The sequence below is a fragment of the Megascapheus bottae genome, chromosome X (assembly GCF_031878675.1).
Source record: "Megascapheus bottae isolate mThoBot1 chromosome X, mThoBot2.hap1, whole genome shotgun sequence".
Lineage (NCBI taxonomy): Eukaryota > Metazoa > Chordata > Mammalia > Rodentia > Geomyidae > Megascapheus > Megascapheus bottae.
The window spans coordinates 40376565-40518023 of record NC_143547.1 but is presented as its reverse complement, the minus strand read 5'-3'; the positions used below and the strand labels follow the sequence as shown (position 1 = coordinate 40518023).

The 141459-nt window shown below is 44.1% G+C and overlaps 4 protein-coding genes and 1 long non-coding RNA gene across 12 annotated transcripts; 3 read left to right on the top strand and 2 right to left on the bottom strand.

Annotated features, from left to right (window-relative positions):
• Window positions 1-14752: 14752 nt before the first annotated feature.
• Window positions 14753-26743, top strand: Gjb1 (gap junction protein beta 1). Of its 3 annotated transcripts, XM_090326055.1 has the most exons (3): window positions 14775-14833; window positions 15296-15453; window positions 25228-26743. In XM_090326055.1, the coding sequence occupies exon 3, from the start codon at window positions 25244-25246 to the stop codon at window positions 26093-26095; it is 852 nt and encodes a 283-aa protein (XP_090182181.1). In that variant the 5' UTR covers window positions 14775-14833; window positions 15296-15453; window positions 25228-25243; the 3' UTR covers window positions 26096-26743. The 3 variants fall into 3 exon arrangements, with proteins under 3 accessions (XP_090182182.1, XP_090182181.1, XP_090182183.1); XM_090326056.1 differs by lacking the exon at window positions 15296-15453 and having other exon boundaries at window positions 14753-14833; XM_090326057.1 differs by lacking the exons at window positions 14775-14833; window positions 15296-15453 and adding an exon at window positions 24785-24869.
• An 11601-nt stretch (window positions 26744-38344) lies between these two features.
• On the bottom strand, window positions 38345-55774 carry Zmym3 (zinc finger MYM-type containing 3). 5 transcript variants are annotated; one of them, XM_090326897.1, is made up of 25 exons: window positions 55681-55774; window positions 52787-53472; window positions 51543-51586; window positions 51199-51271; window positions 50429-50723; window positions 50019-50196; window positions 49450-49668; window positions 49001-49151; window positions 48673-48788; window positions 48415-48501; window positions 48155-48305; window positions 47735-47907; window positions 47403-47568; window positions 46694-46791; window positions 46450-46609; window positions 45872-45984; window positions 45566-45740; window positions 45236-45382; window positions 44401-44504; window positions 43912-44080; window positions 42789-42940; window positions 42120-42234; window positions 41187-41441; window positions 39911-40028; window positions 38345-39808 (listed from the first exon to the last, which is right to left on the bottom strand). In XM_090326897.1, the coding sequence occupies exons 2-25, from the start codon at window positions 53451-53453 to the stop codon at window positions 39616-39618; spliced, it is 4119 nt and encodes a 1372-aa protein (XP_090183023.1). In that variant the 5' UTR covers window positions 53454-53472; window positions 55681-55774; the 3' UTR covers window positions 38345-39615. The 5 variants fall into 5 exon arrangements, with proteins under 5 accessions (XP_090183023.1, XP_090183021.1, XP_090183020.1 ...); XM_090326895.1 differs by lacking the exon at window positions 55681-55774 and adding an exon at window positions 55342-55490; XM_090326894.1 differs by lacking the exon at window positions 55681-55774 and adding an exon at window positions 54294-54384.
• A 12120-nt stretch (window positions 55775-67894) lies between these two features.
• Nono (non-POU domain containing octamer binding) lies at window positions 67895-98355 on the top strand. 2 transcript variants are annotated; one of them, XM_090326844.1, is made up of 12 exons: window positions 67895-67992; window positions 68673-68730; window positions 84208-84354; window positions 87380-87573; window positions 89407-89708; window positions 91500-91595; window positions 91695-91891; window positions 93106-93190; window positions 93553-93655; window positions 94376-94415; window positions 94621-94730; window positions 97329-98355. In XM_090326844.1, the coding sequence occupies exons 3-12, from the start codon at window positions 84216-84218 to the stop codon at window positions 97461-97463; spliced, it is 1401 nt and encodes a 466-aa protein (XP_090182970.1). In that variant the 5' UTR covers window positions 67895-67992; window positions 68673-68730; window positions 84208-84215; the 3' UTR covers window positions 97464-98355. The 2 variants fall into 2 exon arrangements, with proteins under 2 accessions (XP_090182970.1, XP_090182969.1); XM_090326843.1 differs by having other exon boundaries at window positions 94621-94751.
• Window positions 98356-98860: 505 nt separating this feature from the next.
• Window positions 98861-104245, top strand: Itgb1bp2 (integrin subunit beta 1 binding protein 2). The gene is made up of 11 exons (XM_090327035.1): window positions 98861-99023; window positions 99248-99297; window positions 99391-99447; window positions 99752-99894; window positions 101357-101451; window positions 101558-101616; window positions 101773-101843; window positions 102390-102489; window positions 102733-102846; window positions 103474-103536; window positions 103837-104245. The coding sequence occupies exons 1-11, from the start codon at window positions 98960-98962 to the stop codon at window positions 104083-104085; spliced, it is 1065 nt and encodes a 354-aa protein (XP_090183161.1). The 5' UTR covers window positions 98861-98959; the 3' UTR covers window positions 104086-104245.
• LOC150040923 (uncharacterized) lies at window positions 99272-120707 on the bottom strand. Its single transcript, XR_016533889.1, has 4 exons — window positions 120630-120707; window positions 104276-104331; window positions 100511-100570; window positions 99272-99475 (listed from the first exon to the last, which is right to left on the bottom strand). It is a non-coding gene; the product is annotated as an uncharacterized LOC150040923 (long non-coding RNA).
• Between the last annotated feature and the right edge of the window lie 20752 nt (window positions 120708-141459).

The following is a 141459-nucleotide window of genomic DNA, read 5'->3' as shown; positions in this document are numbered from 1 at the left end:
TGAGAAGAAACCAGTTCCAGATGGGATTTAGGATTAGGAAATAAAGGAGAAAAATGGATGTTGGAATCCTGGTCCTCTGATCCCAATATGCAAACTGTAGACTTCAATTTTCTCCACTTCTCTATCTACCGTGGACTAGACAACTTCCCTCTAGCTGCAGAGGTTCTGGAGACAGATAATTGATTCCTGAGGAATCATGGGCTGTCCCTCTCCTAACCTCTTTATTTATCCATCTATTTAATGCCATTCTTGGGAGGGGGTGAACTCAGGGACTGGGCACTGTTGCTGAGCTTTTCTGCTCAAATTTAGCACTCTGTCACTTGAGCCATAGCCTCACTTCTGGGTTTTTGGTAGTTAATTAGAGGTAAGAATCTCATGGGCTTTCGTGCCTGGGCTGCCTTTGAACTGCCATCCTCAGATCATAGTCTCCTAAGTAGTTAGGATTCCAGGCATGGGCCACTAGAGTCCAACATTTGTGTGTGTGTGTGTGTGTGTGTGTGTGTGTGTGTGTGTGTGTGTGTGTTGGTGCTTGAACTGAGGGCCTGAGCACTGCCCCATGCTTAGTTTTGCTTGTCTAGTGCTTTGCCACTTGAGCCACAGTTCCACTTCTGGCTTTACGGTGGTTAAGTGGAGATAAGAGTCACATGGAAGCCGATGGCTTATATCTGTAATCCTAGCTACTCAGGTGGCTGAGATCTGAGGATCACAGTTCAAAGACAGCCTGGGCACAAAAGTCCATGAGACTCTTATCTCCAGTTAACCACCAGAAAACTGGAAAGTGACGCTGTGGCTCATAGACATTCTGAGTATCTAGGATTATACGTGTGAGCCACTGCCACCTGGCTTCCCTTCTCCTTTCAAACAACTCCACCTCCAACACAGCTGAGTCTCCAAATGTGCCTTGGGCCCTGTTGTGTCTATTTGTGGAAAAAAAAATAAAAAGCAGAAACAGACACCACAGTCTCCAAACTTCACCTTCATGAACTCTCACTCTCCCCCCCCCCCCCCGCCCCACACACAGATTTTACCTTAGTGGTCAGAGGATTCTTTCTTTTTTTAACCTGTACCAGGATTGAAACTCAGAACCTTGAGATAGCTCACTTCTTTGATTCATTGACACTGTGTTACCTGAGTCATATCTCCATCCCGGCTTTTTTTTTTTTTTTGCCAGTTTTGGGGCCTGAGCATTATCCTTGGGCATTCTCTAGATTAGCACTCTACCACTTGAGCCACAGCACCACTTCCAGCTATTTTGTGTATGTGGTACCAAGGAATCAATCCAGGACTTCTTGCACGCCAGTTAAGCACTCTACCAATACACCACACTCCCAGCCCCGTCTAACCTGGCTTTTTGCTAGTTATTTTGGAAATTAAGTCTAGTAAACTTTTTTTTTGCTTGGACTGGCCTCAAACCATGACCCTCCAGAGCTCAGCCTCCTGAGTAGCAAAGATTAAAGCATGAGCCATAGGGGCTCAATAACCCATTAATGGAGGTAATGAAGATATAATTCACTGACAGAGTAAGTGCTTAACATGCCCAAGACTTCCTGAGTTATAATAGGATATCTATTGACTTGTGGATAATTTATGCTCTTTGTCTTTATTATTTTTTGATTTTTCAATTTTTTTATTCTCAACTTAGCATTTTATGGCAATGGGTTGCACTTAGACATATACTGTTTTAAATGAAATAGTAAATATGTCAAGGCTATTGGAAATCACTTTTCTTTCTTTTTTTTTTTGCCAGTCCTGGGCTTGAGCTCAGGGCCTGAGCACTGTCCTTGGACTTTCTCAAGGCTAGAGCTCTACCACTTGAGCCTCAGCACCATTTCCGGCTTTTTTTTTCTATATGTGGTACCAAGGAATCGAACCCGGGTCTTCATGCATGCTAGGCAAGCACTTTAACCACTAGGCCAAACTCCCGGCCCCAATCACTTTTCTTTTTTAAGACTTCAACCAAAGCCACAGTGTTGGTTTTTTTTCCTGAAAAGTACAACAATAAGAATTTCTGGCCAGGTATTGGTGGCACAAAAGTCCATGAGACTTAATAATAACAGATAGTGGCGGGGATGTGGCCAAGAGGGATCGCTACTACACTGTTGGTGCGAGTATAAACTCATTCAACCATTCTGGAAAGCAGTATGGTGGTTCCTCAAAAGACTAAACATAGAGCTCCCCTATGACCCAGCAATTCCACTACTTGGCATTTACCCAATCATCCAGAAACAAGGACATACTAAATCCACTAGCACAACAATGTTCATTGCAGCACTATTTACCATAGCTAAGATAGGGAAGCAACCCAGATGCCCCTCAGTAGATGATTGGATCAACAAGATATGGTACTTACACACAATGGAATTCTATGCTGCCACCAAAAAGAATGACATTGTCCCATTAGTAAGGAAATGGAAAGACTTGGAAAAAACACATATTAAGTGAAGTAAGCCAGACCCAAAGGAATATAGAATTCATGGTTTCCCTCATTTAAAATTATTAGTACACATCTAGGACTCTTCTAAGCAGAGGATTACAATAGCTCAAAACCTATGTACATAAGGTCATATAGGATGAGACTAAATGAAATGAACTCTAGGATATGGAAAGAAGAGGTTCATCTTGTGCAATTTTTGTTCTTAATGTACTATGTTCTTAATGTACTATGTTATTTCTCTTCTCTTTTTTGCCCTTACGGTTAATCTCATGTTGTTATTGTATCTAACTGTGTTACCTGGTATATTGTATATTTGTTTATTTGAAAGAGGGAAGGGAAGGGGGGAAAACAGTGATTAGGAGTGGGTCATGGGAGGGAAACGGGGACAAAAACATGAGAAGGGGTATCAATGTGTGAGAAGTAATGCACCTACTAACTGAAGAATGTAACTATAACCCCTCTATATACTATTCCAACAATAAAATTTAAAAAGAAAGTCCATGAAACTCTTATCTCTAACCACAAGAAAACCGAAATTGGCGCTGTGGCTTAAGTGGTAGAAGTAAAGAGCTCAGGAACAGCACCCAGATCCAGAGTTCAAGCCCCATGAACAACTAAAAAATAATATCTGAGTTCCAACATGAAAAAACACAATATCTCTGGCCATAAAGAAATGCAAACCAAAACAACACTGAGATTTCAGTATTCTAACCCCAGTTAGAATGGACATCATCAAAGAAACAGACAACAAAATTCTGGCAGGAATGTGGCCAAAAGGAAACTCAAATATACTATTGGAAGGAACATAAACTTGTTCAACAATTCTGAAAAGCAGAGGTTCTCAAAAAACTAAACATAGAACTACGCTATGACCAGCAACTCCACTCCTAGGCATCTACCTAATAGAAGAAAAACAGGATACAATAAAGCCATCAACCCAAGGGCTAAGAATGTGAGTGCTTTCGTAGCATGCATGAGGACCTGGATTTGATTCCTTGGTACCTCATAACCAAAAATAAGTAAATAAAATTAGTTTTTAAAAAACCCAACAGCATTAGTCATCATAGCCAAGATATGGAATCACCCAGATGCCCCTTAATGGATGGATGAATCAAGAAATGTGGCATATATGCACAGTGGAATTTTATTCACCCATTAGAAAGAATGATACAGTACAATTCATAAGGAAACTGAAGGACTTGGGGAAAATTACATTAAATGAAGTAAGCCAGACTCAGAGAAATAAAGATTGCATAGTTTCCTTTCTTTGTGGTAGCTAGAATGTACCTATAAATCTATAAGTAAACACTGAGGTGGTAAGCAAGGGGTTACAAATTCATTATCAAGTATAGAGACTATCCAGAGTGCAAATAGTATAATCTTTTAGAAAGTCTAGGTCAAAGCCCAACAAAATCAACACCAGGAAATGAGTACACCCAAGAGGAGGGATAGGAGTATGGGGAAATGGGAAGATGAATAAAAGGGGGAGGGAGCGGTTGGGAATGTAGCTTAGTGATAGAGAATTGCCTAACATGTATGAAGCTCTGGATCCCATTCCTCTGTACACAGAAGCAGAAAAAGCCAGTAGTCCTGTGGCTCTAGAGGTAGAGTGCTAGCCTTGAGCAAAAGAAGCCCAGGAATAGTGTTCAGGCCCTGAGTTCAAGCCTCAGGCCTGGAAAAAAAAAGTAGGAGAGAGAAAATGTAGTCAAGAATTCATTGTAGGGCCTACTGATACAATGCTTGCATGAAGCCCTGAATCTGATTCCTAAGTACCACATACAATGAAAAGGCTGGAAGTGGTGGGGTGGCTCAATTGGTAGAGCACTACCCTTGAGCAAAGAAAGCTCAAGGGCAGTACCCAGGCTCTGAGTTCAAAGTCCAGGACTGGCAGGAAAAAGAAAGAGAGGGAGAGGGAGAGACAGAGACAGAGACACAGAGAGACAGAAAAAGAAAGAAAGAAATCATTGTATATACCACAAAACTAAGAAAAATAAAAGTTGAATCAAAAGTGGGTGAGACTTTTAAAAACTATCTTTAAGTACTTGTACAAAGGGGTTGCCATTCAACAAAGCAGTTTATGAATAAAATGCATCCTGATCATTGTCACTCCTTTGAGCTTTCTTACCCCTTCCCTCAACCTACCCTTCCCTCCCTTTTCTTAATCTTATAGGATATACATTGATTTTTTTGTGCTGCATTTACTCATCAAAATACCAACAACATTCTTTTTGTTGTTATTATTGTTGGTTGGGGGACTTAAACTCTGGGCCTGGGCATTGTCACTTAGCTCTTCAGCTCAATGTTACCACCCTACCCCTTGAACGACAGCTCCAGTTCCAGTTTTTTGGTAGTTAATTGGAGATAAGAGTCTCACAGAATTTAGTGCCCAGGCTGGCTTTGAAATGTGATTCTCAGACCTCAGCCTCCTGAGTACCTAGGATTACAGGCGTGAGCCACTGCACCCAGCTCCAACAATATTCTTGAGAGATAGAGAAAGCAATTCAAAAATTCATAAGGAATAATAGAAGATCTGGAATAGCAAAAACAATCCTTAGTTGGAAGAACGGTGTTTGATGAATATCAATACCAAGCTTCAAACTCTATTGCAAAGCTGTAGTAATAAAACAGCTTGGTCTGAAGACCAACAGAATATAATAGAAGATCCAAAAACAAAGGATAGAATAAAGACAGCCTCTTCAACAAATAACTAGAATTGGCTATACTCATGCAGGAAACTGAAGGCAGATCCTTACATATCATCCTGCACCAGAGTCAATTCCAAATGGATCAGCTACCTGAGATACTAGGGTTTTTTGGCATGGGTCAACATTTCCTAAGTAAATATCCAGAATCACAGCAAATTAAAGACTGGATAAGGCTAGGAATGTGGCTCAGTGGTAGAGCACTTGCCTAGCATGCATGAAGCCCTGGGTTCCATTCCTCGGTACCACATAAACAGAAAAAGGCAGAAGTAGCGCTGTGGCTCAAGTGGTAGAGTGCTAGCCTTGAGCAAAAGAAGGTCAGGGCCAGTGCCCAGTCCCTGAGTTTAAGCCCTGGTCTGGCAAAAAAAAAAGATGTTGAAGCCAGGTGCCAGTGGCTCATGCCTTTAATTCTAACTACTCAGGAGGCTGAGATTTAAGGATCGAGGTTCAAAGTCAGCCCTGGCAGGAAAGACCATAAGATTCTTGTCTCTGGTTAACCACCAGAAAACTGGAAGTGGTATTGTGGCTCAAGTGGTAGAGCATTAGCCTTGAGCTGAAGAGCTCAGGGACAATGCCCAGGCCCAGAGTCCAACGTGATGTACAGATGCATCACTTAGAGTGTGTGGGGTAATCCTTGGAAAAGAGCCCCCCCTCAAAGAAACCTGCAATAAGGGACAAGGAAAGAGCTATAGAGAGGATTGCTTTGATTAGCATATACAAACATGCATCTGTGAATGATCATAGTGAAAACCTTTGGAACAATGGGTTAATATACACTTTAAGCACAAGGAAATGCAGCTTGTGATGCGTACCAAGTAATCCTGAGAATCCTTGTGACTATGTAGTTAGCCAGGCCTTCAGAAATATTTGTGACTATGTGGTTAGCAAGGCCTTCCTTATCAATAAGAGTAGCCCAGCTCTGGAGATAATATTGTTTTTCTAGGAATGAGCCAAACAGTACATTCTATGACACAGCCCAGCCCCAACATTCTGAGGTGAAATGTCAGGAAAGAGCAGTGGATGTTTATTGTAAAGCACTCACATTCAGAAATCAATAACTGCTTGGCATTCTGTGATGCACCCTCACACTGGCCAATCCAGGGCCACTAGCCACCCATTGCCTAGGAGATAATGAAGTAGCTTGATTGCCTTTGTTTCGCACAAGAAAAGCAAGCAAAATGGAGACCTCTTTAGCAGGAACAAAGCCCTTCCTTTATACCTGAAAAACAGTCCCCATAGACTGTGGAACCCTTATTCTGAATGTATGTGCTTCTAGGGTGAGAAGAGAAAGAAAAACCCTGAGACATCCAACCAGAAAAGGATCTCAGCAGGGGAGGCCCCAAGCAGCATAGGTATCATAATCTATTATCAAATAGCAAAACAAGGATGAGAAAGAAAGGAGAAGGATGTGGTGGCACATACCTATAATCCTGGCATTCTGGAGGCTGGGGAATGAAGATTCTGTGTATGAGACTAGCTTGTGCTTCATAATAAGCTCCTGTTTCAAAATTTAACATTAGCTAGTAGCAGGTGGCTTATGCCTGTAATCCTGGCCATTTAGGAGGCTGAGATCTGAGGATTATAGTTCAAAGCTAGCCCAGGCAGAAGTCTTTGAGACTTATCTCCAATTAACCACCAAAAATTCAGAATTAGATCTGTGGCTCCAGTGGTATAGTGCCACCCTTGAGCCAAAAAAAAAAATCAACTCAATGACAGTAGCCAGACCCTAAGTTCCTGCTCAGAACTGATTACCACCACTACCACAACCCCTGACCAAACAAAAAAAAGTCAAGCACAAGCCAAGAGGCCCTGATTTCTAGCCCTGGTACCAGTCTTCCCAAAGGCATAATGATGGAATACGTGTTGAACGCGACCTCTTCTAAGTGCCCACAGTTTTCTACTAAACTAGATACCAATCCCACTGGTTGATGTTATTCTGGAGTCTCCATAACTATATTCTCTGATTCCCTACCCATAATCAATGGATGGATATAGTCACATGAATCTAGAAAGTGTCAGGCAAAAGACAATGGAGCTTGGGCCAGGAGTTTGGCCTAGTGGTAGAGTGCTTGCCTAGCTTGCATGAAGACTCGAGTTTGATTCCTCAGTACCATATGCATAGAAAAAAGCTGGAAGTGGTGCTGAGGCTCAAGTGGTAGAGATCTAGCCTTGAGAAAGTCCAAGTACAGTGCTCAGGCCCTGAGCCCAAGCCCAGGACTGGCAAAAAAAAAAAAAGAAGAAGACAATGGAGCTTATGGTGTCAGGGAGCTGACTGGGCCTAGGAATAAATCTCCAAATTTGCTACGGAACTGTGTGTAACAGGCTGGGTGTACGTGGTTCACACTTGTAATCCTAGCTACTCAGGAGGCTGACATCTGAGGATCATAGTTCAAAGCTAGCCCAGGCATAAAAGTCTATGAGACTCTTATCTCCAAATAACCACCAGAAACCTGGAAGTGGTGCTGTGGCTCAAAGTGGTAGAGCAGTAACTTTGAGCTGAAGAGCTCAGGGACAACACTCCAGGTCCAGAGTTCAAGACCCATGACAAAAAGAAAGAAAGAAAAGGGAAGAAAGACAAAGAATTAATTTTAACAGGTGGAACACTAGAAAAACTTCCTGGGTTTCCTATCTGCACATGTCATTATTCTTCCTGAGAACTATGTTTCAAGTCAGCAAAAACCTTGGCCTGCAGTGTGTTGTCATCAGCCTGTTGCTACCTGAAGTATTGATCTGGTAGAGATGGTGACTTGCAGAAGTAAGTAGCAGGGCAAGTGTTGATAATTACTGAGTCAGGAGCCAGGCACTGGTGGCTCCCGCCTGTAATCCTATCTACTCACAAAGCTGAGATCTGAGGATAAAAGTTTGAAGTCAGACTGGGGAGGAAAAGCTGTGAGACTTTTATCTCCAATTAACAACCATATACCAGAAGTGAAACAATGGCTCAAAGTGGTAGAGACCAGAAAAGCTCAGGGACAGCACCCAGACCATGAGTTTAAGTCCAATGACTGAGAAAACAAAAACAACAACAACAAAAAAAACACTTCAGGGTCAGTGCCAGTTCCTGAATTCATGCCCTAGGACCAGCACAAAAAAATTATGGAGAGGCTTGGAGTTTGGGCTAGTGGTAGAGTGCTTGCCTAGCATGCACAAGACCCAGGTTCAATTCCTTGATACTACATACATGGAAAAGCTGGAAGTGGTACTGGGGCTCAAGTGGCAGAGCCTTAGCCTTAAGGGAAAAGCTCCAGGACAGTGCTCAGGCCATGAATTCAAGCCCTAGAACTGGCAAAAAAAATATTACTGAGAAAAATTCAAGAATTTCTGGTACTCTGTGGGGAGGGAGAGGGAGGGAAGGTGAGGGAGAAGGAGAAAGAGAATGTGTGGGATTACGTTTAGAGCCACCTTCTTTCCCTTAACTTTTCATTCAAGGCGGGCACTCTACAACTTCTAGATTTTTACTGGTCAGGGGTAAGAGTTTCAGGGTCTGTTCTGCCCAGATTATCATCGTACTATCATTCTCAGATCTCAATCTCTTGAGTAGGTAGAATTATAGGCATGAACCACCAGTGGCACCCTGTTCTGGTTCTATTGGCAAACTTGGCTGTTACAGAGAGAGTAAGGAAGTCAAGGGGTCTTTCAGCAATCAGGGAGAGCCCCAAGGCTTCTGTGTAGTGTGCGGTTGACATGTTTTATTTCAGGGGCTGGGTGATACACCAGTACATTTCCTCCTTGAAAGACCTGGCAAAGAATCCAATGGGGAGGAGGGGGTTGGGGTGGAGAAGCCCTTCATGTATATAAGAAGATTTCAGTGATATACGTACATAAAAAATAAAATTACAGCCTGGTATATGTGGCTCACACAGATTTGAAGCCAAACCAGGTCTGGGTAAAAAAAAAAACAAAAACAAAACAACAAAAAAAACCCAGAAGTAGAGTTGTGGCTAAAATGGTAGAGAAAGAAAGGGAGGGAGGGAAGGAGAGAGAAAGGGAGGGAGGGATGGAGGGAGGAAGGAAGGATAAGAGAAAAAGAGGGAGAAAGAAAGAGAGAGAAAGAAAAGAGGGAGGGACCGGGAGTTTGGCCTAGAGGTAGAGTGCTTGCCTAGCATGCATGAAGCCTGGGGTTCAATTCCTTGGCACCACATACATAGAAAATGAAATAAAATAAAAGCTGGAAGTGGTGCTATGGCTCAAAGGTAGCACTCTAGCCTTGAGAAAAACTCCAAGGACAGTGCTCAGGCCCTGAGTTGAGGCCCCACAACTGGCAAATAAATAAATAAATAACAAAAAAAAAAAAAGAAAAGAAAAGAGGGAGGAGGGAAGAAGAAAATTAGGAGGAAACACACTTAACCATTCACCTAATGGGCAGGTCATTAGCTTATCAGGTTGGCTGGCCATACTTGGAGCATTTGATGTACAAGGTAAATTCTTCTGTGTCATTTTCACCTCACCCTGGCAAGCTTGACACTTGGCCCCATTTTCCTGACTCTGACATGGACTTCTCTCTAATTCCTCACCCTTGCCATACTACCTCTAATTCTTTTGGTTTTAAAGTAAGAATTTAATTCAAATTATCTTCATAGGTCTTACTGTGTACCACGCCTATAAGGGCACACAGGTCAAGACATGGGCATTCAGCTGCTGGAGTAGAAACAACATAACGACAGGAGCTCAAAAGTTCCAATCACCAATTTCACTCTTTTCACATTGGCTCCCTAATTTGGCAGGAAAAAAAGGGAGGGTATGCAGGATGGTCACCAGTGGCTCGTGCCTATAATTCTAGCGACCAAGAAGTTGAGATCTGAGGATTGTGGTTTGATGACAGCTCAGGCAGAAAAACCCATTAGTCTCTTATCTCCTATTAACCAGCAAAAAAATAGAAGTGGAGCTGTGGTTCAACTTGTACAGTGCTAACTTTGAGCAAAAAAAGCTTGGGGACAACTAGCCACTGGTAGCTCACATGTGTGATCCTAGCTACTCAGGAGGCCGGGGTCTTCAGAAATTCATTTGGAAAAATATTAATAATTACCTCCAGTAATCCTCTTGTAAGAATATGAATTCATTGGTCAGGCACTAGTGGCTCATGCTTCTAATCCTAGCTACTCTGGAGCCTGAGAACAGAGGATCAAAGTCCAAGACCAACCCAAGTAGGAAAGGTCATTAAATTCATCTTCAGAACAGCAAAAAAAATGGAACTGGGAATATGGCTCAGTGGTAGAGTGCTTGCCTAGCATGCATGAAGCCCTAGGTTCAATTCCTCAGTACCACATACACAGAAAAAGCCAGAAGTGGTACTATGGCTTAAGTGGTAGAGTGCTAGCCTTGAACACAGAGAGGCTTAAGGATAGATCCCAGGCCCTGAGTTCAAGTCCCAGGACTGGCAAAAAATAACATAAAGAACCCCAGCTAGGCTGGAGGCATGTCTCAAGTGGTATTATGACAACTTAGATTTGTTCATAGACTTGTACAACCTTTTGAGAAGGATTTATGGAAAAAATAGCAATTATAAATACATAGCCTCATCCCTATTCCCTAGCAGCCTTTACTGGGAAGGACTTCATAACCTTGCACAGCCTGAGCTGGGGTAGGGTCTTTGAACTATTATGCAGATTTTCTGCATTAACCATATCCTTAATCCTATGGACCCATTTGGGAACAGTTTTTGCTTGTGTGTCATAAGCAACATTTATATTGGAAGCTGTCCCCTTTGATTTCTGAGCCATAGAGTAATGCTGTCTCATTGATCAAAGCCATCCAAAATACCACATTTTGTTTGCTAATAAAGCCCAGGGACCGGCACAGAGATGGGCTGCACATGCATTGCAACTCTGCTGCTTGCCACCACAGAATGCTTCAAGATTGCTATTGCCTGTGCAGCCAGCCCTGCTCTTGTAATGAGAATGAATGAAGCCAGCTTCTCACCAGGCTACTCATTCCTTTTATGAAATCTGCAGCCCTGGAGCTCTGATGGAGGCTCTGGCTAGATATGCTCCTAAATTACCTGATGAGTTTCCTCCATCCATTCTCCTGGTCTTACGTGGAGCAGGAATGGGGAGACACTTGTTTGGGCTGCTATTTGAGCAGCCTTATTATGTCTAGGGTCTTTTACCTTCCATGTGTCCAGACCTACTCAAGATCTCCTTGAGTTAATTGCAAGAAATAAATAGCCTGATCCAAAATGGTCAAATATTACCTGAAACTATTTATGGCAAGAAAAAAAAAACCTGCCTGCTTAGGAATCAAGATAGCAACTGAAATCAGCTGCTTTGCAAGAGCAAATCCCTGGACTTTGTTCACTCCTGGTCAATTGTTGACTCCTTTCCTCTCTCCTCTCCTCTCCCCTTCTCTCCCCTCCCTCCTTTCCCCCTCCCTTCCTCGTCTCTCTCCTCACTTGCCCTCCCCCCTTCCCCTCCTCTTCTTTCCTCCACCCCCTCTTGTTTCTCCTCTTCTCTCCATTCTCAACCCCTCCTGTGCTCTCCTCTCCTATCCTTTTCCATCCCCCTTCCCTTCTCTCCTTCCCTCCCCTCTCCTTTACCTCCTCTTTCCTGTGTTCCCCTTTCTTCTTCTTCCCTTCTCCTCTCTCCTCCCCTCCCCTTTCCTTTCCACTTCCCTCCCCCGCTTCTCCTCTCTCCTCTCTTCCACACTCTCCTCTTTCCTCCTCCCCCCTCTCTTCTCTTCTTCTCTCCACTTTATTCTCCTCCCCTGGTAGCCTCTCCTCTCTCCTCCCCTTTCCTTCTCTGTCCTTTCCCCTTCTCTCTCCTGCCAATTTCTCTCTCTAGGTGGACAACAGCAGCCAGCCAGAAGAAGTGCTCAAGGAGCAGTAAACAGGACATGCATATGGCCATTCTGTTAACAGTATCACAGACTTCCCATAGGCCCAAGGACTACAAGTACCTTAAAGAAAATCTGCCAAGACTCCCAGGAACAATTAATGCCCGCCAATATTGACCCGAGGTTTCTTTCCCAGGACTTTGGCTACAGGAGCTCTCTCTTCTGGTCAAACAGGTCTGCCCACCAGGCCCTGAACACAATGCACAGCTCTCTGTCGCCTCAGACCTCAACTGCTCCAGCACCTCATATGTGCCTCCTACTTATAGCAATTAGGTGCTGCTCACTGATTGTAGACACTTGGGGGTCTGGCTCATCGCTGTCTCTACTGTTAGCTCAGAACTTTCCAGAAGCTGGGGGAGTGGCCTAGTGGTAAAATGCTTGCCTAGCATGCATGAAGCCCCAGGTTGGATTTCTCTGTACCACATACACAGAAAAAGCTGGAAGTGGTGCTATGGCTCAAGTGGTAGAGTGACTTGAGAAAACTCATGGACAGTCCCAAGGCCCTGAGTTCAAGCCCTAGGACTGGGAAGAAGAAGAAGAAGAAGAAGAAGAAGAAGAAGAAGAAGAAGAAGAAGAAGAAGAAGAAGAAGGAGGAGGAGGAGGAGGAGGAGGAGGAGGAGGAGGAGGAGGAGGAGGAGGAGGAGGAGGAGGAGGAGGAGGGAGAGGAGGGAGAGGAGGGAGCCCTGAATTCAGGGCCTGAGCGCTGTCCTTGGACTTTCTCAAGGTTAGTGCTCTACCACTTGAATCACAGCACCACTTCCAGCTTTTTCTACATATGTGGTACTGAGGAATCAAACCCCGGTCTTTGTGCATGCTAGGCAAGTACTCTACCACTAGGCCAAACTCCCGGCCCTCTTTTCTTTTCTTTTCTTTTCTTTTCTTTTCTTTTCTTTTTGCCAGTCCTGGGCTTGAATTCAGGGCCTGAGCACTGTCCTTGGCCTTTCTCAATGCTAGAGCTCTACCACTTGAGCTACAGCACCACTTCCAGCTTTTTCTATGTATGTGGCACCGAGGAATAGAACCTAGGTCTTCATGAATGCTAGGCAAGCACTCTACCACTAGACCAAAGTCCTGGCCCTTAGCAAACAATTTCTAGAGCCAAACTACCTGGGTTCAAATATAACTTTGTATTAGCCTGTGTGTCTTATTTCTCCCACACCATAGAAATATTAAGAGTGCACACTTCTTAGGGTGTTTATTAATTTAGTGCCAGTACTGAGGTTTGAACTCAGAGCTTCACACTTGTTTTGCTTTGCTTGCTTAAGATTGACACTATACCATTTGACCCATACCTCCAGCCCAGCTTTTAACTAGTTATTTGGAAATAAGAATCTCACAGCTGGGGCTAGAATTACAGGCATGAGCACTGGTGCCAGACTTCAGAAGGTTATTTTGCTCTGTAAGTAGCACTTGTAAAGCAGTTTGGTCATTTCCTTTCATGCATTAAGTACTCAAAAATGCTAGTGCTTTCCATCTACTCCAACCTCTACTCAAGCGAAGATCACCAAGTACCAAAAAACAGCATTCTACCTGGGCCCCACAATTCCCATCCTCCATCTCCTGTGAATTCTGGCTGTTTTGCCTCACACCAAGTTTACCACTCTCACTAAAGGAACTCTATATGGGTTAAAATGTGCCCTCTTGCTCTGAGCACCTTAGCTGACTATTTCTACCACAACTACCCAACAGTCCTGCTTCCATACTACCTGTCCCGTATCCCTTGCTCAACCCAACTCTGCCTTTGCTCACACTGTTCCTCTTTCTTGTAATGTTAGGCCTTTTCATGTCTATCTCCTTTTACTTTAACCTCACCTCTTCCAAGAAGCCTTCCCTGATTGCTGCCATTTATTCCCCTCTTCCTCTCCTTTGAACTCTCTTAGCCATCAAAGTCAGAAGCATATAATTCAATACACATAGCATTTTCTTCTATCTTAGTCCTGTATTCTCAAAAAGATTTTGTGTTGTTTGTTTGCAGTGCTGAAGAATTGAACTCAAGGCTAGGCAAGCCTTGTACCATGGAGCTACAATAAATGGAGCCCAATAAATTCCTTTAAGGGCTACTAGGCTATCCTTTCTTCCTGTGTCCCCTGGCCAAGGGAAGCTGAGGCTTGTTTCCTTCCTGGTGGAGAGCTTATGCTTAGTTAATAACAGAAGGTAAGAGACACTTTGAACTGGCTTCACATCTTTTTCCTTCACTGTCACTGAGGCTGCAGAATGAAGCAGGGTCCTGGGTGGTGGAGACAGATCCTGGGGTTAATGGTTGACATTCTCTGTTTACCTAAATGATTGCCAAGATTTACTTTGCAGTTCAACTGTCCTGGGATTGTAGACAATTCCTGTGGAAGCTTCAAAGGTTCTGGGATGAGACTGGAAATACTTTGGTCTGACCGTGTGCTGTGATGTTCTGCCATGTGGATGGGAAACACTGCCATCCCCTAGCATGACCTCATGGTCCTCTGTCACCCATGGCATTCATCCTGCCCCCTACATGGCCACAAAGCAGATCCACCTAGGGCCAGGAGTGGGAGAAAACTGACATGTGAAGAAGCCAGGGACAGTTTGGCCCCCTCCCCCCAACATGGACACATGGGTGACAGTGATGTCTTTCTTCCTCTGGGACAGGGCAAGAACTCCAGGCTTTGTGATCTATAGCTCCAAACTTTTGGGGAGCTTTAGAGATCAATCTTGTTTAATAGTTGTGTAGGGGAGGAGGTGGGGCTGGTTAATGTTTGGTTCCTCTTGGGCTGTGGGCCATTTCTAGCTCCGGCCCTTGGCTTATTGTCCCTCCCCTGGGTTGGGCTGACACTACGTGGTAGCACAGAACAGGCACGCCTGCAGACATTCCCTGGGAAAGGGCAGAAGCAGCCAGGTATGGCAGTGTTGGGGAGGTGAGGAGTCTGGGGACCGAGGGAGTGGGCCAGGGAGGGCTTGGTGTAGCACTGAGGGACTAAAAGGTCGGGATAGGGACAGGTGTGGGTCTTTCTTCTCTTGAACATTCCACCATGCAGAACCCTTCGCTTCCTTCCCTTCTATGCTTCCCTATTTCCAGGTGTCAGGCTTGCTTAGCTTTCCCCTGGAGCTTCCAGATCTTCTCCCCTTTCCAATCTTGAAGCTGCTTCTTTTCGTCTAGTTTATTATTTTTTTATTCTTTTTCCCCTGCCAATGATTTCCTTCATCGCCATAGGGTCAACTCACAGACAGATAGACTTGAGGGTTTCCTTGATGCTAGATGGCCAAGTATGATTCTCTGAGACATTTCCTGCCATGTAGGGTGAGGGTTCACAAGGACCATTGGGCAATGTTGATGCTGTTTTCCTTCCCTGATTACAAGGCAAGCCAGACAGGCATCCAGTCTGAGTTTTGGGCCGAAAGAAGAAAAAGTCCTCTGTAGATTCTACCAAGAACCAGACCACAGGGATAAAAGATTTAAGTACATGCTTGCATTTGCGCTTTCTTGAGAGAGGCAGGCAGATTCAAGCTGAGCTCGAGGTAAGTAATGGCTTGGGGATGTAAAGGAGCTATTTGAAAGTTGTTCCAGCTGCTGGGAATGGCAAAGTAGAATGTTCAGACTTAGAAATTGAAATCAGGAGCTGGGTGCCGCTGGCACACGCCTCTAATCCTAGCTACCTAGGAGGCTGAGATCTGAGGATCTTGGTCCAAAGATAACTCTGTACATGAAAATCCATGAGACTCTTATCTCCAATTAACCACCCGAAAACTGGAAGTGGTACTTTGGCTCATGTTAGAATGCTATTCTTGAGCTGAAGAGCACAGGGACAGTGCCCAGGCCCTGAGTTCAAACTCCATGACTGACAAAAAAAAAATAATGGGGAGAAAAGACAGACCACAGGAGTTTTTGTGGACAGGAGTCTAGATGAGGATGCAGCATACTAACAGGAAAGGGAGCCCAGGCTTGGGCAAGCAGCCAAAAGAACTCTTACTGACCTGAGTTCTAGAATTTCTTTACCAGCTGTTTCATAACTTACTCCATATCTTTTTGTTGTTGTTGTTCACAGTACTGGGGCTTGAACTCAGGGCCTATGTGTTGTCCATTAGCATTTTTTTTCACTCGGAGCTGACACTCTAGCCTTTGAACCACAGCTCTCTTTACGGCTTTTTGCTGGTTCATTGGAGATAAGACTCTCATAGACTTGGGGCCGGGAGCATGACGCAATGGTAGAGTGCTTGCCTAGCATGCACAAAGCCCTAGATTTGATTCCTTGGTATATCACATACACAGAAAAGGCTGGAAGTGGTGCTGTAGCTCCAGTGGTAGACAGCTAGCCTTGAGAAAGCCCAAGAACAGTGCTCAGGCTCTGAGTTCAAGCTCTGGGAATTGGCAAAAAAGAAAAAGAAAATCTCACAGATTTTCCAGGCTGGCTAAAAATGATAAAGAGCAGAGCTCAGACTCCTAAGTAGCTAGGTTGGTTTAAAGGCATGTGCAACCAGTTCCCGACTCTCTTATTACCTTATCTGTTAATTGAAGACCACCCTAACAACCATGAGGTTCATAAACACAGAAGATTTCCATAAAGGTCTGACTGTCAAGTAAAGAACCCAAGTTAAGTTCTGGGAGTGTGACCTAGTGGTAGACTGCTTGCCTAGCATACATGAAGCCCTGGGTTCAATTCCTCGGTACCACATATACAGAAAAAGCTGGAAGTGGTGCTGTGGCTCTAGTGACAACAGCACTTACCTTGAGCAAAAAGTGTCCAAAGACAGTGCCCAGGCCCTGAGTTCAAGCCCCAGGACTGGCAAAAAAAAAAAGAACCCAAATTAAGAGCAGTAGGAATCAGCTAGATTGTGGAGGAATTAGTGGGGGAAGTCTAGACAGAATAAAGTGCTGACATTAGCAGAAGTTTCATGAAAAGATCACATCAGAGAGAGGGAAAAAGGAAAATGGAATGGACTGATCTAAGACCAAGCCTGGTGTGGTGGTTCATGCCTGTAAACCCAGCTACTCAGGAGGCTGAGATCTGAGGATCAAGGTTCAAAGTCAGCCCGGACACAAAGGGACCTGAGACTCTTCCCTCCAATTAAACTCTAGAAAATGTTAAGTGGGGCTTGGCTCAAGGGTAGGGTGGTAGCCTTGAGCTGAAGAGCTCACAGACAGCGCCCAGGACAGGTTTAGAGTGGTAGCCTTAAGCTGAGGAGCTCAGGAACAGTGCCCAGGCCGAGTTCAAGCCCCATGACCCACAAAAAAAATCCCCATATCCCTTCCTGACCACAAGTTGCCTGAAAAACAGGGTCAATGAGTATGGCGTGTGGGATGAATACAGCTTCATCCAATCCAGCCAGGCCCCTCTGTTCCCAAGTCCCTTGAACACTAGGTTTTCCTTGCAGTTGGACAAGACAGAGAAAGACAGACAGACACAGATAGACACACATGATCATTGTACTGTGGGTGTGCACATGCACATGTACAAACATGCACAGTATGTTCATGGTTTTGAGTTGGGGGCCTGGTCTCATGGAGAATCCAAACTTCTTCAAAAGAGAAGCCAGCAAAAGCAGTGCTTTTTGTGTACAAAGGCTTTGAGGTCAGAGGAAAAGACATTTGAAACCTGATTCTGTCACTGGGCATCAGGACAATTGTCACAGAGGCAATTGTCCAAAACATCTCTAAGCCTCCACGTCTTGGGCTGAGAAATGGGGATAAATTAACAGGACTATTGTAAAGATTAAATGTCATCTCCTAGCTCTTTACTGCATGTAATGCTGTGGCATTAAATAGCCTGACAGTCTTACCTAATTAAACAAGTGAGCAAAACACGCCTGGTGCAACACAGAGCATATCAATACCCGGACTTTAACTCAAAGTCAAGAAAACAAGTTGGATTTCAAAATCAGGTCACTCCCCTAGATGTTTTTAAAATTCAACCCTCGAGGCATTGATGTTGACATAGAAATCAGTTCACCTTCCAACAGGAAAGCAAAAATTGAAATTCCAGTGCTCACGGTAAGGGTTCTTAGGGGCTCACAGTGAGCTTCTGGCTATCTCCCAGGGAATTCAAGATAAGAAGTGGGGAACCTAGGGAGTCAGAGGTGACCAGAATGTCTGTAGGACACCCTGAGGGGCAGAGAGAAGAATACAGCTAAGATTTACTTTGGAGTTTGATAAAGCAGCGTGACAAAGGTCAGAAAAACAAAGTGGATGAGGAGTCTGTGGGAACCCTGGAAAGGCCAGGCATAGCAGTGCCCCTACTTGGAAAGTAAACGTGGAGGATTCAAAGGTTGAGGCAGGCCTAGGCTATATAGTGAGAGATCCTATGCACCAAAGAAGGAAAGGAAAGGAGAAAAGAAGGAAAATACGTGTTAATTCATGGGAGAAAAAAAAAGAAGAGGTAAAAGCAAAATAAAAGATAGACCAGGGCTTGGAATGTGACTTAGTGGTAGAGTGCTTGCCTAGTATACATAAAGCCCTAGATCTGATTCCTCAGAACCACATACACAGAAAAAGCCATTAGTGGTGCTGTGGCTCAAGTGGTAGAATGCTAGCCTTGAAGAAAGAAGCTCAGGGCCAGTGCCCAAGCCATTAGTTTAAGACCTGGGACTGGCAAAAAAAAAAGAGATAGATAGACCAAAGCTGGCAACGTGGCCTAGTGGTAGAGTGCTTGTCTAGCACGCACAAAGCCCTGGATTCGATTCCTCTGTATCACATACACAGAAAAGGCCGGAAGTGGTGCTGTAGCTCAAGTGGTAGAGCTCTAGCCTTGAGAAAGCTCAAGGACAGTGCTAAGTCCCTGAGTTCAAGCCCCAGGACTGAAAAAAGAGAGAGAGAGAGACCATTTTTGAGTCCCTTGGTCCTAAAAAAAAATTCTGGGCACCCATGGCTCAGAACTGTAATCCTGGTTATTTACTCATAAGGTTGAGAACTGAGGATGGTGGTTCAAAGTCCTTATCCCAAATCAATCCCCAAAAAGCAAGAAGTGAAGCTGTGGCTCCAGTGGTAGAGTGCCACGCTTGAGTAAAAGAGTTAAGTATAGCAGCCAGGCCCTGAGTTCAAACTCCACTACCAGCACACCACACATTCACACACACACGTGTGCACACACACACACACACACATGCACGCACGCACACACACGCACAGATATGCGTACGTATGTGCTCTCTCTCTATCTTTCTCCCCTACCTTCCCTCCCTCACTCCTCACCCCCATCTGTCTCTCTGTCTCAGGAAGGAAAGTTATATATCTATCCAAGGCAGTAGTCTATGGAAAAGAATGTGATCTCTTCAGTCAGCATGACTTGCTTCAAATCCTAGCCCTGGCACTTGCTGTGTGATCCTTGGGCAAGGCCTTTCACCTGGGTTTGTCTCTGTTTTCTTTATCATATGAGGATAAAGCACACTCTATCTCACGAGGTTGTTCTGAAGATAATGTGAGACGGTGTATGCACAAGGGCCTAGCACGTAACAGGAGCTCAGTAAATGATCTCAACAGTTCTCTTCTGCCACCAACCCAAAGTCTAACATCTCTCACTGTTCCCATCATTTCTTTTTTTCAGTCATGGGGATTGAACTCAAGGGTCTGAGTTTCTCAAGGCTAGGGCTCTACCACTTGATCCACAGCACCACTTCCAGCTTTTTCTGTATATGTGGTATTAAGGAATCGAACCCAGGGCTTAGTGCATGCTAGGCAAGCACTCTACCACTAGGCCACGCTCCAGGTCCAACTTTCAATTTTCTTGTGGTTAATTGGAGTGCTGGGAGTTTGGCCTAGTAGTAGAGTGCTTGCCTAGCATGCATGAAGACCCAGGTTTGATTCCTTGGCAGCACATACATAGGAAGAAAGAAAGCTGGAAGTGGTACTATGGCTGAAGAATAGAGCTATAGCCTTGAGAAAAGTTCAAGGACAGTGCTCAGGCCCTGAGTTAAAGCCCCACAACTGGCAAAACAACAACAACAAAAAAACCAGTCTCATGGACTTTTGTGTCCTGGCTGGCTTTGAACAGGGATCCTCAGATCTCAGCCTCCTGAGTAGCTAGGATTACAAGCATGAGCCATCAGTGCCCTGCTCCACCATTTCTTTAATGACCACATGCCTCCTTTAGCAGCTTTGCTTGCAAAACTCTGGTTTGGGAGAAAGGACCCCATACTCCCTCTTCTTTATACTGATTTCAATACACAGCTCTAATTCACCAACGCTTTTGTTCTTTAATTTTTAAATTGTCATTAGTAGTATAAAGGTGATGTATAGAGTGGTTACAGTTACATAAATCATATAAAGACTGCTTTTTTGTCAGTACTGGGGCCTGAACTTAGGGACTGGGTGTTGTTCCTGAGCTACTTTTGCTCAAGGCTAGCACTCTACCATTTGAGCCACAGTGCCACTTCTGGCTTTTTATGTTTGTGTAGCACTGGGGAATTGAAGCCATAGCTTCATGCATGCTAGGGAAAAAAGTGCCCTTTTTTGGCAGTTCTGGGGCTTGAACTCAGGACTTGGGTGCAAATCCCTGAGCTTCTTTTTGCTCAGGGCTAGGGTTATACCAATAGAGCTAGAGGGTCACTTTTGGCTTTTTCTGAGTAGTTTATTGTAGATAAGAGTTTCACAGACTTTCTTGCCTGGGCTGTCTTCTAACCAAGATCCTCTGATCTCATCTCTTGAGTAGCTAGGATTACATGTGTGAGCTATCAGTGTCCAGCAAGAGTCTATTTCTTTTTGAACTATATTATCCCCTCCCTCATATGCTCTCCTCTCTCTCTCTCTCTCTCTCTCTCTCTCTCTCTCTCTCTCTCTCTCTCTCTCTCTCTCTGTCTCTGTCTCTCTCTGTCTCTCTCTCTCTCTCTCTGTCTCTCTCTGTCTCTCTGTCTCTCTCTCTCTCTGTCTCTCTCTGTCTCTGTCTCTCTCTCTCTCTCTCTCTGTCTCTGTCTCTCTCTGTCTCTCTCTGTCTCTCTGTCTCTCTCTCTCTCTGTCTCTCTCTCTCTCTCTCTCTCTCTCTCTCTCTCTCTCTCTCTCTCTCTCTCTCTCTCTTTTCCCCCCCCACCCTTTTCTTTTTTTTTGCTAGTCCTGGGGTTTGAACTCAGGGCCTGGGTACTGTCCTTGAGCTTTCTCAAGGCCACCGCTCTACCACTTGAGCCACAGCACCACTCCAGCTTTATTTGTATATGTCGTCCCAAGGAATCGAACCCAGGGCTTGGTATATGCTAGGCAAGCATTCTACTACTAGGCCACAGTCCTGGGCTCCTGCTCTCTATTTTTTTTCCTACCAATCCTGAGGCTTGAACTCAGGGCCTGGACACTGTTCTTGGATACTTTTTTCTCAAGCTAATCCTCTTCGACTTGAGCCAGAGCACCACTTGCAGCTTTTTTCTGAGTATGTGGTACCAAGGAGTCAAACCCAGGGCTTTGTGCATACTAGGTGAGCACTCTACCACTAGGCCACACTCCCGGCCTCTCTAATCTTGTAAACATTTTAGCTAAGTGAAGAAAAATTCACAGTAGTAACCTATGCCCTATAGACTATCAGTTCTTCCTCCAGTTTATTTTGTTTTGCTTTGCATTGGAGACAAAATGACCCTAGGCTGTCCAGGCTGTTCTCAGACTCTTGAGCTCATGATCCTCCAGCCTTAGGTTCAGAGTAGCTGGGAATACAGGTTCTTACAACCATGCTGAATTCACGTTTCTTTTTCTCTCACTCTCCAATTATTTGTGTGTGTGTGTGTGTGTGTGTGTGTGTGTGTGTGTATGCTTGGTACTAGGGCTTGAACTTTAATGCCTGGATGGTATTCCTGAGTTTTGTTGTATTTTTGTTCAAAGCTAGTGCTCTACCACCTGAGCCATGCACAGCTACACATCTGACTTTTTTGGTGCTTAATTAGAGATAAGTCTTACAGAGCAGAGCACCAGTGGGTCCGCCTGTAATCCTAGCTTCTCAGCAGGCTGAGATCTGAGGATCATGGTTCAAAGGCAGCTTGGGTAGGAAAGTCTGTGAGACTCATCTCCAATTAACCACCAGAAAACCAGAAGTGGTGTTGTGGCTCAAAGTGGTAGAGAGATAGCCTTGAACTGAAGAGTTCAGGATCATGGCTCAAGCCCACAGTTCCAACCCAATGATTGACAGAGAATGTGGTGTGTGTGTGGGGGGGGATCTCATGGACTTTCCTGCCCTGGCTAACTTTGAACCTCAATCCTCAGATCTCAGTCTTCTGAGTAGCTAGGATTATATGCATAAGCCACCAGCGTCCAGCTCACTATCGAACTTTTCTGTTAGCCTGCCCTTCCCTGCACAATCCAAGGGACCAACCGGAAGTGAATACAGGGCTTCTTCCTGCAGCCACTGTTCTTGTTGTAGAGGTTCCCTAGAGGAGTATTTTGTTCAGGTCGAGTTTTGGGGTGTACTCCTCATATTCAGCTCCTTCCTTCTAGAAGGTTATGTGAGAAACTCAATGGTAGCAGTAGAGGGAGGTGGGGAGAGGCTTTGTCTGCCTGGGGGATAGAGAATTTCCTCCCTAGAGTCACTGGCAAGCTCATGAAAGCAGGTTACACTATGCACTTGACATTGGGGGCAGGTCAACCATAGAACTGTCTGTTCTATGTCAGGCAGACACTATATGCCAACCACACACTGTGAAGGAAAAGAAGAGATCTTGGCAGGGCTTGGCAGGTCATTTAGCACCCTCCCTACTCCTTCCCAATCACTATTGTTTTCTCTTCCTGAGAAAATTCTTAACCCCCTTGAAGTAAGAATGTTTGCAGGTGAGATCATCAAGCCTCATCAGATATTAGGTACATTTTATGGACGAGTGTGCAGGCTCAATGAACTGTAGTAATAGCCCAGGGTTGTATTAAGTGAAGATCTAGGATTGGAACGCAGGCAATGGGGCTCTTACCTGTTTCATCTTTCAACCTACTCATTTACTCTCTTATCCTGGCTTGACCTTACCATGTGCCCATCTGCCCAGCCTCCTTTCTTTTAACCCAAAGAGAGGGTGCTCATAGTGTTCCCACTAGAGGACAGCCTCCATACTTGCCTTTACTGGTGACATTAACACTTGCTTTCTCTTGTTCTTTTCCATTTTTGTGCTAGTACTGGGACTTGTACTCAGTACCTGGGCACAGTCACTTAGCTCTGTGTGTGTGTGTGTGTGTGTGTGTGAGAGAGAGAGAGAGAGAGAGAGAGAGAGATGAGAGAGAGAGAGAGAGAGAGAGAGAGAGAGAGATGGGGGGCGGTCTGGGCACTGTCTGAGTTCTTCAGCTTAGAGCTAGTACTCTCCCACTTTGAACCACAGTGCAACTTTGGGTTTTCTGGTGGTTAATTGTGGATAAGAGTCTTACAGTCCTTTCTCCCTGGGCTGCCTTCAAACCTCAGATATAGCCTCCTGAGCAGCTAGGAGTGAGTCACAAGCTCCTGGCTTTACTTCTGCCTCTTTTTTTTGGCTGGTTCATTGGAGGTAGGGGTTTTGTGGACTTTCCTGCCCTGGGTACCTTGTATTACAATCCTTAGATCTCAGCCTTCTGAGTAGGTAAGATTACAAGCATGAGCCATCAGCACCTGGGTAGTAACATTTCTTTTTTTTTTTTTTTTGCCAGTCCTGGGCTTGAGCTCAGGACCTGAGCACTGTCCTTGGACTTTCTCAAGGCTAGAGCTCTACCACTTGAGCCTCAGCACCACTTCCAGCTTTTTTTTTCTATATGTGGTACCGAGGAATCGAACCCAGGTCTTCATGCATGCTAGGCAAGCACGTTAACCACTAGGCCAAACTCCCAGCCCGGTAGTAACATTTCTTTCTCTTTCTCTTTTTCTTTTTCTTTCTCTTTCTCTTTCTATCCGTCTCTGTCTCTGTCTCTCTGTCTCTGTCTCTCTGTCTCTGTCTCTCTCTCCTTTCTCTCCTCTCTCTGTCTCTGTCTCTCTCTCATTTTTATCAGTTGTAGGGCTTGAACTCAGGGCCTGGGCACTGCCTCTGACCTTCTTTTGCTCAAGACTAGCACTTGAGCCATGGTGCCACTTCAAGCTTTTTCTGTATGTGATACTGAGGAATCGAACACAGGCCTTCGTGCATGCTAGGCAAGCACTCCTCCACTAAGCCACATTCCCAGCCCTAACCTTTGTCTTCTCTCTTCTTCTCCTTCTCCTTCTGCTTGTCCTGCTTCTGATTCACCTTCTCCTCCTTCTTGTTCTTCTTCGATGGCTAGGGTTTTCTTTTGCTGTCATTATCTATAAAAGCACAAGGTCTGCTGGAGTCCAAAACAAAGTTTAGCCTTTGTTCTGATCTTACTTTAGTGTTCTATCCCACAATTCCACTTTCTAGCCTTGGACCTTGGGTTGCTTATCTGAGTTTCAGCTTCTCATCAAGAAAATGGGGTAAAAAATAGTTTTGTTAACTGGGTGAAAAGAATGTCTGGGAAAATAATTAGTCTAGTTGCTGCCTTGATAAACATGAGTTTGGTCTCCTCCTCTGAACTTCACCCACACCCTGGAGGAGACCTATGCTTGGGAAAAATTCCTGCTGACCCTAAGTTTCTGATAGGGCTGTGGGGGAGGGCCTCGGCCCATAGCCTCCGGGTCCACAGAGGACATACCTTACATGAACCTGAGTGTGTTTTCCCTCCCTCTCGGCATCCTGTATCCATCCTCCTGGTGGGGCCAGGGGGTGGTGCGGCGATGGACCGGGCGGGCACAGAACAGGTGGGTGCAGGCTGGGTGTCCGGCGCTGGGACACAAGTGCTCTGTGTGTAGGGTGGGCGGAAGTCAGGGCGTTTGATCTGAATTCTAAAGGGCGTTGTTCAGAGCCCCACAAAGGTCCTATTGTACAGAGACTGGGTATAAAGCAGCATATGACTCCCCAGCACCGGGCGGTGATGAATTGGGACGCAGGCGCGGAGTCAGGGACCACTCCCCCTACACAGACATGAGACCATAGGGGACCCGTCTGGGTGGCCTCAAGGATAGGCGCTCCCCAAGGTAATCGCTTTGTTGGATTTGCCTGGGGAGGGGTCGGAGGTTAAGGAGCTGGTGGAGGGAAACCAGAAGGGATGGGTTATTGGAGAATAAGATGGGCCTGATGAAGGAAGGGACTGGAAGGAATGTAGGATGATTGAAGAAGGGGGGATGGGCTCAGGGAGGTCAAGTCAAGTGGATGAGGAGGTGGAGAGGCTGACCAAACAGAAGAGCTGGTGGGGATGATCTATGTTTGTCCTTCCCTTTCAGTCCTGGCTCTTGGCTGTGTATTGGGGGGAGGAGAGAATCTGGTAGCTTCTTGGTGGTCCACTTGCTGCCCCAGGCCTTTCTGAGACTTTCCTTCCGGCCACATGTTTTGCAGGTGTGCATGAGGCAGGATGAATTGGACAGGTTTATACACGCTGCTCAGTGGTGTGAATCGGCATTCGACAGCCATTGGCCGAGTATGGCTGTCTGTCATCTTCATCTTCCGAATTATGGTGCTGGTGGTGGCAGCAGAGAGTGTATGGGGCGATGAGAAGTCTTCTTTCATCTGCAATACTCTCCAGCCTGGCTGCAACAGCGTCTGCTATGACCACTTCTTCCCCATTTCCCACGTGCGTCTGTGGTCCCTACAGCTCATCTTAGTTTCTACCCCTGCTCTCCTCGTGGCCATGCATGTGGCTCACCAGCAGCACATAGAGAAGAAAATGCTACGCCTCGAAGGCCACGGGGATCCGCTGCATCTGGAGGAGGTGAAGAGGCACAAGGTGCACATCTCAGGGACACTGTGGTGGACCTATGTCATCAGCGTGGTGTTCCGGCTGCTGTTTGAGGCCGTCTTCATGTATGTCTTCTATCTGCTTTATCCCGGCTACGCTATGGTGCGGCTGGTCAAGTGTGAAGCCTATCCTTGTCCCAATACCGTGGACTGCTTTGTGTCCCGTCCTACTGAGAAGACAGTCTTCACCGTCTTCATGCTCGCAGCCTCCGGCATCTGCATCATCCTCAACGTGGCAGAAGTAGTGTACCTCATCATCCGGGCCTGTGCTCGCCGAGCCCAACGACGGTCCAATCCACCATCCCGCAAAGGCTCAGGCTTCGGCCACCGTCTCTCCCCAGAGTACAAGCAGAATGAGATCAACAAGCTGCTGAGCGAGCAGGATGGCTCCCTGAAAGACATACTGCGCCGAAGCCCGGGCACTGGGGCTGGGCTGGCTGAGAAGAGTGATCGCTGCTCAGCCTGCTAAGGCCAGGGGTGCTCCTGTACCAGGCAACCTCCTATTCCACCTCCTCCCAACCCTACCCCGGGCCTGCCCCTCCTTTTTCCCCCCCTGCTGGTGAGCAGGCCTCTGCCTGCTAGGGATTACTCTCTCCAAACCTTTCCCTCTTTTCCCTTCCTCCTGGGTCTGAGGAGTTAGAGGGATTGGGGGAAAGCTAGAATCCACCTCTGTACCAGTGTTCAAGGTTTCTGGGCCTGTGAACAAGCTTCTGTGGCCTGTTACCCCTTCCTCTTCCCTCACCCTCTCCCTGGGACCACTAGGGACAAGAAAGAGATGGGCTGCTCTGACAGTGTCTCCAATTATGAATCTAATCTTAACCCTGCACTGTCAGATCCCCTGTTTCTAGAGTGGGAAGGAATGGGGGCAAGCCAGTGGAGGAGGGGTGCTATGGACGTGTGGATAGAGAAAGGAGGGTAGCAAGCAGCAGAAAGGAGGAACATTGCTTGCCATGCTGCTGCCACAGGAAAAAGAGGACAAGTCTGGGGTGAAGGAGTTAGGGAGGGAGGAACAAGCAGATAAGTTGATGTGGGAGTTGATCAGGGCTGCTCCTGACTTCAGTCCCCAAGGCCTTTCTCGGCCTGAAATGTTACACATTAAACAGGATTTTACAGTAAATGAAGAGGTGCCTTGTGTGTTTGTCCAAGTTCTTTCTTTTGCAACCTCTAATCTGGCCCCTTGGAGAAACTGCCCTTGGTGTTGGCTTTTTTTTTTCTTTTTTCTTTTTTTTGCTGATCAAGAAAGGGGAGGAGGCACAAATGAAAAGAGTGATTTGAAGCTACAAATGGGAAGATAGAAAACCATTGCACTACTGGCCTGGCAAAGCCAGGCTGAGCCATTCTCTCCTGCTTTTTGTTGTTGTTCTTGGTTCTCAGATTTCTCTTTCTCTCTCTCTCTCTCTCTCTCTCTCTCTCTCTCTCTCTCTCTCTCTCTCTCTCTCTCTCTCTCTCTGCGTATGTGTGTGTCTGTGTTCTTTTTTTTTTTTTAAAAAAAAAGCTCTATTGGGATCTAATTCACATACTTCCTGTGATTTGAACAAATTAAAATGATAACCCCCTTTGGAGCGTTAAGAAATGATAAAGACATTTCTTAGGGGGGGAGGGGTACAGTGACATTCCCTAGCTACCTCAGTGAGGGCCCTTCCCCCCCATGTTCCTGAGAGAGCTGTCCTCTTACTTCCTGGGCACTTAGCATTCTTTGAAAACTGATGCCCCACAACCCACCAGTCAGGTTATACAATGCCTCCGACTCCTCTCCTGTGGACATAGCCATCAATTCCATCCTCCTCAGTTTCCTCCTTTGATTGCCAGTACATACCAGCGCCAGTGTGCTTGAACACACACACACACACACACACACACACACACACACACACACACACACACACACACCAATGAGGGTCTGAGTCTGAACTCAGGGCCAGGAGCTCTCACTTGGCTTTCTAGCTCATGGCTGATATCCTAAAGCCACACTTCCATGCTAGCCTCTACATCCATTTCTGAATCCCCTTCAAGCCCAGAGATACCTCTACTTAGTTCTGTTTCCTCCACACACACTGCCAGCATCCCCTCCCCCCCACCAAGTCAGTTGTGGGAGGAAAAGCCCCAGGCTGAGACTTGACAATGTTGAGTTTAGATTCTAGATTCTATTATCAAGAAGCTCCCTGACCCCAGCCTGTCTCAACAAAGGGCTGCCCTAGACCATCACTAAGCTTCTTCCAACACCACATGTTTCTGGGATTTCTATAAATCCTTCCCAACCCTGGAATGGGCTTTCCTAATCCATCACTATCCTCACAAACAGTCCATCAGAGTCAAAGTGCCCACAGCCAGGTTTCCTACCTCTTAACAGAACAATGTATTTCTCTCTCCCTCTCCCTCTCCCTCTCCCTCTCCCTCTCCCTCTCCCTCTCCCTCTCCCTCTCCCTCTCCCTCTCCTCTCTCTCTCTCTCTCTCTCTCTCTCTCTCTCTCTCTCTCTCTCTCTCTCTCTCTCTCTCTCTCTCTCTCTCTGTATTGGGGCTGCACATGAGAAGGTTATCAGAAATTAAAAGAAGCAGGCATTGGTGACTCAGGCCTGTAATTCTCAGGGGGCTGAGATGGGTGGAGAATGGTTCAAGTCAGCCCAGGTAAGAAAGTCTGTGAGACCCTATCTTGAATAAATTACTAAGAAAAAGTCAGAAATGGTACTGTGGCTCAAGTGGTAGAGTGCTAGCTTTGAGCAAAAGAAGTTCAGGGAGAGAGTGCCCAGGATGTGAGTTCAAGTCCTAGGTCTGGAACAAGAACAAAAAAAATAGGAAAGAAAGAGAAAATCAGGTTTAGTCAGAATTATTTTTCCTCTGGATATAGGTCTTTTGGTATGTTTATTCATTTATTTTGTGGCCTCTTCAGATAGAAAGCATGAAAGATTTATTAATTCAAGCAGATTTCCCTAGAAAAGAAACGAGAGGATATTCTTTGCTAGCATACTTAGCAACCCCTCAAAGGGAGCTTCCTTTCTCTTAAAAGAAAAACAATTGTTTCCTGCTAAAATTTCCTTTCTCCTTGGCAACTGACATCACACCCTGTCAAAGAAGTTCCTACTCGGCCAGAAATGACAGGTTCCTTTTTTTATGGAAATTCATCCCCCTTACCCACAATACAACCCAATAAACAGTGCATCCTAAAAAGTCACCCAAAGAAAGATTTCCTTTTAAAATCCTGGCCCAGAATGGAACCTCACTCCTTGGCCACTGCGGGTTACACTAAACCCCTTCCCTTCTCACATCAGAAATCTTGTTTGGCCAAAGACAGAGCCCAGGCCCTGAGTTCAAGCCCCAGGACTAGAAAATAATTAAAATCTAGTTTGGAGCTGGAGGCGTGGCCTAGTGGGATAGTGCTTTCCTAGCATGCGTGAAGCCCTGGATTCGATTGCTCCGATTGCTCCTGCTCCGTACCACAGACACAGAAAAAACAAACAAACAAACAAACAGAAGTAGTGCTGTGGCTCAAGTGGTAAATTGCTAGCTTTGAGCAAAATAAGCTCAGAGACAGTGCCCAGGCCCTGAATTTAAGCCACAGGACTGGCAAAATAATAATAATGATAATAATAATAATAATAATAATAATAATAATAATAAAAACAATAAAATCTAGTTTGGCTTTAAAAGACTGCATCAGGCCAGCAGTTTGGCCTAGTGGCAGAGCATGCACGAAGCCCTGGGTTGGATTCCTTAGTACCACATACATAGAAAACAAAAGCTGGAAGTGGTGCTGCGGCTCAAGTGGCAGAGCATTAGCCTTGAGAAAGTGCAAGGTCAGTGCACAGGCCCTGATTTCAAGTCCATGGACTGGCAAAAATAAATAAAATAAAAATAAAAGATTGCATCAATCTCCCTGGTAAAGATATTCTCATTCCAGATCTAGGCTTTCCTTTCAGGGGCCAATGGTGAGACAATAAACTAATTAAGTACTAACAGCCAGAGAGAGGTCGCAGGTTTCCTAGGAGGCTGAGGGAACCATACAGAATGCATCTTTGAGAAGTAGTGGATAGGGTCAGACTGACCCCCAGGATTGGGTACTGAGGCAGGTACTGAGGTTTGAACTCCTGGCGTGGGCAGAGTGCCTGAGCTTTTTTTGTTTTCCCATTCTGGGACCTTGAACTCAGGTCCTGGGCACTGTCCTTGGGCTCTTTTTCCCCCCTCAAGGCTAGTGTTCTACCACTTGAGCCACAGTGCCACTTCTGGCTTGTTTTGTATATGTGGTACTGAGGAATTGAACCTAGGGCATGCTAGACAAGCCCTCTACCAACAGGCCACACTCTTCCTGGCCCCATGCTTGACCTTTTTTTGTTCAAGGCTAACATTCCTCCCCTTGAGCAACTCTTATCTCCAAAAAAAACCCCCAAAACTAGTTTTTTGGATGGTTACTTGAAGATAAGAGTCTCACAGACATTGCTGCTTGGGCTTTGAACGAAGATCCTCAGATCTGAGATTCTTGAGGAGCTGGGATTACAGGTGTGAACTACCAGTGCCAGGCTAAGAACTGACTTGTTTTAATTTAAGGCTCAATAAGAAGTATATGAGGGAGAGAAAGAGAGACATGGAGGCAGTGGAGCTTATTACTTGCCACAAGTAGATCATAGGCTGACAGGATTAGCAAAGAGGACAATTGAATGAAGAGAGCTGTCTCTCCACTGGTTTGCTCTGTCCCTCTGAAGACAATGTACTAAGTCTCAGTTTATTCACCTGCAATTTAGAGTTTGTAATAACTGTTTTCTCTTTCACAGCACTTTATATAAAATCAAACAAAATGTGTTTAAAAGCTAGTTAGACATTGCAAAGGTGGCTGGATGCTGGTGACTCATGACTATTCCTAGCTACTCAATAGGCTGAGACTAGAGGATCACGGTATGAAGCTAGCCTGGGCAGAAAAGCCCCCATGAGACTCCAATTAACCACTCAAAACCACAAGTGAAGCTGTGGCTCAAGTGGTAGAGGCATAGCCTTGAGCACAAAAGGGACAGCGCCCAGGCCCTGAGTTCAAGCACATCAACCAACAAAAGAAAAAAGAAAAAAAGCAACTACAAAGGTGAGATAGTCTTATAGGCACTGAGACTATGGCTGTAAAGTATACTAGAATTCTCCATGAGGCAGAAAGGAGTGAGCCTGAGTCAGCTAATGCGGAGAAACTGGCAATATGAAGCCAGTCATGTTGGTGCACCCCTGAATCAAGTCATAGCTTGGGCTATATAAGGAGTTCAAAGCCAACCTGGGCAACATAATGAGACCCGGTCAAAAGAAAACAACTTGGGATTAGGGATTTAGCTCAGTGGAAGAGCATTTGTCTGGCAAGTGCAAGGCTCTGAGTTCAGTCCTCAGCTTTGGAAAAATAAAAGATATATATATATATATATATATATATGTAAAATAGGGTTGATCCCCAAACATCGAAGTCCAAGAAATGATGCAAATTTGAGCAAGGGCTTTGATGTGAGGGAAGAAAAGGTCTTATAATAAACAAGATGTTCTTGCCCATTGTCTCTCACTGAACTGGTGCTTCTGGGGTCATTTAGTCTCTATTTATCTTGTGTAGAGATATCTGTGTGCAGAGATGCTAGAAGGAATGGACAATCAGCTCCTAGATGAAACTGGCTGAACTAGGAGAGTAGTCAAGGAAGAGAGCCCCCAGCCAACCAAGCTGCAGTATCCATAGAGAATTGGCATGGCAACCACAAACTGGTTCAGATGCTCAATCAGATAGCCTGGGAGCAGGCAGTGTGGGCTACAGAGCAGTGCTTGCTCCATTTACTGATTTCATAATACTTAAGTGCCAGACCTGATGTATGGAAGATAAGACACTATACAATCCTACTAAGCTGGGGTCCCTTTGACTCCCAGACTAGGTCAGCTGAACTTACTGGGTCAGGTAGACACAGGATTGGAATGATCCAGTAAAGGGAAAAAATTCAAGTGATTTTAGCACTGGGGAAGCCAGTTGGAGGAATTTCAAGACCACCTCTAAATAACAAATAACACACACACACACACACACACACACACACACACACACACACACAAACACTAGACCTAGACCTATCCAAATCCCCAATTCCCAAATACGTGCTTTTTCTTCTTTAACCAAACTAACCTCTTTTTTTCTTTTCCTTTCCTTTTTTTTGCCAGTCTTAGAGCTTGAAATCAGGGGCTTTACCACTTGGGCCACAGAGCCATTTCCAGCTTTTTCTGTTTTTTTTTTTTAAGTCAACTCATCTTTTATTCAGAGTTTTACCATAGTCAGATTGCCTGGTCTCTGACTAGTAGTTTCCTAAATACCTTATGGGCTACTACTTGGCATGGAGGGAAATGGCAAGCCATGTAACATAGTACATTAAGGACAACAATCATTCGTTATATAGCTTTTGTTTCTATATCTTGGAGATCCTTACATTTAGCGTCATACTATATGGCCTTATGTGTCTAGATTTTGTTCTATTGTAAATCTCTGCTAGTAGAGGCCAAAATTTCTACTGATTATGACAAATGATGGAAACCATTGAGCCTATGTTCCTTTGAGTCTGGCTTACTTCACTTAATATGATTTTTTTTCTAAGTCCATTTCCTTACAAATGGGGCAATGTCGTTCTTTCTGACAGCAGCATAGAATTCCAGTGTGTATAAATACCAAATCTTGTTGATCCACTCTTCAACTGAGGGACATCTGGGTTGGTTCCATATCTTTGCTATGGTAAATAGTGCTGCAATGAACATTGTTGTGCTAGTGGATTTAGTCTGTCCTTGTTTCTGGACCATTGGGTAAATTCCAAGTAGTGGAATTGCTGGGTCATAGGGGAGCTCTATGTTTAGTCTTTTGAGGAATTGCCATACTGCTTTCCAGTTGAACAAGTTTGCACTCCCACCAACTGTGTAGTAGTGATCCCTCCTGACCATATCCCCTCCAGCATCTGTTGTTATTAGATTTCTTGATCCTGGCCATTCTAACTGGAGTGAGGTGGAATCTTAAAGTTGTTTTAATTCGCATTTCTTTTATGACCAGAGATGTTGAGCATTTCTTCATGTGTCTATAGGCCATTTTTATTTCTTCTACACAGAAGACTCTATTTAAGTCTTTGGCCCATCTTTTAATGGGATGGTTGTTTCTTTGGAGATTAGTTTTGGAGTGATTCAATTTTTTGAGATGTAAGTATATTTTAGATATGAAGCCTTTATCCGTTGTATGGTTAGTGAAGATCTTCTCCCACTCTGTAGGCTTTCTAGTTAATTTGCTAGCAATGTCCTTTGCCATACAGACAGCTTTTTCTGTTCATGTAGCACTGAGAAATTGAACGCAGGACTTCATGCATGCTAGGAAAACAATTTACCACTAAGCCACATTCCTAGCCAACCACATTGTTTTTTTCTTGGTGGCAGTCCTGGGGCCTAGATGCTGTCCTTGAACACTTTTTCTCAAAGCTAATGCTCTACTAATTGAGCTACAACTCCACTTTTGGCTGTTTTGGTGTTTAATTTGAGTCTTAGAATGCCTAGTGACAGTGGCTTACTCCAGTTATTCTAGCTACTCAGAAGGCTAAGATCTGAGAGTTGGTGTTCAAAGCCAGCTCAGGCAGGAAAGTCCCTGAGACCCTTGTCTCCAGTCAGAACTGGTGCTGTGACTCAAACTGTAGAGCACTAACCTTGAGCAAAAGAAGCTAAGGGACAGTGCCCAGGCCCTACATTCAAGTCCTAGAGCTGCTCCCTTCCCCCCCCAAAATATCACCAACTTTCTTGTCCCGGTTGATTTTGAACCACAATCCTCAGATATCAGCCACCCCAGTAGCTAGAATTACAGTCATGAGCCACCAAAGCCCAGTTCAAAATAACCACTTTTGTAGTTATAGGAAATCCTTCAGGGGATTGAGGATATAGGGGATGGAGGAGCACAGAATATGTATTAGCCTTTTGGAAAACAAAGTGTGTGAGGCTCCAGAGGTTGAGAAAAATGATAAAAAAAAAGTAATGAAAGGGCTGTACAGGTAGCTAAGAATAAGTCTGGGAAAAAGCTGAGAGCTCTAAATCTTTGACTAAGCAGTTGAGAAATTGCTCATCAAGTTAGGTAGCTGTAGGAAAGAGGAGGAGACACTTATTCAGAACCTCTACTCTTCAAATGCCTAATCAAGAAAAGATCTTTTTGTTATTTTTTTGTTTTGTGCCAGCACTGGGGCATGAACTCAGGGCCTGGGTACTGTTCCTTAGCTTTTTCTGTGCTGTGCCAGCTTTTTTTTTTCTAGAGGGGAGCATCTAATTGGATAAGAGTCTAAGGACTTACTTTCCTACCCCAGTTGGCTTCGAACTACAATCCTCAGATCTTAGCCTCCTGAGTAGCTAGGATTACAGGTATGAGCCACCAAGACTGGTCTCAAGAGAAGCTTTTGAAATTTATCATCTTTTTCCTTTAATCTTTAGGATCCCAAATAAATGAATAAATGTGTATTTTTCATCTCCTTTTGAAATATTTTTTCTCTCTGATTTAGGGGATGGAATTCAGGGCCTTTTCTGTACATAGCAAGTACTCTAACTTTGAAATACATCTCCAGCCTCTTCTTGTCCCCCCACACACTATGAGTTGTACTAGGAGTTGAACTGTGGGCCTTATCCCTGAGAGAACACAGTCTGCCACCCAGGGCTTCAAGCATGCCAGGCAAGTACTACCACTGAGCCACATTCCTAGCCCATATAGGTCCCTTTTCTTTTCTTTCTTTTTTTTTGGCCAGTCCTGGGGTTGGGCTCAGGGCCTGAGCACTGTCCCTGGATTTTCTCAAGGCTAGGGGTCTACCACTTGAGCCACAGCACCACTTCTGGCTTTTTGCTATGTATGTGGTACCAAGGAATCAAACCTAGGTCTTCGTGCATGCTAGGCAAGCACTCTACCACTAGGCCAAACTCCAGGCCTAGGTCCCTTTTCTTATTTCTCACCAAATTCCTTTGCATATACAAAGCCTTCTCAAGTACATAAAAATGTCTTGAAATGCAGATAGCTGGAAGAATTAATTCTTTTTTTTTTGCCAGTCCTGGGCTTGAGCTCAGGGCCTGAGCATTGTCCTTGGACTTTCTCAAGGCTAGAGCTCTACCACTTGAGCCTCAGCACCACTTCTGGCTTTTTTTTTCTGTGTATGTGGTACCGAGGAATCAAACCCGGGTTTTCATGCATGCTAGGCAAGCACTTTAACCACTAGGCCAAACTCCCAGCCCCAAGGAAGAATTAATTCTAAATAAACCTTATTTACACTAAAATATAATCTATGAACCTGACAAATGACATGATTCTCCTCAAATCCTTCTTTTCCACTTTCCATTTCCCCTCATAGTTTTCATAATCTCCTATGTGAAAGAAGTCTAGACCCCAAGAAGTAATGACTGTTAAAGTGCTTGCTTGCTTCAGGCACTTGTTAAAGAACTAACTAAGCTAAACTTTATCTCCTCTAATCCTAGTCTTCATTGAGACAGAAATCACATTGTTCCAATTTTACAGCTGAGGATACTGAAGCCCATATATATTGAGTGACTTGTCCGGGACACATAGGAAGGGAAAATAGAACTGAGCCATGGAACTCCAGCCTGCCAGGTTCCAGAAGCAAATACTAACCACTCCTGTGCCATACTTTGTACTTCTTCTCTGTTCCTTCTCCTGAGTTCCTTTAGTACCCATTCCTCCCACATCTCATCCATATATGCAGTTCGTGCTCCCATTTCTTTGTTGAAATTCCTCATTTTTTTGTGGTGTTAAGGATTAAACCCAGAATCTTATGCCTGCTAGGCAAATGTCCTATCTTTTGTTTTGTGGGTATTTTGAGGGTCAGTCCTGGGGTTGAATTCAGAGCTTCTGGATTGCCAGACAGATACTCTAGCACTTGAGCCATTCCACCAGCTCACTAGCCCTTTGCTTGTTTTGTTCTGTTTTATTTCTTTTCAGTTATGGGGTTTGAACTCTGTGCCTGGGAGCTGTCCCTGAGCTCTTCAGCTCAACGCTAGTACTTTACCACTTTGAGCACTATTTCTGGTTTTCTAGTGGTTAACTGGAGATAAGAGTCTCATGGACTTTTATGTCTGGGCTGGCTTTGAACCTTGATCCTCAAAGCTCAACCTCTTGAGTAGCTAGTATTACAGATGTGAGCCACCAATGCCTGGCTAGCCCTTTGTTTCCAGAGACAAAGTCTCATTACTTAGCTCAGGCTGACTTGGAACTCCCAATCCTCCTGCCTCAGTCTCTTGAGTGCTAAGATCACAGGCCGTGCTCCTGGCACCGTGAAAAGTTCTTCAATGACTTTCCTCTTCCAGGATAAAGAGCAACAATAATACTGTCTAGGATAAGGTCTGATTGCCCTGGATTGCCAGACTGGGATGCTCAACTTTCAGGGCCAAAACAAGGAGTTATCTGAGCAAATCCAGATTGTGAGTCAACTCAAAAGAGTAGGGCATGGCCTTAAATGCCTTTTATAAGCTGATCACTTTTTCCTTTATCATCTCCACCAACCTTACTCTTTTTAAGACATTCTCTTCCCCTTCCCATTGCACATGCACACATATAGGAGCATGTACTAGATCCCTAGATCCCTTCTCTGTGACTTTGTTCACACTGATCCTTGTATCTTCACTCTAACAAATCACTGACCACTCATGAAAATCCAGTGCCTTGTGGCATAACTGAATCTCCTGGAAGACAATTATATTGTGCCCCATTATATGAGTATGTATGTATGTGTAACTTAATATCAGGGCTTGAACTTAGGGTTTGGTGTTTTCACTCTATTTGCATGCTCACAAGTTTGCCTTCTACCACTTGAACCACACCTCTATTCTAGCTCTTCAGTGGACAATTGGAAATAAACCTCTCAGATGTCTTCCCACAAAGGCTTGTAACTTTCTCAGATCTTACCCTCTTGAGTAGCTAGGATTATAGGTATAAGCCACTGCTGTTTGGCATTCTGAAAGTTTTTAACTTTAAAAATTAAGCCAGAGGGGGTTGGGAGTTTAGCCTAGCAGTAGAGTGCTTGTGTAGCATACATGAAGACCCAGTTCAATTCCTCAGTATCTCATACATAAAAAAAAGCTAGAAGTGGTGTTTTGGCTCAAGTGCTAGAGCGCTAGCCTTGAGAAAGTCCAAGCACCTAGCTCAGGTCCTGAGTTCAATCACCAGGACTAGCAAAAAAAAAATTAAGCCAAAGGGGCTGGGAGTATGGTGAAGTAGTAGAGAATCCACAAAGCCCTAGGTTCAATTCCTAGGTACCACATACACAGAAAAAGCCGGAAATGTTGCTGTGGATCAAGCGGTAGAGCACTAGCCTTAAGAAAGCTCAAGAACCAAAAAAAAAAAAAAAGCTTACTGGGTGATGTGGCTCATGGCTATAATCCTAGCTACTCAGGAGGCTGAGATCTGAGGATTGAGGTTCAAAGCCAGCTCGGTAACTACAATCTGTGAGACTCTTATCTCCAAGTAACCACTAGAAAACCAGAAGTGGCCCTGAGGCTCAAGGGGTAAGGTGGTAGCCTTGAGCTGAAGAACTCAGGGACACTGTCCAGACCCAGCGACCAAACCCAACAACCAACAACAAAGAAAAGCTCAAGGACAGTGCCCAAGCCCTGAGTTTAAGCCTCAGGACTGTCCTCCCCCACAAAAAATATTAGGCCAGGTACCAGAGGCTCATACCTGTAATAGTAGCTACTCAGAAGATTGAAATTTAGAGATTTTAATTTCCAAGCCATCCCAGGCAGAAAAGTCTATGAGACTCTATTCCCAAAATAACTAGCACAAGGCTGGGGAAAGAAGCATGGCTCAACTGATTCCAATCCCTGAATAATTTTTAAGTATACAAAAAGTTGTAACAAAAAGAACCACAGGGCTGGCAATTGGCTCAATCATAGGAGTGCTTGCCTGGCATGTATGAAGGCCTGGGTTCAACTCCTCAATACCACATAAATGGAAAAGGCCAGAAGTGGCACTGTGACTCAAGTGGTAGAGTATTGGCCTTGAGCAAAAGCAGCTTAGGGATAGTATCCAGGCCTTGAGTTCAAGAAGCAGGACTGGCCAAAAAAAAAAAAACCCCACAATATTTTTAGTAAATCATTCAAGTAATTAGGCAAAAAAATGATTCTCAAACTGAGATTAACTTCTTTTTGCTTTGAGAAATTTAAAATTACCGAGTGCTGGAAATAGAGATGTGGTTTAAGTGAGAAAGCACCAGTTCTGAGTGAAAAATCTGAGTAAAAATGAAGCCCTGAGTTCAAACTCCAGTATGAGTACACATACAAAAGAAGAAGAAGGAGGAGGAGCAGGAGGGGGAGGAGGAGAAGGACGAGGAAGAGGAGGAGGAAGAAAAGGAGGAAGGGACAAAGAAAGAAAGAAAGAAAGAAAAAAGAAAGCTACGTGGCTCAATCCTGTAATCCTAGCTAGTCAGGAGGCTGAGATCGGAGGATCATGGTTCAAAGCCAGCATGGAAAAGAAAGCCCATGAGATTCTTATCTCCAATTAACCACCAGAAAACAGTAAGTGGCTCAAAGTGGTAGAGCACTAGCCTTGAGCTGAAGAGCAAGGACAGCTCCCAGACCCAGAGTTCAAGCCCCATGACTGACAAAAAAAGGAAGAGTGAGCCACCAATGGCTCACAACTATAATGTTTACATAGCTCCTCTACATCCCTTTACCCCTTTACTCTCTTCAAGGACCACGTTCCTTCCCCAAAGGCAAAAAAGACAATTTTAATTCTTTATTTGAAACAAACAATTCCAGAGACAGAAGGTTAGTTGTGACAACAGCTTCTCACTACAACACAAGGATAGGCATGGCTCACTGAAGGGACAGGCCAGGCGCCTTATAACAATATATACAATTTAAACAGTGGCTAAACTGGTAACAGTTATAAAAACACAAAAAGGAAGCTGGGGAACAGCAAAGCCAACAGGGAAAGGACTGGGCACCCCCTTTGCCAGTCATTAATAGTTTTTTGGGCCCACAAAGGCAAGATGGGGAGAAGAGAAGATGTAGATAGTAGGGGTAGGGCCTACAACTACAACTTCTCACCTATCTTTGGACCATAGACCCATCCCGCATAATCCAGGCCCCCACAGGCTTGGCCTGGCTCTTATGATAGGGGGAGAACGAGAGCAAGGAACCCAGCCCCAAAGTCAGAAGGTGATTTTTGCCTTGGGAGCTCTGTTCATGGAACTAAAGGGAGGCAGTTACAGAGGGGGCTAAGCAAGTTGACACCATGGCTCATACCAATCTAACATGGTAGAGAGGACAAACACATAAACCAAGGGGACAAGAGTCTGCACAACAGGAATCTGCTCCCTATACTTAATCATTCTCTGCCTTTGAGGAGAAGAAAGCATTTGGAACCCTTTAAAAACTATAGCACCATATGAGCTGGTGCTTGCCAGGATAGGGTAGGGGAAGGAATGGTGAGAGGATACCAACAATCAATTTTTTTATAGAAGGAAAATAGTGTAAAATGCTTGTAAATGGTCCTCTCGTTTCATTTACACGTTTTAAATTAGACCTTTTTGTATGATAACTGGGAAATTGAGGAGAGAGGCAGTGGGCACAGGGCAGAGAAGGCAGTTGGGTTTTTCCCCAGGTCAGGCCTAGGAATAAGGGGCTTCATCTACACAGATAGGTCAGGAAACCCACGAACAAGATCACCATCACTATTAATGCTCCACCAGAGTCTGGTCCCAGGAAATGGGGTTACTGTGAAGGATAAAGACCAATGGGCTAGAAGATTTTTGCCCATCACTAGGGAACTGGCCCTTGAATATAGAGGATTGGGGTTCTATGGTTATCAAGTTGTATGGAACAAAGTTAAAGCCAAGGGTTCTCTAGGAATGCAGAGAATGGGTGAGTAGAAAGGGGCAGTGAGGGCCCTTCAGAATTAGTAGCATTGGTTCCTGGGCCAGTCACTCTGCACGGAGTAGCCACAGAACAGACAGTGATGTAAAAGATGGATACAAGTGGCACATGAGTTCAGTCTAGGTCTTCATCCCCAGGACGACCCAGTTCCTCATAAATCTCACGCACTGCGAGAATCCGATTTAGCATGCTCTCCAACATGCTTCGGTCCATAGGGATCACAGAATACCAGAGAGGTGACTCAGCAATGCAGGATCGCTCAGGTTGCAGGTAAAACACATCATTCCGAGTCCGGAGGCTTTCAGGACTACAATGGTGGGGGGGAAGTGGAAAGACAGATCAGTACCCAAACAAAATAGGTCCCTTGTACCTGTATGCTAATACCATGCCAGTAAACCTGCCAACTCACCATTTTGACAGATAGAATTCGTAGAACTTGACAGGGCAGCGGAGGGGATTCATGCGATTCTCACGCTGTTCTAAGACGGGTGCTTCATCTTCTCTCTTCCGTTTTCCAGGACCTGTTTCTGTAGAGAAGGGAAATGACCCAGACTCTTTAAGAGCACATGCTCAGTAAAGCACCAACCTCCCATGAAATAGGGAGAAGACCTTAAGGACCTAAAATAGAGTATCAGGAAGAAATAAATGGGTCTTGCACTGTATATCAGAATATAGTACATGCCTAGCATATGCAAGGTCCTAGGTTCCATCTATGCCCTGAGAAAGAGGCATGGGGGGAAATGAGAGGAAGAGCAAGCGAACAGGTAAAAAAGATAAGAGAGGAAGAGGAGTAGGAGGGGGAAGAGGAGGAGGAAAAGGAGGAAGAGGAGGAGGAGGAGGAGAAAAAGGAGGAGGAGGAGGAGGAAGAGGAGGAGGAGGAGGAGAGAGAAGAGGTCAGTATCTCCATACCAACCAATCATTTTATAGAGGACTGTTCTGGAATCCTCTCAAAGTTTTCACTGACAAGATCTCTGTCTCTGTCTCTCTCCCTTTCTTTGTGTACAGGTACTGGGGCTTGAACTTAGGGCCTGGGTGCCATCCCTTAGATTTGTCACTCAAGGCTGGCAATCTACCACTTGAGGCACAGTTCTACTTCCCCCAAAGTTTTTCTCTATAATATCCCCCAAGTTGACATTTTACAGAGATATTCCCAGAAGTTAAGACAAACTGTATGAAACCGATCATGTTGCAAACTTAGGCTTTACTTAAGACATAGAAACAATGATGGCCCAAACCTCTACACACCACATCACATACAGGCACAGGTCCAGAAAAGGGACCTTTAAAGAATGCCCTTGGACAGAATACATTTCCAAGGCCAGAAGACTAATATAATTTTGGAATCAAGGAAAGCCTCTCATCTACTGTTATCTCTTTTCTGGCAGCCAAACATATCTAACAGCTTCCTACCTGTCCATATCTTACTCTGCCAAAAAGTAGGCAATCAGGTAAACTGCCTTGAAATGAGGAAAAACACAACAAAGGTAGCATGGTAAGCTCTTATCTATACAATCGCCACTTCTAGGTAAAAAGCTAGAAGGACTATTTTTATCTTTCTGCAAACAAGAGAAAGAGAGAAAGCTAGTGGCAGAGGAGAGGACCAACCTGGTAAATAGGCTGGGGCATGGCAGGGGAAACAGAGAAGGGACAAAAAAAACCCCAACAAAATAGAGGCAACTTCATACCTCGCCCTTTCCTTTGGCGAACTGGGGCATAGTAGCGGATGCTCACCACCTTGGTGGTACCCCGAGGAGTAGTACACTTGCGGGACTGCCGAACCACATTGGTGAAAGAGAGCTGCATGTGTTCCTCAGCAGTCTGAAGTCCAAAAAACTTAGTGTTGAAGAACATGAGTGTATTCAGAAGAACAAAGGGTGAGTAGACCCCCAGCTGCTTGCACTCCCAGAGGTGTTCTTCTTCCACTCGGGAGAATACTGTATCTGCAATGGACAAGGGGAGAAAGGCCAGTCAGGAAGGCTCGACTTCCCAAACTCAACTGCTTCATGCACACCAAGGTCTGTGCACAAATACAATATATGTCTCATCTAGTGAATGACTATTGTATATAAAATCTGACACTCAACAAACAAAAACAAGATTTAATTTTTTTTTTTGCCATTCCTGAGCCTGGTCAGTATTCCTGAGCTTCTTTTGCTAAAGGCTAGCACTCTACCACTTGAGTCACAATGCCACTTCTGGCTTCTTCTGTTTAAGCCACATTCCCAGCCACGTAAGCTTTTCTCAACCCAACCTGGGACATCTTTTTTTTTCTTCTGTTCTATCCACATACCTCTTTAGACCAGTTTGATGGAGGTTGTTTTGGTGTTCTTTTTTTATTTATTTATTTTGGAAACCATTTTTTTATAGCCCAGGCTATAAAACCTCTTGAGTAGCAAGGATTAGGAATGTGTGAGCCATTCATACCTGACCAGACCTATATTTTGATCTCATGTTCAATGGCAGGGGCTCCTGATTCTCAACCTCTAAATCTTGAGGCAGTCAACTGCATGCTCTGGCCCTGGAACCCTTCTTGAAGAGTGGCGAGCCAGAGAGCACAGAGTTGGAAGTTGGAAGAAGGGAGGAGAGGAAATAGGGGTTGCTAAGTTCATGCCCCTTACTGTTAGGAAGGAGTGTGGGCTGCCAGGTACTCAGAGACTTGTTCAGTTCTTGAACAAAAGTCAGGTAGTAAAGATCCGTGAAAATGTTCACCATTCGGTTATTTTCCAGCAAATACTAGAGAAACAAAAAGACATACAGAAAGCCAGGTTGTAAATCCTATTGGAAAGAATATGATGCTGAAAGCCCCAAGCATGAGGCTTGATAATTAGGAGATAAGGGGAAACAGCTGCTTGATTAGATGACCTAGTGTACTTTCCTTCAGGTGTCCTTATACCATTAAGTACTGTGGTTTGAGAGAAGAGAAGGCTTGGAAAGGTTCCTGAGAAGCCTGGACCCACCTTGTGAGGTCATACATGACTGACCTCTCCTAGTGAAAACTAAATGTTAGCCCATCACTTAAGAAACGTAGCTCTCTCCTCTCTGGGTTTAAGGAGAACAAAGGGGACACCCACAGTAATGATTCTTGACCAACAGTACAGGAACCACACTCTGATTTTAAGAAAGTATAGGCATCTTGTATCTTATTTGTCATAGGAGTTGAAAGACAAGCTGCCTATTTGGGGAAGGGGTAAGAGACAAGTGACAATAGGGAGTGGGCTAGAAACAGTTCTAGCAGCACCTGTCTAGCTGTGTTGGATGAAGAGAATGTGGCAGTATATATGGGATACCTGCTGGATGCCAAGACACAGATAGTAGATACTGTCAGGTTCATATCGTTCACCATTGGGTCGAGTAATTTCTCTCACAAACTGGGCCAGACCATAGTTGAGCTCAGCAGCTGAGCAAGCAAGAATATCCTCTTTGATACGCATGGGTTTGGCTGCAGTGACATACAGAGGTGAATGGAATTAAGAAAACTCTACATGGTGAATTTCATTTAGCCCCAAACCATTAACTCTTTAGTTACATCTAGTTTCTGAATAAACCCACACTTCAGTCTTGAAACTTTATAGTGTGTGTGTGTGTGTGTGTGTGTGTGTGTGTGTGTGTGTGTGTGTGTATGCCAGTCCTAGGGCTTGAACTCAGGGCCTAGGCTCTGTCCCTGAACTTTTTTCTCAAGGCTAATGTTCTACAATTTGAACCACAGCTCTACTTCCGGCGTTTTGTGTGGGTGTGGTTTACTGGAGTATCAGGGACTTTCTGATCCAGGCTGACTTTGAACTATGATCCTCAGACCTCAGCCTCCTAAGTAGCTAGGATTAGCTATGATTATAGAAGTAAGACACCCCAGCACCTGACTTCCCTTCAATCAAAATAAATTCTGTGAAGGGGTACTCTGGGCCTTGCACTTTTTGGATAAGTGCTCTACTACTTGATTCATATCCCTAGCCCCAAAATCTTTATTAAGATTTGAACTTAGAGCCTGTGTTTGCTATACGAGTGCTTTACTATTTGAACAATGTTCCCAACCCTAGCATCTCCCTTTATTCATTCTTTATTTTTGTGTTGGTAGTGGGACTTAAACTCAGAGTACTAAATTCTTTATCTTTTTTACTCAAGGCTGGTGCCATACCTCCACTTCTGGCTTTTTGCTAGTTAACTGTTGAATTTGACTGCCTGGGCTGGCTTCAAACCTTGATCCTCAGATCTCAGCCTCCTAAGTAGGTAGGATTATACCTGTGAGCCTCCAGTGCCTGGCTTAGTATCTTTCTTTAATTCATTTTTTTTTATTTTCACAGAACACCCTTAAGTGATTATATCCCTATCACTGCTAGACACCTTCAGTTGAATCACAGTCCCCTCTCTCCTTCCCCTCCTCCCTTGTCCTTTCTTTTTTCCCTGGATACTTACGGCCAAAGCGCAGCTCATCACCCTTGCTTGTTTCTCCATTGGCATATTTTGACTGCACCCAGCACTTCCAAGCATTGACACCATATGAATAGTTAAGACCAGTACAACTAGGTTGGCTGCTCATGGAATCCCGGGAACAACTTTCTGAAAGCACCAACCGTTTTTGACCCTGGAAGAAAAGAGAAGACGACAGTGGCAAAAGTGAAGTCAGGATACCATGGAAGCTTGTCAGGATAGTATTTACCACCAGGGTTGGGGGCTAATGTATGAACACAGAAATCTTCTATGGCAGAAAGACCCAGGGGTAGCTTTGATAATCTTGTAAATTAGGGAACAATCAATTTGGCTAGAACTCAGTAATGCTAGTGTTAGAAAAAGGAGGCCCAGAACAGAAAGACCACATTAAGGTTTCTGACTTAGTTAAAAGAATACCCTCTTCCCTTTGAGCCTCCGCCTTCCTTCTGTGGATCCAGTATCTGAAATCCTCACCTTCCTCATGGTCCGGGGAAGGTCTTGTTCAGTAGACACATCCTCAGGCCCTACCAGGCCACAATCAAAGAGGAAATCTACACTGGGGTTAATGTCCAATGGATCTAATAGAGAAGAAAGACAGAAGAAATCTATTTCTCAAGATCTCAACCCTCTAATTCTTCTATTCCACCTTTGCTACTTGCCTATTTGCTGCAAGATGAACCTGCTGGGCAGCTTCATTGGACTCAAAGACTTCATAGCAATGTAGATACACTTACCACTACACTTAAAATGGTGAAGACAGTAAAATTTATATTATGATCTTTACCATAATTTAAGGTTAAAAAAAAGCTAGGCTGGGAATGTGGCTTAGTGGCAGAGTACTTGCCTAGCATGTACGAAGCCCTGGGCTCAATTCCACAGTACTGCATAAACAAAAAATGCTAAGTGGCACTGTGGCTCAAGCAGGAGAGTACTAGCCTTGAACAAAAGAAGCTCATGGACAGTGCTCAGGTCCTGAGTTCAAGCCCCAGGACTGGCCAAAAAAAATCTGCTCTTGGTTCACACCTGTAACCCTAACTACTCAGGAGGCTGAGATGTGTGGATCTCAGAAGCTAAGCCTGGGCAGAAAGTCTGTGAAACTCGTTTTTTTCCAATTAACCAGCCACACAAACACATAAAACTCAAAATCAAAGAGTACTCTGTCCTGACCAGCTATCTGAAAAACTATTTCCTTGTAAGAACCTATGTCCTAATGTCATAATGACCATGACTGGGGTCATAAGAAAACACTCCTTTCCTGATAATACAAATGGTGACATTCTAAAGGTGGTATGATTTGAATCCTACTCACTCTTGGGGAAGTCTGCCTCCAAATCTTGTCCAGGCTCATCCAGTACATTGGCCATCTTAACAGCCATGGCCAGAACATCATCTCGAGCTGGTCCAAACAAGTCACAGTCTTCTAGAAGCCCCTCTGCACTCTGGTTACTCACAAGATCTGGGAAGTTCAGAGAAATTGTTTCAGTCAGTGCAGCTCCTGCGCAGTATCCTCCTAGATTTTTGAGGGCTCAGGCCAACTATTCCCATATACTATCCAGCACCAAGATCACCACTCTCCACCCTTGTAAGCAGACATACTAGTAGCACCCTGTATCTGGCATCATTGCTATCCATGACATACCACAAAGGTCAGATGAGGCCTTGTCTAATTCCTCAGCCTCTGCGATCATTTCTGCCATAGCCAGGATGTCAGCCTCCAAAGGGTTGGAAGGGATCTTCACCTTCAGCTCCTCAATGGTCTCCACAATCTTGTCTGTGCTCTCCAATGTAGTGGGCAAGAACATGGGCACAGGCACCTAGAGGCACAAATCCCAACTAAATGCCAAGAACCACACCAGAATATTAAGATATCAGCCGATGAGAATAAGGAAGAGAGTAGGTTTTAATCTCAAAAGAGTAAAGGACCAGAATGGGCAAGGACACTTACTGGGATAGGCATTGAGAAAGGCACCGGGACTTTCTGGCAGTACAGATGCATAGGCACTGGCACAAAGATGGGCACTGGAATGGGTAGCACAATCACCTGTGGCTTCCACTCTTCTGTTGGAAAGAGAGGGATCTTCTCAGAGTCCTTCCTACATGAGGCACATCTGACCTAGGACTTCATACCCAAAAGCTCTAAAATGTGTTCAGTATTACAAAACTGCTCTTGATGGGGCCGGGAGTTTGGCCTAGTGGTTAAAGTGCTTGCCTAGCATGCACGAAGACCCGGGTTCGATTCCTTGGTACCACATATATAGAAAAAGCCGGAAGTGGTGCTGAGGCTCAAGTGGTATAGTTCTAGCCTTGAGAAAGTCCAAGGACAGTGCTCAGGCCCTGAGCTCAAGCCCAGGACTGGCAAAAAAAAAAACTGCTCTTGAACAAAACGTGGAGACAATTCTGTGATTCTAGGACAACCATATGCATGATACTTCAGATACTAAAGACTCTTCTTGCTGTTGGACATATAATTGGAGGCTGAAGACTCTAGAATTCAGTCTATGGACTCTAGGTGGTCTGGCTCACCTGTCTGACTCCCTTTGGACTTCATTTCAACCTTGCAGGATACTCCTCGGTTCTGCATCAGTGGCTTACACATGGCAGCTTTGTTTTTGCGGGGAGTTGCTGGGGGTGGTGGAGGGGGTGGAGTGGGAGCATTTGGAGCTACCTGGGTCTTCACAGGAATCTAAAAACATAAAAGATGATTAGTACTGTCAACTACACTACTCTCCTCTGACATTATCTTCTTCCCCTTGGCTTTTGCCCAGACCTTGCCCACATTTCCATTTTCCTCTGGAGTCTTCACTGCGTTGCTGTTTTCCACTTTGGTTTGAGAAGGTGTCTGGGGCTTTGACTCAGAAGACTGACCTGTAGATCAAAACAAATGAAGTCTGCCATTGGACGAACTAGCTCTTGTTTTCCTCACCCCTGTTCCAGGGGAGTTTCATTGAGAGGTAGAATCAACAGAAAAAGAAAAGTCTAGGATTGCCCTTTCTTCCTTACCCTAGGTCTAGTCTTCATTGTGCCCCAGCAATTGTAACCAAGACGTTGTTTTTGCTTCTAGCTACCAAGGAGAAGAAAATACTCTCTTGCCCCCACATCAAACTTTCCACTTAGCTCTCACGAGTTTATTATCCATAGAGTGAAAGAGCAACATTTTCAAAATAGTACACACTCTAGTATTGCTAAAGGTAGAGCTTATGTTGCTATTTCCTTCCCTCTGAAAGTAACCACAACTCCTACATTCCCCAACCTCCCTGGGTGGGCACTACTCCCTAAAACAATAGCTGTAGAGAAAATTAGCAGACTCTCACCCTCAAGACCCCCTGGAACTCACAAAATCAGGAAACTAAAGGAGCAGAATACTGGGAGCTCTGACCAGGGAGGGAGTGAATACAACAGAAAACAAAGAAAGGGGATGGTTCTGGGGTTAGAAAAGTTCAAGCAAATTCTGTCAGTGCCCCCTGCCCAGGACTCACTGTTTAGGAGGCTCTCAGGCCCACTTTGGGTATCCAGGTTGGGTTGGTTTTGCTGGCTATAGAAACGCAGCAGACATTGTTGGTTGCAGAAATGACGGATCTGACCACGCCAGTGGATGGTCTCCAGCAACTTCCCCTGGCGCTTACAGGCATGGCACCGGGCAGCCTGAGGGCAGCAATATGATGGTGAGACCTCTCTCTAAAATGTGCTGGGCCCTCTCCCTTGGGATAAACCATGTACCTCTCCCACCTTGGAGATCTGCTCACACTCTATTGTCAGTGTTACAGCTCACATTTCCTGCTGCCTTTCTAATATGTCGACCCTTCCTTACCTTGCAATACCACAGCAGGTACTTGCTCTTACAGTCCTCACTGCAAAAGTCCCAGGTGCTGCCATCCAATTGCTCAGTGACACCACGTTGGCAGGTCTGGGAGCAGTAAGTACAAGTAATACAGCACAAGCCCAACTTCTTAGTGAAGTCTTGCTTGTATAGCAGCACACAGCCTGGAAAAGAGAGGGAGAGAAAGCAGAGTCCTGAGCCAGATACCTATGAACAGAAGACCCAACTGTTTTAAGGCACTATACCTGAAACTACCTCGAAAACGACTCCTCATGCATAAAGCCTTAGATGAAGTAGTACATTCTGGGCAGAAGGCTCTGCTCCTTGGATCTCTTTCCAAAGCTTCTGTTCTCTATCATTCTCCCTGGCACTGAAGAATAAGGTCCTCTGCCCCTCCCCCCACTTCCTTACCTTCACTACAGAAGCTCTTCTCCACACCACTGAATCGAAGTTTCTCATGCAGGAGTTTCTCCTGCCGGCAGTGCTCACACTGGGACACCACACCCCTAAGGCGCTTGAAGTCCTCACAACAATCACGGCAGCAGAACTGGAACACCTGGTCCTGAGGTGGAGGGCACAGGGCAGTGAGGGTAGAGCTGTAACATCTTAATGGAGTAGAAAGATCCCTTCAGACATGTAGCAAGATGTGGGAGAGTGGGGGAGGGTCTTACCTGCCAGTCCAAGACCTCAGGCTTGCCACTGAAGAGGCTGTGGCAGTAGTGACAGCTCAGATGAATGCCCCCTTCAGGGCTTGTGCGCTGGAGGGAAGGAAGACAAGTAAAGAAGGGGCAAGATGTGTGTGGTACTACTGAAGAGGGGAGGTCAGTCTTGTTCTTTGCTCTACCTAGGCCTACCTACCCCAAATCTCCTATCCTTTCTCTTTCTCTACTGCTGCCACCCTTTTAGCCCTGGTCCAGGGTCTGGAGTACCTGGAACTTGGTCCAGCAGCTGGGGCTGCAGAACTGGTAGACTGAGCGGTCAACCTTGTTGTAGTAACTGGGGTCAGAGAGGCTGCGGCGGCAGAAGCTGCAGGGTCGGGGTGGGCCTGGGGTGTACAAAGAGAGAAAGAGCAAGACAGAGAGAGAGAAAGAGAGAGCACACAGAATGTGTAAGGTAGGGCAACGATGGAACAGAAAATCCACAGGAAGATGTGGTTGGGGCTGAGGTCAGGCAGCAGGGATTACTCTAGAACAGAAGAGTATGGGAAGCAGAAGGAAGGCCAGCAGGGGGTCTCAGAGAAGAGGGCTTTGCACCTACCAGTGAGCCCTGCCTGCTTCACTTTGTAAGAAGTGGTACAGCACAGGGAACAGAACAAGCTGGTCTTGCCATTACGATCCACATGTGATAGCATCTCAAAGTTCTTACACAGGGTCTTGCACCAGACACAGGGGTACACACGTGTGTTTTTCTGTGAGGATGGGGAAGGAGAGGCTGAGGCTGGATTTGTCCCTTTACTTTTATTTTTAAATTTTTTTAAACATGAAATATTTCAGGCATACAAAAAAAAAGTATAGTTGATGGTATAACAAAGGCCTGTGTGTTCACCAGCCAGCTTCAAAAATAAAAAATAACAGATACAACTGAAACCCCCTTTTATTTGTTTTATTTCTCCTAGCTCAGACCCATCAGGCACCTTTATTTATCCCCCAAGAACCATACCCCTCACCCTTCCACAGCCCTCTAATGCACTACTCCCTGGGCCCCACCTTCTTGTATGCCCCCAAGCACGTTGTGTTGCAGAACCGCTTTTGCTGGCCCTCGTGGAAGAGAAGCTCAGGGCCAGGGCTCCCGGTCTTGGTGTAGATGTAAGCGCCACACTGATCACAACAGTTGGTTTTCAGTCCCTTGTTGGCCCGGAATTTGGAGAAGCAAGAGTCGCTGCAGAGCCGGTGCACCACGCTGCCATTGCTGACCTCATGCAGGACCTGCCACACACACACACACACACCCTGAGCTGGGGCCTGACCACCACCGCCCGCCCCGATACAAAGATCCGCCCCACCTCACCCTAGACCTTCACAGCAGAAAGGAAGCCTAGGGACCCCCCAACCTGTACATCAGGCTTGACGACTTGATGATGACATCCTGGGAGGCAAAGAGGGCCAGCTGCACACAACCTGGAGAAGCTCTATCCTTGAATGTGTTCCCACATGATAGCTGCTTTTCCTCCCCGACACCCCATTTCCACAGGGCCTGGCCACTGCAGCCCCAAAACCAGAGGGGCAGGTCAGGGATGGCCAGGCTCTGTAAAAGCATCCCCAACCAATCATCTCACCTCTCCAGTCTTCTGGCATATGCTGCAGCGAGTGGCATCAGCTGGATCCCCAGACTGGGGGATTGGGCGCTGTTGCTGGGCTTCATACAGAGAGAGGCAGACAGATGTGCAGAACTCATGGAAGGAGCCTCCTGAACCAGTCTGTGCCACAACTGATTCCTTGGTATTCCAGATCTCCCTGGAAGGATAAACAGGTGTGAGTATTTACTTAGGACTACCCTTTCGTTTCATCAGCTTTGTCCCTCTCCTCAGATTTGAGGATCACAGAGTCAAATACTCTCTGACCACCTTTCTAAATGACCTTTCTCTCCCAGCTCTGTTCTGCTTGGTTCTTGACAAATACAGTCTTCTGCCTGAGTCACAACTCCCACCCTGACCACTGACCCATAACCCCTAAGGCTATCACTTACTTCTTACAGAAGGTACAGGTCTTTTTGCCCAAGGGCTTCTTGGAGAAAGTGGTGAGACAAGATGAAGAGCAGAAAAGCTGAGGCAGCCCCTTGCGCTGATAGGCTGTCTGCCCCTTCTGCAATGGTGTCCGGCAATGTGCACAAGTCATCTTGGTGCCCATGGAAGAGCGCCCAGCCCTTTGTGACACACTTGAGCGTAGGGACATTCGAGGAGAGCGCCGGGGCCGGAATGGCACAAAGTCCTCATCATTGGGGTCATCTACCATCGCATCAGAATCCTCATCTGACACTGGAACTGTGGGAATTTGGGGGGGAAACCATTGAGAAAAGGCCACTCGACCAGGTCTCCAGCTATCTGATGACCACACTAACAGTTAGTTCAGTCCTGATCCTGAGATCTCTGGGATTCCGTGGATCCCTCTTCTAGGTATTACAACTCTTCCCATATTATATTGGTACCTGAAGCTACAGATGTCTCTCACTTCTAGTTACTTGATAATATTTCAGGGAGGGGAAGGGAGAGGCTCCAAAAGAGAAGATTGGAGCCAGGGATGGCACAGTTGAAATAGGAAACTCTTCATTCTCACTGCTCTTGTTTTCAATTTCTCCCACTGCCCCTGGTTCCCATGCCAACACATAGCAGAGACAGGCACTCTACACTCTGCCTGAGAGAGAGTACATGCCGTAAAAGATTCATGCCCTGCCGTATCCCACATTCAACTTGTCCATATCCAGAATTCCAAGGTCACGCTTCCTCAAATTCTACTCACTGCTCTCAGTGGAATCCACAACCTCAGGTTTTGGAGGCTCTGCTCTTCTAACGCGTTCGCTTCTCTTCTGTACCTTGGAAAAATGGGGAGCAAAACTGACCCAAAGGACAGGCTAATAGAAGTATATAGATTGGGGGAAGGATAGGAGATGGGAGGGGGAAATGAAAGTAGGTACCCTTGGACCAGCTCTTTAAGGGAATAAAAAGAGGCTGTACTTTCTTCTGAAGCAGAAGATGTAAGAGCTCCCTCCCTCCTATCTCACAGCACTCAACGTGAGAGGGAAAATGAAGGGTCTGTCCTTCCTAGAGATAACCAGACTCCTTCCAATCCCCTCCCCCCCTCACCCTTTCAGGCGGCTTCTCACTCGCCTTCCCAGTCAGGCCATCTCCTGCAAAGGAAGCAGAAGGCAGCCTAAATCTTGTGCCTGCCCTTACCACCCTCCTGACCCAACCCCCACCTCCATTCCTGGGGAAGAACTACTTAAAACTGAAAGGGAAAACGCTTTCAAGTGCCTGTGGCTTCTTTGGGGCCCTTCTCAGGGTTACCTCAGGGTCTGTAGTTAGGGAAGGGGGTATGTGCAACTATTCTCCATTAAAGAAACAGATACCCTACACCATGTAACCGCGTTCTGGCCCGTATATTGGGTATTATGGCCATAGAGGCAACATATCTCTCATGAAGTTTTTATATTTTATCAGCAAAACAAATGCAAGCATCCAATGGAAGCAAGCAAGAAAAAAAAGCATTGATGTATGGGTAGTTATCCTTGAACTTGGGTGGTTATATAAGTCCCAAGATGATCATAGGTTGGAGAGAGGACACTAGTCAGTGCAGAGGAGAAACTAGAGCCTCTCAGACACAAATAAGCTCTCTCTCTATCAGAGATGCAATAGTAGACTCTGAATGTGTGTGTGTGTTGTTCCTGGGGCTTAAATTCGGGGTGGAGCACTATTCCTGAGATTTTGTGCTCAAGGCTAGCACCCTACCACTGAGACACAGCTCCACTTCTGGCTTTTTGGTGTTTAATTGGAGAACAGTCTCACGGACTTTGCTGCCTGGGCTGGCTTTGAACTGAAATCCTCAGATCTCAGTCTCCTGTGTAGCTAATATTACAGGTGTGAGCCACTGGCACCTGGCTAGATCCTGAATTTCTATCATTCTCTTGAAAGCAGTAAGCTGTTGTGGACTTTAAAGACTGGTTACCGTCTATCAATCCCAGAAATTTTTCTCTCATCTAGAATCAAACAGCTAAAAAAATTGAAAGCCAAGAAGCATAGTGTTCTCCCTCCTATCCTAATAGATGGATGAACCCTGGCAACCCCCAGAATATGAAAAAAGCAACCTCTTCCACCAATGCTCTCTGTGAAAACAACCTAATTGTTTGCATAGCCCCTGTGCTTTCTGAACATTTTCCTTATTCTTCAGCATCCACCATTCCTCCCTCACAAACCCCAACTCTGTCTCCCACGTATCTCTGCCCTTATCTGTCCCCTTCTCTGGCTTTCCCCCTCCTTTCCAAAGCACAGAGCCACCTTTTTTATCTCCACCCTCTCCCCAGTCCTGATTTGCCAATGCTTAGGCAACCTACCTGGTAAAGAAGGATGTGCAGGGGGGCTAGAGCCCCTAGGTTTGGTCTGAGAACTGTTGATTCCATCCCCTAGAGTCTCTCCCACTGAAGGGCTAGGGGGGGCATTTGGGCTCTGTGGCTGCCCTCGGGGAAGCTCTTCCTCCTGCCCAGGGGAGCCCCTTCTCCTTGTAGCTATGGAGGTTGTCTCTTCCTCTTCAATATGGGAGGACTGTAGGGTTACTGGAGAATCAGGAGCCAAAGGATCTAGCAGCCCCTCAGAAGAGGGATTTGCCCTAGCTCCTGGATCAGGTGGCACAACCTCAGGGGCCTGGCCCCCTGGTCCAGGTTCTAGGGTCTGATCTCCTGAATCCCAAGGAAGGGTCCCCTCAGGACCATGGTCCACTTCTGGGGAGGAGGGGGCTTTATAGAGCAGCCCCCCCAGCCCCAGTAGCTCAGTGGTTCCATCCAGGACTACGCCAGGGTCTTTTTCCAGGCCAGAAGGAGTATCAAGCAGGTCCAGAGCTCCCGAGGACGGAGAAGGACCAGGGGGGGCCCATCCTCGAGTTGGGGCAGTCTGAGATTCCAGCAGATCCTCTCCAAATTCCATGTCTACTGGAAGGTCTCCAGCCAGGGGCTTTTCTGGTAGGGTCAATGGGTCAAATGGACTGGGGAATTCACTGGGGTCCATCAGGATGCCTGGGTATGGACTGCAGATTAGAAGAGGGGGTGGTAGAGGTGGTCTTAAAATTCCTTCTTATACAGCCTCTGGGACACACCCCATCATCCACTTATAATTCCTCATGAACAGCACCCCCCCCAACGGACAAGCATTTCCACCGGGTCTTTTAGTCCGAGTGTCCAGTCCCGGCCTCCCCTGCCCCACTACCACAACGGAGAAGCGTTTCTAGAGGCTTTAGTTCTAAGGTCTACTTCCCCCACCTCCATCCCCCCCCTGCAATGTATCGCCGTCTCTGGGGAGTGGCGTTCCCCGGCCTGGCGCCCACGTACGCCAGGCAGTTTGGTCGTTCTACCCGTCCGACCCCCTCCCTCCACACACACTGCAAGTACCCGTTCCCCTCCCCCCTTACCTTTCCCCACACGGGTTGAACGTCCCCACAGAGTCTCCTCAGGCCGTCGCCTTAGGAGCTTTTCCCGCCCCCACGACCTCAGTTTACATTCCCTCCTCACTCTTCGACTGCTCCCCAGCTCCCCAGCCTTTACCCATCAGGTCTGGCCCCACCCCCCCTCCCCGCCTTACCAGGTCCACCCCTCAGCCCTTCCCCCGTACCCAAGCGTTCCTCCCCCTCCCCCAGTTACCTTTCAGGGTAGCCCACTTCCCTTCAGCCTCGTCCGTCCGTCCCCCGCTCCCACTGCTTCCTCAGCCCTCTCCTCTCCAGTTGCCCACCCCCCACCTCAGGCATTTACAGGAAGACATTTTGGAGCTACGATTTCGCCTTAGACCCCCCTCCCGGCTACTGTGAAATATCCCGTGCAGGTTCCATTAGGCTTGATCCGACCCGACCCCTACCTGAGGCAGGGTTACTGTAACAGCTACAAGCCTAGAACTGCAGACAGCGACGGCCCCGCGCTCCTTCTCCACCTCCCTCCCTAGCAGCCAGGACAGGGGTCGCGGCCCCTTTAAATGGCAGCGCCGCTCGCAGCGCCCAGTGCTCTGCAGCAAGCAGGCGGGCGGTGCCAGCGACCAACCTTATTGGCTGGCTCAGGGAGGGGGCTCGCGAGACAGCGCCGGCCCCCGGCGCGAGACTCCCAGCCCAGTGGCCGCCTGGAAATTGCGGACTGGCATACAGTCGTTGGATATGGAGCTCGAGCCCCCGCCCGGGGCCCCGTTAGTTGAGGAGGAAAAGACAGCCTCCGGAGCTTTGAAGCCCGCCTCCGGGGGAGGCGGCGCCCCCTTTCTACCAAAGGGCCTAGTGCATGGAGAACGCACAAACACACACACAAAACGCAGCTACGCACCTGCTTGCCTTACCTGGCTCAAGAGTGTGGTCCCCCGACACACCCTTGCCCGCCCTACCTCCCGGAGTCCACTCTACCCGTGATCCCCTCCTCTCATTCAAATGCTTCCCGATCCCCTCCCCCTCTCCGTGTCTCTCCGCTTCCCACTCGTGTTCGACACCCCTCCCCCCCAGCGTCCGCCCCCCTCAGTACTCCCTACCTACGCCACGCAGCAGGCGCCTGCTAAGATTACCCTCCCCCATCTCCACCTCTCGGGGCCCGCCCCCTAGGCGACTGTTGGGGTAGTGAGTGACAGCAGGGGTTGAGGGGAGGGGGAGCAGAAAGCCAGCCCTCCTGTGCCCCTCCTCCCCTTGTCTGTAGCCTCAGGCCCCCCTCACCAGGAGGAGTCATACTTATGGGGTGCTCTCCAGCCACTCATGGCGGGTTAAATGGCTCCGTGACAACGCCTGTTCAGTAACCATTACTGCCTAATAACCCCCAAAGCAGTCCGGTAAAGCTGCCCCACATACACTGCCCCTTGTAGTCTTAGGGTAAGTTTTAGGATCTTCTCAAGTCTTCCTGCAGGAGCTCTCTGCATTCCCTTAAGTAGTTAGCCTTACCAAGGCCCATACTGGTTTAGCTCTCTTCTCTCCTCTTCCTCTCTCTTTTTCTTTCTCTATCTCCTCTCCGCTCCAACCTCCCCCCTCCTAGCCCCCCTTCCCCGTCTCTCTTGTCTCTTTTTTGTATCAATCTCTGTCTCTTGCCTGGTATTCACGGGAACACGCACGCGCGCAAACACATGCTCCCCCTCCTGGATGGATTCTACCCATGTGGGTGTGGCCGACGCTAAAGCTAGAGAAGAGAGGTGGGAGCAGGGGCCACCTGCATTAACCCGACTGGCTTACAAAATTCCTGCCACGATCCGTTCTCTGTCCTTATGAAACACTTTACACACTCACCTTCCACCTCCACCTGAGGCTGTAGCTCATGCAGTGTTTCTTTGCCTCAAGCCTTTTCTAGCCTTGTAGCCCTGCAGACTTTTACCTTCCCTTTCTCACAGCACTTTCCCTGAAACCTTTTCCTCCTCAACTCCCACTCCTTAGCCTTGAAGTTGTCCCAGCTTTCTAAAAAAATAAAAAAAAACCAAACAGATAAAAATGCTTGAGGTTCCTCCTCCCTTTCCTAAATCCAGCTCCTCTGTATCTTAACGAGTATTCTCTGTACCTATCTCCCACATACCGTTCCACTTCTTATCGGGTACCTCTCCCTGTCCAGGTTCTCCTTGTTCTTTTTCAGTTGGGTCACTTCGTTCTTTTGTATTGCTAGCACTTCCCTCCCCCCCCCAAGACCACGCTTAGGACTCTTTGTAGAGTGTCTGGTCATGGCTTTCAAGTTCAGTGGAAACACTCTAAGACGAAGGGGTAAATGGTGTAGTATTTAGGACCAAGGTGTTGGCTTAAGACTGAAGCTGGCTCAGTGCTTGTGGGTCACGCCTGTAATCCTAGCTACTTATGAGACTGACATCTAAAGATTTGCTCCAAAGATAACTAGAGCTGAAAACTTCTTGACACTTATCTCCAATTAACTAGACCCCCACCAAAAACAAAATAAAATACTGAACTGACACAAATCCTAGCATTTCAAGGGAGTTCTATCTCTAAACAGCCTGGGAGTCTGCTAGAATAGTAGATCTCTAATCTCAGCACCTGAGACGCTAAGGCAGAAGGATCTTAAGTTTGGGACATCCATGGCTACTTTCTTTTTCTTTTTCTCTCCTTTTTTTTGCCAGCCCTGGGCTTGAGCTCAGAGCCTAAGCACTGTCCTTGGACTTTGTGAAGGATACAGCTCTACCACTTGAGCCTCAGGACCACTTGCACCTTTTTTCTATGTATGCGGTACCAAGGAATCGAACCTGGATCTTTGTGCATGCTAGGCAGGCACTCTACCACTCACAGCCCCCAGAACTACTTTTTGTCAAAAGATTAAATATGTACCTAAAAACTATAAGAATGGATGTATCGTGAATGCAAACTAGATTTCAAATCTCAAATTGTCAACTTTCTAAACAGACAACTTTCGACAAGTCATTTCTTCAATTACTGGGCCTTATTTTTTCTCAGCTTCGTTTTTGTTTTGTCAGTACTGGGGCTTGAACTCTGGACCTGGCTGCTTTCCCAGAGCTCTTCAGCCCAAGGCTGGTGCCATAGAACCATGTCCAGTTCTCTTGGTTAATTGGAGATAAAAGTATCACAGACTTTCTTGCCCAGGTTGGATTTGAACTGTGATCCTCAGATCTCAGCCTCCTAAGTAGCTAGGATTATAAGCATGAGCCAAGTTCTCAGCTTTTCTTTTTGTTTTTTTGTTTTGTTTTGTTTTGCCAGTCCTGGGGAGTGAACTCAAGGTCTACGTATTGTCCCAGAGCTTCTTTTGCTCAAGGCTAGCCCTCTACCACTTAAGCCATAAAGCCATTTTGGCTTTTTCTGTGTATGTGGTATTGAGGAATCAAATGCAGGACTTCATACATGCTAAGCCACATTCCCACCCACTCAGCTTTTTAGGTCAGTCTTGGGGCTTCAACTATGGCCCTGAGCATAGTCCATAAGGTCTTCAGCTCAAGGCTATTGCTCTACCCCTTGCACCACAGCGCCACTTTTTCTGGTGATTAATTAGACATGTCATGGACTTTCGTGCCAGGACTGGCTTTGAACCACATTCCTCAGATCTCTCAGCATTCTCAGTAGCTACCGGCGCCAAGCTCAGCTTTAAGAGGGAAAAAAGCCAGTGAATTTGAGGCCAGTCTACATTAAAAATTCAAACCAGCAGCCTGGAGATTGGCCTAGTGGCGCAGTGTTTACCTAGAATGCACAAAGACCCAGATTTAATTTCTCAGTACCACATAAACAGAAAAAGCCAGAAGTGGTGCTGTGGCTCAAATGGTAGAGCTCTACCCTTGAGAAAGCCCAAGGACAGTGCTCAAGCCCTGAGTTCAAGTCTCAGAACTGGCAATAAATAAATTAATTAATTAAAAATTAAACAAACATACCGGAAGTTTGGCCTCATGGTAGAGTGCTTGCTTAGCATGCACAAAGACCCAGGTTCAATTCCTCGGTACCACGTACATAGAAATAAAAACCCAGAAGTGGTGCTGAGGCTCAAGGGGTAGAGCTCTAGCCTTGAGAAAGTCCAAGGACAGTGTTCAGGCCCTGAGCTTAAGCCCAGGACTGCCCCCCCCCGGCAAAAATTAAACAAACAAACAGAGCCCAGAGCCCACAAAACCCTGGGTTCAATTCCACAGTAGCACATACTCAGTACAGGCCAGAAGTGGCGCTGTGGCTCAAATGGCAGAGTGCTATCCTTGAGCAAAAAGTGTCCAAAGACAGTGCCCAGGTCCTGAGTTCAAGCCCCAGGATTGACCCCCCTCAAAAAAAAAAAAACTACAACCTGAGTTGCATGTGTGACTGGAGTTCAACTGTCTCTGGTGTGTGTATGGGTGGGGGGTGACAACCAGAATATGTGTTCTGGGATGTGATCCTTTCCTTGATACTATATTGTGAATATTTCAATATATATTATTCAGACACATACATTGTATAATATCAAGAGGAAATTTAGGGTTTGGGTTAATAACTAGGTTTCTCAGATTGAAACTAGGTTCATGGACTGAAACAAATTTATAAATTTACTTCTCATCATTGATAGAAAGCTGAGCATGCAAGGGATTAGGGGCTATGCAAGCATTCTATGTACTTTTTTTGTCAATCTTGGAACTTGAACTCAGGGCCTTGGCCTGTGCTTGAGCTTGCTCAAGGCTAGTGCTCTAAAACTTGAGCCACAGCACCAGTTCTGGCTTTTTCTGTGTATGTGGTACTAAGGAATCAAACCCAGGGCTTTGTGCATGCTAGGCAAGCACTGTACCACTAGACTAACTTAAAACAACTCAAAAGAAGTCCCTACTTGGGCTGAGTTGGGGTATAGCTCAAGTGGTAAAGTATCCATGAAGCAAGTACTACATTTGAGTTCTAAACCACAGTCTTAAAAAGTAAAATAACTGGGCTGAGAGTTTGACCTAGTGGTAGAGTGCTTGCCTAGCTTGCACGAAGACCTGGGCTTAATTCCTCAGTACCACATACATAGAAAAAGCCAGAAGTGGTGCTATGGCTCAAGTGGCAGACTACCACTACTTTTGAGAAAGTCCAAGGACAATGCTCAGGCCCTGAGTTCTAGCCCCAGGACTGGCAAAAAGAAAAAAAAGAAAAATTAAAACAACTTCAGTAGCTTGGCATAATGGGGGTTCAGTATGTGGGAAGCTGAGGCAGGCTAGATTACAAAGGGAGTTACATCTCGAGTGTGTGTGTGTGTGTGTGTGTGTGTGTGTGTGTGTGTGTGTGTGTGAGACTGTGCCTGTATAGACATTTACCAATCCTGCACTTGTGCACTTGAAATCAGAGCGTAGGTTCTGTCCCTGAGCTTTTTCTGCTCAGAGCTGGCACTTCACAGTTCCACTTTGGCTTTTTTATTGCCAGTCCTGGGACTTGAACTCAGGTCCTGGGCACTGTCCTTGAACTTTCTCAAAGCAAGGGCTCTACCACTCAAGCCACAGAACCACTTCTTGCTTTTTCTGTCTATGTGATACTAAGGAATCCAACCCAGGGCTTCATGCATTGCTAGTAAGCACTCTACCAGTAGGCCAAACTCCCAGCTCCATCACTAACTTTTTGGTGGCTAATTGAATATGTCTCATAGACTTTCCAGCCTTAGCTAGCTTTCAGCTCCCCAAACAGAAACCTATACTCCTGTGAATTGCAATAAAAGAAGCTAGATGAAGTAGGAAAGTCCATGCTCCCTACAATTTTTCTTCATCCTTGCTCAAGGCTAGCTCTCTATCACTTGAGTCAAATCTCCACTTGTAGATTTTTGGAACTTTATTGGAGGTAAGATTCTCAGAGTTTTCTGCCCTAGATGTCTTTGAACTAGGATCCTCAGATCTCAGAATCTCTGAGACTGTCTCCAATGAACCTCCAAAAGGCCAAAAGTGGAACTGAGGCTTAAATGAAAGAGCACCTACCTTGAACATTAATGTTAAGGGACAGTGACCAGACCCTGAGTCCACATCCCAGAACTGGCAAGCAATAAAAAGAGCACTTCATTTTGGGGCCAAGAATGTGGCCAGTGGTAGAGTGCTTGCACAGCATGCACAAAACCCTGGATTCGATTCCTCAGTACCACATACACAGAAAAAGCCAGAAGGCATGCTATGGCTCAAGTGATTAGAGTACTTGCCTTCAGAAAGCTCAAGAACAGTGTCCAGGCCCTGAGTTCAAGCCCCAGGGCTGGCAAAAATAAACAAAAATAAAAAATAAAAAAATACTGTAGATGCTGTAAGACATTAAGAAGTTAGTCCCTCTTATCATGTCATAAAGTAATGTGTATTTGTTCATTTATTTTTTTAGTGCTGTAGAACCTCAAGTATGCTACCATTTTAGTTAAACATTTCTTCTGTTTCTGGCATGCGTGTGTGTGTGTGTGTGTGTGTGTGTGATTTTTCTGAAAGTACTGCAACTTGAACTCAGGGTGAGATGCTTGCTAAGTAGGCACTCTACCATTTGAGCTATTTCATCAACTCTTTTTGTGTACATGGATCTTTTTTCTCCCTATCATGGTTTCTCTCGTTCTTTCATTCTCTCTCTCTCTCTCTCTCTCTCTCTCTCTCTCTCTCTCTCTCTCTCTCTCTCTCTCTCTCTCTCTCTCTCTCTCTCTGGCTCTCTCTATGACAGTCCTTGGGATTGAGCTCAGGGTACTGTCTGAGCTTTCTCAAGGTTAGTGCTTTACCACTTCCAGCTTTTTCTGTGTACATGGCACCAAGTAATTGAACCCAGGGCTTTGTGCATGTTAGGCAAGCAGTCTACCACTAGGTCACACTCCTGGCCCTCTTTTTGTTTGTCAGTGATGGGGCTTGAACTCAGGGCCTGGGCATTATCTCTGAGATCTTTGCTCAAGGCTAGTGCTCTACCACTTTAAGCCATGTTGCCACTTCCAGTTTTTGAGTGGTTAATTGAAGGTAAGAGTCTCTTAGGGATTTTTCTGCCCAGGCTGGCTTCTTGAACCATGATCCTCAGATCTCAGACTCCTGAGTAGCTAGGATGACAGGAGAGGCACCAGCACCCAGCTTCACATTTTCTTTTTATTACAAAAATAGATCAGGTATGCTGAGGTATACCCATAACCTAAGCATTTGGATGAGTGCGGCAGGAGGATCTCAAACCCAAAGATAGCCTAGACCAAACAGCAAGGTCATTTCTCAAACAAATAATTAATATAAATAAGTCTGTGGGACTCTTATCTCCAATTAACCACCAGAAATGGAGCTGTAGCTCAAGGGGTAGGGTAATAGCCTTGAGCTGAGGAGCTCAGGGACAGCACCCAGGCCCAGAGTTCAAGTCCCATAATGGGCCCAAAAAATGCTAGAATAGGGCTGGGAGTTAGGCCTAGTGGTAGAGTGCTTGCCTAGCATGCACAAAGACCTGGGTTCAATTCCTTGGTACCACATACATAGAAAAAAAGCCAGAAGTGGTGCTGAGGCTCAAGTGTTAGAGCTCTAGCCTTGAGAAAGTCCAAGGACAGGGCTCAGGCCCTGAGCTCAAGCCCAGGACTGGCAAAAAAAATTTCTAGAACATGCCAAGTTATGGTGGCTCACACCTGTGATCCTAGCTACTCAGGAGGCTGAGATCTGAGGATCAAAGTTTGAAGCCAATCCGGGCAGTTAATCTGAGGGAATGTTATCTTCAATTAACCACCAAAAGCCAGAAGGAGAGGTGTGGCTCAAGTGGTAGAACACTAGAAAGAATTAAGCAAGAGCATAAGGCCTTAAGTTCAAGTCCCAGTATCAGCATAAAAAATGCTGAGTTAAGGGATGGGAGTGTTGCCTAGTGGTAGAGTGCTTGCCTAGCATGCAGGAAGCCCTGCGTTTGATTTCTCGGTACCACGTAGGTAGAAAGAGCTGGAAGTAGTTGTGTGGCTCAAGTGGTGTAACACTAGCCTTGAGAAAGCCCAAAGACAGTGCCCAGGTCCCGAGTTCAAGCCCCCAAGACTGGCAAAAAATACTGGATCAAGGCTGAAGTAGATCCCTTGTTTAACCTGCTTATTGCCCTTGTTTGTTTATTTTTGTTTTGGATACTGAATATAGGGCCTTGTGCATGCTAAGCACAAACAACTACTGAATTACATCTTAGCTGTGCTAATTATGTAATTATTTGTGTAACTTAAAGATTATCTTCCAGGGGCCAGGAGCGTGGCCTAGTGGTACTGTGTTGTTCCCTTGCATACACAAAGACCCAGGTTCGATTCCTGGGTACCACATACATAGAAAAAAGCTGGAAGTGGTGCTGTGGTGCTGTGGTTCTAGACTTAAGAAAACCCAATGCCAGCGCTCAGGCCCTGAATTCAAGCCCTAGGTCTGGCAAAAAAAAAATATCTTCCAAAGTAGTAGTTGGGTTTTATTTGTTGTTGTTTTTGAAAGTAGGAACTATGTAGCTCATACTACCCTGAACTCTCCATCCTCTTGCCATAATCCCAAATGCTGGAATTACAGGCATGAACCATAACAATCTATACATATGTAAAAAAAATGCAAGAAAACAGTCCAAATAGCTAGATTCTCTAGGTAGTGGATTTAAGTCAGAGGGTAGAATTTTTTTGTTTACACTAGTAGATGCTGTTGATTTTTTTTTCATGAGTAGGAATTAGGGTTTTCTTGTTTTGTTTTGTTTTGTGGGTCATGGGGCTTGAACTTGTTCTTGGCACTGTCCTTGAGCTCTTCAGCTCAACTCTACCGCCCTATCCTTGAACCAAGCCCCACTTCCATTTTCTACAGGTTAGTTGGAGTTAAGAGTCTCAGGTCCGTTTGTGCCCAGGCTGGCTTTGAACCTTGATCCTCAGATATCAACCTCCTGAATAGGTAGGATTACAGGCATGAGCCACCACGTACCTTCTTGTTTGTTTTTGCCAATCCTGGGATTTAAACTCTGAGTTTGGGCACTATCCATGAGCTTTTTAAAAATTATTATTTGCTAGTCCAGGGGCTTGAAATCAGGGCCCGAGCACTGTCTTTGGGCTTTCTCAAAGTTAACGTTTCTCAAAATTAGTCCACAGCGCCACTTCCAGTTTTTTCTATGTATGTGCTACCAAGGAATCGAATCCAGGGCTTAGTGCATGCTAGGCAAGCACTCTACCACTAGGGGATCCTACCATCCCCTATCCATGAGCTTTTGTGTTCAGCACTCTTACCACCTGAACCACAGCTTCACTTCCAGATTTTTTTTTTGTCGGTCAAGGCTAGTGCTCTACCACTTTGAACCACAGTGCGAGTTCTGGTTTTCCTGTGGTTAATTGGAGATAAGCGTCTCACAGAGCCTGTGCTCGGTGGCTCCCACTTGTAATTGTAGCTACTCCCAAGGCTGAGATCGAAGAATCCAGGTTCAGCCAGCATGAAAGTCTCTTATCTACAATTAAACTTATCTACAATTAACCACAGGAATCCGGAAGTAGTGCTGTGGCTCTATGTGGTCGAACATTAGCATTGAGCTGAGGCGCTGAGGGACAGCACCTAGGCCCAACGTTTCAGCCTATATGTCCGGCAAAAACAAACAAACAACATCTCACAGACTTATGCCCAGGTGCTCAGGCTGGCTTTGAACCATGACCCTCAGATCTCAACCTCGTTAGTACCTAGGATTATAGCCATGAGCCATCAGCACCTGGTCAATTGTTTTGTTCTTGTCCTTGCTGTTTGTTTTGCCAGTCCTGGGGCATGAACTCGGTGCCTGGGTGCTGTCCCTGAGCTTCTTTTGCTCAAGGGTAGCATTCTACCCCTTAAGCCACAGAGCCACTCATGGCTTCTTCTGTTTATGTGGTACTGAGGAATCTAACCTAGAGTTTCATGCATTCAAGGAAAACACTTGACCACTAAGCCACAATCCCAGCCCAATCCCTACCTGTTTTTTTTGTCTTTTGGGCAGTCCTGATCCTCAGATCTCAATATCATGAATAGCTTGGATTATAGGCATGAACTACCAGCACCTGGCCCAGATTTTTTTTTTTCAATTGGAGCTTGAACTCAGGGAACTGGGCCCTTTTGTTGAGCTTTCAAAAGGGTAGCACTCTACCACTTGAGGCACAACACAACTTGCAGCTTTTTTCTGTGCATGTGGTACAGAGGGATTGAATCTAGGGCTTTGTGCATGTTAGGCAAGCATTCTACCACTAGGCCAGTCTCAGCCTGGAGTTTCTTTGTTTTGGTCTAGTTCTTGGGGATTGAAATCTGGGCCTGGGTGCTGTCCCTGGGCTATTTGTTGTTGTTCAAGGATAACACTCTACCATTTGAGCCAAAGCTCGATACTTGTAGCTTTTTTTGTGGTAGTTCATTGGAAATAAAGAGTTTCATTAACTTTTCTCAATAGGCTAGCTTTGAATGATGCTTAGATCTCAGACTCTTGAGTTGGTATGTTTAGAGGTGTGAGCCACCCACTTCCAGGTTTGAATCAGGGTTTTTGTTTTGTTTTGCAGTGCTGAATCCCAAATTAAGGACCTTACACTTGCTAGGCAAGCTTCTTTTTATTTTTGTGGGTCATGGGGCTTGAACTTTGGGCCTGGGCACTGTCCCTGACATCATCAGCTCAAGGCTACCGCCCTACCCCTGGGCCTGGGCAATGTTCATGAGATCTACATCTCCAGGCTACTGCCTTCTCCTTGATCCACAGCCCTATTTCCCGTTTTCTGGTAATTAATTGGACATAAGAGTCTCAGGGTCTTTTGTGCCTGGGCTGGCTTTGAATTGTAATCCTTAGATCTCAGCCTCCAAAGTAGCTAGGATTACAAGTGTGAGCCACCGTGCTCGGCTTTAGGCTAGCACTTTTCTAACCTAGTAGTTCCCACAATACACAGGGCTCTTTGTTCTTAAACTTTTTCAGATCATAGCTGGCTCTTTACTACTTGAACCAAACCTCCAGTTCTGACGTTTATCTCGGTATTAGAGTTAATTTTGTAGTTAATAGCACTCTTTTGGATATGTCTGCCTATGATAGCTTCAAACATTGATAGAAGGATGCAGAATTGTCAAGGATTATAGGGGTGAGCTACTTGTGCCAGACTTAGGAATTAGTTTTCTGTTTTTTTCATAACATGTTATTTTTCACGGAATCTGGATCTAAATACAGTATAGGAGTTAGAAGCATGGCTCCTTGGTAGGGTAGCAGCCAATGAACATTAAACCCTAGGTACCAGATTTCATCTCGAAACAAAAAGAAAAGGCAAGAGAATATAATATGTTAACCACCAAACATATAATTTTTTTGGCCAGTCTTGGGACTTGAACTCAGGGCCTGAGCACTGTCCTTGGGCTTTCCTCAAGGGTAGCACTCTACCACTTAAGCCACAGCACCACTTTCAGCTTTTCTATGTGTGTGGTACTGAGGAATTGAATCTGGGTCTTCATGCATGCTAAGCAAACTACTATGAGGCTAAACTCCCAACCCCCAAAACATATTTTTACAGTACTCAGGGCTTCACATTTGTTACTTAGGCATTCTATACACACACACACACACACACACACACACACACACACACACACTATTTTATGGTCTGGAACTTGTGATTGTACTCCCTCAATCCCAGGTGCTAGGATTAAAGATGTGTCTTCCTGGGCCTACTTTCCATCTCTTCACTTTAGTTAAGTAGACATATAGTGCAAGGCTCCATGCCTGTTATCCCATTAATGGGGAGACTAAGTTAGGAGGATCTTGAGTTCTTGGTTAGACTGGACTACATAGTGAGACCTTATCTCACTAAGAAAAATGAAATAAAAATCCAGTTACTGGGGCCGGGAGTTTGGCCTAGTGGTTGAGTGCTTGCCTAGCATGCACGAAGACCCGAGTTCGATTCCTCGGTACCACATACATAGAAAAAAGCCAGAAGTGGTGCTGAGGCTCAAGTGGTAGAGCTCTAGCCTTGAGAAAGTCCAAGGACAGTGCTCAGGCCCTGAGCTCAAGCCCAGGACTGGCAAAAAAAAATCCAGTTACTCTGTTGCATTATCAATTCTTGTAAGGATATATATGGCTATAAACTACTGTAGTAAACAGAACAAAAACAGGACTTAAGAAGTAATTGTGTGGATTACTACTATAATTAATTTTGGGGGTCATTTGTGGAACTTGAATGCTAGGTCTGAGTGTTGTCCCTGAGCTCTTCTGCTCAAGCTTACTGCCCTACCTCTTGAGCCACAATGCTGCTTCCAGTTTTCTGGTCATTAAATGGAGATCAGAGCCTCACTGACTTTTTAGTGCCCGGGTTGGCTTTTGACCTCAGATCTCAGCCTGCTGAGTAGGTAAGATTACAGGTGTGAGCCACTGTGGCTGGCTATGGATTACTATTATTGAGCTACAACTCTACAGCTTTTGCCAGTCCTGGGGCTTGAACTCAGGGCCTGCTCAAGGCTTAGCGCTCTACCAGTTGAGCCACAGCACTACTTCTGTTTTATTCTGTGTATGTTGTACGAAGAACCGAACCCAAGGCTTCATGCATGCTAGCCAAGCATTCTACCATTAAGCTACATTCCTAGCCCTATAGACAGGTTTTTGCTGATTAATTGGAGCTAGGAGTGTTAGGAGCTTTGTGCGTGTGTGTTTTGGGGGTCATGGGGCTTGAATTCAGCCTGGCTGTCACAGAGCTCTACAGCCCTAGGTTATCACACTATTCTTGAGCCAAGCCCCACTTCCCATTTTCTAGGGGTTAATTGGAAATAAGAATCTTAGGTCCTTTTGCACCCAGACTGGCTTTGCATCTTGATCTCAGATCTCAGCCTCCTGAGTAGCTAGGAGCTTTTCTGTCCTGGCTGGGTTTGAAGTACAATACTCAGACCCCCATTTACTATCTAGGATTACAGTTGTAAGGACAGTATAAAATGCAGTATAAAATGGTGCCAGTTAGGATACCCTGTAACTGAGTATGAATTAGTAAAAATTATTTACAAAGGGCTGGGAATGTGGCTTAGTGGTAGAGTGCTTCCCTAGCATGCATGAAGCCCTAGGTTTGATTCCTCAGTATCACATAAACAGAAAACGCTAGAATTGGCGCTGTGGGTCAAGTGGTAGAGTGCTACTCTTGAGCAAAAGAAGCTCAGGGACAATGTCCAGGGTCTGAGTTCAAGCCCCAGGACTGGCACACACAAAAAAGATTATCTGATTATCAGTTGAACCTGGTAATTCTTGGTTTACCAAAGAAGTGAGTTAGGTCATTACAGAAATAATGAAGGTTATTACCTTGATAAGCTTCCCATGGGATACAGAATAGGTCTGATCTGGAAATCTCCACGGTGTCCCTGGCAATGCCGACCAACCTGTTGAATATCTCTTTAAATGATAGGAACAACGACATTTAGATTGCTGAATTCCCTGGTTACCATAGAAACGAAGGTGCCAGTTACATCTCTGTGTAATTGCAGAAATTTAAGGTGTCAAGAACTCGTCTTCCTGCATCTTTTCTATAACCATCACCATTTCTCTTGCGTTTTCTGAATACCTCTGGCAGCAGGAAAAAGGAAGTATAGATGTGAACTGAGGTACAGGGTGTGAGGGTACAAGCCCTAACGAGGAAGTGTGAATAAAGAAATATGGCGGGGGCTTTTTTTTTTTCAGTAGGAAAAGACTACATCAACTACACTGAATACAATGACATTGTTACTCTTGAATCTTGCACAGGCGCAGTGCAGTAATTCTCAGAGTACGCCTACATGCGCATTTTCTTTCTTTTTTCCTTTCTTTCTACTTTGTGATCTCTTCCTTATATCGTCGGTCGCTTTCCCCCTCCCTCCACTCGGTCAGAGTCATTCCATTAGTCCCTTCAAGTCTCCCTTCCGAACGCCTACACCCCTTCTTCTCCCTCCCCCTTCCCCTTCCTTTTCCGTCTCACGCGCACCGCCGCTAGTGCATGCGCATTAGGTACAAAGCCGCGCTCTTTGTCCCCATCTGTCGTTCACACGAAATCAGTCTTTGGTATTCGGTAGCCAATAGAATCTAAGAAATGGCGAGAAAATGATTCCGCCTTTGGAGATAATCCTTGATTGGCAGCTCAAACATCCAATGGAGAGCGCCCTTTCGTACCCCTTGGGAGGCACCGAGCTCCGTCGTCTCGTTTCCGGCGGTCGCGCGCTCTTTTCTCGGGACGGTGGAGGCCGTGTAGCGTCGCCGTTACTCCGAGGAGAGAAGTATTGGTAGAGGGTGAGTTTGGGGACGGTTTGGTTCTTGTTTAAGGGGAAAGTATGAGTTCTTGTTATGATTTGGAAAGGAAAAGGCTTGGGCAAGGCGAGATTTGGAGAGAGGATAATGGTTCCCAGGCCTCTAGAGGCCTTGTGCGCGCTGCCTCCAACGAGGACCGAGCGCGTTGGCCTAGGGCTCTCAACCCGCCTGGGGCTTTAATCGGTCGCCCGCTTTCTCTTCCTCCCAGTTTCTTTGTGCGACTCATCAGTAAGTCTAAGCAGGGTATGCAAGTTCCCGGCTTCTGCGCTGCCCTGGCTGAGGGTGTGGGGTCTATTATGCGGGAGCCCTGAAGTCGGGGTTGGAGAAGGAGGAGGCGCTTTGTCGGATGCTCCTCCTCCTGGCTCTGTGAGGCCATTAAATTCCAAATGGGCCAGTAGGGCCCCTCGAGCGGTGTTTCTTTGTGGGAACTCTTAGTTGGGAAGTTCCTTTTAGGTTACTTCAGATCCTCCAGTCTTTTTGCTAGATTCTTGAACCTTCATTATTATTATCTTTGTTATTGTTGCTATTTTCATCTTGCTGCCTAGCATTTCGAACCATTGACTGTATGACTCTTCTAAATGAAATTTAAATGTTATGTCGCACATTTTCCGCTTTGAAAAAGGTTTTCCTTAAGTTGACCCCTTTCTTTGTGTTTTTAACAGAAAAGTCGAGGTTAGGAGGGGCCTGGCAAGCACTTCGCTGTCAAGAATCGAAGTTGAGGTAGGTGTAGTGGAGAAGTAGGGCACCCAGGTTCAAGATACACATACACAACAGATTATTTCTTGATACATGTTACATGGTACTTAAACTTTTAGCTAGTAATCTAAAATTAAAATTTACTGACTCGTGTATTTTATTTACTCTGGCATCTCTGGTGGAGGACAGTAATTAGGTTTATCGTGTATGTTTGTATAACTTATTTAAATGAAAGGTCTTAGGATTCTTCGAAAAGGACCTCACCTTGTTTACATTTCACAGCTTTCAGGCATCCATCTCAGGTTGGTAGACTTGTAGCAAATTTCTCCCCCCAGTTTTAACTTGGACATTTTTCCTGAAAATGGAGGGGAACACTTGCTTAGATTTTGTGTATGTATCATTAGTGCTTAGTCTAATGCCTAAACATTCGTGCAGTTGCATCATGTTCAGTATCTATAGGTGTTTCTAAATCATAAACACAAATTAAAGGGCACATACGGGGCTGGGAATGTGGCTTAAACACCCTGAATTCGATTCTTCAGTACTACCACATAAACAGAAAAACCCAGAAGTGGCTTTGTGGCTTAAGTGGTAGAGTGCTAGCCTTGAGCAAAAGAAACTAAGTATTAATTTTCAGTAAATGCATGCATTGGAGGAAAGACTGCATGAAAGGAAGAATTTTAAAAAAAATTAGTGTTGTGAGGATTTAAAAACAAATTGGTAGAGAATTTGGTTATTGTTAGAATCTGAAGTAGAAAAATATCACTGGTGACATTTGTTTAATGGAGCACCCACCTTTATAGAAATAGTGATACACTGGGAATATGGCTTACTGGTAGAATGATTCCCTAGCATGCATGAAGTCCTGGGTTTGATTTCTTAGTACCATATATACAGAAAAAGCCAGAAGTGGTGCTGTGGCTCAAGAGGTAAGAGTGCTAGCCTTGAGCAAAAGAAGCTCTAGGACAGTGGACAGGCCCTGAGTTTAAGCCCCAGGAGAAGTCAAATATAAACAAACAAGCAGAAAGGGCTTGGAATATGGTTTAGTGGTGGAATGCTTGCCTGCCATGCATGAAACCCTTGGTTCTATTCCTCAGTACTACATAAACAAAAAACCAGAAGTCATAATGTGGCTCAAGTGGTAGAGTTCTAGCCTTGAGCAGTAGTTCAGGCACAGTGCCCAGACCCCTGAGTTCAAGTACCAGGACTGGCTAAATACGTATGTAATGGTTGCTTTCAGGAACAAGTGCTTGCTTGTTTTCTGGATGAAAACTAAGTGCTGTGTATACATTATCTCATTTAATTATTAAAATTACCAGTCTTTGAGGAGATTAAAAACCCCTTATGGATAGAATAACAAGGTAAATGACATAGCTAGTGACTTATTGGAGTTTAAATTGAAATGGTGTAGTTGTAAACATACTGATTGAATTTTAGAATTGAACAGATCTGAATTCCAATTCATCACACTTAGCTTGGATGGGTAAATTAGTATCTACAAAGACTGGTTTGCTTATCCAGAATAGTTGTGAGCACTTTCCTTTTCTAGAAGAATAGTTATGAGCACTAAATGAGATAAGGCAGACTTTTTTTCTAGTCCTGGACCTTGAACTCAGGGTCTGGGTACTATCCTTGACCAAAAGGTCAAGCCTAGCATTCTACCACTTAAGCCACATGCCACTTCTGGCCTTTTCTGTTAGGTTGTACTGAGGAATCAATCCATGGCTTCATTCATGCAAGGTGGCAAGTGCTCTACCACTAAGCCACATTCCTCGCCCCAGGGCAGACTTATTAGCACATTACCTGGATTTTTAATGCTCAGTAATATCTAGTATTATCCTATATTGCAGGCTATACCTTCCAAAACCAGTGTGACCTTTCTTAACTAAATAGCTTAGAGTACCTTAACATCATAGGCACCTAGTGCTTTATTTTCTAGAGAAGTAGGTGATCTTCATTAGGAACTTGTGGTAGTGGGGCTGTGGCTTAATCTGGTAGAATGCTAGCTTTCAGCAAAAGAGCTCTGGAACACCACCTAGGCCCTGAAATTGTGGTGAAGTGTTTTTTGACCATATTGGCTCTCTAGATTCCTGCTAACATGTAAAATATATATTGTGGATTCCTGAGAGTGTTATAAGCTACCAAACCTTCAAATACTAAAAAAAAAAAAAAATTGAAAAGTCCTTGGATTCTAACCTGAAGTAAGAACTACTGGGAGTAATGATTGTGAAGATAAAATGAGATTTTTTGGCCTGTCCTGGGTTTTGAGCTCAGGGCTACTGCCCTACCCTTGAGCCAAGCCCCACTTCCGGTTTTCTAGAAGTTGATTGGAGATAAGAGTCTCCTGTCCTTTTGTACCCGGGCTGGCTTTGAACTTTGATCCTCAGATTTCAGCCTCCTGAGTAGCCACTTCTGGCTTTTTCTGTTATATGGCACTGAAGAATCAAACCCAGGGCTTCATGCATGCTAGGCAAGCACTCTACCACTAGGCCATGTTCCTGTCGATAACCCAGGTTTCTGTTATTAGCTGTTTTGACATAGGGGAAAGAAGAGGGGATATTTAATGCTCGAACTCACATGTTTAAAAAAAATAGTTTCTATTGCACAGCTAGACCATTCCTTGGTTCAACAATAAATTTTACATTTTGTACGTTTTAATTTCTTTATTTGTGTGTCCTGCCTCTTGAACTCAGGGCTTGGGTGGTGTCCTGAGGTAATCTTTTTTTTTCCTTGTTTTGTTCCAACCTTTTTTTATCTTGATTAGTTTATACTTGAGCCACAACCCTGTTAATTAGGAAAAAAAACCCAGTAACTTTTTTTTTAATAGATGTAAGTCTGATTTTCCTACTCAGGCTTGTTTCCTTCCTTCCTTCCTTCCTTCCTTCCTTCCTTCCTTCCTTCCTTCCTTCCACTGGTCCTCAGGATTGAACTCAGCACCTGGGCGGCAGCGGAGTCCCAGATTTTTGTCTTATTTGTCCTGGAGCTTGAACTCGGCCTGAGTGCTGTCCCTGAGCTCTTCAGCTCAAGGCTACTGACCTAATACTCGAGCCACAGCACCACTTCCTGTTTTCTAGTGGTTTATTGGAGATAAGAGTCTCACAGAATTGTGCCATGCTGGGCTGGCTTTGAACTGTGATCCTCAGATTTCCGCCTCTTGACTACCTAAGATTACAGGTGAGCCATGGCACCTGCTCCCATATCTTTTTTACTAGCACAGCTCCTTTTCCAGGAGGTGGCACAGCTCTACTTCTACTTTATTGGAAGTTAATTGGAAATAAATCTTCTACTGTGTGTAGCTGAGCACAGTGGTTCTGGCCTTTAATCCTAGCTACTCAGGAGGCTTAGTTCTGAGGATCCTGGTTTGAAACCAACTCAGGCAGTTAAGTCCTTCAGACATTTTTTTTTGCCAGTCTTGGGACTTGAACTCAGAACCTGGACACTGTCTCTGAGCTTCTTTTGCTCATGGCTAACATTCTACCACTTGAGCCACAGTACCACTTTGGGCTTTTTTTTTCTGTTTATCTGGTATTGAGGAATCAACTCAGGGCTTCATGCATGCTAGGCAAGCACTTTACCACTAAGCCACATTCCCAGCCCTCCAGACTCCTATCTCCACTTGACCAGTTAAAACCAGAAGTGGAGCCATGGTTCCTAGTAATAGAGCACTAGTCTTGTGTTTTTTTTTCCCTCTGGTCTTAGGGGTTGGACTCTGGCTCTGGGCACTGTCCCCGACCTTCTTTAGCTCAAGGTGAGCATTCTGCCAGTTGAGCTACAGCCTCACTTCTGCATTTTTGAGTAGTTTATTGGAGGTGAGAGTTTCATAGGGTTTCCTGTCTGGGCTGGGTTCAAACCAAGATCCTAAATCTCAGACTCCCACAGGTAGCTGAGATTATAGTCATGAGGTGCCTTCCACATGCTGAGTACTAGTCTTTAGCAAAAGAGCTCAGGGACAGCACCCAGGCCCAGAGTTCAAGCCCCATGACTGATTAAAAAAAGTCTAACATTTTCCTCCCTTGGCTGGCTTCAAACCATGATTCTCAAGTATCAGTCTCTGTATATAGCTAGGAATACAGGCATGAGCCACAATTACCAGCTTAAAAAATGGAAAAAAAAAAGATATAGAAGTAGGAAATTGATCCAGGCACATATGGCTCACATCTGTAATCCTAGCTTGAGAACTTACTATTACAATATTTTTTGTAATATTTTTGCTCAAACTCAGGTCCTGAGCGCTCACTGTCTTTGGGCTTTCTCAAGGCTAGAGCTCTACCGCTTGAGCCACATCCCTGCTTCTGGCTTTTTCCATGTATATGGTACCAAGGAATCGAGTTCTGGTCTTCATGCATCCTAGGCAAGCACTCTACCACTAGACCAAACTCCCAGCCTCTCAAAATTATTTTTTGGTATCAATCCAGGGACTTGAACTCATTGTGGGTTCTGTATCTGAGATTTTTCGATTTAAGGCTACTGCTACCATTTGAGCCATAATCCTACTTCAGCTTTTTTTTACATTTGGAGGTTAGTTGCAGATACGCATGAGTCTTCATAGAATTTCTTGTCTGGGCTGCCTTTCAACTAAGAACCTCAGATCTTAGCCTCCTGAGTAGCTAAGAGTATAGGCGTAAACTACTGCTAGGAGTCTGTTTCTGATTTTTTTTGGTCAGTTGTAGGACTTGAACTCTGCTTGGGCATTGTGCCTGAGCTTTTCAGCTCAAGGCTACTGCCATATACAGTACCACTTCTGGTTTTCTAGTGGTTAATTGGAGATGAGAGTATCATGGCTTTGAACCTCCACCTTGAGATCTCAACATCCTAAGTAGCTAGGATTACAGACAGGCGTGAGCCTGATTTCTTTCCTTTTTCTGTTTGTGTTTTTTTGGCCAGTCCTGAGCCTTGAACACAAGGCTAGCACTTTTTAACACTTGAGTCACAAAACCATTTCCCAATTTTTCTATGTATATGGTACTGAGGAATTGAACCTGGGTCTTTGCACATGCTAGGCAAGCACTCTACCACTAAGCCAAGTTCCCAGCCCCTATGCCACTTATTGATTTCTTTTTGCCAGTACTAGGGCTTGAACTCTTGGCCTGGGTGCTGTCCTTGAGCTCCATTTTGCTCCATTTGAAGTATAGTGCCACTTTAGTTTTCTTGTAGTTAATCAGAGATAAGTCTGTCACAGGGAGGTTTCTACCCAGGTTTGCCTTTTTTTTTTTTTTGCCAGTCCTAGGCTTGAGCTCAGGGCCTAAGCACTGTCCTTTGACTTTCTCAATGCTAGAGCTCTACCACTTGGGCTATAGTACCACTTTCAGCTTTTTCTATGTATGTGGTATTGAGGAATTGAACATGGGTCTTAATGCATGCTAGGCAAGCACTCTACACTAAGCCAAACTCCTGGTCCCCAGGTTGACTTTGAATCGTGATTCTTAGATCTCTTGAGTAGCTAGAGTTACAGACTTGAACCACCATCAGCCAGCTTAGTTTTTATTATTTTTCCAGTCCTGGGGCTTGAATTCAGGGTCTAGGCACTGTCCTTGACCTTTCTCAAGGCTAGGCTCTGCCACTGGAGCCACAATATCATTTGCAGCTTTTTCTGACTATGTGGTAGGTACCAAGCAATCAAAACCAGGGCTTTGTACATGCTAGGCAAGCAACTAGGCCATACTCTTGGTCGTCTCCTAGTTATTTTTTAAATTTATTTTTATTGTAATGTATAGAGGGGTTATAGTTACATTCGCCAGGTAGTATTTTTTTTTTGCCAGTCCTGGGCTTGAGCTCAGGGCCTAAGCACTGTCCTTTGACTTTCTCAAGGCTAGAGCTCTACCACTTGAGCCTCAGCACCACTTCTGGCTTTTTCTATGTATGTGGTACCAAGGAATCGAACCCGGGTCTTCATGCATACTAGGCAAGCACTTTAACCACTAGGCCAAACTCCCGGCCCCAGGTAGTATTTTTTTATTTAGAGAATACTTTATTAGTTTCTGTAATCAAACCCACGTAGATAAGACCTTACAAATTTAATACAGTGTGTTTCCCCATATACAAATGAAAAAAATGTTTAATGTTTCTAGACCAATATGGCTATTAATTTCTGTACAATGCCAACTCAACATGGTAAGCTGGGATACTTTTTTCCAGAGTTGACAACACAGCTAAAGTTTCCAAGAATTCAAATTATATATACGTGTATATATATATATATTTATATAAAAAGATCAATAGTAGCAGTATGTTATACATCGATAGCAGCAACTTTTCCAGGTTCTGCAGTCATCTGAACAAAATTAGGCATCTAACATACTCCATTAATAAAAAGAAAAAGATAAAAAACAAAACCCCAGAAAAACGTGAAGTTCTGTTACTGTTGTGGTACCTGGCACCATTAGCTTCTCAATCATCATCTGGAAAGAAAACATTCTTGAATAACATCATTAAAAACATCTCTCATAAAAGCACAGTCACTACTTGTATCATAAAGCAGGTACAAAGTATTTTATATTCACAGAGGGATGATACTGTACTGTCCTGTAATACTAGAGGATAGAATTAAAAAGACATTGTTGAGACTTGATTCTGTTTTTCCAGCAGAAGGTCCAAAGGATGGTATGACACAGCTCTGTAAAGAAATGCATTTTCTTAGATAGGATTTCCTTCCATTAATTCGCCAGATAGTCTTAACATTACATTATTTCAATTGCCCTTTAAAAATTATTTTGCCAGTTATGGGGCTTGAACTCAGGGCCTGACCATTGCCCTTGGACTTTTTCTCTTGAGGCTATAGCACTACCACTTGAGTCAGAGCACCACTTCAAGCTTTTTTTCCTATGTATCAGGTACTGAGGAATTGAACCCAGGTCTTCGTGCATGCTAGGCAAGCACTCTACCACTAGGCCAAACTCCAGGCCGCGTCTCCTGGTCATCTTATCAACACTTTTTTTTGTCAGTCATGGAACTTGAACTCATCATCTGGACACGGTTCCTGAGCTCTTGGACTCAAGGCTTAGTGATCTACCACTTGGGAGCCACGGTGTCACAATTTTCTTTTTGGTTTTCTGGTGGTTAATTGGAGATAAGAGTTTAAAGGATTTTCCTACTTTGGCTGGTTTTGGACTTTGATCCTTATATCTCAAGCCCCTGAATAGTTAGGATTATAGGTGTGAGCCACCAGAACCCAGATTTTTATATTGTTATATAAAGGTGATGGACACAAGGGCTACAGTTATATGTCAGGTAAAGGGTACATTTCTTTTTGGACAGTATTACCCCTTTCCTTGCTGTCCTAGCTTATATATTTTGAATATATTCTTTTTTGTTGTTCAGTTGTAAGACTTGAATTCTGGGCCTGGGTGCCATCCCTGAGCCTTTGTGTTCATAGTCCGTGCTCTACCACTTGAGTCAGAGCTCCACTTGCAGAGCTCCACTTCCAACTTCTTTTGTAGTTTAGTGATAGTCCGGCCTGGGCTGGCTTTGGACTGTGATCCTCAGTTCTCAGCCTCTTGAGTAGGTAGGATTACAGGGTGGGAGCCAACAGAAACTAGCTCCCTGGTTTATTTATTTTGTTTTGCCAGTCCTGGGGCTTGCACTCAGGGCCTAAGCACTGTCCTTGTGATTTCACTGGACTGGCACCATGCCACTTGAGCTGCAAAACCATTTCTGGCTTTTTGTATGTATGTGGTACTGAGAAATAGAACCCCAGAGTTTGGTGCATGCTAGACAAGCACTCTACTACTAGGCCAAACTCCTGGCCCCTCCCTGGTTTAATTTTTTTTTTGGCCAGTCCTGGGCTAGGGCTCTACCACTTGAGCCTCAGCACCACTTCTGGCTTTTTTCTATGTATGTGGTACTGAGGAATCGAACCTGGGTCTGGGTGCATGCTAGGCAAGCACTACCGCTAGGCCAAACTCCCAGCCTGGTTTAATTTTTTTAAAGGATATAACTGTTGTTAAACTGCAAAACTTACTTGTTCTTGACATTTGAGGTTAGAGCTTTTTGGGAAAATTTATACACTGGCAAAAATGATCCTGTTTTTAGAATCTATCCTAAAGAAAAACAGAAAATTGAAACTAAGAAGACGTGCACTAACATTGTAATAGGTAAAAACTGAAAACAACTGTTTAAGTACAGTATAGTTCATTAAGTCAGTATATATCCAGATGGATTTTATATAGTTGTCTAAAATGATGATAGTTTGGGGCACTGGTGGCTTACATATGTAATCCTATTTACTCAGAGGCTGAGATCTGAGGATCAGGGCTCAAAGCCAAATCAGACAAGAAAGCCCATGAAACTTGTTTCTGATTAACTACCAAAAAGCCCTAAGTAGAGGTGTGCTTCAAGTGTTAGAGTGCCTGTTTTGAGCAAAACTCCAGGACACCCCCTAGTCCCTGAGTTCTTAAGTCTCAATATGGCACAGAAAAATAAAAAGATACGTATTACAAAAAGGAAAGCTGAACATATAATGTTGTATTAGGCTTTAAGTTACCAAAATTAAAATGTTTATTTGGAAAGGTAAATAAGCAAAAATGAAAATGGTAGGAAAACTAGTGAGGGGTGTGCTTAAAAAACATACGTATGTTGACTCTATTGATATAAAATAAATGTAACACAAATATCCTATGCAGTAGAAGTTTAGTTAATAGCAAAATACTTTGTATTAATAGTTCATGGAAAATATGTAATAATGTGAAGGCTATTCATAATATACCATGAAGAAAAAGGTTGCAAAGCATATGCAGTTTAAAATACAAATATAAATGAGGGCATACCAAATTGTTAACAATGACTGTTACCAAATCTTTTTTTAATGTTTTTATTTTTATTTTTTGCCAGTCACAGGTAGACTCAGGGCCTGAGCACTGTCCTTGGGCTTTCTCAAGGCTAGCACTATCATTTGAGCCACAGTACCACTTCTTGCATTTTTTGTATATGTGTTACCAAGGAATTGAACCTGGGTCTTCGTGCATGCTGGGCAAGTACTCTACCACTAGGCCTAACTCCCAGCCCCACTAAATCTTATTTTAAAATGTCTTAAATTTACTATATTAAACATACCTAGTGGGCTGGGAGTATGGCCTAGTGGTAGAGTACTTGCCTAGCATGTATGAAGATCGGGTTTAATTCCTCAATACCACATACATAGAAAAAGCCAGAAGTGGTGCTATGGCTCAAGTGGTGGTAGACCTCTAGCCTTGAGAAAGCCCAAGGACAGTAGTGCTCAGGACCTGAGTTCAAGTCCCAGGACTGACAAAACTAAAAACCAAAAATATATACCTATTTTCTAATGAGTGCTTTGCTGTAATTTTTGGTGTTTTGTGATGTAAATGAAAAACATAAGATTAAGTCTTGATTTAAATGTCAAATGGCTCTACCTAATTCCCTCTTCTGTATTTGTCCTTAGCTCTTAACTTCCTAAGTACTATGTGTTAGGTATGGTATATTTGTCACTAGAAGAGAATGTCCTAAAGGTAAGAATCTGCTTTGTTCACTAATCCATCTAACAGAGAATCTAGCAAACAGTAGAGATTCAATAAATAATTGTTAAATGAATTAGTAAGAGGGATAATTATCAGCAATTTATGCAAGGCATTTATTTGTTTTGACCACTATCTATTCCTTGTTGACATTCACACATTCTTATGAAAAAGCTTTCTCCTCAGCGTCAAACATTTTTTTTTGCCAGTCCTGGGCTTGAGCTCAGGGCCTGAGCAAGGTCCTTGGACTTTCTCAAGGCTACTTGAGCCTCAGCACCACTTCCAGCTTTTTTCTTCTATGCTTGTGGTATCGAGGAATCAAATCCAGGTCTTCGTGCATGCTAGGCAAGCACTCTTACCACGGCCAAACTCCCGGCCCCTGACATGAAACATTTTTTAAAAACTTTTGTTGTTTTTTGGACAGTTGGTGGGGCTTGAACTCTGGGGCTGGGCATTGTCCCTGAGATCTTCATCTCAAGGCTACGGTCCTACTCCTTGAGCCACAGCACCACTTCCAGTTTTCTAGTGGTTATTGGAAATAAGAGTCTTAGAGACTTTAGTGACCAGGCTGGCTTTGATCCATTATCCTCAGATCTCAGCCTACTGAGTAGCTAGGATTACAGGAGTGAGCTACCATGCCTGGCAAACATTTTTAATGTTTGCATGATTTTTTTTTCTGTCCTTAGGATTCCTTTTTTTTTGCATATATTTTTATTGTAATTAACAGAAGGGTTACATTACATTCACCAGATAGAAGGTACATTACTTCACAAACATTGATATTCTTTCTCATGTTTTGGTTCCCATTTCCATCCCCCCAACCCCTGCCCAGATTCGTTTTTTTTTTTTTTTTTTAACAATTTTTGGGCTTAAACTTAGGGTGGGCACTGTCATTCAACTTCTTTTGCTGTGGGCTAGTACTCTACCACTTGAGTCACAGCACCACCTCCAGCTTTTTCTGCTTATGTGGTACTGAGGAATTTAACCCATTGCCAGGAAAGCCTTCTACCACTAAGCCACATTCCCAGTCCTGTACTGGGAATTTTTAAACCTTGAGACTTTTTGTTCTTATGGTCAGGATTGTACTACTGAGCTATACACCTAGACCTGATTTTTCTTTAACTTTTACTGCCATGTAAGGTTCTATTGTGTAGATATACCATAGTCTGATTTAAAAAAAATTTGCCAGTCCTGGGGCTTGAACTCAGGGCCTGAGCACTGTCCTTGGGTTTTCTCAAAGCTAGTGCTCTACCCTTGAGCCACAGCACCATTTCCAGCTTTTTCTGTGAATGTGATACAGAGGAATCAAACCCAGGGCTTCATGCATACTAGGTGAGTACTCTACCATTAAGCCACGATCCTGTAGCCCAGGTATACCAAAATCTAATGCAAAGTTGATTGTGTATGCTTGTTCTGGGGTATAACTCAGGGCCTGGGCACTGTCCCTGAGCACTTTTGGCTTTTTAGTAGTTAATTGAAGATGAGAATGACTTCCTTGAGGGGCTGGGAGTGTAGCCTAGTGGTAAAGTGCTTGGCTCGCATACACAAAGCCCTGAGTTCCATTCCCTGGTACTACATACACAGAAAAGGCCAAAAGTGTTGCTGTGACTCAAGTGGCAGAGCTCTGCCCTTGAGCAAAAAAAAAAATTAAAGGTGTCCAAGCACAGTACCCAGTCCCTGAGTTCAAGACTTCCTGGCCTGGATTAGCTTGGAAGTGCAGCACTTCTCTCTCAGCTTCCTGAATAGCTAATGTGACTTGAGTCATCAGCATCTGTTACATTCTTCTATTTTCTTTTCTTTGTTTCTTTTTTTTTGCCATTCCTGATGCTTGAACTCAGGGCCTAGGCCCCCTGACCCTGAACTTCATTTGCTCAAGGCTAACACTCTACCACTTGGGCCAAAATATCAGTTCTGGCTTTTTTCTGTTATGTGGTACTAAGGAATTGAGCCCAGGGCTTCATATACTATGAAAGCATTCTACCATTAAGCCACATTCCTGGCCTCTACATTTTTTTCTCCTTTGTATAATACTGGAGCTTTTCGTTCCAGTGGTATTCTACCACTTGAGTTACACATAGTCTCAGTTTTAGTCCAGGAGCATAATTAGTGGTAGAGTGCTTGCCTTTGCATACATGAAGCCCAGGATTTGATTCCTTGATACCACATACAGACAAAAAGCCAGAAGTGGTGCTGTGGCTTAAGTGGTAGATTGTTAGCCTTGCACAGAGAGGCTCAAGGACAGTGCCCAGGCCCTGAGTTCAAGCCCCAGGACTTGCAAAATAATGAAGGGCCGCAGTTTGGCCTGGTGGTAGAGTGCTTGTCTAGCATGCACAAAGACCTGGGTTTGATTACTTAGTACCACATATATAGAAAAAGCTGTAAGTGGTGTTGTGGCTCAAGTTGTAGAGCTCTAGCTTTGAGAAAGCCCAAGGACTGCTCAGACCACAGGACTGGGAAAAGAAGAAAAACTTCATTTTTTTTCTTCCTCGGTTGGGTTCAAACCTTGATCAGATGTTGGCTTCATGAGTAGCTAGGATACATGATTAAATAACCATTGCTCAGCCAAACCACTCTTTTTTTCCTTTGGCCAGTTGGGGACTGAGCACTGTCCTTGGACTTTCTCAAGGCTAGAGCTCTATCACTTGAGCCTCAGCACCACTTCTGGCTTTTTTTCTATGTATGTGGTACTGAGGAATCAAACCCGGGTCTTCGTTCATGCTAGGCAACCACTCTACCACTAGGCCAAACTCCCGGCCCCCCAAACCACTCTTTAATTTGGATATTTCAGGCCATTATAGTAAATATTTTAGATAAATTAATAGATACAGAATTCCTGAATTCTGGCAATGTGGCTCAGTAGAGTGCCTAGTGTGCCTGAACCCCTGGTTTAGATTCTTCAGTACCACATAAGCAAAAAAGGCCAGATATGGTGCTGTGGCTCAAGTTATAGTGTGTTAGCCTTGATTAAAAGAAGCTTAGGGAGCCAGACTCAGTGGCTCACAGCTGTAATCCTAGCTACTCAGGAGGCTGAGATCTGATGATCACGGTTCAGAGCCAGCCCAGGCACTAAAGACCTTGAGACTCTTTTATCTCCAATTAACCACTAGAAAATGGGAAGTGGGGCTGTGACTTTGTAGCCTTGAGCAGAAGAGCTCAGGAACACCACCCAGCCCCATGAACCCTGCCCCCACCAACAAACAAAAAGGCTAGGGATCAGTGGTAGAGCACATCTAGTACGTGAGCTAGCTAAGGAAAAACCCAGAAGTTTAAGCTGTAAAAAAATATATTAGTGAACACATTGATAGTTCTTGTTTCACTTGTCTTAGGAAAGTTTTTGTATACAACCTTTGATAATTACATTGATATTTTTAGTTCTGGCAGAATATATGTTAAGAAAGGTCTTGTTTATATTAAACTATTCCTATATACTTACCTAAAACCAACAGTTAATGAAAGTAGTTGGGTTGGCTTATTTTTGTTTGTTTTCTTTGGCAGTCCTGGTCCTTGAACTGGAGGCCTGGGTGCTGTCTGTTGGCTTTTTTTGTCCATCATGGGACTTGAACTCTGAGACTGGGCATTGTCCCTGAGCTCTTCAGCTCAGGGCTATTTCCAGTTTTCTGGTGGTTAATTGGAGATAAAGAGTTTAACAGACTTTTTATTTTTAGTGCCCGGGATTGGCTTTGAACTACCATCCTTAAATCTCAGCCTCCTGAATAACTAGGATTGCAGGCATGAGTCACCTCCCCCAGCTTTGTCTGTTGGCTTTTTTACTTGGGGTTTTTGCTCTACCACTTGAGCCAGAACTCTGTCTAATCTTTTTCTGTTTTAAAATCATTTTGTTTTTGTTCATCTTTATGTATTTGTTTTTATTTTTTGTTGGTTGTGGGGCTTGAACTCTAGGCTTGGGTGCTATCCTTGGAGCTTGCTCAAGGATAGCACTCTATCACTTTGAGCCACAGTGATTTTATAATGTTAATGCAGATGTCTTTTTCTGCTAAGGGGTGGGACTTAAATTCATATACTGCAGGCACATCCTTGGAACTGAATGGTGATCCTCGGTTTTATTTTTCTTGTGTGTGGGGGGGGGGTATGCATGCATGCTTGTGTTTGTGTGGCTTTTAGCCCATACAAAAAGTCCATGAAACCCTTAACTTGCAAAAGGCTGCAAGGGAAGTTATGGCCTAGTGGTAGAGTACTTGCCTAGCATGCACCAAGCTTTGGGTTCAATTCCTCAGTACCACATACACAGAAAAGTCCAGAAATGGTGCTGTGGCTCAGGTGGTAGAGTGCTAGCCTTGAGAATGCCCAAGGACAGTGCCCAGGCCCTGACTTCAAATAATGGCTTAAAAAAGGCCAACTGATAGGCCCTGAGATCAAGCCCCAGAACCAGCACACTTGCACGCACAAGTCTGTTGCAATATGAGTATAATCCCAATTAGTAGTTTTTTTTTTTTCCGTCGGTTGTGGGACTTGAACTCTGACCTGGGCATTGTCCCTGAGCTCTTCAGCTCAAGTCTACCACAGTACCACTTGAACCACAGCACCACTTCCGTTTCTCTGGTGGTTAATTGGAGATAAGAAAGAGTCTTACTTTCATGGCTGGGGTGGCTTTTGAACCATGATCCTCAGATCTCAGCCTCATGATTAGGATTACAGGCATAAACCACCAGCGCCCAGCTAAAAGTACCTTTTACTATATGACAAAATCAACTTTCAGAGAGGAAATATATTTTGAGGGAGAGTTTTTTGTATTATAGCCTTACCTGACCTCAAACACTATCCTGGCTCAGATTTCCCTTGCTAGGATTACAGTTGTGCATCACCATGCTTGGCTAGGAAGTAAATTCTTTTGAGAAGGTAGTTTCCTATTAATGTAGTATTAAAGTGGAAGGTTTTTAAATCATTCTAATGTAAACCATTCTTAACTAGTACTGCATAGTAGTTTATGAGTTTTTGCCAGTACTGAAACTTGAAGTTATTAGAGTCTCACATTCTTACTTGGCTTTTTTTGCTCACAGATGGTACTCTACAACTTGAGCCATACTGGCTTTTTATTGATTAATTGTACATAAAAATATGGAGGATTGGTGCTGGGAATGTGGCTCAGGGGTAGAGTGCTTGCTTAGCATGCATGAAGCCCTAGTACCAACCACATAAACAGAAAAAAACAGAAGTGGTGCTGTAGCTCAAGTGGTAAAATACTACTCATCTTGAGCAAAAGCAACTCGGGGGACAGTGCCCAGCCCTGAGTTCAAGCCCCAGGACTGGCCAAAAAAATACAGAGGATTGGTTTCCCCAAGTTGGCTTTGAATTGTATTTTTTCTCAGCAGTCTCCTGAATAACTAGCAATATGGTTGTGTACAGAGACCTGGTCTATGTTTCACTTTTTAGTACCAGTCCTGCCCCTTGAGCTCTAACTTCCTGAGCTATTTTGCTCAAGGCTGGTGTTCTACCATTTGAGCCACAACTTCATTTCCAGCTTTTTTGTGGGGGCAGTTAATTGGAGATAGAGTCTTGCGGGCTTTCCTGTTGCTGCTGGCTTTGAACTGTAATCCTCATATCTCAACATCTTGAGTAGCTAGGGTTACAAGTGTGATTCCCCCATCAACTGGATCACATTTGGGTTTTTCTTCAAGTCCTGGTGCTTGAGCTCAGGGCCTGAGCATTATCCCTGAGCATTTTTGGCTCAAGGACCACTTCCAGCTTTTTCTGTTTATTGTGGTACTCATGCATGTTAGGCACGCACGTTACTACTAAGCCACATTTCCAGTTCTATCACTTGTCACTATTTTAGTAAATAATTGGAGACAGGAGTCTCATGGACTTTGCTGCCAAGGCTGGCTTCATATCATGGCCCTCAGATTTTACCCTCCTGAGTAGTATTACATATATGAGCCACCAGACTTTGTAGATGTTTAAACTGTGCTTTGCTCTAGTTGTCCAAATAACCTATTACCAGTCTAACATAAGTCATCAGGGAGGTGACTGCATCCTTAACACTGAATATATTTGAAAGAGTACTTTTTTCTTTTAGGGTAAAAAATGCAGAGCAATAAAACCTTTAATTTGGAGAAGCAAAACCATATTCCAAGGAAGCACCATCAACATCACCACCAGCAGCAGCAACAGCAGCCGCCGCCACCACCAATACCTGCAAATGGGCAACAGGCCAGCAGCCAAAGTGAGTAGATTCTAGATGGTAATAGGGTTGAAATAAGTTCCCTCCTGGGAAAGGTTTCTTGATGTTTTTTTTGTTTTTTTTTGCCAGTCCTGGGCCTTGAATGCAGGGCCTGAGCACTCTCCTTGGCTCTTCTTGGGCTTTCTCAAAGCTAGAGCACTACAATTTGAGCCTCAGCACCCTTTCTGGCTTTTTTCTATGTTTGTGATACTGAAGAATCGATCCTGGATCTTTGTGCATACTAAGCAAGCACTGTACCACTAGGCCAAACTCCTGGCCTGGTTTCTTGATTTTTTTAGATGAGCCCTTCTAGGAATTATTAGGTAGGCCTTCACACCACACCTTTGTTTTTTTTTTCTTCTTTCCCTCTTCAAACTCTTTTTTTTTTGCCAGTCCTGGGCCATGAACTCAGGGCCTGAGCACTGTCCTTGGACTTTCTCGAGACTAAAGCTCTACCACTTCAGCCTCAGTACCACTTCTGGCTTTTTTCTATGTATGTGGTACCAAGGAATTGAACCTGGGCCCTCGTGCATGCTAGGCAAGCACTCTACCACTAGGCTAAACTCCAGGCCCCCTAATACTCTTTATGATAGAAAAGGACTGATTAGCTTAAATCAAGGAAGGTACAGACTGATAGCAGTGGTGTATTTTTCGTTCTTCTGTGTTGGCCCATTCCACTGCTGTACAGATGTCTCTGTTTTACTTTATCTCTGCTTGGTTCGTAGAGATAGTCATAAGAGACTATGGAACTGAAACTTAAGATACTAAGTATAATATTTAGCTAGAATTTTTTTTCTTGAACTCAGGGCCTGTGCGCTGTCCCTGAGCCTATTTGTGTTTAAGGCTATCACTCTACCACTTGAGTTACAGCACCCCTTCTGTTTTTTTCTGTGTATGTGGTACTGGGAAATGAATTCAGGGCTTCATGCATACAAGACAAGCACTCTAACTAGCTAACTACCCAACCCTTAGCTAGAATTTTTTTACGTATGTATGTATAGGTGCTAGTACTGGGGCTTAAACTTGGAGCCCTTGGTGCTGTTCCTTTGCTTAGTCTTAGCTGGGGATTCTGCCAACCACCACTTTTTTTTTTTTCGGGGGTGGGAGGGGCTGGCCCTGGGGCTTGAACTCTGGGCCTGGTTGCTGTTCCTGAGCGATTCAGCTCAGAGCTACCGCCCTACCCCTGGAGCCACAGCCCCATTTCCTGTTATTCTTAGTGATTAATTGGACATAATAGTCCCTCATCTTTAGTGCCCAGGGGCTGACTTTGAACCATGATACTTAGATCTCAGCCTTCTGAGTAGCTAGGATTACAAGCATATGCCACTGTTCCAGCACCCAGCTTCCTGAGTCCTTTTTTTTTGCCAGCCCTGACTTGAACTCAGGGCCTTGACACAGTCCTTGGGCTTTCTTAAAGCTAGAACTCTACCACTTGAGCCACAGCACCACTTCAGGCCTTTTCTGTGTATGTGGTACCAAGAACTCCAGCCTGAGTGCATGCTAGGTAAGCACTCTACCACTAGGCCAAACTCCAGGTCCCTGTTCCTGAGCATTTGGGATAGTGCTCTCCCACGGTAGCCACAGATCCCCTTCCAGCTCTTTTTGTGGTTAGAGATAAGGAGCTCTTACACTTTCCTGTCTGGGCTGCCTTTGAGTGGAGATCTTCAGAACTAAGCCTCCTCAGTAGCTATTGTTATAGTCATGAACCACCAGTTACACAGCCCTCTGCCCTGTTTTTCTAGGGGGGATCTGTTAAGGGAGTTGAACTCTGGGCCTGGGTGTTGTCCCTGAGCTCTCCAGTTCAACGTAGTGCCCAGTATGGCTTTGAATCACAATCTTCAGATCTCTGCCTCCTGAGTAGCTAGGATTACAGGTGTGAGCTGTGGCGCCATGCTCTGGGTCTTTGTGCATGCTAGGCAAGCACTCTACCACTAGGCCAAACTCCCAGCCCTCCTGCCCATTTTTAATCAGCAAAAATCTTTTATCTATAGGACAGGAGAATGGCCTAGTGGTAGAGTGCTTGCCTAGCATGCACAAAGACAAAGGTTCGATTCCTCAGTACCACATACGTAGAAAAAAAAACAGAAGTGGTGCTGTAGCTCAAGTGGTAGAGCTCTAGCCTTGAGAAAGCCCAATGACAGTGCTCAGGAAATGGACCCAAGCCCAGGACTGGCCAAAAAAATCTTTACATGTTTTCTGTCCGTACTAAGGTTGTAAAAATTAAGAGGTTAGGAAAATGGAGTATTTGTTTTAAATTTCAAAATCTGATTCCTTTTAGATAGGATTCCTTGAATTGTGTGATTTTTATGGTAGTTGCTTATTTTGTCTCTGTTTTAGCCTAGCCCAGTTTTTTTTGTGCCAGTTTTGGGGCTTTAGCTTGCTCTGGTCACTGTCCTTGGGCTTTCTTAAGGCAAGCGCTCTACCACTTAAGCCACACCACCACTTCTGGCTTTTTCTGTGTGTGTTACCAAGGAATCGAACCTAGGGCTTGGTGAATACTAGGCAAGCACTCTACCACTATGCTATGCTCCTGGCCACAGGCCTGGTTCTTGATGCATAGTATTGAGAAGCCCATTACTCGCATCTCTACAAACTACTTTAACAAACCTTTTTTTTTTTTTGTCAGTTCTGGGGCTTGAATTCAGAGCCTGAGCACTGTCCTTGGGCTTTTTTTCCCCTCACGGCTAGAGCTCTGCCACTTGAGCCATAGCACCACTTCCAGATTTTTTTCTATGTATGAAGTACAGAGGAATTGAACCCAAGTCTTTGTGTGTGCTAAGCAAGCACTCTACCACTAGGCCAAACTCTCCCACCCTGTGTTTTCTTTTTTGTTACTGGGGGTTTAACCCAGGACATTTGCCACTGAGCTACTTTCCCAACCTACTTTCAAAAACTGAAGTGTAATTTACTATTAAGTGATTTAGTCTTTTTATTGCAAGTATGGTTATTATCTAGCAGTTTAAGAGTCTTTGAAGATGTGACTGTAGTTCTCTTTCCCCAATGTCTGAATGACTCTGTCTTTTCTCAGATGAAGGCTTAACTATTGACCTGAAGAATTTCAGGAAACCAGGAGAGAAGACCTTCACCCAACGTAGCCGTCTCTTTGTGGGCAATCTTCCCCCTGACATCACTGAGGAAGAAATGAGGAAACTATTTGAAAAATATGGGAAGGCAGGAGAAGTTTTTATTCACAAAGATAAAGGCTTTGGCTTTATCCGCTTGGTATGTAAATGGGCTTGGGACCTATGCTTTAAAGTTAGGGAAGCAAGCCATGTAGGCACACAGCTCATGCCTATAATCCTAGGTATTCTGGAGGCTGGGATGTGAGGAGCAAAGCTAGCCCAAGAAAGGACCAGAGACTCTTATCTCCACTTAACCTCTAGAAAACAGGAAGTGGAACTTGGCTCAAGGGTAGGGTGGTAGCCATGGAACCTAGTTCAAGCTCCATGATTCCCCCCCCCCCCAAAAAAAAAAGGTAGGGAAGTAAGTTTTATTTGGTCCTGCAGATTTTGGGTTCTGTGTGGTTATTTGCCTAGGATCACCTAGGACTTAAAATATGCCCTTTGTAATTTTCTTTTTGTTGCCAGTCCTGGGGCTTGAATTTAGTGCCCAAACACTGTCCCGTTTAGTTTTTTTTTTTTTTCCTCAGGTCCATAGCTCTACTTTTTGGTGGTTAATTAGAGACTAGCCTTATGGACTTTCTTGCCAGGGCTGGATTTGAATTTCAGTCCTAAGGTCTCTCAACCTCCTAAGTAGCATCTTGGAACTTTCATTTTCCTCTGTTGTTGGGCTTGAAGAACTCTGGGCTTGGACACTGTCCTTGAGCTCTTCAGTTCATGGCTAGCACTTACCAATTTGAACCACAGCGACACTTCAGTTTTCTGGATGTTAAGTGGGAATTAAGTATTATGTTTGCCCTATAAGGCTTTGAATTGTGATTCTCAGATCTCAGCCACCTGAGTGACTAGATTATAGATGTGTGCCACTGGCACTGACTAATGGATTTCTAGTCTTTATTTCTCTCTCTCTCTCCCCCCTCTCTTTTGCCAGTCTTGGGGCTTGAATTCAGGGCCTTAGGTACTGTACTTGGGCTTTCCTCAAGGCTAGTGCTCTACCACTTGAACAAGAGCACCATTTCTGGCTTTTTCTGTGTATGCGTACTGAGGAATTAAACACAGGGCTTCGAGAAAGGAAAAAAAAAATGATGACCATGTAAGGTATATGAACTTGTAGAATTTTTTTTTATTTTAGTCAGGTAGTGTAACCAAAGAATTTCCTGGAACACATGACCAATTCTATATCTGTCTATATTGCATGTGTGCGTGCGTCTGTAACACCTAGTATTTATTGGCTTAAACTTAGGACTATATAGTTGCTTGGCTTTTTCAATCAAGGCAGGAGTTCTATCACTTGTATTTTACCTACACTTCAGTATTTTGCTGATTAATTGGATGTAAAAGTTTTCTGGGCTGTTCTAAATGTATTTTCTCAGCTCTCTGCCCCTGACTTGTTAGAATTATAGACATGGGCCACCAAATCCTGGCTCATATTTTTTTATTTTGAGAAAAGTTCAGGCTAGCCTGGAAATTGTTTTGTATTCCAGGCTAACTATACTATCCATCCTCCCACCTCAGCTTCCCAAGTGTTGGGATTATAGGCACACAACAACATGTCTGATTCACTATTTGTTTTTCTTCTTTTTATTGCTCATTCTAGTGCCTGAACTCAGGCCTGCACACTGTCCCTGAGCCTCTTTGTTCACAGCTAGCACTTTATCACTTCAGCCACAGCTCCATTTCCAGACTTTTCTTGGTAATTTATTGGGATAAGGGTCTCAGAGACTTTCCTGCCTGGACTGGCTTTCACCTGGGAACCTCAGATCTCAGCCTTTTGAGTAGCTGGAATTCCAGGCATGAGCTACCAGCTCCTGGCTTCCATTTTTTTCTTTGTTTGTTGCCAAGGTATTTGGAGAAAACATTTTTATTTTATATTATGTTAACTATAAGCTTGGTGACTGTTTAGGTAGTCTTGGTTACACTATTTTAATTTTCTTAGGAAACACGTACCCTTGCGGAGATTGCCAAAGTGGAGCTGGACAACATGCCACTCCGTGGAAAACAGCTGCGTGTGCGTTTTGCCTGCCACAGTGCATCGCTTACTGTTCGTAACCTTCCTCAGTATGTCTCAAATGAGCTTTTGGAAGAAGCCTTTTCTGTATTTGGTCAAGTGGAGAGGGCTGTAGTCATTGTGGATGATCGAGGAAGGCCCTCGGGAAAAGGCATCGTTGAGTTCTCAGGGAAGCCAGCTGCTCGGAAAGCTCTGGACAGATGCAGTGAAGGTTCTTTCCTTCTAACCACGTAAGTGAAGGAAGGATTTCAGAAATAAACCTTGGGGTCCTGAGTGAACATCTAGTAATCATGTAGCTGTGTTCATTCAAAGCTTCTAGATATTAATACAACATTTCTAGTAGTTTTGTACAAGCGTATATCACACGCTCACATAATGAACACATACGGGAGTTTGGACTAGTGGTAGAGTGCTTGCCTAGTGTGCACGAAGATCCAGCTTCAATTCCTTAGTACCACATACATAAAAAAACATGAAGCAGTGGTGTGGCTCAAATGGTAGAGCTCAAGCCTTGAAAACCCAAGGACATGGCTCAGGCCCTGAGATTGAGCCCAGGCTGGCAATAATAATAATAAGAATAAGAATAATGGGCTGGGAGTGTGGCCTAGTGGTACAGTGCTTGCCTAGCATTCACAGAGACCTGGGTTCGATTCCTCAGTACCACATACATAGAAAAGCTGGAAGTGGTGCTGTGGCTCAAGTGGTAGAGCTCAAGCCTTAAGGAAAATGCTCAAAGACAGTACTTCGGCTCTGAGTTCTTGCCCCAGAACTTGCTAAAACAAATAATAATAGTACATTAAACACATGCAAAAAATAAAGAAGAATATATATAGTTTAGATACTAATTGACCTCTTCTGGTAGGATTTTCATACATGGACACGTATGTGTGATATATGTATATATTTACACATACAAACGTGTACTTTTGTACATGGAAACACCTGCAAAACACATACATTATAGATAATAGTTTTTGTGTAATATTGAGGTTTGGAATTAGAGCCTTATACTTGCTAGGCAAGCAATCTACCACTATTTTTTTTTGGTCAGTCCCAGGGCTAGAACTCGGGCCTAAACACTATCCTTGGGCTTTCCCAAGGCTAGAGCTCTACCATTTGAGCCATAGCACCTCTTCCAGCTTTTTTTTATGTATGTGGTACCAAGGAGTCGAACCCAGGTTTTTGTGCATGCTAGGCAAGCACTCTTATCACTAGGCCAAACACCTGGCCCCAAGCAATCTGCCACTTTTAAGTTGATTGTATATGTATTGTGGTGGTACGAGGGATTGAACCCAGGGCGTCATTCTTGGTAGGCAAGCACTCTTCCACTTGAGTACTTTTGTTCTTATTTGGGTTTTAAGATAGGGTCTAAGTTTGCCTGAACTAGAGTTAAACTCTGTGAAGTTGTTTTTTGGACTAGGAGTTTGGCCTAGTGGTAGAGTGCTTGGTTAGCATGCAAGAAGACCGGGGTTCGAATCCTCGGTACCACACACATAGAAAAACCTGTCAGTGGTGTGGCTCAAGTGATAGAGCTCCATCATTAAGAAAGCCCAAGGACAGTGCTCAGGCCCTGAGTTCAAGCCCCAGACTAGCAAAAAAATGCTATTTGTAAAGTTGTTTTTTGAGCCTATAGATGACACATCCTGTTAGCCCCCATTTCACCATAATGCCATTAAAAGGACTTGGTTACTTGAGGTCAGGTGTAAAGACTCCTAGGAATATGCTCAGTTGCCCAGTTGTGAGTTTTTTCCAATCCTGGGGCTTTAACTCAGGCCTGAGCACTGTCCTTGTGTAGTCTTAAGGCTAGTACTCTGCCACTTGAGCCACAGCACCACAGTGGACTTCTGTGTATGTGGTATTGAGGAATCAAATTCCAGTCTTCGTGCATGCTAGGCAAGCACTCTACAAGTAAACCATGTTCCCAGCTTCCAGTTGTAACTTTTATTACATCATTGCAGTGTGACAGTTATTTGGAGGCTGCCTGTGGGGTATGATTTCATTAACCTCCTTCTTCTATCCAGATTTCCTCGGCCTGTGACTGTGGAGCCCATGGACCAGTTAGATGATGAAGAGGGGCTTCCAGAAAAGTTGGTTATTAAAAACCAGCAATTTCATAAGTATGTGGTCTTGTTGTATTCCCTATTTGGGGTTACCATATTCTTGAGGAACGTTGGTTATATGTGTGGACACAGTAATCATGGGAATGTTGTCTCTAGGGAGCGAGAGCAGCCACCCAGATTCGCACAGCCTGGCTCCTTTGAGTATGAATATGCCATGCGCTGGAAGGCACTCATTGAAATGGAGAAGCAGCAGCAGGACCAAGTGGACCGAAACATCAAGGAGGCTCGTGAGAAGCTGGAGATGGAGATGGAGGCAGCTCGCCATGAGCACCAGGTCATGCTAATGAGGCAGGGTATGTATAGGCCAGAGAGCCTGAAGGCTGAAAATATCAAATGGCTTTTATTCAGGAATTTATCTCTTGGGGCTGGGAGTTTGGCCTAGTGTTAGAGAGCTTGCTTCACATGCACGAAGTCCTGGGTTCTCCGTACCACATACATAGGGGGAAAAAAGCCAGCTGAATGTGATGGCTCATCCCTGTAATCCTAGCTACTCGGGAGGCTGAGGTCTGAGGATCAAGGTTCAAAGCCAGCCCAGGCACAAAAGTACCTGAGACTCTTATCTCTTAATTAACTTCTAGAAAAACAGAAAATGGGGCTTGGTTCAAGGGTAGGGTGGTAGCCTTATGCTGAAAAGCTCAGGGATGGTGCCCAGGCCCAGGGGTAGGGCAGTAGCCTTGAACTGAAGAGCTCAGAGACAGTGCCCAAGCCGAGTTCAAGCCACATGACCCTCAAAAAAAAAACCCAGAACTGGTGCTTCGGCTCAAATGGTAGAGCTCTGAGAAAGCCCAAGGACAGTACTCAAGCCCTGAGTTCAAGCACCAGGACTAGCAAAAAAAGGGGGGAGGGGAATTTATCTCTCTCAATAAACAGAGACATAATAAAATCTCTGCTTTTAGTCTGTGAAGTATCTTGTTGGTTTTGATCAGTAAGGGGGCCTTAGAGGAAACCATAGGTTTGACTTCATTTTTGAAATCTGGCCACTTTGGATGGCTACTGAGATTATGATTATGTCTTGTCTTTTGTATTTTTTGGTTGGTCATCAGTTTGAACTCAGCCTGGGCTTTGTCACTGAGCTCTTTTGCTCAAGGTTAGCACTTTATCACTTTGAGCACATTGCTCTACTTCCAGATTTCTGGTGGCTAAGTGAAGTCTGGGCTGGGAATGTGGCTCAGTGATAGAGTGCTTGCCCAGCATGTATGAAGCTCTGTGTTTGATTCCTCAGTACAATATAAACAGAAAAGGCTAGAAGTGGCACTGTGGCTCAAGAGGAAAAATGCTAGCCTTGAGCACAGAGAGGCTTAGGGACAGTGCTGGGGCCCTGACTTCGAGCCCCAGGACTGGTTTAAAAAAAAAGTCTCACTGACTTTCCTATCCAGACTAGCTTTGAACCATGCCTCCTGAGTAGCTAGAATTAAGGCATGAACCACCAGTGTCCAGCTGTGTGTGTGTATGTGTGTTGTATAAAAATCCTTGTTATTAAGGGAAGTACACTCTCACCTGTTTGTAGATTTGATGAGGCGTCAGGAAGAACTTCGGAGAATGGAAGAGCTTCATAACCAAGAAGTTCAAAAACGAAAGCAGCTGGAGCTCAGGTAACTTTTTTTCTTTTCTTTTTTTTTTTTGGAGCCTTTTTTCTTATAGCTCTAAAAGATTATGAAGCCTCACTCTTAGCTTCCTACACCTTTGCTACCTCATACATTGTAAAAATATCCGCAAATATTTCTTGGCTGTTTCTCAAGTTTAGCTGCCTGTGATCCTGGGCATTAACCTGTGGTTTCACCAATGAACAAGTAACCAAGTGCTAGTCTCCTGCCACTCCTCTGAGCATTGCTTTAGTTCCTGATGGGCTATGATAATCTTCAGTAGGTTCATCTTCTTAGCTCAGTTTCCTGGAAAGGTAACATGCCTAAGTTCTGGAATGCCTCTATCTTAAAATACCTTGGTGGTTGTGTAGGCAGGAGGAAGAGCGCAGGCGCCGTGAGGAAGAAATGCGGCGACAGCAAGAAGAAATGATGCGGCGACAGCAGGAAGGATTCAAGGGAACCTTCCCTGATGCGGTATATCTCCCATGTGCCCATGATATACCAAAGCTAGTTGTGATTTGATGAACCCACCATGGAATGAATGTCTGTTGGGATGCCAAGTTACGACTAGTTCTTCTATTTATTGTCTTTTGCCAGTACTTAGGCTTGAACACAGGGCCTGAGTGCTGTCCTTGGGCTCGAGCTCTACCACTTGAGCCACAGCACCATTTCCGGCTTTTTCTATGTATGTGGTGTCAAGGAATCAAACCAGGGTCTTCATGCATGCTAGATAAGCACTCTACTACTAGGCCAAGCTCTCGGCCCTATGACTAGTTTTTCTATGCTATAAAATGTTCATAGGAAGGAATGGTAAGGTTTGAAGAGGGGTCCTGCCTCACAGGAAATTTGGGATGGAAATTTGGAACCATTGTGTGCTATTTATATTCTGTGACAAACAAGTGTCCTGTATCTGACTTGGTTAGGGTACTGCTCTCCTTGCGGTTGTAAGGGTTGGAGCCCAGGAAAAAGTTGACTTTCTCTTTCTGTTCCTAATAAGAACTTGGAACATTCAGATCATCTCTGTGACCTGAACTTCACTATGCAACTCACAAGGGGCTTTAGTGTTCTTCAGCTAGGTCTCAGTGCTCTTGGGATATGTGACCAATATTTACCTCACTTAGTGTGTGGTCCTCAGTAGATTGTGATAGAGTGCATTGCTGTTTTGGACTGTCTTTAGTATATTTTGTTTTTCAGAGAGAGCAAGAGATACGAATGGGCCAGATGGCTATGGGAGGTAAGGATTTAGATTTCCTTTTTTGTCTCTGTGGTGCACTATGTGCTTTTCCTAACTAGTCCAGATTTAAAGAGCTGACATTTCCAAGAACATTATTAGGGCAGTGGGTATAACATCGTAGTCAACAGATCTTACTGAATTCTTTCCTTTGATATAGAAAGAAAGGGTAAGTCTCCCCTGTACTGACCATGCTCTTCTGTTCTAGGTGCTATGGGCATAAACAACAGAGGCGCCTTGCCCCCTGCTCCTGTGCCAGCTGGTACCCCAGCTCCTCCAGGACCTGCCACTATGATGCCAGATGGAACCTTGGGACTGGTAATAAGCTGCAGGAGACTGGTAATAAACTAAGTGACTAGTAGGAGGAGAAAGGACTTTTTCTTTGTAACACCTGTATTTATCTACTTCAGTTTTGCTACAGATGTCAGTCTTTTTAGAACTACTAAAAGTATAACTTAAAAGTACGGGTGGGTATGCTGGTACTGGGGCTTGAACTCCGGGGCCTATCTTATTGCTTGGCTCTTTAGCTCAAGACTGGCACTCCACTACTTGTCCTAGCTGGCTTCAAACCTTGGTTCTCAGATCTCAACCTCCTGAGTAGCTAGGATTATAGGCATGAATCACTGGTTTGGAGCCATGCAGTTTAGTTTTTAATTTTTTTTATTTAGTGGTATTGGTGGTGTGGGGACTTGTACTTTTTAGGCTTCCTACCATAGGAGAGATGACATAGACCTATTTTCGATCTTAAACAAATACAATATTAAACTATACTTCTTTGTGTGTCATGCCTGGGATATGGAATCTGAATAGCTAAGATTATAGGCATGAGCCACTGACACCTGGCCCAAAATTTATTTATTTATTTATTTATTTATTTATTTATTTATTTATTTATTTATTTTGGTCCCAGTCCTGGGAGCTGGAATTCAGGGCTTGATGCTGTCCCTGAGCTGCTTTGGCTCAAGGTTAGCACTCTTACCACACAGTACCTTTTTTTTTTTGTCAGTCATCAGCTTGTACTATGGGCCTGGGCATTTTCCCTGAGCTCTTCAGCTGAAGACTAGTATTCTACCACTTGAGCCACAGCACCACTTCCGGTTTTCTGGCAGCTACTTGCAGATAAGGATCTCATGGACTTTGATGCCCAAGCTGGCTTTGAACTATGATCCCCAGATCTCAGCCTCCTGAATAGCTAGGGTTACAGGCTTGAGTCATCAGCACCGGATTACACTTCTGACTTTTTCTGTTTATGTGGTTTTGAGAACTTGAACACAGGGCTTCATGCATGTTAGGCAAGCACTCTATCACTAAGCCACCTTCCCAGCCAAACCAGTTTTTTTTAAAGGGAGTCAATAAAAGTTAGACAATATCACATCAATTGCATGTGAATCCAGAGGTTTCATAGCTCTTATGGTCCAGGTTGTATTGCTTCTAGTATCAAAAGGATCATTACCTGACTTTTGTGACTGTAATACTTCTGTATATCACCTTTATAATAAAAATTTTAAGTTAGAGGGCTGGGATGTAGCTCAGTGACAAAGTGTTTGCCACGTAAGTGCAGTGTCCTGGATTCCATCCCCAGTACCATCGAAGAAAAGACAAAAATAAATACAGTTTTAAAAACAAATGAAATGTTACAGGTAGAAAACTGGCACCAATGGCTCATACACGTATAATCTTAGCTACTCAAAGAGACTGAGATCTGAAAATCTTGATTCTAGCCCAGCCTAGTTTGAAAAGTTTGTGAGGTTCCTATCTTCAGTTAACCACCAAAAAGCCACAAGTAGAGATGTGGCTCAAATGGTAGAATTCCAGCCTTGAGTCAAAAAGCTAAGGGACAGCATCTAGGTCCTGAGTTCAAGACCCAGTACTACTCCCTCAACTCAAAAAATAAAGATAGAATGATTAGGTCGGCCCCTCAATTCACATACGCTGTTTCTTTGGGTCATCCACTAAGTTTTTTTCATTTTTTAGCTATATTATCATTTTGGCATTCTTGGGACTTAAACTCAGTGCCTGGGCATTGTCCCTGAGCTTCTTTTTATTCAAGACTAGCATTCTACCATCTAAGCCACATTCCCAGCTCCCTGTATTCTTTTTTTTAATTTTTGCCAATTCTGGGCCTTGAACTCGGCGCCTGGGCACTGTCCTTGGACACATTTTGCTCAAGGCTAGCATTCTGCCACTTGAGCCACAGCGCCACTTCCAGCTTTGTCTCAGTATGTGGTACTGAGGAATCACCAGGGCTTTGTGCATGGTAGGTGAGCACTACCACTAGGACATGCTCCCAGGGCTTCCCGCCCCCGGCGCGCATTGTATTTTGTCTTTTTTTTTTGGTGCCGGTGGTCAAACCCAGGACATGTTGCACTTGGTAGGCAAGCACTTTGCCCTTGAACTACATCTCTGTATCCCAGCCCTGCTTGTTTGTTTCTTTTGCCAGTCCTGGGGACTGAACTCAGGGTTAAGGCACTGTCCTTGAGCTTTCTCAAGCTTGGAGCTCTACCCCTTGAGCCACAGCACCACTTCTGGCTTTTTTTTCCCCAGTGTATGTGGTGCCAAGGAATTGAACACAGAGTTTCATGCGTGCTGGACAAGCAATCTACCACCAGGCTATGTTCCCAGCCTTGTTTTTTTTTTTTAAACTGTATTTTTTTGTCTTTTCTCTTTACACTAGATTAGAGTTTCTTATACTTGTTTTGTTTTGGCAGTGCTAGGGTTTGAGCTCATGATTTACAGGCAAGTGTGCTAGCACTTGATGCTACCCCCAGTTTTTGCACTAGCATTCTAAGCTGACTTGGACACCATCCCTAATATCTCAAGCCTTGAGTAGTTGAATGGAAATAGACTTTGTCTGAATGAATGGGAACCTTAGGACATAGGTTCTATTGTAATGTTGTGCTCTTTTTCTTTTTTAAGACCCCGCCAACAACTGAACGCTTTGGCCAAGCTGCTACAATGGAAGGAATTGGAGCAATTGGTGGAACTCCTCCTGCATTCAACCGTGCAGCTCCTGGAGCTGAGTTTGCTCCAAACAAACGTCGCCGATACTAATAAAAGTTACATGTCTGGTTTCCCAAAACCCTGAAAAGAAGGACCCTTTTTGGACTAGCCAGAATTCTACCCTGGAAAAGTGTTAGGGATTCTCCCAATAGATAGATAATTTCCTGCCTGTGCTACTCTGGCGAGTTATATTTGGAGGCGGAGGGCAAGGGGAGGGGTGATAGTTAAACAGTCAGCTCTGTGTGGTGTATTGTTCAATCAATTGTGTGGTGCATTCCTGAAGTCTCCGTGTATAATTGTTGGGGCTTGGATAAACCTTATCAAACTGGATCATTAGCCCTGATATCTTGATCATTCCGCCTTTTTTTTTTGTCAATCATGTTTCATTCGCTCTTATCCCCTACATCCTTCAACCCAGAGACACTGCCACATATACCACAAAAAAACAAACATCCCCCAATGACCTAGCCTCATTTCTCCATTCACTCCCAGGTGAGAATTCAGGCAAATGTCCAGAGGTCACAAACTGCATATGTACGGTTTTGTTATAGCCCATATATCACCCCTTCATGTCCTAAGAAAGGCATTTTTCTCTTAGAGGTTTTCATTTTAGCATATCTTAAAAGCAAAAACTTGTGTTAACTTGCCTCCATCTTTACATTGGGTAAGGACAACCCAAAAATGACCCTCTTGTGTCTATGATGTTGACCTTCACAGCTTTTCTTGATAGGCCTAGAATAAACATGGGAACAGGGTTGCTGTATGCTGATGGTCTTGACAGTAGCTCTTAGCCTTGCCTATCTTAGGTAGTTACCGCTGTGCATTTTTTTATTGATGTGTTATGTTTGATTTGTCCCTAATACCTGAAAATTTGGAGTTTTTCTGAGAAATGGATGAATAATGCAGCATCAACTTATTAAAAAATACATTTTAAGCCTTTTAATTTTCTGTGCTATTTTTGAAGGGGAAGGGAGGGTGGGGAGTATCTTGGGAGATGAGCACAAGTCTCTGTAAGATAAAGCCTTTGACTTTGAAATATTAGTCATCCATCCAGACAAACATGGGGAGGAGGTAGGGTGAGACACAAGTATCAGTGCTATTGGCGCTATGTGGAAATAATGACCGTGGCAGTATAGTTACTCCTCTGAGGAAGAAATGGCTTGAAAGAGTTGAGGTGCCCTTATCCAGTTGGAGAGGTGGTCTCAATTGGTTTTTCTGAGCAGCTGTTGATATGTCAGAGGCTTGGAATTGGCAGCATCTAAAACTGTCTCAGCAGTGGTTCGCTGACCTCACCCAAGTTCCAAGCACTACTCTGCCTGATCCTTTTTTCCTGAGCCTCAAAGCTAAAATGCTCCAGAGCTCTTTCCTATTGGCTGGGAAGGCCAGTTGAAGTTCCCTTGCCCATGTTAGGAGGTGTACGCCTCCTGAACTAAAGATAGAAACAGCTGGCCCTTCCAGGCAGCTAAAAGCCTCCAGACTCAGAGGTGTTCCCCACTCAGCAGCCAGGCTCCTTGAAATACCCTTTCAGTAATTCTACCAACGCCTCCATGTCTCTACTCTGCCATAACAAAGGCTGTGGGCAACAATTTGATCCTAATGCCAATCTTTCTGGTGAGTAAATCGTTCTGACCTAGGCAGGGATTTTGGGTGGGTGTCCGGGTATTTAGCTGTTAGACTTGTCAAAGAATAGGATTAAAAAAACAAACCCTAATTTTGAATGTCGAGCTTTGTTGATTTATTGCCTTATATTGTATGGAAAGAAACCATAAACATGAACCTGGAGAAAAGGTGACCATTGATAGTTGGTATAGTGGTCTTCCATCTGGTATCCACAGATTCCTGTTGCTATCATCCTGGGGTCCCAATCTTCCATGATGCACTTAAGGTGAGGAGTAGGTAATGGGGGGATAAGCAGTAGCATGTCCCAAAGGAAATATATCCAGAAATTTTAAGCTGACCTGGCTCTCTTGTAAAATAGGGTTGGTCATGCTGCCGAAAGCGAACTGTAGATTTCTCGGAGTTCTTAAACATCAAGGTAAATCCTTGCTTGGGGTCTTATTTTTCTTTAGGAGGATAAAGGGAGGCACAGAAATGGAGGGGAAAAGGGTGAACAAATGCAGCAGTGGCACTCACTAGATACTGTTGAACATGAACTATACAACTTGTGGGTTGGGAAGGGAGGGGAAAACGGAGTGAGGGAAGAGAATACTGTCCAAAAAGAATGTACTTATTACCTGACTTGTGTAACTAATCCCTCTGTACATCACCTTTATAGTAACAATACAAAATTAATTCAAAAGGAAAGAATTTCCTAATCATTATTTCCTTATCTGTACCAGGGCTGTACTATGGGACCACACTGTGCTGAGAAGTTTCCTGAGACCCCTCAGCCTGAGGACCCTGCTACAAGTTCACTTCAGGAGCAAAAACCTCAGAACACAATTCCAAAGTCAGCAGAGACCTTACAACGAGAAAGGCCTAAGTAATCAGAAGGCCCCTGAGTTTGTCTATATTCATGCAGCTTCTTAGGAGTGACTAATGAATCATTGAGGTCAGAGATCTGTGTCAGAGTTCGGATGGTACAGTATCTATGTACATATGCATATATACTGTGCCTTAGGGGAAATTGTGTTTGGAAATAGCCTTTGCACTTAAGGCAGTATGTAAGAGGTGGGCTAGATACCTTGAGTCTATGAAGTGAGTGGAAACTCCCTCACAAATACATTTTTAGTATGCAATATAAATGAGATTAAGAATTGCAGTCAGGAGTTTGGCTTAGTGGTACAGTGCTTTGCCTAGCATGCACGAAGACCTGGCTTTGATTCTTCAGTAGCATGTTCATAGAAAAAGCCAGAACTGGTGCTGTGGCTCAAGGGGTAGAGCTCTAGCCTTGTGAAAGCCCAAGCACAGCGCTTAGGCTCTGAGGTTAAGCCCCAGGACTGGCCAAAAAAAATTTTTAAGAATTGCTTGAAGGTCTGGCAATGTGGCTCAGTGATAAAGTGCTTGCCTAGCATGCTTGGAGGCTTGGGTTTGATTCCTCAGTACCACATAAACAGAAAGAGCTGAAAGTGGCTATGGCTCAAGTGATAGAACACTACCTTTAGTAAAAGAAGCTCAGGAATAGTGCTGCCTAGGACTTGAGTTCAAGCCACTGGGACCTGCAAAAAAGAAAAAAAAAGAACTTTAAATCAAGAAAAGTGACTACTGCTTGTAAATCTAGCTATTCAGGAGAATAAAGTCTGGAGGATTATGGTTTGAAGCTAGCCGAGGGGAAAAGGTCTTAGGAGAGTTCCATTTCCAGAAAAGCCAGCAAAAAAAGCAAGATAGAAGGTGTGGTTCGAGTTGTAAGAGTACCAGTTCAGCAAGCTCAAGAACCTAAGTTCAAATACTAGTACTAGCAGGAAAAATATTAGTAGCTAGGGAGCTAGAGAAAATTAATTTGTTTATGTATGTGCTAGTCCTAGGGTTAGAATTCAGGGCTTGGGTACTATTCCTTAGCTATTTTGCTCAAGCCTAGTGCTGTATCACGTGAGCTACTGGTTCACTTCCAGCTTTTTGTTGTCATTGTTAGTTAAGTGGAGATAAAGTATCTTGGATGCTCCTGCTCTGGCTAGCTCCAAACCATGAGCCACCAGCTCCCTGCTGAGAAAATGAATTTTGTGAGAATTCAAGCAACAGGTTAATGATTAGACAGGAAGATAAAATGATGTAGTTCTAGAGAAACAGATATAAAGCAACTGGAAGGCTTTGGGAATTCCCCTGGGTTTGGATATTTTACAGATATTCACAGGGATGAAAACTGGCAAGGAGATTGCTACTCAACTTGTCCAAACATGACTCACTTTTCCCAGACTTCATTGAGTCTACTACCAAGGGTAGGAACACTAGAGTTGGCAATTGTGATTAATGGATCAGAACTGAATGACCGTCCTATAACCCCCTAGGTCAGAGTTGCCTCCAAAGCTGCTACCACTAAATATATCTCAAGCCCTGGAAATGGCATTGGAACAAAAAGAACTAGACCAGAAACCTGGGGCAGGTAGGTGGATCATTAGAAGGAGAGCCCTCAGAGTGTGGGCTTTAGTGGAAATAGCAATTAGTTTGGGAAAGAGGATAGGCTTCTAAATCTTGTTTCTCATGCCCAGGACTTGACAGTAGTCTGATTCGGACTGGTTCAAGCTGCCAGAACCCAGGATGTGATGCTGTAAGAGTTTTCGGATCTTGGGGAAAGGGAGAGCTCAAGCATGGGGCTGAGGGATAACAATGGCTAAGAGAAAACTGGATGTAGACATGAACTTGAATGCAGTATATTACTTAGAATGGACTGATTCTTTTCTTGATTCTCCTTTATCCTTGTTAGGTTTACCAAGGCCCTGAGAGTGATGCTACTCCATGTACCTACCACCCAGGAGCACCTCAGTTCCATGAGGGGTAAGGGAAGTGTGAGGAACGTATTGGGTAGTCTGTTACATGGTTTTCTCCCAATTAAAATAGTAGGGTGTTGGGCTGGGAGTTTGGCCTAGTGGTAGAGTGCTTGCCTAGCATGCACAAAGACCCGGGTTCGATTTCTCGGTACCCCACATACATAGCAAAAAGCTGGAAGTGGTGCTGAGGCTCAAGTGGTAGAGTTCTAGCCTTGAGAAAAATCCAAGGACAGTTCTCAGGCCCTGAGCTCAAGCCCAGGACTGGCAAAAATAAATAAATAAATAATGTCATTACTTTTTTAAAAAAATAGTAGGGTGTTGGTGATTGAACCTGTATTCTAGCTACTCTGGAGACTGGGATCTGAGAATTGAGGATCGAAGTCTATGAAACTCATAACTCCAGTAGAGCTATAGCTAGATTGGTAGAGGACCAGCCTTGAGGGGAGAGAACTCAGGGACAGTGCCCAGGTCTTGAGTTCAAGCCCCAGGACTGACACACAAAAAACTAGGAGATTGTTGTTGGGGGGGGTGTTGAATTATCTTTTTACCACAGGATGAAGTCTTGGAGCTGTTGTGGCATCCAGACCCTGGATTTTGGGGCATTCCTGGCTCAGCCAGGATGCAGAGTTGGTAGACATGACTGGGGGAAGCAGGTAAGCCCCAACTTTCCTGAACTCTTCATTAGAACCTATCGTGAAATAAATTATCTTCTCTGTACCTCATTACCATGCTCCCCATCTCTTTCCTTTATTATAAACCAAATAAGTTTCTGCTTCTATCCATCTATAGCCCATAGACCATGTAATATGTCTGAGACACTGAAGGTCTTCTCTACATACCCCATGAAATTCAAGGGTTGAGTTTTACAACTTACATTTTACATTTTACATCTCTAGCTGCCAGCATCTTGCCGGCATGATTGGCATCAGACAGATTCCTTAGTAGTGGTGACTGTATATGGCCAGATTCCACTTCCTGCATTCAACTGGGTGAAGGCCAGTCAAACTGAGGTGAGGAATCATTTGCTGTAGGATGGAAGCATAGTGATATTTGGGTGATGTTATAATCATACAGGCAGAGATGCTGTACTCATTTAAACCATAGTCTCAATAGTCCTCTGAGGGGGAAGGAGTGCTCTTTAGGTCAGGGTTGTCTGGCTGACCTAACGATCATCCCTCTAGTCTGATCATGCCTCTGGTCTGGTTTTGTCTTATTCTATGACGTGTTGTTTCTGTGAGTGTGTCCTGGTTCCAGGGTTTCAACACAGTGCCGAGGGGCTGTTCCTTAGCTATTTTGCTCAAGAATGACTCTCTACCTCTTGAACCATAGCTCTACTTCAGTTTGTGTGTGTGTGTGTGTGACACTCCTGGGACTTGAACTCAGGGCCTAGGCAATGTTCCTGAGTGTTTTTGCTCATCTAGTGTTCTACCACTTGAGGCACAGATCCATTCTGGTTTTTGTGGTAGCAATTAGAGTCTCACCAGCTTTCCACTTGGGCTGGCTTCAAACTATGATCCTCAGAATTCAGCCTTTTGAGTAGTTAGAGTTATTAGACGTGAACCACTGGCACCCAACTTCTGTGTTCTATGTGTTCTGACTTTGTACTGCTACTATTTTGTGATTTTTTTTCCTCTTAGCTTCATGTCCACCTTGTTTTTGACGGTAACCGCGTGTTCCAAGCAGAGATGAAGCTCTGGGGGGTAAGTCAAGAAACAGGAACAGCAGATGGGGTGGAGATGGGGGGAAGGGCCAGACTGGAGTGATTAGAAAGTGTCCTGACAGAAAGAGTAGTACTGGCAAAGTGGAACTTTTCTCTCCATTTACTTTTATCTTCCATTCTTTCTCCACTTCTGTCTTCCTCCCCAACTTCTCCCTCTTTCCCTTTCTCTTCTTTTCCTCTTTTTTTTTATTTTCCTCTCATCAACATTCCCCTCAACCCCATTTCCTTTGTTGTTGTCCTTCTGTCTGTCTGCTTTGTATCTCTGTCTTTCCCTCCTCAGGTCATTAATGTGGAGCAGAGCTCTGTCTCCTTGATGCCATCTCGGGTTGAAATCTCCCTGGTCAAGGCTGACCCAGGATCCTGGGCCCAGCTGGAGCACCCCGATGCGCTAGCTGAGAAGGCTAGGGCAGGAGTTGTCTTAGAGATGGATGAGGAACCATCTGAGGATTCAGATGATGATCTGAGCTGGACAGAGGAGGAAGAGGAGGAGGAGGAGGAGGAGGAAGAAGAGGAAGCCATGGGAGAATAATAACAACAGACAGTTAAGTCAAGACAGGACCTCAGTGACTCCCTTAGAATCTCAGAGACCAGGACACGGTTGACCATGTGGTGTCATTGAGCAGCAGGAGGCTGAAGGCAGGAAGAACTGTTCAAACCATGCTGTTTGTCCCTTAAATAAATCATGTATTCTGCAGTTTCACACAGCGTCATTCTCTCACCTCAATATGTAACATGCTGTTCACTCCCCCAACTTCTCTGTGTGTTTGGCACATGTCTGAAAACAAGCACATACACATTCCTTTGATTCTTCCATACCACCAGGTATTTCCTGTGTTTTTCCTATGTGACCAGCTATATATCAGGTGTTTCTCAGAAACAGAAGGCTTACTGATCCATCCTTCTCAAGAAAATAGTCTGATAAGGGCCAGGAGTTTAGCCTAGTGGTAGAGTGCTTATATAGCATGCACGAAGACCTGGATTCAATTCTTTAGTACCACATACATAGAGAAAATCCAGAAGTGGTGCTGTACCTTAAGTGGTAGAGCTCTAGCCTTTAGAAAGCCCAAGGACAGTGCTCAGGCTCTGAATTCAAGGTCCAGGACTGGCAAAAAAATAGTCTGATAAGTCAAACTAGTCTACGTGAAGTAATAATAAACCTTTTCCCATAATGTTGCAGCACTATATTGAACAGTATAATTTTCTCATTACTGTTTTTCTATTTTTTTTTGCCAGTCTAGGGCTTGAACTCAGGGCTTAGGCATTGTCTTTGGAAACTTTCTGCTCAATTCTACTGCTCTCCCACTGGAACCACAGCCCCACTTGTGCCTTTTTCTATGTTATGTGGAACCAAGGAATCGAGCCCAGGGTTTTGTGCATGCTAAACCAGCACTCTACCACTAGGCTATGCTCCTTGCCCCTCTCATTACTTTTTGTAGGCTATGTTGGCCGTGTGTGTGTGTGTGTGTGTGTGTGTGTGTGTGTGTGTGTGTGTGTGTGTGTGTGTGTGTGTGTGTGCGTGCGTACTGGGGCTTGAACTGGGGGCTTCAAGTTCTTAGCTTTCTTGCTCATTGCTGGTGCTCTACCATTTGTCACACACACACACACACACACAGAGGTAAATTTTGTAGATGGTGAATTGGAGAAAAAGTCTCTTTGAGCTGGGTACTGTTTGTTCATGCCTATAATCCTAGCTACTGAGGAGGGTGAAATCTGAGAGAATCAGGTTTTGATTCCAGCCCAAGCAGAAAAATCTGATACTGTATATGGTGACTTTTGTTTTTTTGTTTTGCCAGTCCTGGAAGTTAAGGTCAGGGCCTGAGCACTGTCCTTGGGCTTTCTCAAGGCTAGAGCTCTACCACTTGAACCACAGCACCAGTTCAGACTTTTTTCTATGTATGTGGTACCCAGGAATGGAACCTGGGTCTTCATACATGCTAGGCAAGCACTCTACAACTAGGTTAAAAACTCCTGGCCCCCATTTTCTTTTCTTTTTCTTTCTTTTTTTTGTTGGTCATGGGTCTTGAACTCTGGGCCTAGGCCCTGTCCCTGATCTCTTCAGCTCAAGGCTACCCCTGGAGCCACAGCCCCACTTCCTGTTTTCTTGTGATTAACTGGAGATAAGAGTGTCAGGGTCGGGGCCGGGAGTTTGGCCTTGTGGTTAAAGTGCTTGCCTAGCATGCATGAGGACCCGGGTTTGATTCCTCGGTACCACATACATAGAAGAAAAAAAAAGCCAGAAGTGGTGCTAAGGCTCAAGTGGTAGAGCTCTAGCCTTGAGAAAGTCCAAGGACAGTGCTCAGGCCCTGAGCTCAAGCCCAGGACTGGCAAAAAAAAAAAAGTGTCAGGGTCTTTTGTGCCCAGGCTGACTTTGAACCTTGATCCTCAGATTTTAGCCTCCTGAGTAGCTAGGATTGTAGTTGAGAGCCACTGTACCCACTTCGTTTTTTTTCCTTTTTTTCTATGGGTGGGGGATGCTAGTCCTCGGACTTGAACTCTGGACTTGAGTGCTGTCCTTGTTTTTTTTGTACTCAAGGATATTGTTCTGTCACTTTGAGCTAGGGCACCATTTCTAGCTTTTTGATAGTTAATTGGAAATAAGAGTCTCACAGACTTTCCTGTCCAGGTTGGTTTTGAACCACAATTCTTAGATCTCAGCCTCTGAGTAGCTAGAATTACACATTAGCCGTTGATGCATGGCTGTGAGACTTTTTTTTTTGCACATTCCAGGGCTTGAACTTAGAACCTAGGCACTATCCCTGAGCTTTTTTTGCTCAAGGCTAGCACTTTACCATTTGAGCCACAACTCCACTTCTAGATTTCTCGTGGTTAACTGAAGGTAAGAGTCTCATGGACTTTCCTGCCTAAGGTTGGCTTAGAATTATGCTCCTCGGAGCTCAGCCTCCTGAGTAGCTCAGATTATAAGCATGAGGCACCAGTGCCTCAGCCTCTGGCTTATTTTTAATCAGTAAAAAGTCTTTGTATACATGTTTTTATTTAGTATACTTTAAAGAATGGGAACTGCTAAAGTGAAAGATTGTGAGAGCGTGCGTGAATGCATGCATGTGTGTGTGTAAGCAGGTCCTGGGGCTTAAATTTAGGTCCTGGATGTTGTCACTGAGCTTTTATGCTCAAGGCTAATGCTCTACCACTTGAGTCACAGCTAAACTTCTGGCTTTTTGGTTGTTTATTGAAGATAAGACTCTCATGGGTTGTCCTGCTCAGACTGGCTTTGAGTCTCAATCTTCAGGTTACAGCCTCCTGAGTAGCTAGGATTACAGATGTGAACCACTCCTGCTGGGTGTCAGTGTGGTTTTGATTCACATTCCCTTAATGGTGAATGATAATGAATATCTTCACATATGTGGTTTTTGTTTGTTTGTTTGCCAGCCTGGGCACTGTCCTTGGACATTTTTTGCTCAATGCTAGTGCTCCACCACTTGAGCTACAGCACCATTTCCTGCTTTTTCTGTATATGTGGTACCAAGGAATTGAACCCAAGTCTTGGTGCATGCTAGGCAGGTCCTCATACTTGCTATGCTGGCAAGATACTGCTGAGCTACACCTCCACCTTGTCCCTGTACAGTAATCTATTTACTTTATTTATTTATTTATTTTGTAGATCATGGGGCTTTTCTCTGGGCCTGGGTGCTGTCCCTCAGCTCTTCAGCTCAAGGCTACCCCCCTACCCCTGGAGCCTCAGCCCTACTTCCCATTTTCTAGAGGTTAATTGGAGATAAACGTCTCAAGTCCTTTTGTGCCCAGGCTGGCTTTGAACCTTGATCCTCAGATCTCAGCCTCCTAACTAGCTAGGATTACAGATGTGAGCCACTGCACTGGCTTGTCCAGTAATTTTGAGCTGTGATCTGATCCCTGACACACCTATTTTTGATCCATCTATTATTGATCCACCTACAAATTCTTATAGATTTGTTTTTGCATAACCTGCCCTTAAACCTCAATCCCCCACTGTCTGCCTCCCAATATAGTTATGGTAGCAGTCTTGTCATTTTGCCTGGCTGTAAATATCTTTTTTTGTCGGTCATGGGACTTGAACTCTGGGCCTGGACACTATCCCTGAGCTCTTCAGCTCAAGGTTACCATCCTATCCCTGGAGCCATAGACCCACTTCTGGTTTTCTAGAGGTTAACTAGAGATAAGAGTCTCAAATTCTTTAGTGCTCAGGCTGACTTTGAACCCTGCAATCCTCAGATCTCAGTCTCCTGAGTAGCTAGGATTACAGGGTTAAGCCACTGCACCTGGCTATACACCATGTACTTTTGATATAATTTCAGCTTTTACATTTAGGGCTTCATCCATTTTATACCACATGAGTGTAAGGTTCCAACATTATGCTTGTGTGTGTGTGTGTGTGTGTGTGTGTGTGTGTGTGTGTGTGAGTGAGTTTGAGTCAATCCTTGCAGTTGAACTCAGAGCCTGAACATTTTCCCTGAGATTTTTTTGTCTATATATTTTCCACTTGAATCACAGCTTCACTTCTGAATCTTTTGGTGGTTACTTGGACATAAGAGTCTTATGGGATTTCCTGATTGAGTTGGTTTCAAACTGCAATCCTTACATATTAGCCTCCTGAGTAGCTAGGATTACCCAGCCAACTTTTGTTTTGTAGTTGTCCTGGAACCATTTGTTAGAAGTACCATTATTTCCTCATTAAATTGTCCTGGCACCCTAGTTGAAAGTATAATTAATTATAACTGTAGTTTAGCAAGGATCTTTTTTTTTCCCCTGTGGGTCATGGGGCTTAAACTCAGTCTGGGTGTTGTCCCTGAGCTCTTCAGCTCAAGGCTACCACCCTACACTTGAGCCAAGCCCCACTTACCATTTTCTAGAGGTTAATTGGGGATAAGAGTCTCAGTTTTGGGGCCGGGAGTTTGGCCTAGTGGTAGAGTGCTTGCCTAGCATGCACGAAGACCCAAGTTCAATTCCTTGGTACCACATACATAGAAAAAAGCCAGAAATCGTGCTGAGGCCCAGGTGGTAGAGTTCTAGCCTTGAGAAAGTCTCAAGGACAGTGCTCAGGCCCTGAGCTCAAGCCCAGGACTGGTACAAAAAAAAAAGAATCTCAGTTTCTTTTGTGCCTAGGCTAGCTTTGAACCTTGATCCTCAGATCTCAGCCTCTGATTAGCTAGGATTACAGATATGAGCCACCATGCCCAGGTAAGCATCTTTTCTTTTTAAAAAAATTTGCCAGTCCTGGGGCTTGAACTCAGCCCGAGTACTGTCCTTGGGCTTTCTCAAGGCTAGAGCTCTACCATTTGAAATACAGCACCACTTCTGGATTCTCCCCCCCCCATGTGGTACTGAGGAATCAAACCCTAGTCTTTGTGAATGCTAGGCTAAAATCCTGGCCCCTAGCAAGTAACATTTAAGTAGAAATTATACTAATGGGAAATTTATATGGGCATAGAATTTAAGAAGAGCTAGATTGAGGCAAGATATATTATTCTTTTTCTTACTTTAAATTCCAGAAATTGTACCTTGCTGTTTTGAAAATTTCAGCTGGGTGCTGGTGGTTCATGCCTGTAATCTTAGCTACTCAAGAGGCTCAGATCTGAGGATCACAGTTCAAAACCAGCCCAAGCAGGAAAGTCCATGAGACTTTTATGTATGACTAACCACCAAAGATCCAGAAGTGGAGCTGGGACTCAAGTGATAGAAAGTTCAGGAACAGACATCACGCAGGTCCTGAGTTCAAGCCCTAGGACAGTACAATAATCAAAAGTGTGTAAAGTAGGACTTGCTCTCCATGTAAATGTTTTCTTCAAAGATAGTTTCCTTACTCACTAGACACTATGTTGAACAGATAGTTATGCAGTTATATAAATTGTGGGTGGGGATAGTGAGGAAAAACTGGGAGAGAGCTGAGGGAAGGGGTTCCATTGTCCAAAAAGAGAAGTACCCATTACTTCACTTATGAGACTGTAACCCTCTATACTTCACCTTTATAATAATTTAAAAAGTAAAAATGAGGGGCCGGGAGTTTGGCCTAGTAGTAGAGTGCTTGCCTAGAATGCATCAAGACCAAGGTTTGATTCCTCAGTACCACATATATAGAAAAAGCCGAAAGTGGTGCTGTGGCTCAAGTGGTAGAGCTCTAACCTAGAGGAAAACCCAAGGACAGTGCTCAGACCCTGAGTACATGCCCTAGAACTAGAAAAAAAAATGAAAATGAAAAGGGAAGCTGGGTGCTGTGGCTCACACCTGCAATCCTAGCTACTTAGGAGGCTAAAATCTGACTATCAAGGTTCAAAGCCAGCCAGGGCACAAAAGAACCTGATATTCTTTTTTTTTTTAAGGGGGAAAAATGTGTCTTTATTGGAAACTGTCATCACATGAGAGTGGAGGTTTTAGTTCATAGTAACTTCAATTGGACAAAACTTGATCCTCCTCAGAGATAGGGTCTACAAAGCCCAGGTAACCTTTTTCTGGTAGGGAAATGGAGTACAGATGTTTCTTTTCAAAGGGAAGAGCCTACTTAATGTTAATGGCCTCATAGAGAGACACTTCTAATCCTGTGTCACACTGGGGAAACTAAGGCATATGCAAAATGATGTAGTAACTGCTAAGACCAAATTTAAAACTGGGCAAGAATTATGACTTCTTCATTTTAAGTTTACTTTCACCAATTATTCTTTTTTTTTTTTTTTGGCCCCCTTCTCTTTCTGGCCCCGCTCGCTCCGGCCCCGCTCGCTCTGGCCACCACTCGGTTGGGCTCCGCTTGCTTGCTTTCACTCTCTGTCGCTTGTTGCAGTCTCGTCTCTAAGAACCTGATATTCTTATCTCCAGTTAACCTCTAGAAAACAGGAAGTGGGGCTTGACTCAAGGGTAGGGAGGTAGTCTTGAGCTGAAGAGCTAAGGCACAGTCCTGGGCCAAGTTCAAGCCCCATGACCCACAAAAAAAAAAGAAAGAAAGAAAGAAAAAGAAAAAGGAACAAAGATAATTTCTTTGCTGTTTGGAACCCCTACTATCAGAGGGAGAGTGTATGTTTCAAGGAAAAGACCAAAAAAATTATATAGATTTTTCGTGTGTGTGTGTGTGTGTGTGTGTGTGTGTGTGTGTGTGTGGGCATAAGTACTAGTGTTTGAACTCTGGGCCTTGGTGTTATTCCTTAGGTTTTTCAATCAAAAGCTGACACTCTACCACTTGATCCATTGCTCCATTTCTGGCTCTTTGATAATTAAATGGAGATAAGAGTTTCATGAACTTTCCTTCCTGGGCTGGCTTTGAACCACAGTCCTCAGATTTCAGCCTCCTAAGTAGCTAGGATTACAGGCATGAGCCACCTGTGCCCAGCAAAAGTTAAGTAGAGGGGGTAGGATGTGGATTAGTGGTAAATTACTTGCCTAGCATGCTTGAAGCCCTGGGTTCAATTCCTCAGTAACACATAAATAGAAAAAGCTGGAAGTAGTGGTGGGGCTGCAGTGGTAGAATGCTAGCCTTGAGCAAAAGAAGCTTAGGGACAGTGCTCAGGCCCTGAACGCAAGCCCCAGGACTGACAACAAAAAATTTAGAGTAGAAATTGAAAGGATCAGTAGGACAAGGGGGATTTTTGTTTGTTGAGTTTCGCCTGGGCATTTTCCCTAAGCTTTTTGCACAAGATTAGGACACTGTCAATTGAGCCATAGCACCACTGTAGCTTTTTCTGAGTAGTTTATTGGAGATAAGAATCTCAGGAACTTTTCTGCCTGGGCTGGCCTTGAAATGTTCTCTGATCGAAGCCTCCTCTTGAGTAGCTGGGATTACAGGCATGAGCCACTGGGCATCTAGCTATAATCTCAGGGCCTGAGCATTTGCTGAAGGCTAGCGCTCCACCAACTTGAGCCACAGTACTACTTCCAAAGTTGGTTTTTTTTTCTGTTGTTTTGTTTTTTGTTTTTGCCAGTTCTGGGCGTGATCTCAGAGCCTGAGCACTGTCCTTTGGCTTTCCTCAAGGCTAGTGCTCTACCACTTGAGCCACAGCACCACTTCCATCTTTTCTATGTATGTGGTACCAAGGAATCGAACCCCGGTCTTTGTGCATGCTAGGCAACTCTACAACTAGGCCAAAAACTCCTGGCCCCCAACAGTTTTAAATTTTATTGTTATTACAATAGTGATGTATAGAGGGGCGGAAGTTACATAAGTCAGGTAATAAATACATTTCTCTTTGGACAATATCACCCTTCCTTTGCTCTCTCCCACTAGGTCAAAAATAATTTTTTTCCAGTCCTAGGGCTTGAACTCAGGGCCTGAGCACTGTCCTTGGGCTTTCTCAAGGCTAGCACTCTGCCACTTGAGCCACAGCACCAAGTCTGTTTTTTTCTGTATATGTGGTAACGAGGAATCGAACTCTGGTCTTCATGAATGCTAGGCAAGCACTCTACCACTAGGCCAAACTCCCGGCCTAAGTCAAAATTTTTTATTGTTTGGGTTTTTTTGTCAGTGGCTGGACTTGAACCCAGGGAATGCCTAAGGTTAGTGTTCTACCACTTGATCCACAATGCCACTTCTAGTTTTTGAGTGGTTAATTGGACTTTTCTCACAGGGACTTTTCACTGGACTGACTTCTAACCACAATTCTCAGATCTCAGCTTCCTGAGTAGCTATGATTACAGGTGTGAGCCACTGGTGCCTGGCTTGTTTTTGCTTAATGCAGAGTCAAGGCTGCCTTAAATTTATAATTCTCCTGTGTCAGGCTCTTGAGTGCTGGTATTGTAAGCATGTACTACCAAGACCAGATCATTTCATTTTTAATCTGGCTTAAAGACAAATTTAAAAGACATTACAGTTGACCCTCTGTATCTGTGGGTTCTGCCTTTGGATCTAAAAGGATATGAGTAGGGATTTTTGTTTTGTGCCAGTACTGAGACTTGAATTCAGGGCCTCACACTCCAGCTCAGCTTTTTTGCTCAAAGTTAGAGCTCTACCACTTGAGCCACAGTTCCATTTCTGGCTTTTTTTTGGTAGTTAATTGGAAATAAGAGTCTCATGAGTTTTCCTGTTCAAGCGGTGTCAAACTGCTGTCCTCAGCACATAGTTAGAAATAGCTAGGATTACAGGCATGAGCCACTAGCACCCAGCCAGCCTTTTACTTTTGAACAAGTCTCACTCTGTAGCCTAGCTTGGCCTCAAGCTCACTATCCTCCCCCACTCTCTAAAGTGATGGGATTATAGACCTGAGCCACTAATCTGGCTCTATCTCTATCTATCTATCTATCTATCTATCTATCTATCTATCTATCTATCTATCTATCTATCTATCTATCTATCTATTTTGCCAGTCTGGGGGCTTGAAATCAGGGCCTGGGCACTGTCCTTGGACACTTTTTGCTCAAGGCTAGCACTCTACCACTTGAGCTACAGCGAAGGTTTAGGCTTTTTATGTGTATGTGGTGCCGAGGAATCGAACCTGGGTCTTCATGCAATACTAGGCAAGCACTCTAGCACTAGGCCACACTCCTAGACTCTTTTTCATTTTTAATTTTATCGTCAAGGTGGTGTACATAGGGGTTACAGTTACTTAAGGTAGTAAATATATTTCTTGTCAAAAATTGTTACCCTCTCCCTTGTTTTTCTCCCACTTTCCCTCTCCTCAACCCACCCCACCCCCTCAAAATTCTTTCACAGCATCTTGTTTTCCATTCAGATGCAAGAAAATAGGGTCTCACTGGGAATTGAGAATGAACATGGGAGCCACAGTGAGGAATTATAGCATAGCATGGACTATGATGAGATTGAGGCAAGATCAAGGCATATTTGGAAATGTGTCCAAGGATATAACCTTACCTAACAGAGAAGAATGACCAGAGGTAAAGATGCTTCCTGGGTCTCCAGGATTGTTAGCAATTCTGACTCAGTTCTCCTAAATCTGAATTGCATGTAAACTTGGCCCTTTAAGTTAAACCTTCAGAGTCCTTGCTAGCTCTGATAGCAGCAATTTCTTTGTCTCTGTCTCTCTGCTTCTGTATGTCTCTCAGTAGTAGGGTTTGTACTCAAGGCCTTGCACTTGTTAAGACAGGTATGTTACCACTGAGCCACATGCCCAGCCTACCACTTTGGTTGTGTGTGTGTGTGTGTGTGTGTGTGTGTGTGTGTGTGTGCCATCCTTGAATGGAAAAAAAAATCCAAGCTACGCTAAGAGCATGAGGCTATGAATTCAAGGCCTGGTACTGGCACAAAACCTTACATAGCATCTTAAATACTTTAGATCATTTTCAGGTTATTTACAATAAAAATGTAAATGTGTTTTGAATAGTTGTTACACTGAATTAATTAATAATGACAAGCAAAATACATTCAGGAAAATTATCTTTGAAATATTTTTGCTTTTTTTCCCCCCCTCTCATCCTCGGGCTTGAACTCAGGGCATATGCAATGTTCCTGGAGCTTTTTTTTTGTTCGCAAGGGCAAGACTGCAGCTCTACCAGTTGAGGAATAGCTTCTGGCTTTTTTGGTAATTTATTGAAGATAACAGTCTTATAGACTTTCTTGCCCAGGCTGGCTTGAGTCATGATCCTCTAATCTCAGCCTCCTGAGCAGCAGCTAGTATTACAAATGTGAACCAGTTTAATCTTCAAAATATCTAAAACCTAACAATACTAATTGACAGATACAGAAAGTTGACCATAATTCCTTTTTACCTTTTTTTTTGTCAGTCCCGGGCTTGAGCTTAGGGTGTGAGCCCTGTCCTTGGGCTTTCTCAAGGTAGAGCTCTACCAACTGAGCCACAGCACCACTTCTTTTTCTATGTATGTAGTTCTGAGGAATTGAACCCTGGTCTTTGTGCATGCTAAGCAAGCACTCTACCACCACTAGGTCAAACTCCTGGCCTTTAACTCTTCTTCTATAAGTGAGTGTGAAAACTAAATTAACTGGGAATGGTTATATATACCTATAATCCCAATAATCAGGAGGCTGAATCTAGAACAAGATACTGTGCAAGAATTTGAGCCAAATATGGTGACCCATGGTTATAATCCCAGCACCAGAGAGACTGAAGTAGGAAGATACTGAGTTTGAGCCCAGGCTGGGATACATAGTCCTCCTATCCCCCTACCCCCAAAAAAGTCTACATAGTAATCCCTTGCCTTTCAATTTTAAGAAAAGAAAGTGAGATCTAATCCAGAAACCACTCAGCAGATACTAAAGCCAGTGGATGTTTTAAATCATGTATGTATATATGGTATTTAAATAAAACATATGAATATCAGCCTGGCACTGGTCGTTCATGCCAGTAACTTTACTTTCAGTTCAGATTCATAGAATGAGAGCAGAGGTAGGATTGCCAAATGGAACTTCGATCCTCACATCTCAGCCTCCTGAGTAGTAGGATTACAGGTGTGAACTACTACATCCAACCATAATCATAAATGTAAAACTTTTTCCTCTTATAAAAAAAAATCAAGGTACCTGGTCTGGGTTGTAGCTCAGTTGTAAGCATTTGGCTAGCAAATACAATGTCCTGGGTTTAATCACCAGTACCATAAAAGAAAAGACAGGGGAAAAAAACAGTTAAAAAGAAAACCCATGGGCTAGGAATGTGACTTAGTGGTAGAGTGCTTTACTAGCATGAATGAAGCCCTAGGTTCCATTCCTCAGTACCACATAAATAGAAAAAGCCAGAAGTGATTCTGTGGTAGAACAGTAGCCTTGAGCAAAAGAATCTCAGGGTGAGTGCCTAAGCCCTGAGTTCAGCCCTTGGACTGGCAAAAACAAACATCAAGATAACAGAAAATAACAGAGGTAAGCAATCAAAAAGTTAAGTAAGCTGGGCACCATGGCTCACACTTATAATCCTAGCTATTCAGGAGGCTGAGATCTGAGGATCGCAGCCCATCATTCCTTTTCATTGTTCTGGGCATTCCTTCCTGTTTTCTATATGCTACAGCTTTGCTTTGCTTTGCTTTGCTTTGCTTTCATTTTTTTAGGGAGTGGTAATAGCTTTTTTTAACTCGCGTAACTATGTTTCATCAATATTTGTACATATCTGTAGTTCATTTTTTGGCAGTACTGGGGTTGGAAATCAGGTATCAAATTTTTCTCAGCTTGCTCACTAGGCTGGTGCTCTATCACTAAAGTGATACTTCCAGACTTTCTTTGGGCTAGCTAATTTAGAGGTAGCGTCTAGTGAATTTTCCTGCCCAGGCTGACCTTGAATTGCTAACCTCTGGATCTCAGCCTTCTGAATTAGCTGAGATTACAGATGTTCAGCTCCTGCATTACTATTCAGCCATCAATGATGGTCCTCAGGTAGGCTTCACCTAAAGGATCTTGAGGACTCAGTTCTAGCTTGTTCTTTATATATGTGTACCTCTCTTAGGCCTTGAACTCAGTGCCTGGGTACTGTCCTTGAGCTTTCTTTTTCACTTATTCAAAACTGGTTCTAGTCAGGCTCTGATGGCTCATGTCTGTAATCCTAGCTACTCAGGAGGCTGAGATTTGAGGACAGCCACCCCAGGCACAAAAGTCCATGAGACTCTTATCTACAATTAACCACCAGAAAACTGGAAGTTGCGCTGTGGATCAAGGGGTAGAGTGCTATCCTTGAGCTGAAGAGCTCAGGAACAGCTTCCAGGCCCAGAGTTCGAGCCCTACGACTGACCTAAATAAATAAATAAATATTGGTGCTCTACCAAGTTAGCCACAGCTCTACATCTGGATTTTTGGTGATTAATTAGTCATGAGGCTCATGGACTTTTCTGCCTGGGATGGCTTTGAACCATAATCCTCAGATCACAGACTCCCAAGTAGCTAGGATTACAGACAGGGTCTGTACCAGGGTCCATCTTGTTCTTTTTTATTTTAATCTTCTTCTAAACACACTCAGTTATACTCAGGACTTTATATTCTACTCCCACATAGATGACTCAGACATGTTTTTATCTCTAGGCTATATCTCTTCTGAAGTCCAGACCTAGTAAGCACTGTAGAAATGTTTACTCTTATTCTTAGCACTATGACTATTTGTTCTCTTATCAAATGCTTTTATTTCAGCATGTTAAAAAAATCAGAAGTTTTTACTTTTGAGAAGAGGCAAAATATCTACATCCAATTTTGTTATAATAAGAAAAGAAAACCTGGGGCCGGGAGTTTGGCCTAGTGAGAGTGCTTGCCTAGCATGCACGAAGGACCGGGTTCAATTCCTTGGTACCACATACATAGAAAAAAGTCAGAAGTGGTGCTGAGGCTCAAGTGTTAAAGCTCTAGCCTTGAGAAACTCCAAGGACAGTGCTCAGGCCCTGAACTCAAGCCCAGGACTGGCAAAAAAAAAAAGAAAACATTTTGACAGATTTTGTGCTGCTCTATAAAATGATAAGGTGTTTTTTACACAATTGTATCATCAGCCTCAGGATTCGGGGAAGCTGTCTTCACTCAATATGGGAATGCAATATCCCATGTAAAATGCCAATGTGCAAGGTACAAAATATCTGCTCTTAAAGCTATTTTTATGGTACATATTACTATCCCAACTTCCTTTTTTTTGCCAGTCCTTGGGCTTGAACTCAGCTTGAGCACCGGCCTTGGACTTTCTCAAGGCGAGCACTCTACCAGTTGAGCCACAGCACCACTTCCAGGTTTTTCTATGTATGTAGTAACAAGGAATCGAACCCAGGTCTTTGTGCATGCTAGGCAAGTACTTTTACCACTAGACCAAACTCCCAGCCCCTCCCAACTTCCTTTTCACCTACATATTTTTTTATACCAGTCCTGGGGCGTAAACTCCAGGTCTTGGAGCTGTCCCTGAGCTTTTTTGCTCATTTAAGCCACAGCTTTACTTTTGATATTTTAGTGGTTAATCGGTAGCAAGAGTACCAAGGGCACAGGGCACAATGGCTCATGCCTGTAATCCTAGCTACTCAGGAGGCTGAGATAGAAGGATTGCGGTTCAAAGCCAGCCTGGATACTAAAGTCCATGAGATTCTTATCTCCGGTTAACCATTAGAAAACTGGAAGTGGCATTGTGGCTCAAGGGGCAGGGCATATCCTTGAGCTGAAGAGCTAAGTAACAATGCCCAGGCCCAAAGTTCAAGTCCCATGACCACAAAAAAATAGTACCAAGGGCTTGCTTTAAACCTTGATTCTCCGATCTCAGCCTCCTGGGTAGCACTGGTACCTGGGCTTTTTAGGTTTTGTTTTGTTTTTAACTTTAAAAATTTTTTATTAAAGAATTTGTTAACCTTGATTTTTACATCATATTGCTTTTTTTCATATATTTTTATTGTAATTAATAGAAGGGTTACATTATATTCACCAGGTAGAAGGTGCACTACTTCACATACATTGATACCCTTTTTACATCACATTTCAAATGACGTATTTAACAAAAAAGTATTCAAGAAGGGAATCTCTATATACAATCACTGGCACTTAGATTTTAGAACATAATTAAAATTAGGCTGAGGGTTTATATGTCATAGATACATATTAATCTATATAATAAAACATTATGTATATAGTCATAAATTTTTATGTCTATGTAGTTGTGTTTATATTTCTAATACCATGTCCATAGCATTGGGTACGCAAATATTGAGTCCTCGCTTTTGTACTCTTTGGATCTAATAGCCACATATTAAGGATACCATGCGCCTTTTGTTCCTTTGGTCTTGACTTGTCTCACTCAACACGATTCGCTCTAGATTTATCCACTTCCCTGCAAATGCCATTATTTTAGCTTGTCTGTTGGCTATGTAGAATTCCATTGTATATATATCTCACATTTTTTGTATCCATTCATCTGCAGTAGGGCATCTGGATTGTTTCCATTGCTTGCCTATTGTGAATAATGCAGAGATAAACATAGCAGAGCAGGTGTCCTTATCATATCCTGGGTTATGATGTTCGGGATAGATGCCCAGGAGTGGTATGGTGGGATTGTAGGGAAGGTCTGTTTTCAGTTCTTTAAGTTTAGGTTTCTTTTTTGAGATTGCATCAGAACAGACAGATGAACCTAGTCTCAAACTCACTGTATAGACCAGGGGAACCGTGACCTCATAACCCTCTTGTTTCTACAACTGCACAAGTCTTCCCAAGTTACATGAAGCCAAGATTTAAGAGGGAAATAGTGCTGGGTGCTACTGGCTCACGCTTGTAATCCTAGCTACTCAGGAGGCTGAGATCTGAGGTTCCCAGTTCAAAGCCAGACTAGGCAAAAAAGCCCGTGAAACTCTTTAATTAACCACCAGAAAACTGGAGGTGGCACTGTGGCTCAAAGTGGTAGATCACCAGCCTTGAGTTCAAGAGCTCAAGGGCTCTGGGCTCTGGACTGGACAGTGCCCAGGCCCAGAGTTCAAACCCCATGAAGGACAAAAGAAAAGAAAAGAAAAAAAGAACAAAAAAGAGGGAGATAGCGAATAGCTATGCAGGAGGCTGAGATCTGAGAATCAGAGTTCAAAGCTTGCATGGGCAGAAAATTCTGTGAGGCTATCTATGTATAATTAACCAGCAAAATCCCAGAAATGGAGCTGTGGTTAAAGTAGTATAACATCACCATGGAGTACAAAAGCTAAGGGACAGTACCCAGCTCTTAAGTTCAAGCACCCTTTGTGATAAACACACACAAACGTAGCTTGGTTGATTAAAAAACTTTAGTGATTTCTAAGAGCTGTCAACCTAAGAATCCCACAGGGATCTTTTTTTGAGGAGAAATGGGCTTACATTAGTGATATATGAAGGTATTTCATTGTATATTTCCACATGTATTTACAACAGATTCCAACCACTCTCAACCTATCATTCATTCTGTCCCATTTTCCCGAAACAATTTCAGCAGTTTTTATTGTCCTATTTTCATAGTTGCAACCTACTTCAACTGTATTCATCCTCTTTCAAAATACATTTCTCAACTATTCACTATTTTTCTTTTTCCTTTCTTTCCCTTTTTCCATTTACTTCTATGTATTTCCTTAGATTCATATTCTGTGTTTATCTGTATCTATAATTATGTAAATGAACATATTGATATGCACATGTCTATGAATATGTATGTATTTTAGGTCCAGCCTCCACATATAAGTGAAAACACATGATGTATTACTTTTCCAGTATTAGAGCTCGAATGCAGGGTCTGGGTGCTGGTCCTGAGATTTTGTGGTCAAGGCTGATTACCACTTGAACCACAGCTCCGCTTCTGACTTTTTTTGCCAGTCTTGGGCTTGAGCTCAGGGCCTGAGCACTGTCCTTGGACTTTCTCAAGGCTAGAGCTCTACCACTTGAGCCTCAGCCCCACTTTTTTTCTGATCCATAGTCAGACGCGTTATCCATTGCGCTACTGGCCTGCGAGCATGTGGTACCAAGGAATCCAACCCAGGTCTTTGTGCATGCTAGGCAAGCACTCTGCCACTAAGCCAAACTCCTGGCCCACTTCTGATTTTTTAATGGTTAGTTAGAGAGAAATGTCTCATGGACTTTCCTTCCTGGATTGATTTTGAACTATGATCTTCAGATCTCAGACTCCTGAATATCTAGGATCACATTCATGAGCCATCAGCACATATCTGATCACCTGATCTCAAAACTCATTGGGACCCCAGCCACTCCTTACTTCCCCCAAATCAAGTACATTTATCCCCATTCACTTGATTCCTCCTCTACTTCATTGTTACTGCCTCTAGAACTTCTGCCTCTAGACTTCTTCTTCCCTGTTAACTGTCCCTTCCTTCGTTTCCTTTTTCTTTTTTTTATATTTTTTATTGTAATTAATAAAAGGGTTACATGATATTTGCCAGATAGAATGTGCATTAATTCACATATATTGATACCCTTTCACATGTCTTGGTCCCCATTACCCTCCCCTCCACCCCCTCTCCTTTTTCTTTTATTTACCTTTCTGTGTTTCTCTTTCTTTTCTTTCTTCCATCCTCCTCCCCTCCTCTCTTCCTTCCCTCCTCTCTTCCTTTCTTTCTTTCTTTCTTTCTTTCTTTCTTTCTTTCTTTCTTTCTTTCTTTCTTTCTTTCTCTCTCTCTCTCTCTCTCTCTCTTTCTTTCTTTCTTTCTTTCTTTCTTTCTTTCTTTCTTTCTTTCTCTATCTTTCCTTTCTGGTGGTACTAGGGTTTAAATTCAGGGCCTCATGCTTACCTTGTTTCCTACCATTTGAGTATGCCTCCAGCCCTGCTTTTTTTTGGTCATTCATTGGGCTTGAACTCTGGGTCTGGGTGCTGTCCCCGAGCTCTTCAGCTTAAGGCAACACCCTACCTCTTGAGTCACAATGCCACTTCCAGTTTTCTAGTGGTTAACTGGGGATAAGAATTTCACATTCTTTAGTGCCCTGGCTGACTTTGAACCAGGATCCTCAGCTCTCAGCCTCCTGAGTAGCTAGGATTACAGGTGCTGAGCCACCATATCCTGCTCATCCCTGCTTTTATACTGGCTAATTGAACATGAAGTCTCAGATTTTTCTACTCTGGGTTAGCTTTAAGCCTCTATCTTACCAGGTCTCAGCCTCCTGAGTAGTTAGGATTATAGGCATGAGCCACTGGCGCCTGGCACTTTATCCTTTTCTTCTCCCAAAGTTCCAGGACTCTGCCAGAGGGAGAAGCAAGTGGACAAATATAAATTCGTGCTGTCTAGTTTCAGCTTGGCCCTTGCAGCTGCTCGGCAACCCTTTATTTGTCTCATACATTTCCTGGCATGCTCCCTCAGGGATGTTCCAGGCCTTCCTCATCTTAAATTCCAGCTTCTCCCCTTTCACCCTTTAAAACAATATATACATTTTCTTCACATGTTTGGGAATCAACAACCCTTTTTCCAACCTTCTTGCAGAATTCATAACCAAGATCAAAGTGCTAGATGAGGTTAATGAATCCTTATTTATTCAACACTAACTTTCAAATAGTACTAACTCTTGGATTCTCTCATTCCCAATGTGTTCATATTCATTTCCTCTTTCCTATGTTAATCTCAAGCAAATCCCAAGTATCATCATTCAATACCTAAACTTATTATGAATCTCTAAAAGGCAAAGGTGCTAGTTCTCTTTTGTGACAGTCCTGGGGCTTGATCTCAGGGCCTATGCCCTATCTTTGAGCTTCTTTTGCTCAAGGCTAGTGCTCTACCACTTGAACCACAGTGTCACTTCTGGCACTTTGGGTCATAAGAGTCCCATGGACTTTCCTGCCCATACTGCCTTTGGACAATTATTCTCAGATCTCAGCCTCCTAAGTAGCCAAGAGTACAGGCTAAATAAATAAAGGTTCCCATTTATGTTTTTTTTTAACCCCTTCTAGTATCTTTCTGGTTCTAGGACTTGAACTCATGGCCTAGGTGTTGTCTCTAACCCCCTTTGTGCTCAAGGCTAGTATTCTACCATTTGAGCCATAGTGCTAATTAGTTCATTGGAGATAACATCTCAAGGAATGGCTCAAGGGGTAGGTATGGCAGTAGCCTTGAGCTGAAGTGCTCAGGGACAACACCAGGCCCAGAGTTCAAGCCCCATGGCCAAAAAAAAGTCTCAGGGACTTTTCTGCCTGGGCTGGTTGGTAACTATGACCCTCAGATCTCTAACTAGGATTAGAGGCATGAGCCACCTGTGCTCGGCTCCTAATTTTTTTTTTTAGCCAGTCCTGGGTTGAGCTCAGGGCCTGAGCACTGTCCTTGGGCTTTCTCAAGGCTGGAGCTCTACCACTTGAGCCACAGCACCACTTTCAGCTTTTTTCTGTTTGTGGTACCAAGGAATTGAACCTGGGTCTTCGTTCATGCATGCTAGGCAAGCACTCTACCTCTAGGGCAAACTCCCGGCCCTCTTCCTAACTTTTTTAAAAAATATTTTTATTATCTTATTTTTTGTGGGAGTCATGGGGCTTGATCTCAACCTGAGCACTGTTTTCTAGGAGTTAACTGGAGATAACAGTCGCAGGTCATTTTGTGCCCAGACTGGCTTTGAACCTTGATCCGCAGATCTCAGCCTCCCAAGTAGCTAGGATTATAGGTGTGAGCTACCACACCCGGATTTTATTATGTTTAAATGGTTGTACCAAGGGGTTCAACATGACAGCTTCTGAGTGTAATGCTCTTGATCAGTACCACTTCTCCTATCGTTCTTCTTACCATCAAACTCACCTGTTAAAATCAAGTTAAATATTTCCATTTTTTATGGACGTACAATATTATGACTGTATTGCTCATTCTTTTCTATTTTTTAATTGTGAGTTCCTTCTCAAATCTTTTTTTTTTGAGGGCAGAGACACATCTTCTATTTTTATTTTATTTTTTATTTTTTGCCAGTCCTAGGCTTGGGCTCAGGGCCTGAGCACTGTCCTTGGACTTTCTCAAGGCTTGGCACTATGCCACTTGAGCCTCAGCACCACTTCCAGCTTTTTTTCAATGTACGTGGTACCAAGGAATCGAACCTGGGTCTTTGTGCATGCTAGACAAGCACTCTACCACTAGGCCAAACTCCTGGCCCTCAAATTGTTTTTTTAATTGTTATTATAAAGGGGTTATACAGAGGGGTTACAATTACATTTGTTTCAGTGTAGAGTATATCCATGTCACTCATTCCCTCACTCTCTCCCTTCCCTCCTAATTTTTATTTTGCCAGTCCTGGGGCTTGAACTCAGGGCCTAGGCACTGTCCTTGGGTTTTCTCAAGGCTAGTGCTCTACCACTTGAGCCACAGCACCACTACTGTATTTTTTCTGTGTATGTGGTACTGAGAAATCAAACCCAGGTCTTTGTGCATCCTAGGCAAGCACTCTACCACTAGGCCAAACTCCCTACCCTTCCCTCCTAATTTTTAATTAAAGAAATTGGATTGTGGCTCTGGCTGTTCCACCCTAAACATGTCCTGCCTCATCTGTACTCAGAAGCTAAGCAGGGTTAGGCCAGGTTAGCACTGGGATTGGAGAAATGGGATCATTTTTTCTCCCAGTAGTTTCACAGCTTGAGTTTGCTGATTGTATGTATCTGTCCCATAGTTTAACACGGTTTTTTCACTTCTGTATGTTGTCTCTATTGATTAAAAACTTACATTTTTACAATGCATCTATTCTATTTATGGTCCTATTTTTAGCTGGTATGTAGAAAACCATCCATGTGACCAAGGAAATGGAAGATCCCTGGCATGGAGAGTGACTCAGGAAGAAGCTGGGACCTCTTTAGCAGGACTCAAACAGATGGTTGGGGTCAAAGCTCAATAAATAGTAACGAGAGGTCCAGGCAAGTAGGGATGGGTGAGGGGCCCTGTCGTATCAGATTTCCACTCAGCTGGAATGTAGAACAGGGCTGAAGTCACAACTGGAAAAGGAAGAGCAGCACTTGAAGCAGCAGCTGGGACTATTTCTTAGGGGATTACTCTTAGACCCTGTTTTCTAAATATAACTTACTTGTTCCTACCTCTGTTCCTGTACCCAGGATATTTACTCCATATTTACTCCATTAGAATATCTCCTTTCTCTCCTTCTTTTCACTCTTTTCTCATAGTGTTTTATAAAGTCATAACATGTATGTCTCTGGAAGAACAAATACAAGAAATGGCATCGATTGCTTTCCCAGGACAGGAACTGGATGGATAATAGACAGGGTTAGGATGGAGAAGGATATTTATGTATTTATTTATTTATTTTATTTGCCAGTGCTGGGACTTGAACTCATGCCCTGTGCACTGTCTTTAAGCCTTCTCAAGGCTAGAGCTCTACCACTTGAGCCACAGACCACTTCTGATTTTTTTTTCTAAGTAGCTAGGATTATAGCGTAAGCCACTTCTGCTTGGGTCCTCAGCATCATCATCATCATCATCATCATCATCATCATCATCATCATCATCATTATAAATGAGGTAATGAAACTCAAGGCTATTATGTAATTTTCCCTAGGTCACAGTTGCTAGCATGTATCAAAGTATAAAAGCTTTCTTCTAGCCAGAGGCTAGTGGCTCATGCCTATATTCCTAGCTACTCAGGAGGCTGAGATCTGAGGATCAAGGTTCAAAGCCAGCCTGGGCACAAAAGCTCCTGAAACCTTTGTTTTCAATTAACCCTAGAAAACCGGAAGTGGTGCTGTGGCTCATGGGGTAGTGCAGTAGTCTTGAGCTGGAGCACCCAGGCCCAAGTTCAAGCCCTGTGAGCAACCCCAACAATAACAACAACAACAAAAAAAACCACAACTATTTTCTCAGTTTTTACAAAGCAGTACTTTCCATCAATCCCTTTATTATTTTGCCAGTAACATTGCCTGTAAAATTTTAACATGATTTCACCAAAAAAAATGAGTTGAAAGCTTTTGGTGATAAGGAGTTAACTCTGTTTTAGGAGACAAGCTTTCCCTATGGTGTCTGGGCTAGGCTAGAGCTCCAAGTTCCTGTGATCTCCCTGCCTCAGCTCTCTGTGTAGATGGGATTACAGATGAAAGCCACCATACCCAATTTAAGGAGTCCAGTTAGGTGAAGGAAGCTTGGAGCAATAAAATCAGTAAATGAGAATTCCATTGATCCAGATGACAAAATGACAGCCAGGCAAAGCCTTTGTGTATCTGATCATACAAAATAATATTTATCAGATGAACTCCAGGAAATGGAAACAAGGTGGTTTTTTTTTCCTTTGTTGTTGTTTTCTTTCTGTTTTGTTTGTTCATTTATCTGTCGTTGGGAAGGTAAGGTAGAACACAGAAATGGAGGGACAAAGGGTGAATAAATGCAACAGTGGTATTTACTGAACACTGTGGAAAATGAACTATACAACTTGTGAGTGGGAATGGGACAGAAAAACTGAGAGAATGCGAGGGAAGAGGTGACATTCTCAAAAAACAAATACTCACTCCTTGACTATAACCCCTTTCTTCATCACCTTCATTATGACTATGTTAATAAAAGAGAAAAATTATTATGGTCAGGTAGGTAGGATAGTAAGAATGGAGGGCTTGGGCCAGGAGGATGGCCTAGTGGTAGAGTGCCTGCCTACCATGCATGAAGCCCAGGATTCAATTCCATGGTACCACATACACAGAAAAAGCTAGAAGAGCCATAAGTGGTCTTGTGGCTTAATGGTAGAGTGCTAGTCATGAGAAAGGTCAGTGCCAGTGCCCAGGCCCAGAGTTCAACCCAAGGACTGGCAAAAAAAGAGGGCCAGGGCATGGCCTAGTGGTAGAGTGCTTGCCTAGCATGCACGAAGGCCCAGGTTCAAGTCCTCAGTACCACATACATAGAAAAAGCTGGAAGTGGTGCTGTGGCTCAAATGGTAAGGCTCTAGCCATGAGAAAGCGCAAGGACAGTGCTCAGGCCTTATGTTCAAGTCCCAGGACTGGCAAAAAAAAAGAATAGAATGCTGAGGGAGCGTGATGAGGCCACTCTGGCTTCCGCGTTCCTTGGACATAGGCAGCATGCTCCTTATTCAGTGAGTCTGTGCTATGTGATCACCACTCCCACCTGAATACTCTTCCTCCACATCTTTAAATAGCTGCCTCCTTGTTACCATGGTTTCAGCTCAAATATCATTTCTGAAATAACATTAAAAAAAAACTTGTCAAGAGATAGAAAGGATCCAGCATTTATCTTGACTTTTCTAGATTAACTGGGTATCAAAATAGTAGACGAGAAGATATATCTTTTCACAAAATGATTGCAACAAATAAGAAAGAAATGTTAGCATTAGAACATTATATTTTAAAAACTGGGTGTAGAGATATACAACTGTAATTCCACCTACTTTAGGAGGCTGAGGCAAGGGAGACTATCACAAGTTCAAGGCTGGCTAGAATGTAGTAAGACCCTGTTTCATAAAAATACCTGAGTGCTTATCCAAGAGATGGAAACAACCCAGGTGCCCCACTACAGATGAATGGATATAAAAAATGTGGTGCATATATACAATGGCATTCTACATAGCCACCAGACAAGATAAAATAATGGCATTTGCTGGGAAGTAGATGAAGCTAGAGCGAATCATGTTGAGTGAGATAAGTCAAGTCCAAAGGAACAAAAGGCGCATGGTATCCTTGATATGTGGATCTTAGATCCAAACAGTATAAGAGCAATGACTCGATATTCGAGTACCCAAGGTTATTAACACGGTCTTGGAGATACAAATTTAAGTACATAGACATAAAAAGCTATGATAGGATATATACTCTATTGACATAATGTTATAATATATAGATCGATATGTAGCTACAACATACAAAGTCTCGGCTTAATTTTATGTTCTAAAATTGATATGCCAGTGATTGTATATAGAGAATCCTTTCTTGAATACTTGTTTGTTTAACATGGCGTTTGAAATATGATGTAAAAAAAACAGTGTTAATAAAATCTTTAAAAAAACATTAGAAAAAAAAATAGCTGGGTGCTAATGGTTCACTAGTCAAGAGGCTAAGATCTAAGGCTTACAGTTCAAAGCCAGTGCTGGCAGGAAAGTCTGTGAGACTCTTATCTTCAATTAAGCACCAGAAACCCAGAAGTGGAGCTGTGGTTCAAAGTGGTAGAGCACTAGCCTTGAGTAGTGCCCAGGAACTGAGTTCAAGCCCAATGACAAACAAAAAACTAAAGTAAAATAACCAAAGGAAGTATTGACCCAAGTAATGTTTACTGTATTCAGTGAGCCATGTATCTGCATGGTTGTATGTGTGCCAGTCTCACAGACTTTTTTTTGTCCACACTGGCACTGACCCATGATCCTCAGATCTCAGTCTCCTGAGTAGTTAGGATTATAGGCATAAGCCACCAGTGCCCTGTATTGTATTTATTTTGTTGGTGGTGGTGGTTATGTGGCTTGAACTCAGGGCCTTGAGCTCTTTAACTCAAGGCTGGCTCTCTACCAATTTAGCCATAGCTGCATTTCCAGCTAGTTAGTGGTTATTGAAGATAAGATTCTCATTGACGGCCGGCCACAGTGGCTCATGCCTGTGATCCTAGTTATTCAGGAGTCTGAGATCTGGGTATGGTGATTCAAAGCCAGCCCGGGCACAAAAAGTCCGTGAAACTCTTATCTTCAATTAATCAATAAACCACCAGAAAAATGGCACTGTGACTCAAGTGGTAGAGCACTAACGTTGAGCTAAAGAGCTTAGGGATAAAGCCCAGGCCAGAGTTCAAGCCCCACGACTGACAACAAACAGATTCTCATTGACTTTTACGCCTGGACTGGCTTTGAACTACAATTCTTTTTCTTTTTTTTTTTTTTTTTTTTGCCAGTCCTGGGCTTGAGCTCAGGGCCTGAGCACTGTCCTTGGGCTTTCTCAAGGCTAGAGCTCTACCACTTGAGCCTCAGCACCACTTCTGACTTTTTTCTATGTATGTGGTACCGAGGAATTGAACCTGGGTCTTCATGCATGCTAGGCAAGCACTTTAACGACTAGGCCAAACTCCCGGCCCTGAACTACAATTCTTTTATGAGCCACTAGCATCCAGCTTATAAAGTGATTTTTCTTTGGATCAGATGTGGGGCTTGAACTCAGGGCCTTTGCAATCTCACTGAGGTCTTTTGCTCAAGGCTTACACTCCACCACTTTGAGCCATAGTACAACCTCCAGTTTTCTGGGGGTTAATGGGAGATAGTCTCCTGGACTTTCTTGCCTGGGTTGGCTTCCAACAGTGATCCTCAGATCTGTCTCCTGAATAGCTAGGATTACACAGGTGAATCACTGGCACCTGGCTATAAAATGGTTTTATTACTATTTAAGTAGTTATATGGTTTCAAGTCAACATGTCAGTTTATGAGTAATAAAGTTATTCTTTTTCTGGCATTACTGGGGTTTGAATTCATGGTTTTGTTCTGGCTAGCCAAGCACCCTACTAGTTAGCCCTTTTTGCTCTGTGTGTGAGTGTGTGTCTGTGTGTGTGTGTGTGTGTGTGTGTGTGTGTTAGTCCTGGGCCTTGAACTCAAGGCCTGGCAACTATTTGTGCTCAAGGTTAGCTCTCTACCACTTAAGCCACAGCTCCAATTCTGGCAATTAGAGATATGGCACCTGTGGCTCATGCCTGTAATTCTAGCTACTCTCAGGAGATGGAGAACTGAGGATCATGGTTCAAGCTCTGGCAGGAAACTCCCTGAGACTCATCTCCAATTAATCACAGAAAAAGTCCGAAGTGGTGCTGTAGATCAAGTGGTAGAGTAATAGCATTGAGAAAGCCCAAGGAGAGTGCCCAGGTCCTGAGTTCAAGCCGCAGGCCTGGCAAAAAAAAGAACAAACTAGCCAGGCACCCATGGCTCATACTTGTAATCCTATCTACTCAGGAGGCTGAGATTTGAGGATCATAGTTCAAAACCATCCTGGAGGAGAGACTCTTAGCTACAATTAACCACCAAAAATGTCAGAAGTGGGGCTGGGCTGGCAGTATAGCCTAGTTGTAAAAGTGCTTACTTAGCATAAACGAAGTCCTGGGTTCAATTCCTCAGTTCCACATACACAGAAAAAGCCAGAAATGGTGTTCTTGCTCAAGTAGTAGAGCACTGGCTTTGAAAAAATTCAAGGACAGTGCCCAGGCCCTGAGTTTTAGCCCAAGGCATATAAAAAAAGTCAGAAGTAGAACTGTGCCTCAATTGGGAAAGCACTAGAGTTAAGCAAACTCAAGCTCAGGGATCATGCCCAGGCCTTAGGTTCAAGCCCCAGGACTGGCAAAAAAACAAAAGCAAAATCAACACATTTTTAGATAAGATTAACAACACAAGTCGGCTTGGTGGCTCACGCCCATAATCCTAGCTACTCAGGAGGATGAGATCTGAGGATCAAGGTTCAAGGCCAGCCCAGGCACAAAAGGACCTAAGACTCTTATCTCCAATTAACCTCTAGAAAATGGGAAGTGGGGCCTGGCTTAAGGGTAGGGTGGTAGGTAGCCTTGAGATGAAGAACTTAAGGACAGTGCCCAGGCCCAGGGGTAGGGTGGTAACCTTAAGCTGAAGAGCTCAGGGACAGTGCCCAGGCCAGTTCAAGCCCCATGACCCACCAAAAAAAAGGCATTATGAGGCCGGGAGTTTGGCCTAGTGGTAGAGTGCTTGCCTAGCATGCATGAAGACCCAGGTTTGATTCCTTAGTACCACATACATAGAAAAAAAGCAGGAAGTGGTGTTGTGGCTCAAGTGGTAGAGCTTTATACTTGAGGAAGCCCCGAGAACAGTGTTCAGGCCCTGAGACTAAGGCCCAGGACTGGCAAAAAAAAAGCATTAGAAAGAATATAATGTATTTATTTCCTCTCTTCTCTGCTTCTGTTCCCTATTTCCTCTGATTCCATTTCCAGAGAAAAGCATATTACAAGTTTTTCACGTCTTCAAAATTGAGCAGTAAATGCAAATTTGTGCATGTGTGTACATGTGTATGTATATTTATACCTGCGTTTATTAATGAAAACACATTTGCTTTTTTTTCTTTTTTTGCCAGTCCTGGGCTTAAACTCAGCGCCTGAGCACTGTCCTTGGATTTTTCTCAAGGCTAGAACTCTACCACTTGAGCCTCAGCACCACTTCTGGCTTTTTCTAAGTATGTGGTACCAAGGAATCGAACTCGGGTCTTCATGCATGGTAGGCAAGCACTCTACCACTAGACCACACTCCCAGCCTTGTGAAAGTTTTTGTTGTTGTGAAAGTTTTTTTTTTCTTTCAATTATTTGTACTAGTTCGGGGGCTTGAATTCAGAGCCTTGCTGCTGTTCCTGGGCTTTTGTGCTTAAGACTAATACTCTACCCCTTGACCCACAGAGCTACTTCCAGTTTTCTAGTGGTTAATTGGAGATAAGAGTCTCAAGGTCTTTTGTGCCTGAGCTGGCTTTGAACTTCGACCCTCAGATCTCAGCCTCCTGAGTAGCTAGGATTACAGGCATGAGCAACCATGCCCAGCTACACTGAATGATGTTTTGCCAGTCCTGGGGCTTACACTCAGGGCCTAGGAACTATCCTTGAGCCTTCTCAAAGCTAGAGCTCTACCACTTGAGCCACAGCACCACTTCCAGCTTTTTCTGTATATGTGGTACTGAGGAACAGAACCCAGGGTTTTATGTATGCTAGTCAAGCACTCTACCACTAAGATACACTCCCAGCCTGATTGATTTGTTTAAAATATTTATTAAACCATTCTTGTTTTTTAGGAAGAAAGAACATTCTGTGGCCTTGGTTGTTCCTGAACTCAGATCTTCTTACCTCAGACTCCTTAGTGCCGGGATTACTAGCATGTGCCATCACAACCAAGCTAGTTTTTTTTTTTCTTGAATTCAAATTCTCTGTTGCTGACAGATCTATGCACATCTGAGTTTATCCTGCTTGGAGTTTCTAATTTCATGGATGTTTTCATCCCTTAGAATTGAGAGATTTGTGGTCATTATTTCTTCAAGGATTTTGTTTTCTTCCCTTTTTTGTATTCTTGCCTACCCTTTTTTGCTCAAAGATAGGGGTCTACATTGAGACATCGTTCTAAATCTGGCTTTTTTTGTGTGGCCAGTCCTGGTGCATGAACTCAGGGCCTAGGGGCTATCCCTGACCTTGTTTTGCTCAAGGCTCTGTGAGGTTTATTAGAGATAAGAGTTTCATGGACTTTCCTGCCTGAGCTGGCTTCAAACCCTGATCCTCAGATTTCAGCCTCCTGAGAAGCTAGGATTACAGGCTCCAGCCACTGCTGCCTGGCTTCTTCTTTCCCCTCACCACCCCATGCAGAGGTTGAAACCCAAAGTCTAAACACTTGCTGTAATCCTGAACTACAATCTCTAGTCTATCAAACTTTCTTATGGTGGAGTTGTGTGTTCCAATTTATCTGTATGCATTCTCATTTTTCTGAGATCTGGACATTTTAAGTATTCTTTTATGGTAGTTGTAGAAATCTAAGTCTCCCTTTCTTTGGGGATTACTGAATTTTGCTCAAAGGGATAGAGTCAGGGGTTTATGACTGTTGAACTATTTTTTTCGTAATCCTTGTGATTTCATAAGTTTTTATTTGGTAATCTTTGAGGTCAGCTACTGAGCAACAAATATTTCCTTAAAAATATGGGTTTTTTGTTTTTTGGGGGGGTCGGTCATGGGCTTTGAACACAGGCCCGAATACTGTCTCTGAGCTGTTTTGATCAAGTCTAGCATTTTACCACTTTGAGCCACAATGCCACTTCTGGTTTTCTGCTAGTTAATTGGATATAAGAATCTCAGCGACTTTCCTGCCAGGACTGGCTTTGAACCTTGATCTTCAGATCTCAAGCCTCCTGAGTAGCTAGGATTACAGGTGTGAAACACTGGTGCCTAACAAGCCTGGATCTTTAACAGGGAAAACCAAAACAAACTACTATGTACTTTTACTTTAAATCTATGGTACATCCCTTCATCCCTGGCCAAGACTGGAGATTGTAGTACAGAATTACAGCAAGTGTTTAGACCTCTACACAGGGTGGTGAGGGGAAAGAAGAAGCCAGGCAGCAGTGGCTCATGCCTGTAATCCTAGCTACTCAGGAAGCTGAGATCTGAAGATTATAATTTGATGTAAGCAAGAGCAGGAAGGTTCATGAGATTCTCTCTTTTTTTGGGGGGGGGATGAGTCCCAGGGCTTGGATTCAGGTCCAGGGCACTATTCTTGGGCTTTCTCAAGGCTAGCGCTCTACCACTTGAGCCACAGCACCACTTCCAGCCTTTTCTGGGTATATGGTACCAAGGTATGAAACCTAGGGCTTCATGCATGCTAGGCAAGCACTCTACCACTAGGCCACACTCCCATCTATCCATGAGATTCTTATCTCCAGTTTAACCACCCCCCCCAAAAAAAAGCTGGAAGTGGAACTGTGGTTCAAGTGGTAGAGCACTAGACTTGAGCTCAAAAGTTCAGAGAGAGCACACAGGCCTTGAGTTCAAGCCTTACAACACACACACACACACACACACACACACAGCACAGAGAGAGAGAGAGCAATTAACACCGTAAGCATAGCATCTCAATATTTAGAGATCCTGGCCCCAGGGAGCTACACCAGGAACTGTGCCTTAATCACCTGCCTGTAATATTATGTGACACACCAACATTTCCAGCGATTTCCCCAAACTCCAGCTAGCTGTTTCATCACATTTACCCCTAAAGGTGAAAGTATTCCACTAGACTCCAGATATCCAGACCAGTTACTTCAGACAGTTCCTGCCACCTCAATAATTGCTTAAGTGAAAGGACGGGTTATTGGAGTTTTCTACTCTGTCATTTTTTTTTCAAGACTTCTGGGTTGTAGGATTTACTCCTTTGAATTTATTGGTAGTTTCTTTGTAGCTTACTATGATTAATTTTCTCCTGTAGTACTGAAAATTGAATCAAAGACACGCTAGACAACTGCTTTACCAAGCTCCTTATCCAGCTCTAATGTTCAATTAGTATAAGTGGACTATGTACTTTGAGTGTCTCACGTTCTTCCATTTTGAGTAATTTCTTTGCTTTATAAACTTGACTGTGTACCATTCAACAATTTGTATTTTTTTCTCTTGGTTAATTGTATTTTTCTCTCATCCTGGGGCTAGAAACTGAGGGCCTGGAAAATGTCCTTGAGCTTGCTTAAGGCTAGCTCTCTACCACTTGAGTCACAACACCACTTCTGAATTTTTCTGTGTATATGTTATCAAGGAATCAAACCCAGGGCTTTGTGCATGCTAGGCAAGCACTCTACCATTAGGCCACATTCTTGAACCACTACACTTTTTTTGTTTGTTTGAGACAAGATCTTATATAGAATTCACTCTGTAGGGCCTGGGAAAGTGACTTCGTAGTACACTGCTTGCCCACCATGAATGAAGCCCTGGGTTCTATTCCTTAGTAGCATATGAACCGAAAAAAGCGAGAAATGGTGCTGTGGATCAAGTGGTGGAGTGCTAGTCTTGAGCAAAAGAAGTGCAGGCACGGTGCCCAGGTCCTGAGTTCAAGGTTTATGACTGGCAAAAAAATTTTGTTTAATAGACTGAATGCCAAATTCATTATTTTCAGTCCTGTAGGTAGGGTTTTGAGGAGACCTGTCAAAGTAAAGTTTGAAAGTATTGTTGTAGTTGTTATTTTTGTTTGCCAATGCTCGGGCTTTCACTGTGGGCCTGGGCATTGTCTGAGCTTTTCTGTTCAAGGATAGCACTAGAAGTAGCCACAGTGCTACTCCTGGCTTTTTGTGGCTAACTGGAGATAAGAGATAAGAGTCTCTCTTTGTTTCCTAGGCTGGCTTTGAACGGGCAGTCCTCAGACTTCAGCAGTGTGTAGCTAGGATTACAAGGGTGAGCTACCATTTGTTAAGAAAAAGGAGTGTGTGCGAACCCCTGACCTACCTTCGGAATCTAATTGGCTCTGGATTACCTGGATGTGTGACTTGTGAGCCTGCTATGGCTGACAGGGAAGCTGCCCAGGAACTCCACTTCCCAGAAGTTCTGCGTGCGTGAGTGCGTCCGTGCGTGCGTGCATGTGTGCGTGTGCGCGTGCGCGCGGGGAGCACTTGCTGTGTGCGTCACATACTAGAGGGTGCGGCTTGCTAACTACCCGGATGTGGCGCTAACCTCGCCCATCCTGCTTAGCCCCGCCCAACTCGAAACAATCTAGAGGCAATGGACGCTTTGGTGCTGAGAGTACTATCCATTTCTTCCGAGTAAACATTGAGAACCGACCCTCCTCCTAAGCCCCGGTATATGGTCAAAGCTGGTCTTCTGTTCTTCATCCTCACTGTCCCCTGCTTGGCTATCTGTAGTATAAACAAGTATGCACATCTTCCATGGGACTCGGGTGAGTCCCCAGGCCACATATCTGGCCTGTGTTCACTAATCCATATGAAGTGTCAGAACCAATTATACTTGGTGGGGAAACGTGTGCTAAGCGCTGATGCGGAGTGTGGTTTCTGTTTAAGTGTTACTAACTCTGAGTTGGTTATAGGTAACAGTTTTACGTGGTTTCCTGCACTCCCAAGTATCCTAGAGTATCCTGTGTTTCTTCTCAAACCAAAGACAGTCCTCAACATGAAAAGTCTCCTTGGTTTTGTAAACAGCTAAATTGTAGAGTAGTACATACAAGTAGGAGGAGTGGTGTGCCAGTGGCTCATACCCATAATTTTAACTACTTAGGAGGCTGAGAGCTTAGGATCGGGGTTCAAAGCCAGTCTGGTCAGGAAAGTCCATGACACACTTATTTCCAAGTAACCACCAGAAAATCAGAAGTGATGCTGCGGCTCAAAGACTGACCAATCTTTTTTTTTTTTAATATTTTTTATTGTATTTAATAAAAGGGTTACATGATATTTGCCAGATAGAAGGTGCATTAATTCACATACATTGATATCCTTCCACATGTCTTGGTCCCCATTACCCTCCCCCACCCCCCCCTCTTGGTTTTCCCCCCTTCCCTGTCCAATTTCAAGTAACCAAATACAAATTTATCCAATATATCACATAACAAAGTGAGATATTGTGTTCAATTCCTCGGTACCACATACACAGGAAAAAAATAGCCGGAAGTGGTGCTGAGGCTCAAGTGGTAGAGCTCTAGCCTTGACAAAGTCCAAGGACAGTGCTCAGGCCCTGAGCTCAAGCGCAGGACTGGCAAAAAAAAATTGCTGGGGATGGCACTCAGTGGCAAAATACATGGTCTTGGGTTGGATCCTCAGAGTTCCTGTGTGAAGGAAGAAGGATGAAAAGCTAACTCAGAAGGGAGGCTTCTGTGTTTTTAGGGTACTAAGAAAGTTTAGTAACATCTCCACCCCAGCCATTCTGTATTGGAATCTTTTTATTATCTATAAGTAGTTTTACAAAGGGGTTGTCATTTAACAGAGCAGTTTGTGAATATAGTGTATCTTGATCAATGTCACCCCCCCATCCATTCCTTTCCTCGCTTTTCTTAATTTTTTAGGATATGTATTGAATGTTTTTGACATTTAAGCTGTTCACATATACAATGTAAGGGTTTTTTTTGCCTGTTTTAGGACATGAACTCAGAACCTGAGCACAGTCTTTGAGCTTTCTCAAGGCTAGCGTTTTAACACTTGTCATAGACCCACTTCTGGCTTTTTCTGTGTATTTGGTACTGAGGAATCAAACCCAGAGCTTCACTAGGGCCACACTCCAGCCCTATACAAGGATCTTGACCTGTGTTGTCCCTTCAGTATATTCACTCTCCTTTGACACATCCCTTCCCTTATTTTTCTTAATTTTGTGGTATATACAATGAGTTTGTGACTGCATTCTCCTCCCTTCATTACCCACTTCATTTTTCTACCCCTCTTCCCTTGGCCCCCCTCTCTGTCTTGGAGTACCTATTTCCTGGTACTTATTTGGTTGGACTTTGATTTAGCAACTCTTTTTTTTTTGCCAGTCCTGGCCTTGAGCTCAGGGCCTGAGCACTGTCCTTGGACTTTCTCAAGGCTAGAGCTCTACCACTTGAGCCTCAGCACCACTTCTGGCTTTTTTCTATGTATGTGGTACCGAGGAATCGAACCCGGGTCTTCATGCATGCTAGGCAAGCACTTTAACCACTAGGCCAAACTCTAGGCCCCAGATTTAGTAACTCTTAAGCATGGATATTAGAAACTGAAAAATATTCAGAGGCATCTGCAAAGATACGGTGTAGAGACAATAACTGCTATAGGGATTTATCTCATTTGAGATTTAGCTCAGGGATTTAGCCGTATGTTGAGTCAGTACTTCTGTAACTCACTGGTAGACTCCTTGCCTTGCGTGCACAAGGGTCTGATCCACAGTACCACAAAACAACAAAAAAGGAGTTTAGAGGAGAAAGCAATCCATAGGAAATCAAAGGCTAATTTCTAGGAATGCCTTTACCCTGGTTCCATCAACTGTATGTGTTTGATTGCTGTGCCAATTCCTAGATGGAAAAAGTCGGCTGATCTAGTTGTTTGCCTTATAGAGCTGAATTATGCTCTAGATTTTTCTTTGTGAGACCTATGCTGAAGTATTAGGTAGACAGACCCAGCTGGTCAGAATGGCCATATGTGGGGAGAGAGCGACATCTACTGGCTTATCTGAATAGTACACCCAAGATCAGCTTCTCATAACCCTGACCTGAAATAAGGTGTGTTTCATTTTGGTTTTGCCTCTGATAGGGCCCCAATGTAGACCTGACTAAGAAGATCATAGGATGGAGAATATATCTATATCCACAAATTCCAAAGGAGAGAAATTGATTCCTTTTTTTTCTGTGTCCCAGTCTTGAGATTTGAACTCAGGGCCTGGGTGTTGTCTCTAGCTGTTTTTCCAAGATTAGTGCTCTACCGTTTGAGCCAAAGCCCCATTTCTGGCTTTTTGGTGGTTAGTCGGAGATAAGAGTTTCACAGGGATTTCCCGTCCAGGCTGGCTTCAAAGTGTAAGGATTACAGGAGCCGGAATTTGGCCTAGGGATAGAGTGCTTGCCTAGCATGGATGAAGACCTGGGTTCAATTCCTTGGTACCGCATACATAGAAAAAAACTAGCAGTGGTGCTGTGATTCAAGTGGTAGAGCTCTAGCCTTGAGAAAGTCCACGGACAGTGCTCAGGCCCTGAGTTCAAGCCACAGGATTGGCACAGCAAAAAAAAAATAAGAGAAAGTAAGGTAGTAAATAAGAGACTGTGGTGTTGTAAGGTGCACATCTGTTATCCCAGCAGCCAGGAAGCTGAAGCAAGAGTGTCACGAGTGCGTTGATAGATTTGATGATCAGCCTGGCTTAAATAGCAAGATGCCTGTTTCCAACAACAAGAATCTAAAAAATAGTAACAGGTGCTGGTGGCTCAAGTCTACCATCCTAGCTAACTATGATACTGAGACCAGAGGATCTAGGTTTGAAACCAGCTCAAGGAGGAAAGTGCATAAGACTCTTCAATGAAGAAGAAGAAGAAGAAGAAGAAGAAGAAGAAGAAGAAGAAGAAGAAGAAGAAGAAGAAGAAGAAGAAGAAGCAGCAGCAGCAGCAGCAGCAGCAGCAGCAGCAGCAGCGGTGGAGCTGTAGGCTCAAGTGATAAAGTGAAAGACTTGAGAAAAAAAAGCTAGTGGGACAACACTTAGGTCTTGAGTCACACACACATGCATGCACACAAAACACCCACACATAAACAAATCTAAAGGAAATAGAAATCTAGGTGCTGGTAGATTATCAGCTTCTAACTACTTAGTTTATAACTACTCTGGAATCTGATATCTGAAAATTGAGGTTCAAGCCAGCAGACAAATCCAAGAGAGGTTATGCGTGTGTGTTGGGTGGGGGCAGGGTCGGGGCCTAATTTTAGTCTCTAAACTTTTTTTTTCTTGCCAGTCCTGGGGCTTGAGCTCAGGGCATGAGCACTGGCCTTGGCCTTTCTCAAGCTTAACACTCTCCCACCACTTGAGCCACCTTGCCACCTCTGAGCTTTTCTGTTCATATAATACTGAGGAATTGAACCCAGGACTTCATGAATGCTAGGCAAGCACTCTACCATTAAGTCACATTCCCAGCCCCTCTGTGATATCATTATCTCCAATTAACCACCAAAAACATTGAAATTGGAGTTGATGCATAAATGACAGAGTACTAGTCTGGAGCATAAAATTTTAGACACTAGCCAGGAGTTTGGCCTAGTGGTAGAGTGCCTTCCTAGCATGCATGAAGACTCGGGTTCGATTCCTCTGTACCATATACATAGAAAAAAACAGAAATGCTGCTGTGGCTCAAGCGGGACAGAAGAGGATCAGGAACAGTGCCCTGAGTTGAAGCCCCAGGACTTACAAAAAATAATATTACAAGGTTTCCTGCCTGGGCTGGCTTTGAACTGAGATTGTCAGATCTCAGCCTTCTGAGTAGGATTATAGATGTGAGCTATTGATACTCAGCTTATAAAGTTTTATTTTTAAGCATTTTCCATCACTTAATAAATTACAAATGAAATACTGGCATCTCCAATTATTTCTCTGTAATAAACTTTTGTTCCAAATTTGAAAAAAAATAAGAATATGTGAAAACATCAGCATTCATAGTAACATGCTTTTTGGAGATTATCTCTGCTAGATAATTTACTCTGAAATGATTAATTCATAAAGAACTTGAGAAGAGCATGGTGGTGTTATGATCATGTAGTTTTTCTCAGATGAGGTGGGAAGAATGAGATACCCTGGTTTTGTCAAGCATTACAGAATTTCTGCCTTCTCCCCAGTAGAATAGTAGTAGGTAAATTATTTGAGGGTGTAGCTCAGTGGTAGAGCACCAGTGTAGCAAGTGTGAAACCTTGAGTTTGTTCCTTAGCACAGAAAAAGTAATTATGGGACTATGTAGGAAGATGAAAAGTGGAGTGGGTAAAAGAAAATGGATAGGGCCAGCGGTGCGGCTCTTATCTCCAATTAACCACCAAAACCCGGAAGTGGCACTGTGGCTCAAAGTGCTAGAGTACTAGCATTGAGCTGGAGAGCTCTAGGACAGCACACAGGCCCAAAGTTCAAGCCCTACAATTGACAAAAAAGAAAAGAAAGAAAGATCCAGTACGGGTGCTTGCAGACACACAGAAGTTGGCACAATCAAAAGGGACATAGGGTAGAATAAACAGGAAACACCGAAGTATACTTAAAAGGAGAAGAAGCGAATTAAGCACATCAGCTAAGCACAGTAAGTAGAAGAGGCCTCTCTGAGAAAAACACTGATTTGGCCTTGATTTGTTTCACTTGAGGAAATTCTGTGGTCAATTCCTGAAGCAGCAAGTGATCGAGAGGTAAGAAGGCCACACAGACACACTTTTTCCAGACCCATGATGCTAGTACACTACCACTAACGCAATATCATGGTGAATTGCCAACTTCATCGCCAAAAGCAGAAGAACCAACAAGCCCATGTGTAGAGGGAACGATTTAAAACAATATAAAATGAAACAGGACTACACTATGCTTTTGGATTTGGGGAGTTTTATTTTACTTTATTCAAAGCTTGAATTATGGGCCTCATGCTTTCCCTTTGGCTTTTTCTCTCCAGGCTTGCACTCTACCACTGGAGCCACACTTCTGCTTCTGGCTTTGGCTGGTTTATTGGAGATAAGGCACTCACAGACTTTCCTACCATTGGCTGGCTCTGCACTGTGATTTTCAGATTTCATGCTCCTGAGGACCTGGGAAAGACATGAGCCACTGGTACCTGGCTTTTTTCCCTTTAATTTATTTTTACAATTATCAAGAGGTACAAAGGGGTTTCATTTCATACATGTTCATTTATAAGTACAATAGATCTTGATTAATGTCACGCCTTTCATGATTTTATCTCATTTCTCCCAACTCCTCTTATCTCCTCAAATTTTCTAGTTTCACTTTCACTGATATATCATGACTCATATTTTGTAGTGCAGATTAATTGTGCCAACAATATAACATGAGTTTCACTGATGTTTCCAACATGCATATATTTTGCTCAGACTAACCCTCTACTGTTTGGTCTCTCCACTCCTTGCAATCCCCTACCTTTTTTTGTCGATCGTGGGGCTTGAACTCTGGCTCTGGGGGCTGTTCCTGAGCTCTTAAGCTCAAGGCTATCACTCTACCTCTTGAGCCACACTGCCACTTCATGTTTTCTGGTGATTCATTGAAGATGAGTTTCCTGGACTTTAGTGCCTGGGTTAGCTTTGAACCATGATCCTCGGGGCCCAGAATTTGGCATAGTGGTAAGAGTGCTTACCTAGCATGCATGAAGTCCTGGGTTTGATTCCCTGGTACCACATACATAAAAAAGCCAGAAGTGGTGCTGTGGCTTAAGTGTTAGAGCACTAGACCTTGAGAAAGCCCAAGGACAGTGCTCAGGCCCTGAGTTCAAGCCCCAGGACTGGCAGGGAAAAAAATAAACAAACCACTATCCTAAGATGTCGATAGGATAACAGCAGCCAACATCATCATCAGCAGTTTTTTTTTTGCCAGTCCTGGGCCTTGAACTCAGGGCCTGGGCACTGTCCTTGGGCTTTCTCAAGGCTAACGCTCTACCACTTGAGCACAGCACCACTTCCAGCTTTTTTTTAAGTATGTGGTACCGAGGAATCAAACCTGGGTCTTTGTGCATGCTAGGCAAGCACTCTACCACTAGACCAAACTCCTGGCCTCATCAGCAGCAGTTCTCATTGAAGTTATTTATGTAGTCTTCATATATAAGTACAATGTATTTGGAAATTATCCTTCCTCCATCTTCCTCCTCCTCCTCTTCCTCCTCCTCCTCCTCCTCCTCCTCCTCCTCCTCCTCCTCCTCCTCCTTCTTCTTCTTCTTCTTCTTCTTCTTTCTCTCTCTCTCTCTCTCTCTCCTTTCTTTTTTTCTTTCTTTTTTTGCCAGTCCTGAGCCTGGCATTGTCCCTGAGCTTATTTTGCTCAAGGCTAGAACTCTATCACTTGAGCCACAATGCCACTTCGAGCTTTCTCTGTTTATGTGGCACTGAGGAATCAAACCCAGGGCTTCATGCGTGGTAGGCAAGCGCCCTACCTCTTAGCCACCTTCCCAGCCCCACAAGAGTCCTTTTGTGTATGTGTGTATGCTGGTCCTGGGGCTTGAGTCAGGGCCTGGGTGCTGTTCCTGAACTTTTTTGCTCAAGGCTAGTACTCTACAACTTGAGTCACAGCTCCACTTCTGGCTTTTGGAGAACTGTGTCTGAGGAACTTCCCTGCCTGGTTTTGAACCTTGATCCTCAGATCTCAGCCTCCTGAGTAGCTAGAATTACGGGCATGAGATACTGGTGCCCGGCGGCAGAACATTTTCTTAACAAGCTTAAGGCTCTAGGTTTGATCCCCGTACCTCAATATTGTGAATCCCAAACTGGGTGCAAGTGGCGAATGCCTGTAAATCCTAGCCACTCAGGAGGCTGACATCTGAGGATCACAGTATGAAGTTAGCCAGAGTAGTAAAGTCAGTGACATGTTTTTTTGTTTTGTTTGTTTGTCTGAGATTAGGACGAGGAACTTAGTATCTGAGGCTTACGTTTGCTCATTGGCTGACTCTAAATGACGTGAGCCACCATCACTTCCACCCTACCCCGACTCATTGCCATCTGGCGTTTAGGAAAAGCCAGACAAGGCCAGACACCAGTGGCTCTTGCCTACC

Bases quoted from the DNA above. Each gene is read 5' to 3' on its own strand.
- Gjb1 (XM_090326056.1), top strand. From the start codon at position 25,244: ATGAATTGGACAGGTTTATACACGCTGCTCAGTGGTGTGAATCGGCAT.
- Zmym3 (XM_090326897.1), bottom strand. From the start codon at position 53,453: ATGGACCCCAGTGAATTCCCCAGTCCATTTGACCCATTGACCCTACCA. The intron at 49,152-49,449 runs GTGGGGCCCAGG...CCATCCTCACAG, and splicing joins GCTTGGGGGCATACAAGAAG to AAAAACACACGTGTGTACCC. The intron at 47,569-47,734 runs GTAAGGAAGGGT...TGCTGCCCTCAG, and splicing joins ACCTGCTGTGGTATTGCAAG to GCTGCCCGGTGCCATGCCTG.
- Nono (XM_090326843.1), top strand. From the start codon at position 84,216: ATGCAGAGCAATAAAACCTTTAATTTGGAGAAGCAAAACCATATTCCA. The intron at 94,416-94,620 runs GTAAGGATTTAG...CTTCTGTTCTAG, and splicing joins GGGCCAGATGGCTATGGGAG to GTGCTATGGGCATAAACAAC. The intron at 94,752-97,328 runs GTAATAAACTAA...TTCTTTTTTAAG, and splicing joins TAATAAGCTGCAGGAGACTG to ACCCCGCCAACAACTGAACG.
- Itgb1bp2 (XM_090327035.1), top strand. From the start codon at position 98,960: ATGTCTCTACTCTGCCATAACAAAGGCTGTGGGCAACAATTTGATCCT. The intron at 99,895-101,356 runs GTAATCAGAAGG...ATAACCCCCTAG, and splicing joins TTACAACGAGAAAGGCCTAA to GTCAGAGTTGCCTCCAAAGC. The intron at 101,452-101,557 runs GTAGGTGGATCA...TCTCATGCCCAG, and splicing joins AGACCAGAAACCTGGGGCAG to GACTTGACAGTAGTCTGATT.